Below are 137,062 nucleotides of genomic sequence, written 5' to 3'. Positions count from 1 at the left end.
TGGGCTGACCTTAATCCTTGTTTGAAGTGTCTGTTTGAGTGATTTGAACTGTCAAATGCAGAGGAATAATTTCACAGCGTAAGTGTGAGATGAATTGAAAAGATATTAGAACAAGAGAAATGTGGCTTATTCAAGCCTTTGTGTGTGGTATGAGCCCTAATGAGCTCTTTCCAGTTTTGTTTGTATTGTGTTTTCAGGATTGTCTTATATTCATATTAGATTAGATTCAATGTTACTGTTATTGAGAAGAGTATAGGTAGAAGCCAGTGAAATGCAGTTAGCATTTTCATTTATGACACATTGTAATTGTACTGTAGTACAGATTTTGATTTGAGGTGTAAATCAAAGTCTAAATTAGAAAACCTGGAATAGTATAGAATAGAAAACGTTTTTACAAATAATGTGCTTTTCTTAGAGACTTCCTAAGCAGTGTTTCAGTTGAGGGTAAGTCCAAATGACTATTAAATATGGCATACCTGTTTGCAATGTACTAAACCAGGTCAAAAGTCTCTTGAGTTATGACGTCGGCTGTGAATCCAACTGAAGATGCATGGAAGGATGTCCTGCTGTTTTCATTGAGGATTGTTCAGATGATGCTGGTCAGCAAATATCAGGTGTTCTCATCATATTGAACAGGTGTATGTGTTTACGTGATAAACGTTCAAGCTGCTTATGGAAAAAGCCTCTGTGGGGGAAACAATGTCCTTTATGAAAACATATAAGCACTACATACTTGTACTCTGATTTGCAACCAACATGGCGTAGGCTAATAATATACAAAGATTAGGCCTGAAGCAGCAGCAGTGCCCTGACTGCACAGCCTCCTTTACCATCAGGGCTGGCTAACTCATGCCTGCCAGTTTGTGAATGTTTGGGGTTGGGTTACTTAGTGGTGTCAGTTCAGTTGTCACTGCCAACAGTATAACCACAACTCTTGAGTGAGTGAGATACGTCATTTATATAAATTAACACAGGATGTCACCTTTCTATATTTTCATGTTTGAGAAGAGGTGGAGGTTTGAGGGGCCAAACCAGGTGAATGGGGTGGCTGCTGAAGTAGCTCAAAGCCACAATCATGGTTCCAAGCCAGCAAGTACATAATCATGGCACATTGTTTGCCATTTGCAGTTTTGGGTATCCCCGGTACTTCTGATACTGAGTTCAAATAACACCCCACATATATGACATAGGCAGTCGCTACAGATCCAGAACCACGAGGACTCTAATCTGGTCAAATCATGTGACATGATGAGAAATTCTAGATGTCTCTCTCTGTATAACAGATACAGAAGATCACTTTAATACTCGTGATACAGACAACTTCATTTGTCAAACTAGAACATCAAAATGAGGGCTACCATTTGAGATTTAAATGTTTAAAAAAAAAAAAAAATTGCTCAAGTTAGAGAAATTATTAGACTATATTTTAAGGTATTGAAAAAAACAATTGACATGTATATTTTAAGATTCGGCTAAAGGCACTAACGCTATACTGTGTAGCTAATACTAGCCACTAGCCTGACCATGGCCTTTTTACCTCCATTTATCCTCAACTGACCAGAATATGTCCAAATCACCTCATTTCCTGACTGCCGCTTCCCTTTGGCAGCATGTGCCACTGTCTGACTCCGTGCCTGCATTGAACAACTACAACTGAGGTTACATTGAAGAAAAGCCGTTATAGATAACCTACTAATGTGGTTATCAATGGCAAATAATAATGAACGGTCTGACATTTTAAACGGGTTTCCTGTCGTATGAACCCTCCAGACACCTCAGGTCATCTGGTTCTGGTCTGCTTTCTGGTCACAGAGTCAAAACAAAGCCCAGCAGGGAGCCTTAGTTTCTCTGCTCTACAACTCACTCACACACATCCTTTAAACTTCCTTTTAGCTGTTTTTCTTCTAATTAAAACTAATTAATAAATTATTGTGCCATGTAAATAAACAAGCTTCACCTTAAAGTTGACCTGAAAGCAGGGAAATACTTTAAATCAGGTTGTGTAACACGCGACATGGCCAATCTCCAGTATTTGTATCATTAATAGGATTCTCAATGAGAACTTTGTCCATCAGGTCTTTAAAACAACATTACAGTTTGTAATGCAGTATATTCTCATTGCAACATTGGTATACAATTAATTGATGATGTGGGCATTTCCATGGCCACTAACATCAAAGGATGACTAGAATAGTTTGACTTATTAGCTCATTAAGCCAGATTCTATGTCATCTTTACATCATTTGCTGAAATAACTAAAGTTGCCCAAAATGGCTGCATCTTTAGTTTGTAACACGTGGACAGAAAAGCTGCAGCGCTTTACAGTTATGTCATTGTGGTTATTTTGTAATATTAAGGTTTTTCTCATGAAAATAAAATGTTTGCTTCAACAGTCCAATCCTTACGCGTAAATGTACATGTTTCTTGTCATAAGGAATTGTATTTGCAACAAAATCTGGAGGTGCATTAAGATCAACTGAACATATTGCTACATGACCATGAATACAATTTAGTTGCTATAGTGTTGAACTTGTGTTTATCTGGGCTTTGTTTCCTTTTGCATCCCGGTAAGCACTCACAACAGACTACTGCTCTGCATTCCACCAACCAGAGCTGAAGCTGGAACAACTGCTTTCAGTGTCTGTGCCCTGTAGAAGAAGAACAAACTACAGAAGACTGCACATAGAAGTGAAACATTTCAAAAGGCAAGGTTTCCTCACAACAGCATTCTAACTGATTTGTCTTCAGTGGTCCTTTGAGATGTAGTATATATTATAAACTTCTCATAATATAGCCACATAACCACTTATGCCATCTAAATTGCAACACAACTCAAAAGTCAAAGACAATTCAATCTTACAAGAATACATGTCAATAATACCGGTATGATAAGCTTTTATCACCAAAACAAAGTCAGAATGTGTGAATTTAATAGTTGGCACAATCACATTATTTTTGGATTATTTCTGATATGTTTTTGGCAGACTTTAATACTTATTTACTCAGTGTAATACTACATTGGTTAATCAAATCGATTTTCCTGTACGTTGATTTATTTCGGACTATTAACCCGCCACAGAGAGACTTGTGAACATATGCATGTATGTATCCAACGCGTACAGTATCGTGAATTATTTTTTACGGAAAATGTGAAATGATTGCCGATGTTTTCTTCCTCGTATTGTTCCGTACAGTCTGGGTGCTGTGGCTCAGTCACACTGAGGCATTAGATGGTACAATTTTTACGGCGATTTCGCCCTCAGTCCGCAATACGAGCTAACGCAACGCTACAGCCAACACACATACCAGTGCTAGTAGTAGCAGCCGGTTAACCTTGGGATTTAACATTGTTCCTATCTGGGATTTAGCGGTTATGCAGGGCAATACGATACAGTTCGCAGCTAATTAGGTCTGTGTAGTTTAAGTCTGCGAAAATGTATCTCATAAAGAGTAACATAGCAAGTGGTTCCCATCGCTGTTTAAAGGTCCTTCTGCTGGACACGTTACCGTCAGCCTCACACGAGACTGTCCATTTGCTCCAGTTTCTGTCTCGTTACATCCTGATCTGAACCTGATATACGAACACAAACACCCTGGTAAAGAGGACTATCACCCTGCTGACTGATCCACGGAAACCCGGCCATCGGAACATCTTCAATACTCCGATGTAAAACAGCACGTAGACATTGAATCACACGTCCCTAGAAACGGCTGCCCACAATCCGTCCCGGAAACGATGAACACGCATGTCGCTCTGCTCTTCTTTAGATGTGCGGGGGCCGACACCGGTATCGCCCTGCTCGGGATCTGGGCCACTTTTGAACCTGGTGGCGACAGTAAAATGGCGGTGACGGCTGCGCAGTAAAGAGGAAAAGGACGAAGACGGGCGGAGACGTTCCCCGCGTTTTATCCTCCATGTTGACATGGATCCTGCTACGAAAAACGCGAAATAACGGCTCGGATTAACGTTTCATCGTCGAAGAACTCGCTCTGTCCGACAAGACCGAACTTATCCAGGTACCGTTACCGGAACACATGGTCTCCGTGGATTCGAACACACTAACTGTGAGCTTTGCTTGTCTGGGAAGCATTTTTAGCCTCAGGCCTCTCCTGCTAGCAAGTAACACTTTTCATTAAGGGTCACAACCATCAAAATAAGACATAGTTCATTATTTGTGATAACTGGTTGGTAAAGCAACAGTCTTCACACATTTGAATCCACACAACCCAGTATCCATCAGGTAATCGTCATGTGGTGTAGGTAATTGTGGCTCAAAACAAACAAGGCAGTATAAGGATGCATGTATTGGGTGGGTGTACATCATCTGCTTTACACTACATTCACCACTGTAACACATTATAGAGTAATGCAAACTAAAAGAGAATAGTGTGCTTGAATTGGAATAATTCAATAATAATTAAGTCTACCTGGATCAGAATTGGTCCTCCAAACGATTTAAAATATCTAAAATATATAACATAAGTTGAAAAGACAGTAAATAAGGGTTTGCAAATGCCTGTTCAAGTTTTGTTGGACATGCAGAAAGTGCAGAGCTACATCTACCGTAAGGGTTTAATCTTAACGGTTTTAGTGGTGAGAACTTTAGGGGTTCAAGATAGAAACAAATCTCTGTTAAAAATGCACTCTAAAATGCCACACTTCCAAAAAATATTTGTTGCAGAGGTGGAATAGTTTGCTGGTTCTTCCAGAATTGGTAGCTACCTTCCTTGTGCATACCTAGCAAAAGCCATGGTTTTCTCTGAATCAGTTGTCTTAAACTCAAACCAGCCATCATGGAGTTTGTGTTTTTCATAGGCACAAAGTCTTAAGTCTAGGTCTCATATTGCACCTGTCTCAACATTTTTGAAAACACACACATACAGAGTAGATACAACTGAAGGCATCAGCTCATCATTTTAATGTGGATGGGAAAGACTGAGCTTTTCAAATACGCTGTAGTCACACTGCCACGCGATTCACGCTATAGCTATCACAACAGTGGCGGGTGAGCGTGGTGTGTTTTGATCATTTGTTTGGCATTAAATTTAGCCTTCTGTAAATACACAAGTGCATCAGTGTTATCCCATCAATACCCATATGGTGGAATCCAAACAATACATGTGTGCCTTTTTAAATTAATATTATTTGGGCCACAGGAATTACACATTTGGACCAATTATGGATCATGTTGAATTGTGTTGAACTTCTAGACATTTTGACATAAACACTTGCACATTTATATGGTCGTTGTGGCTGTTTGTTCTGTTGTTGTGGATTTATGTCTGAAATGTTGACGATGTGGAATGGCTGTGAGAAGAATCACTGAAATCAGGCTTCATATCACTGCCTGTGCATTGGCGTTGGTCGGTCCTGTCCCACTATTGGACCACCTTGTCATGGATTTGAATGAGATTTGGCATGTGGATTTGGTCTGACGAGAAACCCCTTGAACTGAAATGACGATGATGTTACCTTGGATCACGATGATAACTTTGGGCTAATTAGCACACCTGCATCGATCTGGTTTGCCATCTGCATGTTACCAGGTCATAGAGAAATGTTTTAATTGAAAAGGTCTTTATTGACCCGAAAGTGAACACAGATGTGGACGGATCCAGAGTACTGAACCAGTATCGGTCCTTAAAAACAGATAGTGTCCTTAGTAATGAAATCTCTGCCACGACGAGACCAAATCTTCTAGGTGTTAACTACATTCTAACATTCATCTTCATTTTTAAATGATTACTATGGAATCATGTAATATATAGAGGTGGAAAAAACCTTTACAGTAACATAACATTTCTCTATATGACCTATTGTAATAGAGATGGCAAGTACAAATTATAAATAGTGATGAATACAACAGCGATAAGAACACAATGGGTTTCTATTCTTGTTGAAGAATGCCAAAAAAAGGATATATTTCTGTGCTAAAAGAACAAAAGTAGTGTTACGATCTTCTGCACCTCCATGTTTATACAGGTACAAGGTTATATCCTCTGAGAGGCAGTCGAACCTACTGAAATTATATGTACTACTTTGCTATCTGGTATGTACTGTACCACCTTCCAACTAGCACCCGAACACAGCATGAGCCTAATGTAGCAGCTTGTGTTTGCGTAATGATAGCGGACAGTTTACAGCATGTAGTTCTCTACAAGATCTTCCTAATATGTCAACATCACGAATAAGTCATGCAGAGTCATCTCAAGTCCCTCACAGGTGATGCAACTGTCTAACCTGTGCATCCATGATATGGGCAGGTATGGTGGGCACTTTGGACCACCCGCATTAACCCGTTTGTGAAATAAGAACACTTTGATTAAACAAAGCACATTAGCATTTTTTGACGGATATATCATAATACTATAATTATTGAGCGATTTGTTGTGATGTGCACAGTTTTTACAATCTTGCAAAAAAAAAAAAAAAAACTCAGAGCTCCCGTATTTGCATTGGTTATTTCATAATAATGATAAAAGAGTTGTATGTGCTTACTCCGACCAGGATTAATGAGGCAAACTCACGGAATTAAAAGATTCCAGAACAGGACAATAGTGCTGCAGGATCACTTTCACATCTATTCAACAGCCACTGTTAATGTAGAAACGGATTCCTCCACCTTTTGTTCTGCCAGAGAAATCTATTTCGTAGTTCACTCTGAACAGCTGGAAGCCAGCCAGCTACAGTGGGGAGTTCGGTGTTGACACACAGCCAAGTTTCCGTGAAGCTTAACACCCCCCATCCCATCTTCCATGACAGACCCCTTCCCGCCACCTCTTTCTTCCGACACTGCCGTTCTTCTCATCCCTAGCTAAAGTCCCACCATCTGCTTTGCCAAGCTGCCCCCCCTGCAACATTATCAGCTTACCTGCATACCTGGACTGTTCCTCCAACTACCTGCATGAACTGCTGCTCCAGGAGAGAGACTCTCAATAATAGGACTGCACTGTATTGTACTTTGTCATTCTCTTAACTCTCCCCGTCTGTCTGTCTCTCTGCCTGTCTGTCTCTCCCTGTCTGTCTGTCTCACCCTAGTCTGTCTTGCATGCTATTTCCTAATGCATGACTATTTGTGTGCACTGCCTTGCATGCCCTTTTTTGTATATTCCCACTGGAAGTTCCTTTTGTACACCCAGCCATTCGTGGAGAGGGTTTTCTTCCATTTTTGCTTATACTTTTATAAGACCCATTGTGGGTCTGTAAAGCCCTTTGAGACATTGTTAGTGATATTGCGCTATACAAATAAAAATGACTATGATTTAGAAGAAAAATCTCTGTTCTTCCTCACCATTAGCTGGAGTTTATCAAGTTATTTGTCATCGGACATTAGAGGAAAATATTCCTGGTAATGGAGTGCGTTTGCCGCAACTGCAGAGTCTCACTTCCTTCTTTGCAATGTCTTTTCCGGTTATTTTGAATATTGCGGGATATCATCGGATATGAGGTCTGATAGCCCAGGTCGCATTGAACTGTCACAGTCTAACTGCTACTCAGTCTGTCCTGATGAGATTGGATGTTCATCCGTATTTTTAATATCTAATTCTGAAGTCCCATGAAATGAGTTGTATAACCATAGCTAGAGCCTATGTGTAAACCGTCTGATGAAATTTACATTGCGCGCTTCCTCGCTCACTCGCAGACGTGGAAAGTATTCTTGCTACCTTAAACTACTACTAGATAGACTGTTACCATATTGACTTTTCGATTCAAAATGGTTATTGTAAAGGGTAGTGCAAACTTGGAACACATGGTGAAACATTACTGTCACCAGAAAAACGGGGAACATGATGCCATAATCAAATTTATTCCATCATAAATTGCACATAATATCTGACAGTGAGTTTATAAGATTGTGTTAATCTCACACTCTGTAGAAGGCTTAAGTAGACCAAATGTGCCTCTCAGTTTTATAATGAACTTGATTTGATATTTTGACTTTTCTCTTGTTTTTCAGTATCATGACCTGATCAGTCATACAGATGTTTGACAAGGACGGCCCTCTTGGTCTCTAAATGTCTGTGGCCTGTTCATGGCTTCTAAAAAGAAGCAGAAGGTGATGGTTTCCCATGAGGAAGGGGCTACGGCCCCTTTGGTTGCACCTGCAGCCAACCATGCACCTGCATGCCTCAATGTCCTGAAACCTGGGAAGGCAGGAGAAGGTGGGATGGAACAATGTACCCCGAAAACTGAAAAGCTGGATATGGTGAAACCCAAGAAGAATTTAAATAAGGCTGTGACTAAGATGCCTGTTATACTCGCTGCTATGAAACATCCCTCCAGTGGTGATCCACAGTCAGACAACCTATCACCTGATGGCTTCTGCAAAGGCATCAATGTTACACTGGATAACAACAACATGTGGAATGAATTCTTTAGGTGCAGAACAGAGATGATTCTGACTAAACAAGGCAGCAGGATGTTCCCATACTGTAGGTTTCGTATCTCTCATTTGGATCCATGCAGGAAGTACAGTTTGATCATGGACATCCAACCTGCAGATAATAGTCAGTACAAGTGGACTGGGGAGACCTGGCAAGTCACTGGGAAGGCAGAGCATCACGTGAAGACTCAGCGATTTACTCATCCAGAGTCCCCTTCCACAGGCCAACACTGGATGCAGAATCCAGTGTCCTTTTATAAACTCAAGCTCACAAATAACACCTTAGACCAACAGGGGAACATCGTCTTGTGCCCAATGCATCGCTACCTGCCGCGACTGTATGTAGTCCAATCTGACAAAGCTTGTAGAGACCTGAAGCTAAATGGCTCATCAGTTGCAACATTCACTTTCCCCCAGACAGAATTTATGGCAGTCACTGCTTACCAGAATTCACAGTTTGCTCAGCTAAAAGTGGACTACAATCCCTTTGCTAAAGGATTGAAAGAGGATGGATCCAGCTCCTTGGCTTTGAAGCTAAAATCAATCACTGGCAAAGACCCATGCAAAGATGCAAACACAACAATGAATGAGCAACATCCAGTGAATAAGAGCTTGAAGACGTTGCTCGCAAACCATAAACCTCGAAGCTTAAAACCTGTGGACCAGAAAATTACAACTCCAGGTGACCCCCAGGAAACCTCCACGCAAGACGCAAACCATTCAGCTCACAAATCCTTGAGGGAAACATATGGGTAAGAGCTACACTGGTTTAAAATTGCCTGCTTCTTCAAGCTCTGTGTATATTTTTCAATAGCATGCGTGTCTATATCAAAACTTATGAACATAACATATTAGTTGTCATAAGGCAGGCGATACATCTACTATAAATGGTACAATAAGGATTTGCACCATTAGATGTATTTGTCAGTCTATACTATTTAAAGACTATCTCGCACAATAAGTCACGGTGAACACATGCATGACTTCCCAACACTGTTGTGCAGGTGTCAATTTTAAGCAATGACTGATAGGCTAGGCTTTAAAGTTTGTGGGGGGTTAAAAATTCCGAAAAATGCCGCAAATCAGTGATTTTTATTGCAAAAATACAAAAAATGGAAATCCTTGGGGGACTAATGTGGAACCCCCACAACTACCACCATCACACACAATTTTATTTTAAATAAATTGAAACCGACAATGGTAATTGGACATCTTAATACTCAAATTGTGTGAATGCAATAACTGCCAATAAGACTTGTAAACATAGGGTTTGGCGCTTCTGATTGATAAGCATGACTATGACAAGAAGAGCACGGCATTCATTTGTAAAACAATTAACGCAGCATTTTAAAGCCTAGGTCAGACGTGCTGCATTATATTTATCTTAAATCCCAGCCTTTGCAATTAGCTAATCACATTGTTTCAAATTGAGATTTTGATTGAAAAACAGTTATTCAGCCCTACGTTCAGCCTTACCTCATACTGACATTATTTATATCTGTTCTGACAACACAAAAAAGTATTTTCATCATCATACACTGTTCCCAATTGTGTCTGAAACAATGTATCTTTCATAGTAAACACTGCATTCAGTTAAACATTCGTTTTTCATGCAACATTTTCAAAAATAGGAAATAATTAGCAAAACTAACCAACAATAATATATTTTTTCTTTTTTGTGTCTTCCCTACAACAGTAACTGCCAGCCTCCCCAGAAGTTATTTTCTGAACTGATGCGAGAAGCTCACGTTTCATTGATGAGATGTAATTTGGAGCAACTATGCATGAGTAACAGCACAAATGATAGAACTGACCAAACCGATGAAAAAATCACAGCTGTTAAAAGCAAAGGCCAAGCTGCTGCTGCTGAGGACAGTGTTTCTCTGGAAACACAAAGTGAAATATCATCTGCAAAGAAAAGTAGCAATGTAACGAATGACAAATCCTCAAAAGCAGTTGTTCAGATTACATCTGAGGCTCCAAAGGCCTCTGTACACTCTGATGTCAAAGATATTTCCGCCTCTGCCCATCCAGAGTTGAATGTGAAGCAACAAAAACGTCCTGCTCCCCTTCCTCTGCCCGCCCTGGCTCTGTTTTTGAAGCAGCATTCTCTTAAATCCAGGAAGGTTAAATCGACCAAACCAAAGTCTCCAGAAATACAACTGGAGTCACTCTCAGAAAATGCTAATTTATTTTCTGACCATACCAATGAAGGAGATTATCCTGCAAAGGAACTAAAGAGTGGAATCAGACTGCCCTCCCAGGCCTCTGGGTGTATTAACTCAAATCTTAATCCATCTGGAGTTGGGTTCAGCAGTGCTGTTTGTCAAGATCTGGAAACGGGTCAAGATGCAGTTGCCTCTGCAGAATATGATGGACCAAAACCTGATGCTTGTGTTGCCTCACCTGCTGTTGCTGAAAGTTCAGAACCAGAGTCATCACTACCAAACATAGAATCAATGTTAAGTAAATCAGATCAGCCAGTTTGTACTCTTGTGACTGCCACCACCTCTTCAACTCTTACTACCATATCTACATCTCCCATATTGTCACCACCTCTCAGTGACGCGTTACCCATCCAACACAATTCCAAGAACTCTTCCACACTACAGTCAGATTTGCCCACCATGAAGTCAACATCCTTGCTTCTTGTTTGCCCCCCACTTAATTTCGAGCCTTTGTCCCCTGCATGTTCACCAGATCCTTTACCTCCCTTTCCTGCATCGTTAGCCATTGAATTTGATTCTTCTCCTTCATCATGTGCAAAAGCCAATTGTCAAGAGTACCAACAAATTGAAAATTCTGCTGCATCTGTGTTTACATGGCATACAGTGTTACCTCCATCTGACCCATATTTAGGCACATCATTTCAGGCACCACAGCCTCTTCCATTGGGGTCCATTATGCCACCGTTATTACCTTCCCAGGCTTCCACCCTCAATGACCCACAGTCTCTAAGCACTTCCCCAGCCTCACCCCCACCACACCCAGGTCCTTCATTTCAAGAAAATGAACAGTCGTTAACATTTCCAACAGACCTGTCACCCCTCACACTTCAGTTGCCACTTTCACCAACCTTTTCCTCATTAGATGCAGATGGATTGTCACCCACTCCTTCGATTGCAGATCTTGTGCACTTTATTTCTTCTAATGATGACCTTGGGATGGATTTTTCAAATACAGAGGTGACTCTTCCTGCTCCTTGCTCCCCTTGTACTATGGTAGCAGAGGCTGCACACAGTCCTCTGCAAGTGCAGCCAATCTCGGCAAACAAATCCCAGAAATGCAGGAAGAAAAAACATCAAGAAAGGCTTGTGAAGGCTGATAGCACTCAGAAGGTAGATGACTCTATGTACACCAGCAAGAAGCCCAATCTGGAGGAAGTTGAAGAGCAGTTGTTTGTCTCCTTCACATCAAAGGTAAAATCACAGCATTTGTCAAAAAAACATTCTTTGCGTGGAATTCTGCATTTTTGTAAAGAGATAATTGGCTGGGCTGAAGTTGTTGTCAGACGCACATCAAGAATACCTGGACAGACCCATTTCAGTCTCAGGTCCCCCTAGAAGACCCTAAAAAGCAGGGCTTGCCAACCCAGTCCTACGAAGGCCCCTAACCATCAGGTTTTCTATCCAGCCTTTAAATCAGTTGCTTGAACCTGGTATTCCAAGAACTCGAGAGCACACCAGAAACTTTGGGATATAAGATGCAAGCAATTATGTTAATGGAGGATAGAAAACCTGCTGGATAGAGGCCCTCGTACGACAGGGTTGAAGAGCCCTGCCTCGAAGGCTCAGCTGAATCTGAACCTCTCTTTGAGAACGGCCTGCATGCCTATGGGATACAGTAACATTGGCATTTGATAGCTGTTGTATTAATGTCCACCTAATGAATGGCAGTGCTGTAAAACCAGCATTGAGCAAAGAACTACTAGCAGTAATTCATTACATAGATCCATGGTATTGCCACTGTGTAGTATTTTATGGAGAATAAACATCATTTCAGGAAGCCCTCAGACTTCACATTGGGGACACCGCTGAATGCCCAGACCTCAACACGCCCCTTCAGTGTTCAGATGATGTTCAACCACAACAAACCACTGACACAACTGACCATGGTAAACAATAATGCATTGTTATTGTAAGGTATCCTGTTTCCTGTTTCCATTATCTCTAGAGTCAGCTAAGATCGAAAACAATTTCCACCGATTTAGAAGATTAATAATTTCCACATCTTGGACTTTCCTGTCTGATAGCCATGTTCTCATCTGACTTGGGGGGAAATGAGAAGACTTGAGTACATGTGGCAGTGCTTCTTAAACTTCATAAATCTCAGCAACAGTTTTTTCCTTAGAAAGTGCAGAGAGTTTGGAGGAAAGAATCACTGGTTTCCAGAAGATTCTCCTGAGAGATGTGAAGCTGATGAAACACAGACAGGTCATCCATCCCGTGCTGCAGGAAGGTTTGTATATGTACACTGCTACTGTCTAATTCAGTGTTTGGGCAGCAGCATGTAATGCCCTTGATTAGTGGGCTAATGTAGACAATCCATAAAGTCAGAAATTAACCAAAAACAATAATAATAAACTTGTCATGGGGAAAGAAATCCACCCTTCTGTTGGCTTCACAAGCTTCTATATACCTCCATTAATTGGTCTGCGCCAGCTGAACTGTGGCTTTAGTTTGGTTTGTTTTGGCAGGTATGAACACTCACTTGTGCTCAGGTTTACCAAACAAGTCAATCCTTGTTTGTAAAATCATACCTGAGCCATGTTACAATAACAAAAGTTAGAAAACACAATTCTTCTATTGCTCATGTGCAGGTGCCAGTCGGGTATAGACAGGCCAACCAGGCCAGGGGCTTGTTCACATATGTGGCTAAAAGTGTCAGTACCCTTAAAACAACAACTTGCAATTTCCCTGAATGTAGTTGAGGCTGAAAAACGGAATTTGCATAAACATTTATTTATTCCATATTTAATCGAACTCAGACTTTTGGCCTGCACAAAATTATTGACACCCCTTGATGACAATTAAAGGTGTCCTAAATCTTGTAATCGGCCATTCCACACTGAACATGAACAGGAGAAAGAAAAGGAGAGGGTTGTCTATGTCTACCATAAGGTAGAAAATAATTGAACAGCACAGTAAAGGCTACAAGACCATCTCAATGCAGTTTGATGATCCTGTGACCATAGTTGTTTATCATCAGGCTTAAGGTCTTAGGGGCTGTAGCCAACCTCCATGGTTGCTCATTATCAGGGTTAAGTTCCTTCGGACTGTAGCCGACTGCCTAGGCTGTGGCGGTAAGAGAGAAAATGTACTTAGATTGAGTAAAGGAATAATCCAGGTGGTGGAGAAATAACCAAGGAAAACCTTAAAACGGATACAATTGACATCCAAGATCAAGGTACAACAGCGTCTTATCACACCATTAGACGCTTTCTGAATGAAAGTGTGCTACATAGAAGAATGAGAAACATGTCTGGCTGAACTTTGCCAAAAAGCATGTTGATAAACCACAGTGCTTCTGGAAGAATTTTCCTTCGGACGGATGAAATAGTATTAAAGGTTTTTGGCAAGTCACAGCAGCTCAATGTTCGCAGATGATTTTTTTCTTTGTGCATGTCATTTCTCTGTCTTCAGCTCACACAATGAGCCGGGTTTCTACACAATGTTTATCTAAAACCTGGTCTAAAATCACTGATCTTTGTTTGGCTGATAACACCACTCAGCTTGTTTCAGTCTGCACCACAGCAGCTGTAATGGTAAAGCATTCTGTCTTTTGTGCTTGTGTATTGCACACAGCTGAATTTAATTCTAAACAAGTGATGAAAATACAAAGTGAAGTGAACAACAGCCCAGCTTACGGTGGTTGAAAATGCAGTTTGTGTGGAGGGCCTAAATTGACAACAAAAAGGTGTTTTCAAATGTAGTTTGAATGTGGCATGAGCCTGACGCAGTGAGGCGCAGTACCTTAGAGAAATACCAACTCTGTTATACTTATACTTAAGACAATGGATTCAGAGCAAACCTTTGCATTTGCAAAGTATGCTCAAAGAAGGCAGGTACCAAATCTGGAAGTACAAGCAAAGTATTCGATTTCCACAAGCGTATTGTCCAAAAGTGAATGAAAATCTAGTCCATAAAAAGAGCGTAAATGTACTGATGTCATGTTTTCTCTTTTATCAATAGGGGCCATAGGCACTCCTCTAATATCTGTGTCTCTGTATTCTGTTTCCTGTTTTTTTTCAGTTGGACTGAAGATGAGCCTGCTGGATCCGACCCTGGCAATTGACCTGCAGTACCTGGGGGTTCAACTGCCCATCGCCCCCTCTGGAGTTTCTTTGGTGCCACAGGCCAGAGTGCTGGACCCACCCCAAAGTCAGCACACTAACCTTCTCATGCTTACTTTCACATGTATTTGCTTTGCAACTTAAAAGTGCAATTATTTCAAATGATAATATATAATAATATATAATAATAATAACAATATTACAACAACTCTAGGGGTCTTGAAAAAATGCTGTCTGCTGCTCCAAATATCTATTATTAGCTGAAAGTCCCCCACATATCCTGTTTAATTTCTGCTCCTCCGTTTTATTTTTCTTGTCTTGACTTAATGAATGATAAATGTCTACCATTGTTGACATAAACATTCAAAGTCATGATATATAATCTAACTTGAGACTTTCAAATGCAAAGCAAATTGATGGACAAATATTTTAAAACCTTGTGTATTTTTTTTCTGATGCTGTTTTTGTGAGTTTATTAGTAATGCTAAATGGCACCGGAGAAGTGGAGTTGGATATCAAAAGGGGCCAGGGTTCTCAACTTTTGTACATTATCGTGTAAACAAAACTCAATCGGCTCTTAAAACACTTTGAGCAGGGTCTTACATTTTTTTGCCAACTACCAGGAACCTCCAACAAAACCATGAAGGATTTTGAAGCAGAATTAAGCAGCACAATATCACATTTACCAGGCAAGACAAATAACAAACAGGATTAACAACTTGCTGTGCATTGGTTCTGCATTTGTGCTTATTTCAGGTGTTCCTGCTCCTTTCACGTCTCGAACAGGAAAAACTACCGATGTCACTCAGATTAAAGGATGGAGAGATAAATTTGTGCCTTCAGAGGCTTTGTCAACTCGATCATCCAAACCTGAAGGTAATTAATTCATGTGTTATTGGTTTGATTCAAAATTTTAATATATGTGTAAAAACTGCAAGTCCTTTTTAACTATACTTAATTGGAAACAGTACAAATACAAGATAATTATTGTTTTAACTGATCAACACTCATTCTAACCTTGGTGCCTGCAATGCGTTCCATAAAAGATGGGACAGGGGAAATATAAGAGTAAATCTCTCTATGGAAAGGTCATGGCCAATAACTACAATTAAGTGCCCATGATGTTCCAGCCCTCAGACAGCACTGCTATGAAAACTGGCATACTTCTGTGAGGTAACCCCATGGGCTCAGAAATACTACTACATCGATGCCTGTACACACTATTCATAGCTACCTGTACAAATGCAAATTAGGACTGTACCACACAAAAAGGATTCCATTTATCAACATCATCCAGATGCTGCAAACCTCTCTGGGCTGGATTGCACCTGAAATGATGGCCAGTAGAATTTTTTATTGTACAAGCCAACTATTTGATTTTTGATTTTTTTGTGGAATGAATGGGCATTGGTTTCTCAAGACCAAAAAGGGAAAGAACCACCCAGATTGTTCTCAAGCCAGCGGCTGTCATGGTACTGCCCATAGTATGAGTAATTTGCACATTTGTGAAAGCAACATTAATGCTGAATAGTACATCTGTGTGTTAACCTGTTTGGGACTGCTATGGCTGCAGGTACCAGTGTGCCCCTCAGAGACCTGTATCTATGCCCAGAGTGCATTCTGGTGATGTGGGAGTTGAGTGGGTGTGTGATTGTACAAATTAGAGGGGGGTACAGTTGATCAACGATTGGAAGGATGAAGATGAAGTTGTGAGGGAATTATGGTTCTAATGATTGAGTTTAGTGGGTTGGGATTTTTTTCCGTATTTAAAAGAAGCGGTTTGTGTGTGTGTGTGTATATTTTTGTTTATGTATTCATGGATATGTGTATTTGTGGACAGTATATACATATATATTATATATATATATATATATACAAATAACATTTCTTTTCTTTTTACATCTTCAGTTGCGGCCAATTCCGATGTTCCTAAGAAGAACCTATCAGCTTTCTGCAGTGACATGTTAGACGAGTATCTAGAAAATGAAGGAAAGCTGATCGACGAGCGTGCCTCCAGCTTCTCACAGCCAGTGACTGAGCCCATAACATATAAGCTCCCCAGCAAGAGCACCAGCTATGTCCGAACACTCGACAGTGTCCTTAAGAAGCAGACCCTGAGCCCCCCAACCTCTACCCTCATCTCAAGCTTTGTACCCCCTTCTAAGAGACCCAGAGCAACCCTTAACGATCTTGAAATATCAAGAAAGGGGGACAGGAAGCAGAAAGCAGTAGGTTCTAAGGGGAGGAAACTTGGACCAGAAGTTGCAGTTGCTTGTGTTTCAGTACTTGCAGTTTCTGAATCCAACTCTGAGTCTAAACTGTCTCCATCTTCCATCAAACATGTGGCCGTGCCAGTATCAGACCATGCAGTGCCCTTCAGTGAATCACCAAACGATCTCTCAAAGTCAAAGAACAACAATCTGAAAATGAGAGGACAAATCAATGAGCCAGTTGATCATACAGAACAATTTATCCATACCGCTGATATTGCTGGTTTTAAGGAGAAGAACAAAGTGAAACCTAAGCTCTGGTCTGTCTTTGCCACCAGCCCTTGCGTGCCTCTGACTCACCTGTCAAGTTTCTCAGATGACATGGCACCACTGGAGTCGGACTCTGAACTCAGTAATGATGCTAAGCAGAGCAACGAAACCACAAAAAACAGCAATTGGCCTCTGCTGACAAGAGCGCTCATGAAGCAAAAGGACCTGGAGGGCAGCGTGGTGTGGGGGGGGCAGCCAAGGACCAGAATCACAGAGGAGAGGTCCACCGTTGCACTCACATCACTCTTCACCCTTATGGTAACATTTACAGATCAGCTTATTGCCTTTTATGTTTTTTTTGTCAAAAAACTTTCCCTCTCTTTGTCTCCTTTTCTTGCTTTTGTTGTGATTTTTCTTTCATTCTATGTTGTCTTTGTTTCTTTCTGAATAATCTGATAAAATGCTTCATGTGTTTATGTTGTTTTATCCAATATCACATCTTCTTAAAACACACTCTGTACTTGTCAGGGTTTTGTGTGTGAGAATCCCACGGCCCCCATCGAGCTGATCCACCGCCCAGCTCCTCCCTGCTTGAATGAGTTCTGTCGACTGGGCTGCGTGTGTTCCAGTCTGACTTACAGCTCCAGAATCACACATTGCGGCCAGCTGCTCTGCATGTTTGGCTGCAGCTGCCTCAAACAGAAGGTGGTCCTGCTCCGAAATCTGGATGGTTCGGACTCCAGCCCGTCCCAGCAAAACAGCAACGATAAGATGACAACAAGGAGAAGGAGGAAAAGGATGAAGATGGCTTACAGTAAGCACCTGTAACACTGCATCACCATTTACCTCTGCAGAGGACCATCTGTAATATCTTGTTGTGTTGAACTCGTAGTTCTGAAGGAGGCAGATAGTGTTTCCCAGCCTGCCGAGCGGGTTCGGATCCTTTGGAACAGAAACTGTCCCGATCCAGATCCAGACCCGATCCACATCCCTGAGCCTGTCTCCCCGTCCTCCACTGAGGTAGTAGCTTAAGAGATAAAAACACATTTACATTTCAGATTCATTCCATACCTCACACTAAACTTAGATTTAATGTTTCAATGAAGTTCCTTGATATTTATCACCATGTCTGTAAACCTACTAAACCATGTCATCTTCGCTGGATCATACAAAAAGGATAAAAATATATTACTATATTCCACTATATTCCAGGTCCTTAGGAATAATTTAACAGCAATGTGATGTAGATATCCGTCTGACATGTACAGATATAGGCTCTGTCCCAGTACCTAGAGAGCTGTCTACATAGTCGGCTGCCTAAGTAGACAGCACTGTCAGCTGTATTGAGACACAGACAGTCAGATAGCGATTACTATTATTATTATCAACCATCTCCTGCACACAACCTGGGTTAACAGCTTTGTTTTTATTCAATTGTTAAAGACTTTTCTAAAGTTTACAATATACTTATTGGAGTGATTAAAACATTCTTTTCAATTATAGACCGTATATATACTGTACGTAGGTACTGTATATGAAAAAATCTTGTGATCTTATAAACACAAGGAATTACATTAATTTAATCCTTCAACAGCTTTTTTTGCACAGTGTGTGCAATTGTGTGCAGTAATAGATATGTGATTAATGTGGGCTTCATAAATGGAGCTCATAAATACTCATGTTGATTTCTTGGTAACTAGAAAGACACAAGTCATAGAAGACAAAACCCCACTATGGTTTTGGACATTTCATTCATTTTCAAGCACAGATCTTCTTTCCAGGAAAGTCTCTCTTTCACAATGTATTAATGAAGGCTTCTAGCCAAGGTCTGTGGTCCAGAGTGGAAAAAAAGAACAAACAAATAGAAGTCCAATAACTACCTAACCAGTTAGTTTTAAAGGGCCAATAAAAATGCTGGTAGATTATTTAAATAACCGTGGTAATTTGAATAGAATGATTCTATATCCTGATAGCACCAGCTAACCCAGCCCATTTGAAACAATGGCCCAAGGCAACACAACAAACAAACATGCTAATCTACAATATACTCCATGTACCAAAAATGGCAAGTTGACTTTTTTTTTTTTTAACTCTGCACTTGAAGAAACACATTTTTTTCTAAAGATTTGAAACTAACTTTGCTGTTCGCTTCAGTCTCGACTGCCTCCATCATATTGAATCTAACCAAAGTTGCACCACATTGCATTGTGGGATTGTGTCATTGATTAAGGACACATGATGCTGCTAGATACATTAGGTAGATGGTATATTTAAGGTGTCTAAGTAATGGGATGGCCTTTGTTTCCGGGGCCTGCATATGATGACTTAAAATGCTGCCGATGTAGACAGCTCACTAGGTATTGGGACAGAGCCATAATGTACAAAAGATATGGTTTTAATTTACATTTAATCACTTGGACCTCCTGTCCATCAGAGCTCATTTTGGCAGTCAGTGTAACATATACATCCTCTCTCTGTTAGTTGGTTGGCGGTGTGCATTTAATTTTTGTCCAACGCCCAGCAGACTTCAGCTCTGTTTAGCCGTCTTATTCTCTGGTCATGCTCGCTGTGAAGCACTATTTCTAGTTATGGGGCCCTTGCTTCTCCACTAAAGACTCAATGGAGTTTGTAGGGATTGTAACTCTGGTGTAAATGAAGTCCACTGTCATATTTTCTCTCTAAACCAGTTGAAATAAATACTTGATCCATCACTAACCTTTAACCAGCAATGCAATTTTGCAATTTTAGATCAATAACCAATTCTTTTTTTTCTTTTTGTAGGAGATCTGTGGGGATGATGGGAGCTGTGCAAGAGCCAGAGGTTACATGAGCCAAAAGTTGAAGAGGACAGTGAAGCACCAACTGAAGGTCAAGCTCCTGATTTACTCTTTAGGGAAGTGAGGGTATGGGGTTGATTGGGGTTTAAGACCATCACCACTCTTAAACTGAGAAAGCCATATTAACCACATCTGGTTCTTTGAAGCTAGACTTCAAGTTTAAATTTGGTGTAGTTCTCCATGCAAAATTTGTTGAATTTTGTTTGATGGTTGGATGACCTTAACTTTCTTGGAAACACCCTGGGGACTATAATCTTTTGTTGTCCTCACTTCTAGTTCCAGTGATTTCAATAAGTAAGAAATAGCACTGAAGGTGACTATAAGCACTTCAGAAATCAATGGAAATTAATATGTTTGGAGAAAGCAGGGTTTTGACTTCATTCCATTACGGGAGACCATTCTGGGACTAACTAAAAACATCGTCCAGCAGCATTGCTAAAACCAGGCTTACAGTGAATCCATTACATCAGGGGTGGGGAACCTCTGGCCCGCGAGACACTCTTTCGATGACGTCATATAAATAATACTACTGTGATTATAATCCCCCCGTCAGACAAATCGTGTGCACAAATGCCCCCCCCCAGTCAGCAAAAGCTTTGTGTCCAATCGCAGCGCAAATCAAAATGGCCCGCTATAGGAAAAAGGTTCCCCACCCCTGCAATACATCATGTAATGGGAATAAATTGTATGATATTGCAAACAAAAAACACATTAGTAACTTGAACAACATATTTCGACACCATAAATTAATATAATCACTGTGAAACAGCGGTACTGGGATTTTCAGTCACCAAAATGAACTAAAACAGCACACAAGTGGTCCATCAGGGACATCAACACATTCTTGGCAATATGGTGTAGTAAGGAGGTTCAAAATGATTAGAAAATGAGTCAGTCAATTAATCAGTTCTTCTAAGGGGCCAAGCTAAGCACCTATGGAGCACCAGCACAGCAGTGGAAAAGAATTGTTAGAAAACCATCTATAGAGAGAGGTCTGGTGGTAAGTCATATCCAAATGAGTGTAGATATTTATGTCTTGACTCAAGAAGACCAAAGGAAACTAAGTCTTGAATGTATTACTGTGGCAAGGTCTATGTCCATAAGACTATATATAAAACATTCTATGAGACGAAGTAATCCCAGGTAGTTTGGAGGTAATATGGAGTAATGTTGCCTTATGTTGGTTGTAGGAGGAACATAAAGGAGGTGAAGAAATGTCTCCGAAAAATCGTAAGAAGAAAGAAGCTCCACTTATCAAAAGCAAGATGAAAACCCCCACTCCAGCACCAGGTTTGTTTGATTTTTTTTGTGAACAATTTATTTAAACCTTGTAGTTTTTCGCGGAACATTTGCTTGTAATGATTGTGATGCTGTAGTAATTTTGATCCTTTAGTGATTTCTATGCTATATATATGTTAAACTAGAGCATTTTTGGTCTTGTAGCTGAACCACATCAACTTGCGCTGTCTGACCAGCATGAAACGTCTCCAGAGCAATATGCAATGTCGAAGCGGCTGGTGATTATAGCAGAGTGTCAGTGGAAGAGTGATGCGGACCGGAACCACATCCTGAAGGCGGTTTGTGAGGCAATGGCTCAGGACAGACTCAGAGTCCGAGATCCCTTCTGGGTGAATTCCTACCTCATAAATCCACTGAACAGGTTTGTGGAGGAGAGTGGGAGCAGCCGCTGCATTCACTACAAGGTCCACATCTCTCAACCTAACCTGCAGAAGACACCTTCAAAACCACAAGACAGTGAGAGAGTGACTGCACAACAGCAGGACAAACAGAGGGAGATGAAACCACAGAAGCAGGTAAGAACAAGAGATGAGCCAAGTACGCTCTATTGGAAGACTATGCTATTTAGTATAAGTTTTGCCACACGGGATAAAAAAATGCTTCAGACAAGGGGGGGAAGTTACCTGAATACAAAGAGTTTTTCCTCTGAATAATGGTCAGTTTCAAGTGAACCCTAGTCGAGTTCTATTGCAGTGAGCAAGCAATTTGAAAGCAATGTGAGCCAGATACAAGAAGTGAAAAGCTTTGTGGGGTTTTTACTACAAGGGTAGCAGGTTGTGTGCAATTGTAACTATGCAACATGAACACTTCCCCTGTCTAAGCGGACAATTTAAGAATAAGAATAAGAAGACCCTTTATTAATCTCAACCCTTGAGAAATTCCGCTTCAAATACATGCATCCACACTACATGCAGTTTTTTGCATACAGTCACGCAATGCAAATCTTACACACAACGTTATTACACACGAAATAATCTTTTCTATATCTCTTTTATAAATACAATAATTTTTATAATTTTACATGTACCTATACATAAACAATGAACACAGCAATTCGATCAATTCGATCAGGGTAAACAAAAAATGTCTGTCACACAGGTCATAGATAAAAGTCAGGAATACTCAGTAAATCCAGGGGTTTGTAGAAATCGTATTTCCTCCAGTGTTGATAACCTCGGGGGCTTCTGGAGCCAAGTTTTTTTTACTTACAACCTTAAAAATCCTTAAATGATTCACATTTTTCAGCCCATGATCTCTGAGATAAGGCGGCCCAAAATATATGAGCATGCTCCACCATCATCGATCCACATTCTCTCCAGTGCCATTGAGATTCAGTTAAATTTGGGTTTCTGCTTGGAAATAATGAAAAAGCAAACCGAGTTCTTCCAACAAAAATCTCTCCAGGTGAGAATTAGTGGAAGTCCTCTGGGTCTGCTGGGACCACGTCTCCATCGGTATCTCCATTCCAGTTTCTCTCTCTTAGGGTTGCCTTATATAGATAGTTAAATTCTTTCAAATAATTATTCCATTTATCAATTTTGAAATATTAAATAAAATAATTACTAATCAAAATGTAATTTTAAATTGCGATCTAGATTTGATTTTATATTTGCATTACCAAATCATTGGAGCAGGATACACTACTTTGAGAATCATGATGTCGCTGTTGTTAGTGACATGAATGATGTCAGTTGACTCCTTTGAGAACATGTTGGAGAACCATTTCTAAAGTAAGGAACAAGCCTCATTCCTTTCCAAAGATAAACCATTTGCATCATGCCAAAGAAGCAGCAATCGTTGGCAACCAACAATACAAAGTGCCAGAGATTGGCTCAAATTAACAAATTCTCCACAAACGATTAACTAATGTTAATGCTACTTCATGTACATATAGGAGGGTCTGCAAGAAAAGGCAGAAATGAGTAAGCAGGTGAAAGGGTGCCTCATGCAATTAGCATACATTCTTAAGTCTGATGCACCATCATCAGCCCGTTGTAGTGCCATTGAAGCACCGATAACATGTTTGTTTATGCAGTCCAATGTTGGAGACAGAAACAGATACATTAGACTAGCTATGTCAGTTTAATAGACACATTCTGAAGCCAATCGTTGGCAAGATCCTGTAGCCTGTTACTGACTAACAGTACCCTTTCTTTGTCTCCTGGCCCTGCCCAACTTCTCCTCAATGGCAGACCCTTCCTCGCCACCTCCTCCTACCTTGCCATTTTCTCATCCCTAACTAACTTCCTACCATCCCCATTGCCAAGCTGTTTGCTGCATTTCATGATGTAATTTTGCTCCTATACTAGACTAAGATAACAAATAAAACCAATCACAAATATGTTGGTATGGTGACAGCCAACCACAAAAGTGTATATATATAATATATATATAATATTCATCCTTGCCTGGTGCAAATAACATCAATAAAATATGTTTGGTCGCGGAAAAAATAAAAAGTACAGGAACCATAAATCAAATGCACCCTTTCATGTATTGTGTAGGAAGTAAGGATTCTATAAAAAAGCACAATTAATTGTTTTTTAGTCATATTTATTTCATACAAATATTTGAAGTTGTGTTTTTTCTTATAGAAAAATATAAGTGGAAAGTGAGGTTTCTTTGTTGTCTGTGTATAGGTGTAGAAAGCTAACCCCAATGGGTTAATTAATTGATTAATTTGGGTGGAAATTAATCAGACCCTATTTTTATTATTATTATTATTTGATTCAATTAAATCAATTAAGTCCATATCAGTAGCAGTCACATTGACCCATGTTACTCTGCTTTAAAGAAATATCACATACAACAACTTACAGATACATTTATGTTTATTACTAAGCAAATAGACTAATGTAAAACTCGGAAGTCCCGCCCTTGGTCCAACGACGGCAGCCATTGATAGCGGGGAGGCCGGTTGAATCTCCAAATCAGCAACGTGAACCCTCACACCCTTGCACTCATTATTGGTCATGTGAGATGACTCACACGCTATGCTAAGATCGTTTGAATTAACAGTTTAGCATGGTATGCTTAACATAATGACCATGCACCATGGAATATGTACTTGTAATAACCAGTAAGCTCAAGGTGGACATGAATTTATTTCTTGCTGTGTACTCGCTATGCTACTACATAAAATGTCAGTGAATCACCAAAGTCATTTGGAATCATCTTCACTTTTTACCGTGACAGTTATTGGTTATTTTGAAAAGAATAGAGTGATAGAATAGATCTGTACACTGTGAGACATTAATATTGAGTCCACACTGTGTTCAAATTTGTTTTTCAAATTAGTAAGCATTGGTTGATCACTGTAGCCGAAAGGCTAACAAATTGTAAATCTCTCTTTGTAATACCACACAACAGAAGGTGCTGCAGCTGGAGGAAGGACTGGAAGACTGGCAGCAGGAGCTGGAGGAGGAGGCAGAGCTTTTGGAAGACTGGCATCAGCAGGTGACAGAAGAGGAGAAGCTTCTGGAAGATTGCCACAGGGAGGTGACAGAGCAGGAGGATCCTCTGGAAGATAATCAGCGGGAGGTGACAGAGCACGAGAATCATTTGGAAGATTGTCAACAGGAGGTTTCAAAGCAGGATGTTCAACAGCAGCAGGAGGAGGAGGAGGAGGAGGAGGAGGAGGAGAAGGAGCCTCTGGAAGACTGGCAGCAGGAGGTGGAGGAAGATGATTTTGAGGAGGAGAGGCAGGTTGAGGAGGCAGGCTCAGCGGGTGCCCAGGAGGACAATGAGAGGAGAACTGAGGAAAGGAAACAGAGGATAGAAAGGAAAAAGATGATGGGCATGGCTCTTCCTTTCTTAACTGGAATCTCTCCTGCTGGCTTCCTCATAGCTGACAGAAAACAGCCAGGAGGCACAGACGATCTGGTCCAGGTAAGCTCTCTACGTTGGTCAGGACTACTGAACTCAAACCGCATTCCCAGCATTGCGCTTTCATGTCACATTTTAATACTAGTTGTAATTGTATGAGAAGCCATATAGACGACAATTCAAGTACATTTTCACATACACATAATTTACCTGACACACTGGCCTACTTAACCTTACACATGCACATACTTTATCACACACACAGTGGTAGGAAAGGGGCAAGTAAAAGTGCACAGAGGGGTCAAATTACAATCTTCACCATACTTCATCAAAGTATCTTCAAACCTTCAGAATCTCTAGCCCTGTGTATGATTTTAATACAGCATATTTAGCTGCAGCCTATTTTGGGGAGTGTATCAGAGTGACATGTGCAATCGTGCATTTGCTATATGAATTGAATGTGAATCGGACAAATTGGGAGAAGACCAAGATATTGAGGATAAATGCAAGACAGCAAGAGAAGATCATAATGGACAGGAGATTGAGGATGTGGACGAATTTACGTACTTAGGAGCGAAGGTCTGCAAAAAAGGCGGTGGAATGAAAGACCCGAGAAACAGGCTATCAAAGGCAAGGGGTGCGTATACTAGGCTCAGAAAGATATGGAGCTCAAAGAACATCTCAAAGAGGACAAAAATAAGGCTGTACAAGGCAGTAGTGTTATTGGTTTTGTTATACGGATGCGAGACTTGGAAAATTAATAAAGGAGATGATAGGGCAATTGATGTATTCCAGCATATATGTTTGAGAAGAATCCTTCAAATTAGCTGGCAAGATCATAGCAGCAACGAGGAGTTACGTGGGAGAGCAGGCATGCAGCCATCGAGCAGAGAGATAAAAAGACAGAGATGGAAAATGTTCGCAAAGAATTGTAGAATCCATAATATACTGTATATACTTTTGTTGGATTATATGAAAAAAAACTAATGATACTGTGATAAAGTGCGTAATTTTAATTTCTATTTATCCAAAGTGTTGAACTGGTTAATGCCAACAGGAATAAGGCATAATGTTGAGGCTTTATTATGTAAGTAGCTGTACTAATTTTAACAATGGTAGTAGAATGGTTATGGCATGTATATACGCCCCTAACATCCACTGTAGATACCTCCAAAAGTATTTGCTTAGGCTGTAGCATATCGATGTTTGGATGCCACATGCATATACATGTCACTGTATTTTTCGATTTTTTTGTGAATTTCCCCCCTCCTCTGTGTTCAGGTAAATGGTAAACTCTATCCTCTGGCTAAAATCCAGTTGGGGAGAATGGGGGCTCTCCATCCAGCAAACCGCCTGGCAGCCTATCTGACTGGCCGGGTGGGAATCATCAAGAAACCCCAAGGTCCAACGGGAGCCTCCTCCCTTTCATTCTCTAAACTCCGTTTCACTCAGACCTCTCAGCCCATCTCATCGGCTGCGTTGCCACTCCAAGGGCCCAAAATCCCAACCACAGCTGTAGGTGAGGAAAACAGCTACTTTGCTTTATTTTTCCGTAACTCCTAAGGCTTTAAGAGTACATTCAGGTCAGGTGGAAGCATACAAATCAGCTCTCACATGCATAATGACTCCTGCCACTTCCTCAGGGGGCAGGATTTGGACATAAAATGTTTTTACTACTTTTTAAGATTTTTAACTTCAAATTAATTGAATTAAAATCAATCTTAAGTATGACTAAGAACAAATCTTTGTCCACATCAAATTGGCTTTCACTGATGCTAACAGTAGTGTTTTAGTATTGAGCTCAAACACATCTGAGAATTACAAAATCCATCTTAGACCAATGAACACCCTGCCTAGTCTGAGTGTGATTCAGAGTCAAAGTGTGATTTAAATAAGAAGAGTTTTAATGAAATGATAATCATTAATGGAAGTTGCTTTCTCTTTATTCTCTGATCACTGTGTATTTCACATTCCGTTTTTCAACACTCACAGCGCCTCGGATGGCCCATGCCGTGATTTCGTCTCCAGGCTTTGCAGCTTCTAATAGTTCTCAGACTGTAATGGTTCAAGTCCCGGCCTCCAGCAGGCCAATTCAGGCACCGCACCACCCGCCTCAGGCCCTGGTCCCAGGCATGCCTTGCCAGAGGATGGTTTTGCAGCCAGTGCGATCAGCGTCGGGCATCCGCATTTTCCGCAAACCAGATGGCAAACTAGTCCAGTTGGTTCCTCTCAACCAACTGAGGCCTGTCACCACAAACATGGTGATCCAGAGAGGTGAGTCACCAGAAAACCAGACTCTTTGTACTGTAATGAAGGTTTCGGAATTATTTCACCCTTTTATGATTTCTACATTTGAAAGTGGCCCTTACATTAACCCCTTCTCTTGACAGTTGGCGCCATATACAGTACATACAATTCATGTTTCTACAAAGTCCTGATATTTCCATACAGGATTGAAGCATTCTCCTAACATTTGTATTATCAAAATCGCAGAAGATTAACTTTCTGCATTATTGTTTGCCCTCTCCCTTCATTCCTTTAGGCCCTGCCTCCACACCACTCCTGCCTATAACATCACTACAAGGTCCAGTGGTTTCTATTAGCAATGAAGTAATCTCCCTGACCACAGCAACAACAACCATTACGACCACCACCCCTGTCGTCCATGTTACATCAGTACAGCATCCAGACATTACCAGCCAGACAAACTCAATGATTACCACAAATACTCCCACCACCACCCAAGTCCACCCCATTACATCAATAAAGGGTCCATTAGTTGCCATGAGCAACCGAACAACCCCACTGAGAACAGCCCCTTCAACCATTACCACCACCACCAATCCTGTCCTCCATGCTACTTCCGCGCACCGTTCAAATGTTACCATTAGCAACCAGACAAACCAAAAGTTAATGGAAACAACCTTGACTACCACCACCCCAGTACTTCCTGTTCGACCAATACATAGTCCAGTAGTTACCATCAGCAAACAAACAACCCAATTGACCGAAGTACTGACTCCTGTGGCTGCCACCACCACCCTGTCTTCCATGTCTAAGCTCCATTCCTTCTCTGGCTCCAGCTTCCTGGGACAGAAGGGTGGACAAACTATTGATATTCTTCCTAACTGCCGCGACCAGGAACCTATTGTCACCAGTCCAAAAGTTCTCTCCAACCAGAGCAACAAGTCAGCCAGCGAACTAGGACCCTTCACCCGTATCCAGTCCCACCTCTCAGCTCCAACAACTTTCATTTCCCTCAAACCCGCTGTGGGTCAGGGGGCGGAGCCTGGTGTGAAAACAGTGACAGCCTCCACTGTCTGTGTGGATGTTGGTGAAGACACACTTAAGCAGATCAGTCAGGATGCCGTAGGATTGGCCACCACTGCACCTGCCCAGCCTCCCAACCTCCTGTCAGAATCAAAGGTTAAACATGTAACCGACAGGACTGACCTGCCTCCACCCCAACCGTGCATTTACCAAACCGGCCCTCCAAGTCCTGAGCTGGCCTCTGACCCAGTGGATCTGGACATCATCTGCATTGACGAAGAGACGGGACTCCTCACCAGAGAGACTATGGGAGGGGCTTCAGCCAGCAGCACAGAACTCCAATTGGACAAAATGCAGAAGAGTATTGTGGGTGTGATGGATCTAGCAGAGTCGTCTGGCAGTGAGACAGAAGATTCTTCAGATGTGATGGACGAATCAGACAATGACAGAGAAAACAGAAGTGTAAGATGAATTATTTATTTAATGTAATGAATTAATTTCAATTAATATAAAACACTGCATTTTTACAGGATAAGTTTCATAACCTATGCCTGATTACAACATTGTTTGTACCCCATTCTATCTATTACAGGCACAATAGCACTGGCTGGTGCATTTTCAAGCTAACTGGTTTTGCATCTAAAGGTCCCAGTCAAATCGAATGAAACTGAAAAGGGCCAAGTTCTTTTGCACACTTTAAACTCTGTGTAGTCCTGGATTCCTTCTTCTCGTTTACACTTACATTGAGTGTGTTTTGTTTCTGATATTGTACTCTTTGCACCATTTGCTCTCCGCATCTCCACCTCTGTAATCGTCCACCCAAGATTTGCTCGTCACCGCTCTCTCCAAAAATACAACAGCCGGGCAAGCGAGAGCTGCCCAGTCTTTGTAAATGATTGTAACTTCCTGTTTTTACTGCATATGCATGTGCAAGAATACACATATTAAAGAAGATTTAAACTTTGCTGTAACATTAAAACTAGACATATTGTGCAATATTTCTTCTCACAGTTAACATGTTAGAATCCCATTTTGATACAGAGGATTTGTATGAATATTAAAGCTTTGTAACTGTGCCCTATTGAGCCCCTTTCATTTTGACTTCAGAAGCAAATCCATTTTGCTGGAAAACGCACTAAGCAGTACTCTTGTGCTTGGAACAGTCAGGATGGGGTACAAACAATAATGTAAAAGGAGTTGAGGTTTAAAAAACTAAATCCTGTAAGAGAAAGTTAAGTCAGTCATTGTTCAAATTAAACACATAACAAATGTTGCAGCCATATAAAATACAAAGTATCCAAACTAGGGTTGATGGAAAAGCAGTGGGCCTGAGCCATAATGCAGGGAGTAGGTGTAAGATTTTAATCACCTGATTCCTGGTGTATTTTTTGTCTTAGCTGAGTGACTGTAGTTTACAACTATTTGATTTAGATCCAGTACTCAAACTGTGAGTTGGAACCAGATAATTGTATGAGCAACACCTACAGTGATTGATGTACTTGCTAGCTGCTAACCATAACAGTGGCTTTGAACCAGTTAAGTAGCCAGTCTTCCTACCTGATTCGGGCATCAGGCTTCCATCTTTTCCCAAACATGAGAAGGGTTTTGGCTGAAAGATGGTTGGCTTAGGGTAGCAATTATATGCTAGGCTCACTTCTCATCAGTTAACCATTGTGAGCTTCTTTCTGAGTAAAATGCTTTTTTTTGTTTTGGACTGTAGAGGCAGGTTCACTGTGTTCTGGAGAGGAAGCGTCGCTCAGAGTTGTCACGCCTGTTCAACACTCTGAGGAAGGAGGTCAGACTGAGCAAGGAACGGGCAACTAAAGTCAGCACACTGACAAAGGTTAGACTCAACACAAACACATATAGTCAACTAATCACAAGCTCCTAGCCCTGCCTAAAAAGATTCACCAAACACTTAAATTAGTTAATTTGCTTCATCATCGTTGGTGTCCTTTCTCTTGCTCCTTTCTCTTCTTTCTGTCATTTCCACCTTTTTTCCGTCTGTATCTCATTTATTTCTCACCCACTCTTCTTTCACTATTCCTCTCACAAGTTCACACTTTCCTTCTTTTATATTGTGTGGAGCTTTCACTCTTGTTTTATTCTTCGCTCGTCTTACCTTTTGTCTTCTGTGATGTATTTTTCCCCCTCGTCTTTTATTCACATTTTATGTGGGTTTTTTTCTCAGGCTGTTCATGTGATCCAGGAGCTACAGATTACAAAGAGAGATCTGGAGCTGAGGAAGATGAGGCTTAAGAAGACCAGAACTGAGTTCATCAACAGCATTGCTCAAAAGACAGGTAATCATTGTATTGGAGGTCCTCTACAGTCCTAGGAACTGTAATCCTTAGTAACACTTGGAGAGGTTCTTGTAGCCCAAAGGCTGATTTGCCTCACGGTTAAGTTACACTTGAGGTGATATAGCTATGGTGGTCGAGTGAACTCTAATATTTCCTGGAGACATGAATCATGAAATGACTGTTTGAACATGTCACATTGTTCAATACCCATCATTATCTACAAAACCGTGTTCATCGGTCAAGCACACTCTGATAATTCTGCAGTCACTTAAATGTGTCAGCAAACTTCATATCTGTTTTCTGTGTTTTCATCCGCAGGAGAGACTGAGGAGACCATCTGCAGGAAGATCCAGAACTTGTCTGAATCTGGGCAGGATGTCCTGCAGGAACAGAAAAGACGAGTGAACGCTGATCTGATTGAGGTGGTGGATTTGCTGGATGAGACAGATGAGCAAACAGACAACTCATCTGATGAGGAGAAGGTCTACAGGAAGAAAACTGTAAGAGCTAAGATGAAGTATTGTCACAGTAATCATTAACAGATACAAACTCACCGATGTCAATCAAAATGGATCAAAACTCACTGTAATATGAAGGTGCGAAAAAATAACAGTTTTATTTTCCAAGTCATGTTTTTAGATGTAGCTTCAATTTACCATGAGAATCAAATAAGGAGCAACATTTCGACATATTATATTTCAAAGGTGCTGTATTGGTAGGGAAGCAGCTTAGAGTCCTTGTTGGCGTGTTTGAGAACACTGAAGATTTAAGAGACTGCTCCTTTCAAAACGTTAATGCAAGAAACCACTACTTTACGAGTGATAGTTTTGTTTTGGTTTCAGTAACTGAACTTTTCACATATTTAAGTGAAAACCACCACTCAGGATAATATGTTATAATGTGTCATTAAAAAAACGCATCACTGTTTTCTGTCTGTCTCTGTGTGTGTGCACGTGTATCAGGAAGACATGCACATGGTAGACATTGAGATGGCGGAGGACAGAGCGATAAGGAAAGTTGAGTCAAAGTAAGAAAACCTTCTGTCTTCTCTGGATCATGTCAGGATTTTTCCCTGTCTTTGGAAGTAGTGGTTCTTTTCATTAATTAGAATCTTAATATTATAAATTCATAGTCCATTTAATGGACAAATGTCAAGTTAATGAGAAATGTCTATCCAAAGCAATTCACATTTGAGATGTCACTGAAAGTACTCAAGGTAGAAGATTGTTTTTGTGAGTGCATTCAAATTTCTGAAATAACTTTAGATTTGATTAATTGAATTAATTGATTTATTTATTTATGTGCTTTTTTCCCAGAAGCAGTGTTAAAACCCTGGTTTCATCGGAGATCGGCAGCAGCCCTCAGAACACACAGCAGGTAGAGTCTTACTACCTATACAACTTCTTAGTTGTCAAGTTATACAAGTAGGAAGGAACTTTTCTCAGTGAATCCTCCTACACTACATCCTATAGTCCACCAGATGAAGAAACTCGTGGAGGTTTCTTAACTTTGATTAGAATGTTTACATGTCACGGTATATCAATTAACAATCACATGATCTAGATGAGACTATGTATGAGCTTCCTCTGCTTTTTTTGGTGTATACATGACATTTGAAACGTTTTCCAGTTGAACAGAAGTTAAAAGAGAAATGTCTGCTGGTTCTCAGGTCTGTGAGAAAGTACAGGTTCTGCACAGTCACAGAGGGAACCTGGAGAAAGGGCCGCAACAGAGAGTTACCTTCATCAAGACATCAATCGATTCTGGTGAGGAAGATGATTATGGATTGGAAGGATGATTATGATGATATATAAACCCCAATTTCAAAAAAGTTGAGACACATGGTAATGAATATTTTGATTGAGCAGATTTTTGTAAATATACACTCATTCTGAATTTGATACCTGCAACACGCTAAGGTAGAGGCAATGTGAGACTGTGAATATTGAGGAATGTTTGAAAAACGTGATGCAGTCATGATTGGTTATAAAATGAGCATCTGTGAAAGGCTCGATGGTTTACCAGCAAGGATGGGCTGAGGTTCACCAATTAGCATAAAACTGAATGAGCAAATATGCCAGCATTTGAAAAACAAGGAATTTAGAGAGGTTGCTATCTACAGTCCGTAACATTCAACGATTCAAAGAATCTGGAGAAGTTGTGGTAAGTATATGTGATCCTTAAGCCCTCAAGATGACACTGATAAGTGCAACATGCTGAGAGACAGTGCAAAGTTAGATTGACTGTATATTTATAAAAAGTCAGTTAAAATATTATCTTGTTTTTGGACTATTTTTAATTTTCAAATCACCACTTACTGTTTTTATTTGCATTTCACACATTGGGATGGGTTTTTGAAATTGGGGTTTGTAGTTAAATGCTGATTGGTGGATGATTTATGATATTGATCATGATAATGTTGATCATGATTCATAGTTGCAAACATGAAGGTTGAAAAGTTTCTGTCTGATGCAGGGAAGAACAAGCTGCTGCAGCAAAGTGGAAAGGAGGAATCCAAACAGTCCCCAGGAGGGGCAGTTGAAGCATCTCCAGATCCAGTATTTGGCAGTGCAGTTAACCTGCCACGAGGGGACAATCAGAAAGATTCATCCTCCAACTTAACTGCCCCACCTAGTTCTCCAACTGTGACTCTGCCCACTGCTTCCTCTGCTCACCATGACACCCCCACACTGGACAAAACGCCCAACCCACAAGAACCCCAACATTCCCAAACTGGCTCTCAGATGTCCATGCATCTGCCAAAACCACTTCATGCTCGTTCCAGCATTTCCGATAATCCAGCAGTGACAAGTAACCGGCCGCCTAGGACAATTCCCAACATCCTGTCCCGCTCCAAAAAGAAACTTCCATTCTTCAAGTGCACAAACCCTGTGGAGGGTAAGAGAAGCCGAACTAGAGCACAGAGCTGGGTGTTATGTTTTCATATAGTGTTGGAATTCTTTCCTCCTATTCTTTCCTGCTTTCCTCTTTAATAAAGTTGGAGCACTTCTTTAGATCTCTAGTTGAAAGGTTGGCCAGAACTATTTTTGAGGTGTTTGCACATACTATTTCATCAGATACCTGCCAGAAAATGAAAAAACTGTATTTTCTGCGGTTATAGTATATCAGTAAGTTACTTCTCCTGACTGCTCATTGCTGCTTCAAGAATAGTCTTGAGTCCTAAAACAAAAATGATATGTTGACAGCTAAAATTCCGACTGAACTGTAGGAAAAACAGGCTTGCGGACTTGTGTTTTCCTAGAACCTCCATCGATCCAGGCTGTGGTACCTGCTGAAGTCTTGTCACTGGTTGGAGCTTTGTTGCCGGGGCATCAAGATGTGATGCTGAGTCCTGTGATGCTGAGCCAAATGATGCCAACATCAGGTGCTGACCATGACCTTGTTTCTTTTTTATTTTATCTTATAAAGTTTTATTTTCAAAGTAAAAAATTGTTTCTTTATGTAGGTGTGGTGTCAGTCACCCTGAACATGCCGAGTCTCTCTCATCAGCAGACCCATCTCAACTCAGTAACAACCCCACTGCCTGGTAAGATGTGCAGCAGCTCTGCCCTGTTTACTGTAACCTCAGAGGTAACTGATTATTGAAAATACAAAACACATTAAATATTGTGAGATGTGCTCAGGGTAAATGTTACCCTCCCTTTTTAAGGTGGCATGACAAACTGTGGCATTACTTAAAAATTCCAGGATTGCTTCTCAATAACTCAAACCTTTTATTGACCTCAGTGACCTTTGTGTTTTCTTTTCACACAGCTGGAAACTTCTCTAACATTGTAGCTCTGTCCAGTTACTCTGACGGACCTGCCCTTGGACTTGACACTGGGCACTTACAAAGTAAGGATCAGGACCAGCCTCAAATTCTCAAAGTTGCACCTGCCTCTGGACCATTGTCTTCATCGTCACAGTCCCATAACGATGAAGCGGGTACCAAGATGGATGTCACAAATCCTGTTGAGAATTACAAAGGCAACACAGAGAGCAATGCTCAAAGTGAAAACCTGACTTCCCTCCTTAACGAGATTGTCTTCCTGAACCAGCAAACCTATTCAGAAGCAGAAATCCGATCTCCTACGCTACCCAGGAATCTGTCCAATCAGTCCTTGGAAACACTGCAGCAAGAGGAGGAGCCAGGCCAGACTTCTCTGAAACACAATGATTTGTTGTTGGACTCTCCTCTGGGGACAGATCGCTCATCAGTGGGCGGAGCAGAGCAAGAGGAATACGCCCAGAGCCCCTGGCTCCTGGAGCTGGACGAGGACTCAAATGAGAATGGTGACGGCGGAGCTGAGAAGGAGAGGGTGGGGCTTAATGTCCACATTGAAGGTGAGCCACAATCTTCAAGCTCCACCAGTACAAATGATCAACTGCAAAGGCCTCAGTGTGTAAAAATAGTGGGTGTTCTGGCCCCACCTCCTCTACAGCAGATGAAGGTTGGTGGGACTAAGGTTGTGGAGTCATCCAGCAGTGACAAAGCAGGTGATGATGGAGACGGAAGAGGCAAGGATGGTGGCACCACATGGAGGCCTATGCCAAGGCTAGTTCCACTTGGTCTAAAGGGAAACCCGCCCAACTGATTTCAAACTTCATCACGCCAGGTTTGCTCCCTGTCCATTGTTTTTCCTCTCGTTTGTCCACTACAGGCTCACAACATTCTCCATGTTCCAAAATCACAAACAATTAAGATTACAACCTGCCCCCTGCTGTTTGGTTTCCTTTGTGAGAAATGGAGGTTTTGGAGATGCAGCAGTGGTTTCAATAGTGTCCAATTGTAGATTCAAACATAGGTACACCTTGAACTATTCAATGGGCCGAACCAGGGTGTTCCAGTGGGCGAGAAGGCTAAAGTAGTTCAGCAGGTGGAATCGGAAGCAAATTCATCTTTATTGAGAGTAAAGAGATTGAATAAGAATTGAACTAAGTTGAATGTATTTCTACTGGACCTTCACAGCAACAAAGTTTGGAGTCCTAGCTAACATCTCTCATAAGGGTAAATCCAGAACTGAACCCCTGAGCAGCATATCTCATCAATCTGAACTAACACCTCAGAGGATGTTGCTTTTATATGAATAAGACTATTTTATTTGACGTTTTGTTCTTATAGTGATGCTCAGAGGTTGCTTCATGCTTCAATTTTTTGAATCAAGCAGGGTTGCTCCTGACAGGATTCTGTCCTCAGATACATTTCATAATTTTAGTTAATCTTTTTTTCCGTTCAAATTACCACAGAAGCATTGTGTGAGGTGCATTTCTTTTTCCAGAAACGGAAAAATGTAAATTGTATTAGTGCCTATCCTTTATCCAGAACGCCGTGTGTCTGTGCATAAACGTCCAGACTACAGTAATGTAAACCTGACAGTTCGTTGCCCTGGGACACAGCACCTCTGATGATCTTTTTTGAAGATATTTCTGTGCAACATTACAAACGGCATAAGCCTCATTTTATTACAGTGTTTAATGTCCTTCAGTTGATGCCCAAACTCTCTTAAACTCCTCTGGTTCTTGATAACAAACATTATTCAGTAAAAAAAATATTTCACATATGAAAGCATCAATGATCTGACATCATATATACACTATATACACTTTTGGCATGTGATGATCAGTCATAAAACCAGCTTAAACTTGGAAGTATTCAAATGCTGAAGTATTGAGGCTTTTCTCCATTTTTGGTGACTAAGAATATCACGTTGATCAATGTTGATATTATCATGTTGATAAATATGTAAAATTTTCTAATCTGCTCCAAAGATGTGTTTTATAAATGGAATTCATTTTCAGGTTTCATAGGAAGCCTCCACTTTGACTTTGACCTCCCAAATGTTTGCTCACACAAAACCACCACATGAGGGGGAAAAAGAAAATATTGCAAATCATGGAAATAAAGGAAGATAGTTGTATTTATATTTTACTCATTGATGACTATGGACCTCATATTCCTGTCGAATTTTCCAAATTATAAATCAGTGTTTAGACGGGTCTCTGGCATGTGAAACGAAGAACACCCCTATACATGCTAGCAGGCGAATATGAGGGTTGATCTTGAAAGTCCATTAGGGAGCCTTATTTAATGGAGCCACTTTGACCATGTAGGCTTCATTCTGCTGTGCTGAGGAAAGAGCAACCAATACCAGTCTTTACACATTCAACATTTTGGTGTCTTTGTGAGGCTGAAATTCTCATTACACACCAGATAACCAACTTTATATAGACTGATGGTTTTGATTTCCAAGGACATATTGTAGTCTTTATTTTAAATGTAGTAAAAAGGTGGAATAAAGTGTCTTTGTTTCAGCTGACTTTTTTTTATTTAATGATCATTGGTTGAACTAAGTTTGTTTTGCAGTTAGTGAGTTAAATATGACTTTAACAGTCTGCTCATTGCCAGACTGCTTTTTCTGTCAGACTGTTGACACATTAAGCTGCTTCTCATAAAATCCTGATGGAAAGTTTGTACAATTCTACTATTAAAAATGCTTATTTTCTTTCCCAAATGACATTTGTATTTATTTATTTGTACAGTACGGAGACATTGTGATGTAAATATAATGGCAAAATCTGCTGCTACCTCATTATATACAGTAAAAGTCATGTTTGTATATGTATTTCTTAAATTGTCTGGTTTGTGACGGACTGAACTAATTGAAGATGACAGTGAACGGACCCTTTCCAGTATGTTCTCCCATGGGGACAAAACACATGCAAAAACTAAAGCGTTCATATTTAACACATTTTAAACCCCTACTGAAGTAACCATTTCCCCTATTAATTTTTAAATAATAGGGGAAATACTTCCTACACACACACATCGAGACACACATTTAAATTGTTTTTAACGTTTTTATTTTTAGTTAAACTTTTGGTGGGTTTTAATTGTTTGGTGTTGTGTATTTTATTAAGGTATTAAGTATTGTAATTGTGTGTTGTAAAGCACTTTGAAATTTTAAAGGGCATCTCATATCAGCTGAGTTGGGCAGTTTAAAGCCAATCATGCAAAGCACAAACTGTTTTCAAAGGCTTTGTTATGATTGAGCATAAACTGAGTTTCTTATGATGTTTAAAGTTGTAAGGATGGGAAAAATCACCCTAATATGGACAAAGACAGTTAACTGTGTTTTCTCTGACTCCATTAATAAATAAGAATGGTACTGTGCTTTAGTGATGCTAATTAAGCTATACAGAGAGGCATGGCACAATAGAAGTGAGATGAATGGTGGATATTTTACTAACATGAGCTGATAGCTGACATTACAGTTACAGTTAGAGTTGCAATAGTAGAGAGAATGTAAAACAAGATTTTAAGAGATACAAATGATGAAATAAACCAGATAAACAAACCAGGTAATGATGGTCAAAAAGAAGAGAATAATGGAAAAGTAAGTAGAGAAAGAAAGAGCAAGGGAAGGAAAGGGTCAGGGAGACAGAACCCCAGGTAGAAGAGAGAAGAGAACCGATAGAAGAGAGCTTTCCGTAAGCGTCGGCCTAAAAGTTTACTCCTTTAAGTCAAGTATTAATTTTTTTATTCTGATAAAGTATTTTGGATGAATAAGTTGCAATTCGCTATGCATGTACATTTACCACTGGCCTCCGTTTCAAAACAGTATGAGCATTATGATAAAAGAAACGTGCCTGTCTGGATTACTAAAACAGGATACATAGATCAAACTCGGATTTCCATGGCTTAGACTTAAGAATGACAAATAAATAGAACATGTATTCAGGTTTTTGGGTAAGACTTGAAAACTGTGAAAAGAAAACAGGTGTCGCAAGTAGAATGAATCGGACATCCACTGGACAAATGTGCATGCGTCCAAAGGGGCTGGATGGATGACGGGGGATACTCCTACAGTGTAGGTGTCATTGGGTCTGTCCCAATATCTAGTGACCTGCCTACACAGTCGGCTATCTACTGTATGTAGGCAGCATCATGCCTTGCCAGCTTATTGGGACACCCTACAGATACAGATATCTCACAAATTGTTAAGATAAGATAAGATAAAACTTTATTTATCCCAAGGGCAATTGTTGAAATAACTAGACCTAGTGAGTCCGACACTTAATTGGGCAACTAGTGTTAGTAAAACTAGGCCATATCACAGCTTTTTAGACTGAGATTTATGACTTAGATTTTATTTAAATGACGTTTCTACTTATATTTAACATCTGAACCGCTACATTGGCAAATATGGTTTAAGGAAAACCATTGAGGGTAATTTCAATGACTTAGGATAAATTAAATGGACATTTTCACATTACTAACCCTTTAATGACAGAGTACAACATAGAAACTTTGTGAATCTTGAAATTATTTACTTTTAAGGTTTGGTCCCTAAAAGTGAAAGGAGCCTGGGACTCCCTTGCTTCTACTGATACCTGCTCTGTGTTTGCAGAAATGTGCTGAAATTTCACCTCACAGTGCTGATCATCACTCACACACTGCACTGGTGACAAGACACCAAGCCGGGCTCTTGGTTGAAGCCACACACCTTTAGACAGAACATGAACTAATTGTACTGGAACGTAAAATTACCATTTTATTCATGACCACAACTCCGCACCCCTTCACCACAACGACCACCACTGAGGCTGCTGGCCATTCTTGTTCTCTCAACGATACACTTTTGCAGTTGCAAGCAAGCACTCTTCCAGTCTGAGTTTAACCTCATGTCCAACACAGACTCAAACTCAACATTGACCAAATGACGACAACGATTAATAATGTTCATGCCTACAACCCCAGGTACTGAGGTTTGAGAGTTTTGCAGGTCTTTCACAACCAAAAAAGCACAGTCAGCAATCTCTATGCCCACTGTCTCAATCTCCAGCTCTAAATAACCCAGATATGGAATGTCTAGTCAATTAGCTGCAGTCAATTTAAGCCAACCTAAAGTTGTGGGCATGTCTCCATCTTTCCCACCTAATTGCCTCTGGAAAAGCCCTTCTGTGATGGTGCTGATCTGACTGCCCATGTCAAGCGGACAACCTCACTAATCTTTATTTCTACAACAGGGCACCTCCCCATGGCACGTTCAAGCAACTGATCATGAGTCCGCCATTGTGGATTGAAGAAATTCACCAGGATTTTTGCCACATTGCAAAGGCACATGATGACTTAACATACTGACTATTGTGTGTGTTGAGGGCTGTATTATTTCTACATTTATCATTAGCAGTGACTTTTATGCAAATGGATTTGATTAAAGTAAAAGGAATGACTTCAATCTGTTTGATTAATAAACAATAAACAATCATTTCATAAAAGGAAGATACATAATATGAAAGACATTATGAAAACAGAAGAGACGTGATTCTTGCGTTCTGTGCGCCCTATGCTTGACTAAATTTCTCAATTTTTAAGGAAATAACTCTGCAATAGCTGAAAGAAAGCAAAGGACTTCATTGCTGGACTCCAGTTGAGCAAACAAGTTCAATGGCAGTATTTTTAGATGTTGTGAAAAAAACATTCTCATATGTCGTAAAAAGAAAATGGAGAGCAGATGTAAACACATTTCTAAATGCAATGCGCATGCTAGGTCCAGATCAGGTTTCCGGCTCCTTATAACCTTTGTTGTGATTTATAAATAAAGCTGAATTGAATAGAATTGAAATGGGCAGCACAGGACTTTCATCAAAGTCTCTTTAGGTTCTGTCGTGTTCAAAACACTTCAGGTCGGCAAAAAGGACTCGAAGTTGAGAGAGGTCCCACTTTAGCTGTTTATTAAGTAAATGAGGTAAAAGTTGTGATACAGAGCAGAACTCAGCTGAGGCCTCAAGTGCTTCGGTGGTCTAAAGACTACAACCAGTTAGCTATCTACACGTCCGCACATGAGTCCCAGATTTAGGATTGACATGCAATTATATACTGTTCAATGTTATCCCATCTTAATGCCCTTTATTGCTTTGCACTATCCACCCCGCCACTGCAACAGGTGAACTTCCCCGCTGGGGGATGAACAAAGGACTACCTCACCTTGTCAGTTATACATTATCTTGGTTTAAGCTTGTTATTGAGCTTTCTTGTTTGCTGTTGAGCAAAGGTTTCTTTCTGCTATTATACTGATACTCAAGGATATGAGATTTCGAAGACCCCTGTTTTGACCCTCTTAGTATTATAGTTTACACATAGACAATTCTTAACGAGCAAGTACAGTTAAATGGAATCAATAGGATTATTCCGCTCTTCAATTCAAATACTGTAGAGACCAAACAATCCAGAAGTAGCCTCAAATTTCTCACAGCGACAAATGACTTGATGAATCAGTTTCAATTGATGACTAACTCTAACTCTAAGTATGACCTTTGCTCCTTTGTGGAGGCCAAAATGTTTGTACAATATGTTGATAGAGTTAGTTTCAGGTTGCAGTTTGCCTGACTCTGTGGGCCATCAATTAAGGTTCAATGGGCTCAAATTGACCTCAGTGCTTTAAGTACTTTAGACACTATTGGAATGACGTTTTGTCTTGTTGATCGAGTGGATTTCAAGTTACAAGGTGGTACCGGTTTGCATTCGTACATTTTAAAAGTAGAGCTTGCTTTATTTTGAAAATCCTCAAAGGAAGTGCTGAACCTGTATGTCTCAGGTCGTGGACGCTGTCAGGCGTAATCCGGCCTGGATCCTTTGATCCGCATTGTTTCTACCCATGTAGCGGTCCGTTTTTTGCGGAGGATTATCATGTGGAACAGCAGCGGAAATTGAGAACGTGACCCGGATCAGATGAGACCAGTATCCTGCAACAGATGAGCTACAGCTACCGGCACGACGAGGCTCGGTAAACACACAGCATGACCGCAGTGTCGGGAGAAGGAGCGAGACGTTGAGGGAACCGGAGTTAGCGCATGATGGCCGCGGAGGGAAGCGGCACGATCCGGAGCCGCATCAAGAATCTGCTGCGCTCCCCGTCAATCAAACTGAGGAGGAGAAGTGCCACCGCGCGGCAGAAACACAAACTCAGCGAAAAGGTGCGACACAGACACACAGAGACACACAGAGACACACACACAGACACACAGACACACACAGACACACACAGACACACACACACACACACACACACACACACACACACACACACACACACACACACACACACACTATCCCTCTCTTAGTGGTGCTGTCTCCCAATTTTGCCACATTTATGAAGACTTTCTGCCCTTTTTCCACTCCTTCACATGTTAAAGCAAAGCTTGTTATGACTGTTTAATAAGGATGTAATTTCTTTTTATCTGATGTTTCTAAGATAAAGGGAGTTTGGTGTGTGAGTTTTGGTGGACAATGTCTTTGGTGTTGGTGACAGTTTTCTTTTAAACATAAACTTTATTGACAAACACACATTTTCTGGTGAAAGTGTTGTGACACATATGCATGCACATGTGACAGCTTATAATCAAAGATGGCCCAAATATTGAATAAAGAAAAACAAAGTAATCATTGTACTTTACAGATTGAATTATTAAATACAAACTAGTTAAAACAGAAACATAAAAAAATGATTTTAATATGAAACATACACTAAAATAAGCCTACAAAACATAGATTTATAGTGTGTGTGTGAACGTTCCCGGGTTCTGGTATCCAAGGAAAGCTAATCTTAGCCAGCTGGACTTGCTGGCAAAGACTTGAAGACCTCTCAGCCCTGCTTCAGCTCCCACAGGCTTTAACCTCTGTGGACTCTTAGTCAGGCTCGCTAAGACTAACTTTCCTTAAATTTTTTCCTGTGAGCTCCTGCTCCTGTGAGCACAGCCAAAGATTGATTTACTGAACTATCAGTCAAGTAATTTCCAGAGTTTTCTGAGATTAAATGTGTTCTGATAGTGCGGAAATAATCAATGTAAACACAGCACATTCAGTCATGTGACTTAGTAACTAAGTGTGTAAATGTTTGAGTCTTGGCTTGCACAGACACATTATGTCACTAACCTGTCACACAGGTTTATCCTGTACTGTTTGGGTAAGGGTTTTCAGCTTTGTGAGTTTTTCTTTGAAAAGTGAAATATCTGACCCATGAAGAGCGCGAGAACGCTCCACAACAGTTAAATATCCAATGGAACAGCTAAATTAAATCTTTCAGGATCCTTTCTGTTACATAACAGCAAAGTGTTGCTCTCTCTCTCCAACCCACACTGTTCCTTTTTTTTTTGCTATTTGTTTTTATTGAAGCAAACATTCTGTTTGAACATCACTGTTCTCACAGTGTTTGTTGTGTGTAGAGACTTGTCAACTCGCGGCTTATTTATACTTCCAGACGGGGGTGGACATGGACAGTAGGAGACAGAGCTGTATGCAAGTGCTGATATAATCACTTCTAGTTAAGACCTTTTGGTGTGGCAGGGACAGGGGGAGCTAGAGCCAATCATTTATTTGATCACCAGCAGGATAATCACACACAATCAAACTCATTCTGGAAAATTAGGCCATAATTACCCCGTTTTCATTATCCAGATATGTCGTACAAATGCTGAGATTGTCAGACATGTATTTCACCGACACGCATCATGGTTATGTGGATGTTGTACACATTGTGATTGGATCTCAATAGGTGAACTTCCGCACTATTGAGTGGGTCCTTCCTCCAGCTCCAGGGATCATCATCATCATTTATTCAGTTAAAACTAAAAAGCTTTATGCTTGGATTGTCACTGTATTTACACCTTGCTACTTTGTGACAGAGATCTGATCTGATCTGATCACAGTGCAAGCCTGACCAGATACATGATGATCATCATTGACACCTTCTTTCCTTTGTCACCTGATCATGTGGATAGTGCCTCTGGATAATGAGGACGGACTTTAGTTCACGGTGCAAATAGAGCTTTAGATTCCAGTTCAGCTAAGCTCTGTGTGTTTGGACTATGGGAGGAAACCAGAGGAGCAATCAGCCTGTGTCCTGATGTGTAATGAAGCCAGAGGGTGAAAGCAACCATGCGAGCTGTGGAAACAACAACTGAGATTTGTTGCTTATTCTTTTAGTTTCTTCTTCCTTCATCACACATTTTCATCCCTTCCCAGTCTTGCACATGTGCTGTTGGCACTTTGAGATGAGGACAGAATCTGACTGGCAATGCAACATGGATGTGGAAAGTATAAATGAGCATTGGCTGTGTTGTCCTGCTGTCGGATGGGGGTGTGCATGTGTGTATGCATGCGCTCTTGTGTGTGGAGTGTTTTCTTGTGTCAGCCTGTTCTGCAGATAACTTTCAAGCTCATCTCTCTCTCTCTCTCCGCACTAATAGCAGTAGCAGAAGCATTGAACGGAGGAAAGTAGTAGACATAAGGAGTGAGAATATAGAGGGTCATTTGAGATCACAAACATTCTTCACTTGTCAGCCCAGCATAAAGCAGCACAGCACACAGTACTACAGAATGCTAATTTGCATAGCACAGACATGTTAACACCCAAATATAGTTAACATCTAATTACCTTACCTAGAAAAACTGAGGAGTAACACTGGTTAGTCCGGCTCAAGGTTAGTCTGGTTAGGTTTAGGGTTCATTTTAGACTGATTTGGAGTGGAACTAGCAGAGGGACAGTCCTGGAATGATGGACTGAATGGGCAAGAACTGATAGGGTGAGAACTTGTCTATCAGCATGAGCATTAAGTAAGTGTGTGTGGGTGACAAAGAGAGAGAGAAAATCCCTGAAAATATAAAATGAATGCATTGCAAAATATCTTTGTTATAACCAAACAAGGCTACCAAAGTGCTAACGCAGGGGTGTCACACTCATTTTAGTTTGGGGCCAGATTCAGTCCAATTTAGACTCAAGTGGGCCGGATTATTAAAATCATAGCAAAATAACCTATAAATGGACAACTCCAAGTTTTCCCTTTGTTTTAGTGCAAAGAGGTACAAGTTCATTTTGCAAATGTTTACTTTTATTTAACTATCTTTTTACAACATATTGTGAACAACCTGAAATTTCTTAAGTAAAACAAGCGCAATTTCAACAATAAACAATAATAACAATAAGGTATATATATAAAACTTGTCAAGATCTAGAAATGATTTTAAATGTACATACATTTCCACATCTGTGTAGAAATGTAAACTGAACTGACTCACTATCTGTGGATAACTCCAAAAAAGAGTTTAACTCTGCCGGGACAGTTAGAATTTGCTTTCAACGGACAACAATACAGGAGAGAAATAATAATAATAATTTGTTTGCTATATGGAGAGAAATTAAAGAAAAATGATAATAAATAAAAGAGGTAAAAGGCAAAATGTTCAAAAACATTTCCAGAACACACACGCAGCATTTACTGACCAGTACCAAGCTAGAATTGAACGTAAAAGAGCAATTTGGATACCACTATGGAAAGCTGGGGAGAGCAAATCGATCAAGAAGTCCGATTTGAGAAGATCTTAAGGCACGGAAAGCTGTTCAAAGACGGAGATTCCATGAAAGAATCATTTACTTAAATGTCGGAGAATCTATCCTCGGAAAATCACCTTCGTCAAACGCTGACCTGATGCTGATGTGGAAACGCGGCATTTTAATGGCGGGATGCCGTCACTTTGCGGGTCACAAATTTGACATGTGTTGTGGGAAATGTAGTTTATGGACAAAAGTGGCCTAGACGTTTATTTTGCTCTCGGGGGGCACATAAAATGACGTGACGGGCCGGATTCAGCTTAGATTAGACTCTAACCCCTAAAGCACAGGTTTCAAACTCAACCACTCAACCACTCTAAACGTTAGAGTGGTTTACAGAAGTAATTCAGAGGGTTGGTAGGGTTCTTGGTATTTGAGTGAGCACCAGAGGCCAGGCTAGGTGTTCCAGAGACACAGCATCCGGAAGGGTTTCAAATGTCCTTGAGAACAGTTACAGGAGTTTGTATTAAAGGCTAGTTTAGCAGGTTACATGGCTAATTTTGTTATTTGTTGTTTGTTGTTTTGTTATGGTATTCACAGGGGGATTACATGGGTACAAAGGAATTCAAGCGGAATTCTTTGATAAGGTTCCAAAAGCAGAAAAAAACATTATTGGGTTCCGTGGAGTTTAACATTGGTCACCTGCATCAGATTGTAACAGATGACTGTTAACCTCTGACCTCTTGTCCCACAGGTGACCTTGGAGAAGGTTCTGGGTATCACAGTTCCAGGCAACCGAGCTTTGGCCTGCCAACCCCGAACTGGACTGCTGGCATATCCTGCTGGGTGAGATTCAGGTTTTCACTTAGTGTTTTTGCGAGTATGAAAGTGTCTAAAGCAACGGTAACTGAGAATGTAGTGGTTAAAGGTAGGTGTGTGTGGGTGTGGGTGTGGGTGTGGGTGTGGGTGTGGGTGGGTGTGTCTGTGTGCGCGCGTGTGATCTTCATGGTGCGTATGTGTGAGTTTGATGGAGCGTATGTAAGTATGAATAATTACTCATACAGCCTCCCTGATGATGCACGTGTGTGATCTTGATGGTGCGTGTGTGTGAGCTTGATAGTGCGTATGTAGGCAAGTATGAATAATGTCTCATACAGCCTGCCATTCTACTCATCTGATTTTTACCCTTAGACTTCCACCTCTAGAGTTCTGGTTAAAATCATTTAAGTATCATTAGCAGAAGTGTGTTAATTTGGATTAAGTTTAGTTTGATTGTACAGTATGTATGTAGTAGTATGCAACTACAGACACATCTGATCTCTCATGCTGTAATCAGACATGACTCGTTTGGAGCCCCTTTTCCAAACTGGGAGTGTTAAACCCCCTAGATCAGTTCTTTTGGGAATATGTGAACATCGCAATTGCACTGGGGTCGGGTGGTCTCGGCCCGCTTGCGGTCGCTACACAGAGCAGTTTGTTTGCAGTGAGAAAGCAACCGACTACTAAACGATGCAACTCACTTGCTGTCCAGTATATGCTATGAAAATGAGTTTGTTGATAATGTGTATAGAATCATACATATTACAAAAAAATAACCAAGCTCACTTGATGTGTCTTAAGAGGAGAATTTTTTTGCAAATATTTGGTTGTTTGCCTCCATCATAGCACATCTTTTCCTACAGAGGTGAGTTGATGCATCAAAACAATGTTTTGTCACTGTCAAAATTAATGTATTGTCCATGTACCTAACGTTGTTAAATCAATGAGACAATAGCAAGCAAAGCAATGATGCACACATGGTGCTGATGCTCCATTTTGTCTCCATTGTGTTTGTGATTTTGTCTGGGCAAAGATTCCAGGTAAGGGGGTCACTTCCTGCTCAAATATGACCAATCACAGAACAGTTTGCGCGGTGTGCCGTTTTGGACCGCTGGTAAATGTTCATGTGTGAACACAAATCCAATCAAGGATTGTTTGTAAACATTATTCCCTGAATCAGAACGGAGCAAATGAACCACAGGTTCTTCCTCTATAGATGAGTAACATCATCAGCCAGGTCAAAGGTCACAGTACACATAAGAGGGACACATACTGCTGATCATGACAGTAGCAGTGGGGGTGTTTGTCACTATCTGCTTGAGGAATGATGGCAATGTCAGGGGTTGAAAGGAATCCCGAGGAACAGCTGTCTGTGATGAACAGCGTCATTCTTTTGTGGATTGCGAATGTTTGACTGAAAGAGTGGCCCTTTTAAAATGAGAGATGGAGAAATGTGGGTCAGTGGAACAAGAATCTGAGTGAGAGACATAGAAATAGTGTGTGTAAGAGAGAAAGAGAGACAGAGAAAATTATAATTATTCAGAATGACTTAAACTGTTACCACTCAGATCAAAGAAAGAAAGAAAGAAAAAGGGAAAAGAATGTATTTTGTGAAAGGACGACAAAAAGAGATAGGCCACTCCCACTGCATCTTTGTTGCTGCATTGCAGATCTTTGTGTGTGTGTGTGTGTGTGTGTGTGTGTGTGTGTGTGTGTCTGTCAGTGAGCATAGTGGATTGTCACTCACAGTTTACCTACATGTGCATGTGACGATGTGTCAAACATGAAACATCCTAATGCTTGATTCAATGGGCAGAGTTTGGATACAGTTTGGTAGCCTTAGTTGGTATAATCAGACATATACACCAGAAGATGCACAACCAGGGCTCTCAGCATCAGGAAAGACCCCCCCACCACCCAGGACACAAACTGTTCAGACTGCTGAGGTCAGGGAACCGCCTCTGCAGCCACAAGACACGGACTGAAGAGATTTTATCCTCAAGCCATAAGACTCCTAACCAGCCACACATGGCATTACAACACTAATAATAATAATAATAATAATAATAATAATACAGAATAAACATTACTGGAATTGGAAGGAATCCGCTGTTCTCCAAATCTACATGTCCAAATCTACGGGGTGTCCACCCATTGAGGAAATGCATGTGTACTGTGACTATGATATTTACATGCCTGAATCATTTGCATCTTAAAGGTAGTCTTTTACTTAATTTTGACATGTGTAGCTGATGATAATGGACTTTCAAATGTTTACATTTAATGAGCTATGTTTTTACAAAACACATTACGAACAACCTGAAATGTCTTGAGAAAAAAGTGCAATTTCAGCAATAAACAATAATAACAATAGGAAAGGAACATAAAGAGTTTAATTCTGGAGGGAGGGAAATAATAATTATGTGCTTGCTATATGGAGAGAAATTACAGAGAAATAATAATAAATAAGACAAGAGTATTCTAAGCAACAATTTAAGAGCAAAGCTAATTTCAAGAAGATCCAAAGGTGCAGAAAGCCATTCACAGACGGAAATTACATGAAAGAACTATTACTAAAATATCAGAGAATCTATCCTCGGACTTCAAAAACAAACAAATTCCATAGAAAATTAGAGGCCTCGACCCTCAAGAAATTGACGACATCAATTCAGTCCCTTCACCATGGGTCCACTGTGGCTTAGCGCTTAACAGTTTTGCCTCACAGCAAGAAGTTTGTGTGTTTGATCCCCAACCACGGCTTTTCTGTTTGAAGTTGTGTGTCAACAGTTTTCTTTCTGTTTTTTCTATAATTTCATAAATGCAACAAACAATAGTACTGTTATAAATAGTATAACTATATAGAAAACGTTATGTACTTTGTTATCTTAATTTTAAGGGCCGGGTCTCAGTGTTGTGCAATGTCCACTACTCTAAACAGTGCGACCCCAGTCGACAAATAGCAGGAATAGCAGTTTCTTTTATTGAAAATTTGCAGTCAATAGTCTTATCTTTTTCACCCTTTGCAAAGTCATCCCGTGTACTCTCTGGCTCGGGGACTGTATGTTCGACACCCCTGCTTTAAGTCGTGTATTGTGTGTCTGTGTGTGTGTGTTTGCAGGTGTGTTGTCATCCTCCTGAATCCTCTGAGGCACAAACAGCTTCACATCTTTAATAGCACAAGGTACAAGCTCAGCCACCTTCCTATCCAATCAGCTTTCTTTTGTCGTCATCTTTTTAGCGACAATGTTATTTCAGAGTAACACTTTTACGCATTTATCCCAGCATTATTTTAAACACATTTCATTATTTGACCTCTTTCTCCATACAGGAAGGCAATCACCACATTAGCATTCTCTCCAGATGGGAAATATGTGGTTACAGGAGAGGTGAGTTGTTGTCGTGTCAGTATTTGTTTGTACTGCTTTAGCACACAGATTAAAAACTTGATTGAAGGTTGCAAAGCAGTCAGGATGATTGCCTTTGACTTGACGATGGAAAAAGCTGTATTCAAGCTAGAGCCTTAACTAGTGGAAAGTGTACATGTTTAATTGTATGTTGACTGATTTTGCTAACAGGCACAAAATGGGCCGTGTGTACAGCAGAGAGAGTAAATGTGATGGCAATTACTGTCAGTGAACTGATAGCAAGATTTAACAAACAAAGAAAAAAGTACTGGACGAAAGAAAGGACAAAAAGAAGGCATTAAGAAAGACAGAAAATCGGAAACATGGATTAGGGGACGCAAAAGAGAGATAACCTCTTGGTACCAGAAGGTCCTCACTGCATGAAGGTGTGTGTGTGTGTGTGTGTGTGAGAGAGAGTAAATACATGTAAATATAAAATGAATGCATTGTGAAATATTTAAATACCATTACAACTGTAGTTTATTGTGAATATATGATATATATTTCCCTCTCATCCCCTCTGTCCTCCTCATCCTCCTCTTTCTCAGAGTGGTCACATGCCTGCTGTTCGGCTTTGGGAGGTGTCAGAGCGTCAGCAGGTTGCTGAGTTGCAGCAGCACAAGTTTGGTGTGGCGTGTGTGGCGTTTTCTCCAAATGGGAAATACATTATCAGTGTGGGCTACCAGCATGACATGATGGTCAATGTCTGGAACTGGAAGGTAACCCAGCCACGCACTTAAATAACAACAGAAAGGATGTGTTGGGCATCATCAATTTTGTCCAGTCAGATGGTATCTCATACTACTGCAGTTTCCATTCAGATTGACATCGCATTTTTATATTACCATTTCTAAAAGCACCACCCTAAAACTCCAAAGCAATTCAAGTCAAGTCAACTTTTACTTTTAACTTTAACTATTTGTATAGCCCAATATCATTTACAATGTCTCAAAGGCTTTACAGACCCACAACATCAGGAATCAGAGGCTAATCACTCTCCTGCAAAGAGGAGACTGTGGTTCAATTTATTTCTTCCTGTTCATTGGTGAGTTAGATAGGACACTGAGAAGAGGTGCGTCTTTAGGCAGGATTTATAAATTTCAAGGGAGCCAATCTCTTTAAAGAATGCAGGAAATTTCACAGAAAAGGAGCGTGGTACGAAAATGCCACTATTTCCTAGTTTTTTAGTTTTTGTCTTGATCTTTGGGATAACAAGCAGGGCCTACCTTCTGAGATCTTAGGTTTGCATGGAAACGTAAGTGGCAATCAGGTCAGAAAGATTTACGTTGCAAGGCCATGTAGGATCTGTAGGTAAGAAGTAAGACCTTCAAATCAGCCCTGGCCCTGATAGAAAGCCAATGTAGTGACACTAGAACTGGTGTGATGTGATCAAATCTACAAGTTTTAGTTAAGAGTCTTGCTGCAGTGTTTTGAACAAGCTGCAGTTTTTTCAGCGCAGAGGAGCTCAAGCCAGAGAAGAGGACGTTACATTAGTCCAGTCTGGCAGTGACAAATGCATGAATTAGGGCAGGGGTCGGCAACCCTTCAGCCCCTCTGCAGTGCCTCCCTGTAGATTTGAAGTTCTGAGCTGACATTGTTTAACACGTTTAAAGTTTCGATCTCTGCTTCTTCTGCCCTAAGATCAACCTTTCAGTTTATTGACATTCAGAAGCAGAACATGTTTTGTCATCCAGCCTTAAACAGCTAGAAGGCAGGACTCCAGGTTGGAGATCCAAGAGTGATCGTTGGAATAATTGAAACATACAATTGAGTATGGACTGCATGAGAATGAAAATCTATGCCAAACTGAAATTATATTTCCAAGTTGGAACATATAAATTAAAAAGAGTAGTGGGCTCGACATCGAACCCTGTGGAACACCAAACTGTCCAGGCTAGCGAGGCAAATTGGTAGTTTTTAATGAAACACACTCCTAATGTTCCCACATGGTTTCTTGGAAATTGCAATTTAGTTTATAAATTATAACTTTCCTCTTAGTCCAAAGAAAGTTAATCTTAGGACTTGCTTGTAAAGGCTTGAAGACATTTCACCTCTCATCAGAAAGGCTTCTTCAGTTCTGGCAGACTGGTGGACAAGCACAAGCGTATGAATACACTTGGATATAAAATTATGTTTGTCAGCTCTTTAATTTTTACAGTCATATTGTGGCTCATGTGGATGTGTGTCAATCTTATCACAGGAAGGCTTACAGACATGATCACAGGAGAGAAAAAAATGACAAAGGACGTCTCTTTTCTCTTTAATTGTCTCTCCCCATCTTCCTAGTATCTTTATTGGGTGGCACTAAGATGCAAGGAAAACACCCAAGTCATGGAAATGTATAAACAATTTATTAGCTTTGGTAAGCAGCCTCTGTGTTCTAGTAATCCTGTGTCTTCTCACCTTTGTCCCCTTGAATGTTGGTGCCATAATATTGTTGTCTTGTATGACCTTTGTAAATAGTGGAATGTTGTTATGTATAACATATATATGTGTTAAATGTGATGTGTTACATTTTAATGTTTAATCTGGTTTGTGTCTGTCCGTCAGAAAAATGTGGTGGTGGCAGCCAATAAGGTGTCCAGTAAGGTGACAGCTGTCTCCTTCTCAGACGACAGCTCTTACTTTGTTACAGCTGGCAACCGTCATGTCAAGTTCTGGTACTTGGACCACAGCAAAACCTCCAAGGTGCTTATCAGTTCAATTGAATTTGAATCACATGTTTAAATGAATATATGATAGATGTTTTCTTTTGTTCAGGTGAATGCCACTGTTCCTCTGCTGGGTCGTTCCGCACTGTTGGGGGAGCTCAGGAATAATTTTTTCAGTGACGTGGCATGTGGCCGGGGCCGACAGGCTTCCTCCACCTTTTGCATCACCTCCTCAGGCCTTCTGTGCGAGTTCAATGACCGCCGCCTCCTCGATAAGTGGGTGGAGCTTCGGGTGAGTAATGTGCTTGTTTACATTTCCTCAGTACATTAAAGAAAATGTTAAATGTCTTAAGGTTAAAAATTGTATACATTTGGTTGAAAAGTGTAAGTTATTATTGCCTGTAATTATCAATTATTATTTATCATCAATAAATCTAACAGTTAGGGGCGCATAGGGATAAAACTGCATGCACCATTGCGGAGACCTGAGTTCGCCCCCGGTAGCCGTGCCTTCAGCTTGGTTGTCTGCTGTGTCTACTGGTGATGATCTGCTTGTCATTTAACATTTAAGTGATTTAAGAGCAGTACAGTGGATCATCGAGTTCTCTTGAGAACCATTAGGGTTCCTCAGGAAACTTTTCAAGAACATCATTACTCCTCATTCTGAAAGATCACCAAAGATACAAAAACACCTCAAACACCTTTTATATTTCAAGATTCTTGAAATACATTGGTCTATAATTTGACCATATAAATTGCATGAATAATTTACTGTTACACAAACTTTCAGCCTGTTAATATTTTCATACAGCGGTTTCTTCTGCTGTTTGTTTATAATCTGCCTCCTGTGTAGAGAACCGACTCTGCCCGTGTAAGTCTCTATGATTGACTCAGACAGTTCAGGCTGGAAACTAATAATCATTCTCTAAAACATCCCACCTAATATTTAAGCTTTTCCTCATTAATTCACAACTTGCTTTAAAATGTATTTCGTCTTTCTTTATGAAAAAATAGTGCATTTGATTTTACTGTTTTAGATCTATTGGAACTCAGCAATTCAATTCAGTTGTAAAAATAATATGAAACATCTTTTTGAGTCTCATATCATCTTATATCTGACTGAACAGCATGTTAAGATGTCCAGCAGGTGATTAGACAGTAAAATGAAAACTCCATTTGTTGAACTGACTGACTCAGACGCTGCCACTTCCTTCTCTCACTTCACTGGATGTTTTCCTTGCATCCCACCATCATTCATGACTAATGCCCCACCCCTGACACTCTGATTCACACACTCTTTGAATGTTTGAATGCAGCTCAGTCACCAGCATGTGCAGCACAGTGTCTTGTTTTTCGCCCACATACATTTTGTCAGATCATTTTACATTTACATTTGGTTTCCATTAAAACAGAAAGCACAATAAATCACATCACAAGAACCTCATGGTAAAATTCAACTCAACAATGCCAGATACATTCTAAGTTGTAACAAGTGTATGAAAGGCAGTATATCTGATCATTTCAAAAAGTACTATATACTGTATATGCAGTGGTCCCCAAAAGTATGCAGTGGAAACCATTCATGAACTCCAAGAATAAGAAGGCTTAGATTAAATCTGAAAAACAACAAGACAGCAACTTTTGAATCACCGATCTGGTGGTGGAATGTTTGTGTGGAGAAGGCCACGGAAAGAATCCAGAAACCAGACTGTGCTGAGGGTGTATGGTAAAGCATGGAGGTGGGAACATCAATGACTGGGCTGTTTTTTTTTACAGTAAGTAAGTGAACTTGAATTCTGAAGTATGCAGAGGCGTTTTGGAAAACTATTTTGGAAACAAATACAAAGTGGATCATTCAGCAGGACAATAATCCAAAGCATATGGCCAGAAGAAACTCTTGGTCTTGGAATTGCACTGACCTAATTCCCACAGAGCACCTATGGGATGCCACAGAGAAAAACACGTCGGTTTGGCGATGCTGTCTGTGTAGATGAACTGAAACATGGAGGACACACACAGCACAGCTATTATAGGAGGTGGTTGATTCCATGCCCAGATGCTGCCAAGGAGTTCCCTCAGGTTTGCATTGAAGCTAGTTGGATGGATTGGTAGTTGTTTGCTAGCTAACCTAGACAATGTGCTATGTCACTGTTGCTTTTTCTCCTTTTGCTCCTAATTCACATGTAAGATATCCCTGTTCCTATTAATTCCTATTAATTCGTTTTTTTTTTCTTTTCTCCCCTGTGTATAAAAACAATCCCCAAAATGTTTCATTACAGCATGCTCAATGTAATTGGAAAAGCTTTTTTCAATAAAAACGTTTTTTAAAGACAATGTGTGAGTCATGCATGTAAAGAAATATTGGAAGGTGTGCAGTTTTTGTGTTAAGATAAGATATCAGCCTTTGTGCCAAGCTAAGCTAAACACATCCTGGACCATGTCTGTTTTGATTGGAGACTCAGCAGTGTTCTTCCAATACTTCGAAACTTTACAGAATGGCAGTAACTTGTAAAAATGGCAGCAGGAGCGTCATCATCTTTCATCTGTTAATTACACATCAGTCTGTTTGTGCTGTCATGTCAGACCAATTGATCACTGCTTGTTTTTGGAATATGATTGAGGAAACAGTAATGCTACACTTGAAACTGTATGGTAGAGCTTTAGCCCTCCGTCACTCAGCCATACTAGCTTAAGCGTTGACATGGAACCAGAAGTTGATGTTCTGAATGTTTCTGAAATATGATTATGGAGCTGTTATTCAGTGTTGCAAATGCTAATCTATCCCTAGCCTGCCTTCATGTGTGTCAGAAATCTAGATTTCATGAGTGCATGGAGTCATGGCCAGCTCTTGGATGATACAAACATGGTGTGCCTTGACTCCCCTGTCTGAAGCAAACTCTCTCTGTCTGTCTGTGTCACAGGTGTCTCAGGCCACCTGTCTTTCGGTGACGGATGAGTTGATATTCTGTGGTTGCTCTGGCGGGACTGTTCGAGCCTTTAGTCCTGTCAACCTGCACTTCCTCTTCACGTTGCCCCGCCCACACTGCCTAGGCGCTGACATTGCCAGCATTGTAGACACCAGGTAACACTAACATCATAAAGTGTTAGTATGGAGCTACACTTGCTCCACATACTGTATTGTAAATGTATCTATGTTTCCCCTGCTCCTGCTGTGTTGTTTCTCATCCTCCTCTTTGTCTGCTGTCTTTCCCTTTTCCCCACAGTCAGTTGTTCTCCTGCAACTCAGAGGCTCGTTACCCAGATACAGTAGCGGTGACCTATGACCCGACCAACCGCTGGCTGTCTTGTGTCTACAATGACCACAGTGTGTATGTTTGGGACATTCGTGACCTGCATGATCTTCATGACCCCTGTGACCTTCGCAGGGCGGGAAAACTTTACTCTGCCCTCTATCACTCCTCCTGTGTCTGGAGTCTGGAGGTGTGTGTGTGCGCGTGTGTGTAAACACTGAAAACAAAAGCGACCTGAATAAGTAACAATTCACATTCCATGGTGTCACACATTCCTATCTTCCTGTTCCATAACATTTTAAGCTGTCATTAAAATACGAAACAAGGATTGATTGATAAGCCTTTTCCCCAGCAAGATAAGCAGATTTCAAAGTCTTTAAAACGTAACCTCAGCGCAACCTGTTGTTTCTGCTCAGGTGTACCCAAATGGAGGAGAGAAGAAAGGAGGAGGGGCTGTGGTGCATGTCCCCCCTGGCTCTTTCCTATCATGTTCTTCAGATAACACCATCCGACTGTGGAACATTGAGGGACACAACAGTTCAAGCAGGAACATCCTGAGCCATGTATATACACACACAAATACACACAAGGCGCCCTCAGTATTTCACTAGAAAGCAATTTGGATTTCCTCAAATGGATGACGTCATTAAAAATATATATTTACATTTAGTCATTTAGCAGAAGCTTTTATATTGAATATTGAATTCACAGGATCTGCAGAAGGTCATCTATGTGGACAACAATGTGGTGAGCCTCCTGGACACTGAAAGTGTTGCTGCTAGCAACACGGAGAAGGCAGCGTCAACAGGCTCAGACGGACAGGCTGACCAGAGCCGGTCGGGCATTAGGACCCTAAGAGTCAGTCCTGATGGACAGCACCTGGCCTCAGGAGACCGCATGGGAGTCTTGAGGTGAGGAGATAAGATCTGACGAGACAGGAGGAGAGAGAGAAAAGAGGTTTAAGAGGAGGAGTTGAGAGCAGAGGAAAGGAGAGTGGAAAAGAGGGGGAGCGGAGAGATAGAGTTTAGAGGAGGCAGAAGTCTCCCTCACATGTGTGTGTTGTGTGTTTTTGTAGGATCCACAATCTGCACAGTATGGAGGAGATTCTGAATGTTCAGGCTCATGACTCTGAGATCCTCTGTCTGGAATTCACTAAACCTGACACAGGTGAGTCGCTGCTGGAAAACACAGCCCATTGGAGAGCACCAGGTTATGTTCCTTACAGCTGCAGGCATATTCAAGTTGAACTTGTTTGACAAATTCATAGTTTGAATGAACTGGCTACTACTACACAATCTGGCGCTATGGTAACATCTGCTCATGGTTACACTACTGTATACGGTCCTTCACCTTTACAAACCTAAGGGAAAAATGTGACTGGTTAGGATGAGTTAAACAAAGCACATTAAGATCTTGCCTTTAATGACTCATACTGAAAGCCTGGCAAGTTGAGGCTCTGGTGCATGCAGTTCGGGCTCCTTCCATGTCTCATATCTCACTAACTACTGTATATATCAGGGGTCGGCAACCTTTTTTAACTGGGAGAGCCAACCAAATATTTCTAAATGTATTTCCTTGTGAGCCATATATTTGCGCTTCACATTTTGCGCTGGGATCAGCCGGTCTGACGGGGGATTATAATCACAGTATAATTATTTATTACTTGTTAATCGTGTTAAACAATGTCAGCTCAGAACTTCAAATCTACAGGGAGCCAATGCAGATGGGCTGATAAGCCGCATGCGGCCCCGGGGCTGCGGGTTGCCGACCCCTGCCATATATGAAGCTCCAATCTTTAAAGTGGTAAACCTGGTGAGGCGGATCAGCTCGTACCAAAAGTAGTGGCTTGGTGTTCCTAGGTGCCCTAGCTTCTCGGCCGGGGAGAAATGGGTGTGGAAAATGAGCAACACGCCTCAATGTGATTTCATCTGGTATCTGGTACAGGAGATAATAATATTTATTTTTAATAAAAAATAGAAAGGGGAAATACAATGTTTACAATGTGTTTTAAGCTATTTCTGACGTTGAATAACGAATGATACCTTCACTGATGTATTTGGATAGACTGCGGATGCAATGCATTTTTAGTGATGCAATTTTCCCTCAGACTGGGGTTGGTGCGACACCCCTATTGCTATTGCTGAAAAGTTCTTTAAGCGTTTTCAACTGATTTTCATGAAAATTACTGAGCACAGCCTTGATCCCCAGAGCATGAGCCATTTGAGTTCTGCTGCCCCCCATGACTACAGGAACACTTTCACGTAGAAGTTGTAATAATCAACACACTGTCATTGATTCTTTCTGCAGGCATGAAGCTTTTAGCCACAGCCAGTCGAGATCGGTTGATCCATGTCCTTGATGGAGGGAGAGAATACAGTCTGCTCCAAACTCTGGATGAACATTCATCCTCCATCACTGCTGTGCGATTTGCTGGTCAGTCACTGATCTCTGACCCCTCAAATCCTTCACCTTCAACTCTTGTCTTCCTCTAGAATAAGTTTTAATCCAGTCAGATGTCTTATTTGACCTCTGTAAAAGTGCTGCATCACTTTGAAAACTCAATTTAAAAATAATAGCCTAAAATGATCATGAAACCCATTAACCATTATTAAATGTGTTAACAATGAACAACATAAAAACATGTTTTGGCTAATAGATCCATATCTGTGAATGTAAGATTAATTTGTTTCATCATCATAGAATTCCTTCAGGTGGTTACACAAATGATATGGATTAGTCTTTCCAAAATTCATCTTCATTTCTGTGATCTTTAAACTGTGACATCACTTTTTTTCTTTGCCTTGTAGTCAATGAAGGAAAGGTGAGGATGATCAGCTGTGGTGCTGATAAGAGCGTTTACTTCCGAACAGCACAGCAGGTAATCCAGCAAAAATAACAGTGTAACATCTTTCAAACACAATACAAGAAAAATTAGAACCAGCTGACCTCACCCCTCTCAAAGGCTCATTACTTATCATCAATCCCTCAGCAAAGGCTGCTCTGTTGAAATGTAGTAAATTGAGAAGAAATATTTTCCCCTCGATTATAAAATGTAAGAGCAAAATAATGAGGCAGATTTTTCTTACCCTCTACTCCTGCTCTTCATATGGCAGACGAATGAAGGCCTGGAATTCACTCGCACTCACCACGTTGTGAGGAAGACAACGCTGTATGACATGGATGTGGATCCAACCAGGAAATATGCCGCTGTGGGCTGTCAAGACCGTAGCATCAGGTGTGTGTGTGTGTGTGTGTGTGTGTGTGTGTGTGTGTGTGTGTGTGTGTGTGTGTGTGTGTTTTCATCATGCAAGGTCTGGTGATGATAATGCTGAGGATCAGGTTTTGTTTCTGGTTTTCTCTCATCCTGCAGGATCTTTAACATAAGTAATGGTAAACAGAAGAAACTGTATAAAGGCTCCCAGGGCGAGGATGGTACTCTCATAAAGGTAGGTTACACTGTGAAATCTGTCTGCTATAACAATGGGGATGTTTCCATGGCGATGAGAGCCATCCTACAAGCTGAGAGGTTTTAGTTTGCAGCTAGTAAATAAGTTATCTATCCAGGGCAGCCGTCTAAGCAAAGCATATATACAATATATTTGTGTGTGTGTGTGTGTGTGTGTACTATATATAATAACTCAAGCCCCTGGATCAGCAGGTGTAGATACCTGACCCAACTACCTGCATGACCTGCTGCCCCTGGAGAGAGACTCTCAATAATAAGACTGCACTGTATTGTGCTTTATCATTCTCTCTCTCTCTCTCTCTGACTGTCTCTCTCTCTCCCTCGCCTCTATTTTGCATGTTATTTCATAATGCATGACTTTTTGTGTGTGTTGCCTTGCATGCCTTTTTTTTCTACCTTTGTATAATCCCACTGGAAGTTCCTATTGCACACCCAGCCATTTGTGTAGAGGCAATCTTTCTTGGAATTGCCTTTCCCAAGGTTTTTTCCTTTTTTCCCTAAACAATAAGGTTTTCTCTGGGGTTTTTCCCTCGCCTTCTTGGAGAACTTTGGGCAGGGTCGGGACTTTTCCTGATGTTGTGGGTCTGTAAAGCCCTTTGAGACATTGTATGTGATATCCGGCTATACAAATAGAATATACTTGACTTGACTAGTGTTCAAGCGCCTCACCCTGATCCATTCTTGAACCCCTTCACATGGTGCGGCAACTCACTCCCCACCTGTATAGGACAATGCACCATTTCCATAATCATGGACTTCGATTGGAGGTGCTGATCCTCATCCCAGCTGCTTCACACTCTGTTGCAAACTGAGCTAGTGCATGCTGTAGATCACAGCTTGGTGAAGCAAACCAAAAGCAGAGGCTTAATCGTACATCCAACAAACTGGACACTCTCCTTGGCTCTGTCTTGAGATTTTGTCCATGATAGAATCAGTGAGAAGGTACAGTCACAGGGAACATGCTTGACTGCCAACAATATTGCGAAAGCTCTCACTTTGGTAATCTGAGGTCTGCATGGCATGTAATGGCTAATGACAAGAAGTGATTCCTCTCTTTCCTCTCCTCCTCAGGTTCAGATTGACCCATCAGGTCTCTTTATCGCCACCTCCTGTTCAGATAAGAACATCAGTATATTTGACTTCTACACTGGAGAATGTGTGGCCACCATGTACGGACATTCTGGTTAGTAACACTTATATAATACAATATAATATAATGTAATGTAATGTAATGTAATATTATATAATATAATCTCTCTCTCTCTCTCTCTCTCTCTCTCTCTCTCTCAGAGATAGTAACAGGGATGAAGTTCAGTAGTGACTGTAAACACCTAATCACGGCGTCTGGAGACAGGTATGTCAAGATGAGAAGTTTAGAAGCAATATTTACAAATATAAAATTTGAAATAATCAGTGTCATTAAATCTGGACTGCAATTCCACTTCCAAATTCTGCTCAAGCAGCGCTTAGATTTATGTATATAGTTTTTAAATAAAGATTTTGTTGAAATAAAGCAATAAGGAACCCCATGTTTTGCTAGCAACGCAGACATCTCATAAATTGAATTCAAACCCTTGTATTGACAAGAAGACCAAAGAATGAAAATCAACAGTTTCTCTTTGGATGTTAATTAGGAAACGTTCACTTAATGGAAATATATATCCTGCACTACCTCTATACTTCACTCACCACAGTATTTCACTAACCACTGTGTTTGTGTCTGTGTGTGTAGTTGTATCTTTGTGTGGCGTCTCAGTCCAGACTTGACTATCAGGATGAGACAGCGACTCTCTGACCTCCGAACTCCAAACAGCACACAGAAATCCCAGAATTCACCTCAGGATACAGTGAGCCTTAGGTAAACTTATCCTTAAGTAGACACACACATTTGCTTCATCTCTCAAAACATTATGAAGTTTATTGTGTGTGTGTCTGTATGTGTGTAGCAATGGCAGGGAGGTACCCGGCTCCCCTGTCGTGGTCACCATGTCGTCTGACAGTGATAAGGAAGAAGAGAAGCTTGTCTGCCCTTGTATTGTCCCAACAGCAGGTGGAGCAGGTAGCTCTGGGGACACAGGTAGGTTCCCATGCTTATTCCCACCTTGACATCACACAATCAGAAATAAGAAACTGATGCTAATGCTAAGCATTGTTAGCATTTGGTTGAAAGTACTGTCATAATTTTTATATAAAGTTGTCATGTAACTTGTCAATATAAAAATATCTATAATAATCAATTAATAATCAGAATAAAGAGGTAACCAATGCTGCAGCCATGTCAAATCTTTCTTTGTTGCTGCAGAAACTCCTGATGAAAAGTTGAATTCTCTGAACTCAATGATTCGCAGAAAGGTATGTGGGTGTGGCAACAACTTTACACTCTCTACACTTACATGGAAAACACAGTATACTGTAAAGTGGTGAAGGAACAGTTCAAGAAAACTGTACATTTAGGGAACTAATAGGATTCTGTCATTCTCTGAATGTACATGTATGAGAAGAGTCTACCAAATGAGAGAGTCCATGTGGAAATGGCTTACTTTTGATTATAACATTGTAAATCAATTTGCAATCACATGATATCAGTCTGCTACTCTGAGTAAGCCCATGTCAGTTCATGCAGATATCATTTTTTGATGCTGTCGATATGACTGAATCCTCCTTTGTAGCTGATTCTTTTAGCTGAATGATTTGTCCGTTGTGGTGAGCTCTGCTCCAAGTCTTTCGGTCCTGGGCTTAAAGAAATTGGAAAAATTGTCTTTGTGATGTAGGAGAAAAAGGGGGAAGCAAATCCCTCCTTTGTCCACAAGTTGAGTCACGGTCAGACATTCCTTCATTGTTGCTTGTGCGTCAGCAGTGTCAAGAGAACCATCAAACAATATGAAAAAGAGAGCCAGCATGCCTACTTGTGGTACTGACTCAAGTGTGTGTTGGACTACCTTCCATGGCTGCCAAGAAACTGCAGGCTGATGAATACTTCTAAATTGTACAAACACAAATTCACACATAGCATGAAAACCATAAGGACATGGAGAATCTCCATCACAACTCATAATACACGTTTCCACTGTGCATCAGTCCATTTCAGATGTGCTTGAGTCCAGAGAAGAGAATAAGAGAAGTACAGTCTTAATTATTTTGTCATGCATTTGTAGATACATTGATGAACTGTCACATTTTTCTGAAGTGCCCATGTGATGACATCCCTCACAGAAGCATGCTGGTGTTAAGTGCAGTGCCATCTGAGGACTCAAAAATCATGTGCAATTAGTCATTGACCTGTATGCACAGCGATTTCTCCAGAATCACATCTTTTAAATACTATTATGGACTGTATGTTGTGGAAACATTGCAATGGCACATATTGTTCTTAAACAGTTTGCAAACAGCATATTTGCTCACACAGTTTTTTAGGTATTTGTTGAACCTCAAACCGTAATTGCTTATAAACAACCAGGCCTATCATGGATGCTTATTTTTCACCTAGTCATGATTGCCTCACGTGTTACCAGTCCCAGTCTTACACTGCCCTGTCAAACCTTATTGGAAAGTGGTGTAGTCATCAAATTTAGAATGAGTGTATCTACAAAAAGAAGAAAGAAAAGTTGATCACTTAAAACATTTATTATCTTCTGTATAGGTAAAAGAGAATGAGAATTTTCAAATCACTGGTTTATTTGCACTTTACACACTATCTCAACCTTTGGAATCGGGATTTGTAGTTGATTCAAGTTAATCTTTATTGTTACAAAGACCCTAGTCTAATTTTGGCGATCCTTCTTTTCTTTTAAGCATTTATCTTGTATAAAGTCTTTCGGAAAGGTGTGTGTGGCAGAGTGACATTAGAATCCTTCCTTAACTACAGAAAATGTTGAGTGATTCAGTTTCAGTAAAACCAGATTTTGGGATTCTTCAGATTTTCTCACAATTTCTTTTTGACTATTCAGGAGAATTCGTCTGGTCCTACGCCCCGTAAGCGCTGGTCAAGGAGGATGGGCAGCACTGATGGCGCCCTGATGGTGAAGTCCATGTTGGACCTGCGTCTGCTAGACTCCTACTGTCCCAGCAAACAGGAGGATCAGGAGGAGGAGCGGGAGCAGGTAATGAAGTCTCTACTAACCTATCTCAAACTGGCATGCAGCCCTACAGCTTTGACTCTATGTATTATATTGGATCCATTATGGTTCTGGGTAGGGGGGCAGCTCTTCTCTTGTTTGGTATGTGTTAAACTGTCAGAAATGCTCTGGCTTAAGAGGAGAAGGATTTATGAGCTTTAGTTAATCAATGTTAAGAGAACATTCAGTGCAAGTCCAACACTCATTTCTGAGCACAGACTTAAGAGATGAATTGTCGTGAATTCTGGACAACAGTAACAATGTTTCCCTCCATGTTTTGAAAAAAAAATTAAACTGAATATTAAAAATATGGATTTGCATTTCTAATTAGGTAACTTTGGAAAAGAGTATCTTAATGGTCCAGCATGTCTTTATCAATTCTGTTTCATCATAGAAATCCCAATATAGCCTGTCTTTGTTGTAAATTTACAATGTAGCCATCTCATAACTCCTAACTGAGTCAGAGGACCCCTCAGCTGTAGTAATAATTTAGGAGCTGAGACAACTCTTAGCACTTACAGACATTCAGGCACTGTATTTCTTAGTAATTGTATGCATAGGAGTAATGTTGCTTCCTAAATAGAATTCTGCCAGATTTAAGACTGAATTTTCACTCTGAATAGCTTTCTAGATACTGAATCAGAAGTGTAGTGACAAACAGAGAAAATAACAGAGAGAGACAGAGTGAGGGAAAGAGATGCAGAGGAAGCGATGTCAACAAACCCAAGGAGGGAGCTCAGTAAGTCATGAAATATTACAACACAAAATGAAATGAAATGAAAATGAAAAGAAATAGTTGAAGTTACACAGAGTGTGTACAATGTTTTGGGGCTCTTGGTTGTTATTTCACCATGACTTGTATATTAGTATGACCCTTTGCCTCGCCTCCAGCCTCAGGTTGTGGACCACCCAAGCATCCAGAAAAGGGTTAGCCCAGGAGGAGGTATAGGGCTTTGCAGGACCAATCAGGACCTGGGGAGTACTATCAGTCTGCAGGTGAGACAATGAAAACACCCTCTGTGTGTGTCTGTGTCTCTGTGTGTGTGTATACCTATACACTACTGTTCCATGAAACTACTGTTCCTGTTCCATTTTTCATCAAATAAGTTGCAAAATGAATGAGAAATATCGTCAAGACATTGACATGGTTAGAAATAGTGATTTCTGCTCGAAACAACAATGTTTCGCTTCAAACTTTGCTTTCATCAACAGCTCAGTAGGTTTGAGGTATGATGACTGCTTGTTCTTGTGAGACTACGTAAGACAACTGTATCCCATTCTATATGGATCCCTAAACCTTGACCCATTCTCTATGGACCTCTTAATTTGACTCAGAGGTCTCTCTCCTACACATTCCACAAAGCCACAACTTATATGGAACTCTTTATTATTTCATAGTTTTAAAGGGTTAATTTTAAAGTGCGTGCTTGGGTTAAGGTGAAAAATCATGTGTAAGAAAAGAGGGCGTGTCATGAATGTGTGTGTGCGCGGTCGGAGCTGCGGTCGGTTGAACAGGTGTCTCAGAATTTAAACTTATTTTATATATATAGACACTACAATACCACACCTAATTATGGAACTTTTAGACACGACATATGTATTAAATTATTCCCCATAGTCTATTCTCTTCATTTCATAGCTTTCATCTTGGTTGCGCTGCTTCCAGCCTCAGAACGAGATTTGGAGGGGGCTGGGCTTTATGTTAGAGTCTTTATCCAATCATATTTCGACCTTAATGTGTTGCCAGGGTCCATGAAATCTGCCCTTAGGCCTTCAGACTCAACAGTGCGGCCGTCTGTAGCTTAAAGTGAACGGCAACAAAACTGGCGTTAACCAATCAGATTTTGAGTTGGCTACTACCGACCAGCCAACAGGCGTAGGATAACATCAGCACATGCACGTCTTTTGATTGGATACGCACTATTGAGAGGCAGAGCTATGCAGAGCTAGCAAACTGAACTTGAACGAGCTAATTTGTGTAGATTTCTACAAGCTGTTTTTATTCAACCGACATTGGCTGAAGGAGGAGAAGAGATCGTTTTGTTCGCAGATCTAATTACAAAGCCATTTTCAAGACAAACTTTTCCAGAAAAGCTAGACAACGTTAGAAGAGAACTGCCAACCCCAACGCTGGCGATCCAAACGATTTATTGATTATAAATGCTTCGGAAATTTTTATATAACTCGTACTGTTGTACTTGACTATGTTAAGGTGATGCAGCGCCAGGTTACACTGCGTTTCTGTCAAATTGTATAGTTTCTTGAGCCATGGCGTCATAATGATGGTATTAAGAGGTGGAATAATTCAGGTAGGACTGTGTAGGACATCAGGCCTAGGTATGAAATGCACGGCCCGCTACTGATATATACGTATATATACTTTTTTTGAATTCCAAAATTCTGAATTGCACACACTACACACATTCTCACTCAATGTTTCTGTCTATCTATCCAGGTAGAGCACAGTGGTTCGAGAACCAGTCAGAGGCCAGACTTTATTCTGCTGTCAAGTCAGGGCCCAGACAGGGAGGGGCCTGTCCTGTATCCTGACCAATGGGAAGACAGAGTGAGCCTGGCTGGGAGGTACAATATGTTTTAATTACAACCAACTATAGGACTCATGTCCTATAGGTGGTGCAACAGTAGCGACACACATGTAAATGGTCTGTGGTCAGACTAACTGTAAATTTATCACATTTCATCTTTGTACAGCACCCTAATATTTCCAGACAAGACTTTGGAATTCTCCAAAAATCATGACAACTGAACTGAATGATTTTAGTTTTGTGATTGTTGATAGTTTTGTTGATAGTTTTAAACCCCTCCCTCTTCTGCCAGTGAGTTCCTGGTGATGGAGGTTCATCCCAATGCCACAAGGCAACAACAAGAAAAACCTAGCCCAGACAGCGGCTGCTCACTAGGCTTCTCCTCCAGCCTGTCTAGTCCAGACAGACCAACAGGAGATGGTGAGTGAGTGAGTGAGCGAGCGAGCGAGCGAGCGAGAGAGAGAGAGAGAGAGAGAGAGAGAGAGAGAGAGAGAGAGAGAGAGAGAGAGAGAGAGAGAGAGAGAGAGAGAGAGAGAGAGAGAGAGAGAGAGAGAGAGAGAGAGAGAGAGAGAGAGAGAGAGAGAGAGAGAGAGAGAGAGAGAGAGAGAGAGAGAGAGAGAGACAGACAGACAGACAGACAGACAGACAGACAGACAGACAGACAGACAGACAGACAGACAGACAGACAGACAGACAGACAGACAGACAGACAGACAGACAGACAGACAGACAGACAGACAGACAGACAGACAGGAGATTCAACTCAGTTACTAATTTTGTGACTAGAATTGGTCGCCTATTACACTTGTGTGTTTGTAAAAGTACATCAGCCAAAACTGACTTTAACCCTCTTTATCCTATATTGCCAAACCGGAAGTCATAGTTTATATTTTCTGTCAGACTCAGGACCTACAGAGCAGCTCAGCATTGATGGGAACTCTGAGCTGGAGGAGGAGGAAGAAGAGGTACAAAGAGGAGGCATGGCAGGAGAGGAGGGGCTGGAGTCTTTAAAGGAGGTACCTCAGACTCCTGACCAGGACGCATTCCTCAAACAGCACTTTGAGACCTTGGCTGACCTCTCAGGTTAGTCAGGTTGCAATCACACAGATTCACACAAATCTGATTTTTCCATCATCTGTGACATATTTAAAGACACAAGAAAATATAATGATAGTTGTTTTTAGTTCAAAACTAGGGCCCTAAACTAAGCTTCATATTCTCGCGCGTTAACTTGTTATTTCAGTGGGTTTTTGTTTTTTTTAACAAGTAAGTAACACATATTTTGCTATTTTATGAAGAATTTGTTAGTGCTTGAATTACTTTCTCCTGAGTTAATTTGTCTGATGATTGAGCTGGCTATCTTAAAGTAGCATTACAGTACAAACAGCAATTATACAAAGGCAGATAATTATGTAGATTATTATTATGCAGATAATTATCATCATCATTAAGTGTACAGTATTAGAGGGTGTGGAAAATGGAAAAACACTGAAATCAATTGTGAGTAATGGAGTGCTTTCTGTATTTACAAAACCATTTGCACCCTGAATAATCTGGCCATAATCTATATATAATCTGTCCGTTGATGTGATGCTGCTGCTTCCTGGACAGTTTCAAAACTGCCATTGCCATTATTATCATTATTATTAATAATATGAGTGACAGTTTTGGCAGTCAAATATTTGAATAATTGTTCAGAAGAAACTGAAAATACAAAAAAAATGCATTTAAACAGTATTCAGGGCCAGCCCCAAACTGTATTGGTGAGAACTAGCAGAGGAAGCAGATCTGATACATGTAGCTACAGAATGCTGTATATGCGCACTGTAGCTACATGTATATGGATTTGTTTTTTTACTGCAACGGTATCAAAGCGTTTAGCCACATCTGGATTGCTGCAATAAAAAATCCCACAATGTCCTCCTTAATAATTTGAAACCAACAAAGGTAATTAGCATCCTGCATTATTTATTCGATATGTAAAAGAACTGACACTTTGCTTTTCATTGTTGATGTAGCCGATTAATTTAAATAATAAAACACATTTAAATGACCGGGGCTAAATTATTGGGACCTTTTAACCTAATGTTTTATAGCCCACCCTTTTGCGACAATTCATCTGTCCTCTTTATGCCTAGTGGCACGTGGCACATAGGGCCTCCACACAGTTCTTCCACTTTCTCCTGTCAGCCGCCTTCACCTGCACTTCTTCCCATGTCCTCCACCCCGCCTCGCCTCTCTCTTTCTCCACCGTCCTTCTCCACCTTCCTTCTGGTGCCCAGGTCATCGCTGTTACAATCACTCTCTCGATCTTTCCTCAGCACGTGCCCAATAATTTTCCATCTGCGTCTTTTTTTTGCGTCTCTCTGCTCAATGGCTCCATGCCTGCTCTCCAACATATCTCTTCGTTGCTGATATGATCTTGCCAAATATTTTTAAGGATTCTTCTCAAACACTTATGCTGGAGTACATCAATTGCCGGATCATCTCCTTTATTCATTTTCCAAGTCTCATCCGTATAACAAAACACTAGGGTCTTATACAGCCTAATCTTTCTCCTCTTTGAGATGTTCTTTGAGCCTAGTATACGCACCCCTTGCCTTTGATAGCCTGTTTCTTGGGTCTTTCATTCCACCGCCTTCTTTGCAGACCTTCGCTCCTAAGTACTTGAATTTGTCCATATCTCCTGTCCATGGATTATGATCTTCTCTTGCTGCATCTATCCTCAATATCTTGGTCTTCTCCTAATTTATCTTGAGCCCTACATGCCTGGCCTCGTCATCCAATTTAGCTGTCTTCTCTTGAATATGCTGTTTAGTAGAGGAAAATAAGGCTATGTCGTCAGCAAACTCTCCAGTCCATGACCATCAAGAACAAAAACCCTGACATATTGCAACCTTGTTTGACTCCCGCCTTGATGCCAAACCACTCACCAGTTTCACCCTGCTCTCTAACAGTACACTAGAAATCTTCATAGAATAGCTTCATGATTCGCACAATCTCTGGAATTCCATACTTCTGCATGATGACCCACAAGCTTCCACGGTGAATGGAATCAAAGGCCTTTTCAAAGTTTATGAAATATACATACAGGGTTGCTTGCCATTCATTAACCTATTCTATGATATTCCTCAGTATGAATACTTGCTCTATTGTTCCCCTTCCTCTCCTGTAGCCTGCCTGTTCTTTCCTCAATCTCTTGTCAATTCCGTTCCGTTTCCTGTCAATCACAATCCTTCCTTGTATCTCTCCTACAATAGATAGCAATGTTATCCCCCTCAAGTTCTGTCACTCTTTCAGGTTTCCCTTCTTTGGTAGTTTTATGATCACTCCTCTCTTCCAATCCTCTGGGATGGTTTCTGACCTCCTCACTTTTCCCAGCAGTTCATGTATCCTCTTGGCCGAAAACTCCACGTCAGTCTTCAGTAACTCAGCCATGATGTTATTGATTCCTGGCGCCTTCCGAGTTGGCTCACTGACTGCTATTTCCTCTATCAATTCTTCAAAGTCAAATCCTGCTTCCTCCCTCCTTACTATCTGGTTAGGTGGTTGTTCCCTATTTAACACTTTTTTTAAAGTGGTCTGTCCAACGCTTCTGCACTTCCTCCTTTTTACTGAGAAGGTTCCCATCCTTATCCAGCACCATGACACTGCACCTTGGTCTTTCCTTGCACAGCTTCTTTGTCAACCCATATAAGGTTTTCATGTGCTGGCTACATGCTGCCTCCTCTGCTTCACTTGCGATGTTCTCCAACCATTTCTTCCTGTCTGATTTTAAACCTCGTTTCACCTCCCTGTCTTTCTCTCTGGATTTTGTTCTCTGCTGCCCGTTTACCCTAGCTGACCGTGTACTTAAGATCTCCTCATTTGTCTCCTGTCTCTGGTCTATCAACCTCCATGATTCTCCACTGATCCATGGCTTCTTCTTCTCCCAGGGTCTACCCAAGACCGCTTCTGCAACCTCTATGTATGCTTTCTTCGTAACCCGAAAAACCTCGCTCTCAAAGTGATCTTAAATGCATTCCTCACATCTTCGTCCTTCAATTTGGATGTGTCATACTTGACTCTGTTGTTACTCCTCTGTGTTGGTGCTCTCCTTAACCTGAGCTTTATCGTTATGCATACCAGAAAGTGGTCACTACCGATGTTAGCTTACCTTTTAGACCCTTGTGTCTTCCACCGAATTTCTAAACCGCTTGCTAACCAATACATGGTCTATGTGGTTCCTCTTCCTACCATCTGGTGAAATACATAGCTCTAGAGGTCATTAGGACACACAAACCGCCTCACCATGATAAGGTGATGATCCCGCGAGACGGATCTGCGGAAATTACTGGAATCTATTGCTTTCTGTAACTCTGAATGAGACTTCTACACTTCTCAGCTGGCAGTTTCTTCCACTCTCAGGGTTGTTGTCCCGATTATGCAGGGATGGGGAACCTCCTTTGGATCCGTTTGATCCTGGCTCTTCTGATGACTGCACATGGTTCACAGACAGTTCTGAGCTGACATTCTTTAACACGATTAACAAATAATAAATAATTATACTGTGATTATAATCCCCCCGTCAGACCGGCTGATGGCAGCGCAAATTATGAAGCTTAACCCCCCTGAAAATTTGATCTCATCGGGCCAGATTGACCTGTGCTGTCTGATCTCATATCGGATTGCATTATCCTGCGCAATATTTAAAACAACCGGAGAAGGGTTAATGAGGTTGTACTCCTTTTCATTTGGATGCAATGATTCAAAGTCGAGGTCAAGCCCACATGAGATGCACTCTGATGAGAAGGCAGAAGTGAGACCTGCTAAAGTACGGAGCTCTTGCGTGCGGTGAAAAGAGGGGTATAGCGTATAGTGTCTACAGCCAGCACTGGTGGACTCACATTGTCAAAAACGTCCCAGATTTCAACTTGACTCCCAGTTTCAAGCCCTCTGCTCCTCGTGCGTAGCTTACAAAAGCATAACCACCTTGGTTGGCCGGGAGGAAACGTAGTGGAAAGCATTTGGACATGTCACATTTTTACTTGCTTTTATTTTTTAAAACAACATGTCACATCAAAAGTCAAGTGTCGGTTCTGCCTTTTATGGAATAAAGAATGTTGGATGCCAGTTACTTTTGTCAGTTTTGTCACAGGTACAAGCAAAAAAATGCACATAGCCTCTGATAGCCTCTCATAGTTTTTTTTAGAAAATGGTGATTTTCCTTTTTTTTATTCAAATGTTGCCAAAACATTGAGCGACAGCTGTCTGTGTATATTAAATGTATGTTTGTGAAATGTATGTATTTTTCATTTTTTTGTGTGTGTGTGTGTCTCAGAAAGTCCCAGCAGAGCGTCTCACAGCTCCAGCGAGAGTCTCAGTATCTCCTCCAGGTTTCTCTCCCAGAATTCATCTGGAAGGTAAAAACAGCACATTCCAGACCAGCAGTTTACTGTCTTAAATTGAATAAACATTCAAATTGTAAAACAGAAACATTATCTGACATGGATTTGTCCTCAGCGGCAATGAACGTGTAAGCCAATGTTTTTTAATATAAATATTTTTTATTAATGGACAGATGCCAGTTATACAATGTACAATTGGAGCACTTTTTCCTTTTCCCACTCACTCCATCCCCTCTCTACCTTGAATCCATAGTCTAACCATACAGGTTCAGAATACAATGCTGTGATTCCACCTCATGCTACCAGTTGTGGCAAGGATACTAGCAGAACACAACACCATTCCCTTTTTGGGGGTTGTCTTGTTTCTACCTCTTCATTGCACCTGTGGTCACTTTCATTAGCACCAAAGCAGGTGAAACTGATTCACAATCACTTGTGCTTCCTAAATGACAGATTAATATCCCTGAAATTTGAACAGGTTGAACTGACTTGAACACTTTTGTTGAGGGGGGGTGCTTGCTTCGAAATTTGCGCTGCGATTGAACACAATAATTTTGTTGACAGGGGGAGGGGGGATGCGCCATTCCAAATTTGCGATCTGCCGGTCTGTCTCGCGGGTCGGATTGGCGGATCGGCTCGCGGACTAATTGAGTCAAGTTGGATAATTTCCCACGGCACCCCTGACGACCTCTCACGCACGAAAAACGCTGCCCTGGAGCACCGCTCTCCCAATTCAAAGTACCCTAGATCTATTTTTTGGTATGAAGAGGGGAAGACATTGAATGAAAAATAGGAATGTGAGCAAGACGTTAATTTCATTTTCATCCACTGTATTTTACCAGCCAGGGAAAGATAAGATGTTCCGTCTTTGAAAGTCGCGCTTCATCTTGGAAAGGAGGGAAGTATTATTAGCTTTAAGAAGTGAGTCCGTGGTTATATTAACTCAGAGGTATTTGAATTCGACTTTAGCTTTTAGATTTAAGTATATCTTGTTGGCTCAATAGGGCAACGGCATCGCAGGGAAGCATTCACTTTTATGATTGTTAAACTTGTTGCCTAAAATGGAGCCAAACCTTTCCAGAATAGAGAGGATCCCAGGGATGTCTAACACAGGATGTGCGTCACATGGAATAAAGGTTGGATAGCCAGTGCGAAACCAAGAGGAGATATAATCCTGACGGGTTCCACGCAACAGCTGTAAATATGTAGATGGCGTGCAGATGTATGCTTCAGGGGAAGAGTATAGAAGACGGATGAGGGTGTCAGTAGCTCAGTTGGTAGAGCTTCGCTTGGGAACCGGAGGGTCGCCGGTTCAGGTCCCTGCCGAGGTGCCCCTGAGCAAGGCACCGAACCCTCAATTGCTCCCCCCTCTGCGAAGGGTGGTAATGTAATGTAAGTCGCTTTGGATAAAAGCATCTGCCAAATGATCATAATGTAATGTAATGTAAATGGATCCAACTGCAGAACATGTTTTAGTGTTGCTGGTGAAGGGCAGCGGCAGCATGTGGGGTCTTCCTCATACCCCCTTGCCCCATATGCGCGCAACCACACTTACTCTCTCTCCCCCGCACACACATACGTATGTCAGATTTTGTTTCATTTGAGAATTGTGGGCAAATGTTAACAGGCGAGGTACCAGTTCAACACGCATGGCCATGTTGTAGGCTATACCGGTGTGTGTCCAAACTCATTGTCAAACCACCTCACTGAGAGGTGGTGTAGGTGGAACAGATTATTTAGATCAATATGGCTACCAAAAGTCAAAGATCAAAATATATATTAAATAACTTTTGCACCAATGGTTCATCTTGAATTTTCAATATCCCAATAAATAATTAACATCATCAAAATTTAAAGGAAATTATTGTGTCTAAACTCTACAGTTATCTGATTTCTGGCAGAGGATGGTTCAAATGTAGGTTAAGGCAACAACAACCAGGATAGCTCTTGTTACAATATAACAAGATATATTACACTCAAATACCACGAGAGTGGAGTCCTGAATGGCCAAGGTTTTAAAACCAATATGGTGGATTCAGTCAGGGCGATGAAGCTGACCAGCCCTTGCACAGTGAGTGTGAGGGTGTATGTGAGGAATAGCACAAAATGGCTGACACAACCCACGAGGAGATGACCAGTTCTTGTTAGGGGTGGGGTGATGCGTCGACGTAAACCGACTACGTAAATACGTCGGTTGCATTACCGTGAAAGGAAGGAAATACAGGCGATTCCGTCTTGAAAAGGCTCTACGCTCACCAGAATAAGGAACGCATTAGTTTTAAATGTCGGAGATCGAGCAGCAATATATGGAAACGTCAGAAAGCGGCTGCGAAGGCGACGACGATTTCAACGGAGCCGGACAGACCGAAGAAGAGAGGAACGTGTGCAAAGAGATTGAGAACGAAATTGAGATTGAGAACAAAAATGAGATTGAGAACGAAAACGAGATTGAGAATGAGAATGAGAATGAGAATAAATGCGGAGAAGAAGCCCAGTGAGGAAGAAGTTGGGGAGATCCAGCAGAGTGGAGACTTCTTCATCCCGCCGGAGTCCAAGGTTGCCGTGTTGGACACGTCTCAGTGGCAGGTTGGCCACGACAAAGACGAGACGTACCGGCGGAGGGTCATCTTCCCCCCTGAGAAGCCGTTGGTGTCCTACAGACGCCTGATGATGATGAACATGAAGGGCACAGGATGCCTGACCGGGTGCGGGGATCAAGCCACAAGGTTTATCAAGTCTCAGCAGAGCGCCGGGAAAAAGTGTGGATCGTTTGGCTGCAGAATGCCATAGAGAGCGAGCACACACTGGCCCAGGCCCTGGAGACGCTGACGGGCATTCGGTTCCAGAGGCTATCGCTCATCGCAGCCGTAAAGAGACAGCTGAGAGTGAGGACGAGCTATGAGAGCAAGCTGGTGGAGCACGACCTGGAGAGGAGGCTGGGTATCTCCTTGGTGAGCTGCGAGGTGAGGACGACTGCCGTCATCCTGTGGTCGCAGGTGGAGAAGGAGGAAGGGCTCCCACGATGCCATCTGCAGGGGACCGAGAGAAAGAGCAGCAGAGGAAGAGGGTGCGCACAACATGCTCGGTCTCAATCCAAGACAGCAGAAGCAGAAGGGGGTGGAGACGAAGAATTGAAAGAAGAAGAAGAAGAAGAAGAAGAAGGTGCAGGTCCCGAAGCGGCCGACTGGCAGAACGGCGGCTCGGAGTGCGGCCAGCATGCACATTGTTTCAGCGAGCATGGGGGGTAACCAGAGTCCATGCTGCAAAGATGACACTCAACAGAAAGGTTATGTGGTGCAGAGCCCTCGTGGCGTTGGTTTGTCACAATAGCGTATATTACCCGCACCAAACTTGATTTAAGAGAGATTAGCACCTCCACTATTTTTAGTTGTGGCCAAAGTGTGATGACTTGTTATGAATAAGTGGTCATTAGCCAGTGATTTTGTTTGAAGTAACTCTGTGATGTAGTGATGTGCAGCTCCTTGACGGCCGCAGTTGAAGATGAGACGACTTGGGAGGCCAACCAGAAGAGTGTTGAGTCCCCAAGCATGGCATGTATTTGTGTAACTGGTCACAGGTCTGGCCAGAGCCAGGGAAAGGGGGCTGATGCTCCCCTGCGACGAGATGCCCTGTACACCGCCCTTGGATTGCCGAGGGCGTCAGATTTGAGAGGGGGGGTGTGTGACATCATGAGAGGCTGATCACACAGCACGCATCGCGCATCAGAGGGTAATCACGAGGAGAGCACAAAGGCAGACGGCAGCGGCTGATTGAGATATCCCCGAGAGAGAGAAGTCAGGCAGAAGACAGAGAGAGCAATAAGGACTGAGATTCGGCAAGAAGACCCGCTACTGGCCGGAAGGAAAGGAGGCCAGAGCTGGGGACGGTCCTCAATGGTGATACAAACGCCTGTTACTTATTATACTTTGATGTTTATGGACAGACCTTACCTTGGGTACAAGGACACCTTTTGTAAAGCCAATTAAAAGCACCTTCTTATGCCAAAAACATCCGTGATTTGTATGCGTGGACACCAGAGCACGGCCTGAAACGGACATCCGGGGGGAACAGCACCTCACGATGTCACAATGCATTCTTGCAATTTTTCTTTTGCACTAGAGGTGATTCTTCGTTTCATTCTCCACTGTACTGTAACTGTTGCACAGTAATTTTCCTCGAGATAATAAACTTTTATCTTATCTCCTTATTCTGACGACCCTCAAATCCTGCCTTTGCAACAGGTGCTGGTTATCTGCTTCAAGGTTGTTGGTGCAATTGGTGGATTATGTCAATTGTAGTGTGGAGCCTGCTCCATATTCTGAATATGTTGATGTAATTAATTTGCTTACTGGTATTCTCAAGGGAGGACAAGATTGGACTGAGGGCTATATTCAAACTTCTTTTATCAGAACGGGAAGAGATGTGCTTGGATCTGTGAAAAAGTAGAGGGAAGTCTTTCTGCCGGCAGAAACCCAGAGAAGCTTGGTCAACTGTTGTAGCTAGCTATAGCTAGTTCATAATAACTTTGTTTAAAAAATATCCTCAAATTGGTGAATTACAGAGAGTAGTAAATAAAATACACTTGTGAAAATTAACTGACAATAATTATGGAAAACCACAGGAGCCACTTCCTTGTTAAAACCACAAGTCCCACATGTTTTTTCTCTGCCTCAGGCTGCACAACTACTGGTCCGGTTACTTCAACGCATTGTCTACCATATTGAGACGCAAGTTTAACCCTCCCCTCATATTGCCATCTTCGGTACCCCATCTGACTCACGCCAATTTAACACCTCACAAAAGGAAATTGTCATGTTCACCTCTCTGCTTGCTAGGCGCCGTCTGCTCCTGCATTGGAAATCCCTCACCCCTCCTACTATTTCCCAATGGCTGAGGGATATGATGTATGTTCTTAAACTTGAGAAAAACAAGTACACTATGAGTTGCCACATAGATGGCAACCATTTCTCTCTTACTTCACAGATCTACAGGCTTTGCCAGACCAATGACTGAAAACCTGAACACCGAATTCTTTTTCATTTTCGTTTACATTGTGACTGTGGGGTTGGGTTTGGTCTTTGAGTGGGATTTCCTCTCTTTGATTTGTTTCTCTGTCCCCTTCTACCCTTTACCACAGCCTATGATGCGAACCATACATTGCTGTTTGACATCATCCTGTAAAAACTGTATCAATCCTCAAGAGATCATCGCATCAACATCACTGATGCCATCTTGGACTCTGTGTCCACACTACTGTGCCATGTTCTCACAACCTCCAGCCAGCCGTGGCTTCCTGCTGTATCAATTTTAATCTATTTGTACCTCATATTGCTTATTTTACCTCAGGGTCTATGAAAAAAGTTGACCAACAACAATGATGATAATAATTACAACCCTCTTTCTTTCTCTCTATCTCTCGCTCCTTTTCCCCCTTTTTTTGTATAAAAATGATCTCCAAAATGTCCTATAGCTGTATGCGTACTGTAATGTAAAATGTTTGCTTCAATAAAAAACGAAACCAAATAGTATAAAAAAATAAATAATAATCACCACGATCCTATAGTGGTTGGAGCAAAGGGCCAGAAAATCTTTCCTGTTTGCCTCTTTTCCTCATGAGAAAAAATTAATTTTTATATCCTGTCTTCCTCAATAGGACAATGCTTCCTCTCCCTTCTCGGACCACAGATGGAGGAGGAGAGGTGAAGGTCCGGCCTCTGATCTCTGAGGTCCGACCTCTGATGGAGCAGAATCACAATGATGCTCAGGGGAGGAAGGCCTCATTGAACCAAGACCAAACCCCAAACCAGACGTCTCTCCAAGAACAGATGTCATCATTCCAGGATAACGCTTTCTCTCTCTGGGACCAATCGGAACCCATGGACAACAAGGACAAGCAGCGATGGACTCATGACCCAACACAGATTTGTCAGGATCAAAACCAACATCAACAGGGTCCAGATCTGGACCAATACCAAACCTCAAAGGTGAAGGAGGTTCCTCCAGAGAATATCTCCTTTGCCCTGCAGGCTGACTGTTTCTCCCCGGGGAAGAAGAAATTCCAGGTGTCTGTGGCATCCAAGAGTAATCTTGGCCCACTGGCCCATGCGGCCACCTCCGACCTCAATTCCTCATCTGGACTCCGAAAAGCCCAGTCAGTCCATAGCCTGCTGACAGACACAGGTAAGGGACAAAGTCTTTGTTTTGTTGGTAATATTACTTTTTCAAAAATTAGTCAAAAAAAAAAATACCATGCCATTTATTAACTTTAATAAATTAAAGTCCTCGGGGGGACCACCCCTTTTGTTGGCAAGGGGACCAAGATAGCAGATAATTGACCTAAGCCTCAAAGATTCACCATTAATCTTAATTATCAATTAAATTATCTAATTAATTCATTAAATGGGAATCATTTAAAGATTAGTTTTGCGCTCAAAATCAATGTGGAAGGGTTATTGCGTGCGTAGAGGTTGAAAATCATACAGACATTCAGAGCAAACAACTTCGGACACTTCTTGTTATAATATGAAAGGATTTTTTAACTCACAATAATAACTAAGAGTCATCACCATCAATAGAATAAATCGGAAAGACAAACAATAGCAAGAAATTCAGATTCACTGACTGGATGGTTTGTCCGTTGTGGTGAGCTTTGCTCCAAGTCTTCAGTTCTGGGCTTGAAGAAGTTTGAAAGTTGCCTTCGTGGTGTGGGAGGAAAAGGTGCGAAGTGAATAGCTGCTTGGTCCAGTTGAGTCACGGTCAAATGCTTTTGAAAGCAAACGGAGATGCAGGCCTTTGAGCTTGTGGGTTCACTGAATTGGAAAATTCACGGCAGATTCTTAGGTCTCTCCCTCTTCCTTGAGTTGAGCTGAAGAGCGTCAGTTGAAGAGAACTTCTGGGTGGACCTGCTGGGCTTTTTATACTGCAAATGACCTCACAAGCAAGATAACTGGACAGACATAAAATGTGAAATATGAAAGGTATTAAAGTATTGATAAAATGGTAAAATAAGTAATAACATTGTTTTGTTGAGATTAGTATGATGTGAATTTATTAGTGTGAGCTTGACACACTGAAAATGTATACAGAAAAAAACATGCTCATGTTGTTGGATATCAAAATTTGGTAAATGTTCACACAAAAGACTTAGAAGCTTATTTAACTGGTTTTGGTGGAGAATCAGCCATGTAGATAAATGTTACTTATAATATAAAACATGAGTGGCTCTCGGACACTTTTATTTTGTCAAATTAGCTCTCAGAGGAAAAATGGATGGAGACTCCTGACGTAGATACTCAGTAGATACTCAGTTGAATATCAGTTGATGCTCTTTTGCACGCTGTAAGACATTTATAGTTGTTGCTGCTCATAATAACTCAATAGCCTGCACAGAGCTTGTTGGGATATCTTAATCAAGTATCAAAAAGCACTGATGAATATCAATTGTAATCGGATTCTGCAGGAGACTCTGAACATGCATCCTACTCCATAGGTTGCTCAGTAGCACCCTTGGTTAATACGTATATTATTATAGAATTAATATGTTAGCTGTTGCATTAATCAGAAAAGTCAACTAAACTCCCTCTTCTTTCTCTTTCTCCCCGTCTGTAGAGTCCTCTCTCTCTCAGTTGACCTCTTGTACATCCAAGGAGGTTGCTCCTCAGGTGCTCTTCCCCCCACAGCGCCCTACCACTCTCCCCTCATCCCCAAGACGCCCACCAGCTGGAGCCACAGCCACACACCCCCAGCGACCAAGTCCCACCTCCTCCAGATCCCCCCAGCAAGAACCTGTTGACTCCTCAACATCTACTGTTGTGATACCACGTAAGTTGCCCTCATCTTCAACGCCGTGGGCACCACGTTCCTACATGAGCCCCACTGCCAGCTCCATGGCCAAGATGTCCCGCTCTGTCTCCATGAGTGATGGCCTCAACTGTACTGAACCTGCTGAGGATCCTGGCCCCAAGCCATCAGTGGCTGCTGAAACTACATCATCATCAGCAGACACCTGCGCCTCTTCCTCCTCTCACGTCAAAGAGTCCTCAGGGCTTCCTGTGGCCCCGGTACCTTCCAATGGAGCCAATGCCATGCCTCCCCATGCTGCTGTCATCCCTGTTGTTGTCGGGTCCAACTCGTCATCTTCAACTGTTGTTAACCATGGTAACCAGACAGGAACGCTTCCCCGTGGCCTCCAGGCGCGGCTGCCTGGCAACAACAGACCACTTCCTGACAAGCCATCCCTTGCGTGCTTCTCACCATCCACAAAGACAGTGCCCTCCTGCACCTTTTCATCCTCTCCTTCCTATCAGCCTCTTCCAATCACAGTCTTCCCTCTGACGCAACCCAAGAAGGAGAAGCAGGATCAAAGTTCCTTAAACAGCAGCAACAGTGCCACAGATCAGGGGGAGGAAGCAGGTTTGCTCTTTCAGCTCCCTCTCCTTCATCACCACTGTTATCCTTTTCCTCTCCTTCACCCTAGCATCTCTTCGTCTCAGCTCGGAATTCTGTCTTCAGCCTGCGCCTCTCCTCACCCACATTCTCCTTTTCATCAATGCACTATTCTTCCTCTCTCTCCATACTAACGGGTGAGACATTCTCTGTTTCAGGCCATTCTTTCTTTTCCTCTCTCTCTCCCCTTCCTCTCTACAGGGTACAGTTAGTGTTTTAAGTCTACCCAGGGAATGGTGTGAGATAAAAAGAAGTCATTAGTTTTGTTATCATTGTCATTAGTTAATTTTAGGAAATTACCATAGATTTCCGGAAGATCTGGACATTAGCTTGATTTATCTTATAGACAGAGATAGATTTAGATATCCAGTACAGGAGCAGATACACATTTACAAGGGGTTAATTGATGAGTAAAACTAAAGGCAACGACAAGCCCCATTAAACTTCAAGATCATTGAACATGTCCTGGAATATAGCACACAGTAGTTAGTGAGAACTCTCTTTTGTCTTTCTACACCACACCAATCTTAGTCTTAATGATTTTGTGCAGAATAACAGTGTGCCCAGCATGTGGGTCTTTACAGCTTTCAAAACAGTAATCCATGCATATCAGTGCAAATTATTTATGGAAACAACTGTGTGATATGTATTCTCTTTTTTCCTCTACTGTCGCCCTCTCAAGCCTTTGCTTTGTTTCCCCATTCGTTATTGTGGTTATCTGTGGCTAGGCAGTCTTCTTCTGCTACTTTCTTTACTCTTAACTATAGAGCCCTTTAATGTTTGCAGGTTGTTCTAGGTGTTTTTCTTTCTAAGATATGCAGGGGTGAGACCCCATCTGGCACACTTTGACTTCTTTAGGCCCGACCCTCACTATGACCTTGGAAAAATGGAATGGAATTACTATGTTATAATTACTTTGTTATAAACATCAAACAAAAAGTTCGGAAATTTGTGTTTGGTAGATTATTTCTCTGTTGTAACAATGCTTCTTGGCAATACATTTTATACCGTTGGAAAGCCTGTTTAGTCCCCTTTTAAATGGTTCCCCATTTGTAAGGAACATGCATTTGTGGGATGAGGAGTACAGCTGAGTATGTGGGTCGCGCTCATGAAAACTTTGCCAAATCTTCTCTGCCAATGCCAAACAGTTTATTCTGCTGTTGCTATTGACTCTTGTTTGGTGTTGTCAGTAACAAGGAAGAAACAAGACGTGTTGGCAATTTTACAATTTATTCATTTAACAGTCAGGAGCCTCAGTAGCATGTGGAAGAACCATACACAGCCACAACAGCCTGGCACCTCCTCCTCATGCTGGTCACCAGCCTGGTCACACACTGCTGTGGGATGGCATTCCACTCCTCAACCAGTCTCTGATAAAACCTGCTCTGCGGGGGTGAGCATTGTCATCTTGGAGGATGGAGTTCGGTCCCAGACTGTGGAGATATGGGATTGCCGCTGGTTGCAGAATCTCATCTCGATATCAGCAGTGTGTGACCAGGCTGGTGACCAGCATGAGAAGGAGGTGCCAGGCTGTTGTGGCTGTGTATGGTTCTTCCTCACGCTACTGAGGCTCCTGACTGTTTGTTAAATGAATACATTGTAAAATTGCCAATATGTCTTTTTTCTTCCTGGTTACTGATAGACTTCAATCATCCAATCCACCAAACAACACCAAGCTAAACTCAATAGCAACAGCAGAATAAACTGTTTGGCATCGGCAGAGAAGATTTGGCAAATTTTTCATGAGCGCAACCCACATACTCAGCTGTGCTGCTCATCCCACAAATGCATGTTCCTTACAAATGGGGCACCATTTAAAAGGGGACTAAACAGGTTTTCCAACGGTATAAAATGTATTGCCAAGAAGCATTGTTACAACAGAGAAATAATCTACCAAACACAAATTTCCGAACTTTTTGTGACACAGCTATTGTTGGAGAGATTTAGACCAGATTCAGTTGCATCACTTTACATGGAATCATTAAAATTTTTATCTTAGACCAAGATCCTTCAGGGTCAGAGGTCATAGTTGAACCTTACCTTTTGCGTCTTTCTCTCTCTCTCCCTGCAGACGAGCCAAACAACACGGAGGCCTGCAAAGCTCTAGTCAATGAGTTACAGAGTCACTTCAAGAAGGCCACACATCTGTACAGGGTGGTGAGTCAGTTAAAACCTTTTACATGTTATCAAGGCTCCTCTTTTTATCAAGAAAGGGGTAAAAGAAGTCAGGGGAAATCAGATTTTACACATACTGTATATCAGGGGTCTTCAATGTTTTTCAGGCCAAGGACCCCCAAACTGATGGAGAGATGGAGCAGGGACCCCTTACGATGTATATTGTTTAAATTTGTGTTTTATATCAAACTGGGCCTAGTGCCATGTATAAACATAGCTACCCTGTTATTGTGCATTCAATTCTAAGCTGCTCAAGCCAGTGACGTGCGGTGAGGTCCGTGGCTGGGGAGACACTTACTCTTTCAAAGTCAGATTTACAAATATATGAATTCAACGGAGTAGCATAAATTCACACCATTCGCCTGACTGCTTGCACATTGACTACTGGTTATGTTTCATATCCCATATCAGCATTCTTTACACACACATAGGTACATATTTGGCCAAAGAAGAACAAAAATGTATAGAGGCTCAGAGAGAGTGCATTTGTGTTCTTAATTTGCCATCACAATTGAACAAAAATGAAAGTACATACAGTCCACAACAAAAAGACAAATGTAGCTTTATTCTTTAAAATAACTTAATCTTTCATTTTTGTCGTGGACTGTACAGCAGTGAGTGTATGCATGTCTTTACTTGTAAATGAAGTCCATTCGCCTCTGGACAAACATCTCTATGACTTTGGGGTAAAACTCCTCTTTATCTTTTTTAGTTTTAAAAGTCTCTCTTTCTCAACAGAGATTGTTGCTAGGGATGAAAGTCATGAAAACGACATGGCCAGTTTGTGAGGGATTGCGCAATCTGAGAGGATCGCGTCTGTCCCCCATATTTTAACAGGAAATTACACAAATTCAGAGATATTGACTATGAAAATCATTGGAATGGTTGGAATCAAACCATAATTACAATTCTATCACAGATCCGTGGACAAATATTTTTTATTTTATTTTTAATCATGATGACAACTGCCTCCCCTGACTGCACGTCACTGATTCAAGCCTTCAGCCTGTGACATGCGACCTTGTGATTGGCAGAGCTGCGATAGGGGCCGGTCCTCCTCTTTGTGTACAGGAGGCTTGGAGGGACAGGTCTAGGCTAGTCTCGTGCTGTGAGTGAACCCGTGCCCAGCCTGAGAGAACTACAATATGTTAGATTCATGTTAATGTGTATTTAAAGGTATTTAAATTTGTGGGGATAAATTTAGGTAAAAAAACGCACGGCACGTTGGGGAGCAGTTTCGGCTAATGTATGCTGAGAGACGTAACACTCTTGTCAACTCAGGCATGAGTGTCCCTTTCTACATGCGTGTTTGGCAAGCATACACTTAGACCAACGACATATTATTCATTCTTATTCTTTCTCCTATGCTCGTCTCGCTCAGCTAGGGATTATCTCGACGGACAGGCTCGCGTCAATTCAGAGCTGACTGGCCAAGACAGCTGTCCCTGACCCGGGAAGACGTGGAAATATGAGTCCCGTTGAGACTACTAAAACAAATCGCATTACGAATAATCAGTATTTAAAGTTTAACAATCATCAATTTATTTAACATTTTAGTATTTGAAAGCCTGATTCATCTAGCAATATCCCTACTCCTATCAACCTAAACCTACACATGAACTTCTCAATATAAGGTATCAATGGTACGAAGGTAAGAATCGAACATACCTTAGGCTATGACACGAGTTACAGCGGAGCTTGCACGTGGAAGGATCTGAAAAGCAGATCTGCCTCCCCAACTCTTAGTTGCTCTGGCTTATAATCACCCAGAATGTCAGGAATTTCTATTTGTTTTTGTAGTTAGTGTTACCTTGGCCCTGATTTCCAATCTCTGCTCGGTGTGTTAGTTTTATTATCTAATCATAGTGCCCTCAGTGTGTTTCATCTGGTGTTCCCGCAGCATGCAAATTACACAACAACAATACAATACAATTGGCATCTCTGTGACTTCTATGATGTAAAGAAGACCGTCCGGCAGCGAGGACCACCTTCTTCCTTTGGCTGTCCCCAGATGTTGAGGGGTTGATAGTGTGGGGTAGTGAACCTAGGTTGCCCTTTCCCACCTGTTGTCACTTATCTGTTATCTGGGCCCCCAAAAGGGTGAGGAGTTCTCAGATCTTTTAATTACAGACAAACGTGTCGGAGCCAGTGCCCTGATTTGAGCTGTGAACTATGTTGACCTCCAGCTCCTCCATTTCATTTGATCTATATTTTCACCTTACACCCTGTTGAAGACCCCTGCTGTATATGATTTGCCATGATTTCAGTGTGAGCTTTGTCTTGTGTGTGTATGTTTACGAACACAAAATTAGGAAAATAGGTCTTGTCATATCTCATTGGGGATATATTTCTGCGGGCTATGTAGGGTTGAACTATTCTCAGGTTTTACCTAATATTAATATCATAAATGAAAGGGTTTTTTTTATTTTTTAATTATATTTTCATACAACATTTAAGTAACTGAAAAATAATTACAATATAGAGCACACTGGGAGGCATTTCAGTCATGACCAGATATGGCAGTGTGGTCAAGGTCTTTTGAAGTGAGGATCTTCTCTATTTTTCAGTCTGTTACTGCATTGAATTGCAAATAACTAGACAGTAAAACAGCTGATTAATCGTCTCACATGGCAGCTGGGAGGCTGAATCTCCAGCAGGCAGCAGCTGACAGTTGCCTCAAGCTCACCGTTTTTGATTTCTTTTGACCACCACTCAGGCTCTTCATCTCGGTCTGAATTTTGTCCAGAGCCCAGTTGGGATTCTGCATTTTTCCTTTTCCTTTTTACGCTGTTGTACGTCTTGTCACCGCCACCTCTCGCACACATCACCAACTCTATTGTTTCAAATTAACATGACCATCATTGTCTACCTACTGCCACCCACTGGCATGGAAGAGTATTTAATTACTCTGCCAGTCTGCCAGTCACTACATTGCAGGCACACACACTCAACAATGGCAGATGTTTTGCAGTAATTAAATAATAAATTTTTTTGGACCAATTAAGTGATATTGGATAATTTCCTATGACACACCTGACGATCTCTCACAGCACACTAGTGTGCAGCAGCACAGTGGTTGAAAATCACTGATTTAGTCCACAACGTCTCAGTTCATCGTGCACTCTCTGCACCTGAGATCTCTACTTCCACCGCTTATGGCTCTGTCCACCTGCACAGCACCTTTGGGATAAGATCACGTACCAAATTCAGACTTAGCACCCTAGCTATCACCAAATATAGCTAGCATCCTTCTAAAGTTCAAATCCAAACAAATCCTACACTTTTCTGACTGGTAGATCTACTTACAGAACACATCAATGCAGAGAGTTGCCATGCCTCAGTAAAAAAAGCCTCCTCACATTTCACTGAGATGCATAATATCAGTCGATGATGGATGATGTTAATGAGGGTGCTTCAAGGACCAGTAGTATTGTTGTTATTTACTATTATGTCAGTAATGTTATTATTAGTCCTCTAGAACATGCCTTAATGTTTTTTCTCTTTTATTTCTTGTGTAATAGATTTTTTTTTTCAATTCAAAAATATTTATAAAGCACCAAATCAGAACAAACGTTATCTCAAGGCATTTTTTTACATACAGCATTTAAAGAGTCCCAACATTCCCCCATTAGTAAGCATAGCCTCAGGCTCTGCCTTGATCAGTTGGGTTTAGAGTGAAAGAGAGTGGGAGGAGAGAAAGGAAGACCCTACAGAGGTCAAAGTTCCAGCCCAATGCTAGAAGGGAATATACCGATGAGTGCATTTCTATCTGTATTTGAAATGCTTTGATGTGGCCACATGGGGGCACTATCAGCTTCAAATTCTGAATGTGGTTTCAGTGGTTTTTAAGCTTTTCTATTTGTCCACTAATGTCGCATTACTTTCTATATTTTTCCTTTATTTTTTCAATAGATGAGTTACATCCTTATAGCTAAATATTGTGTTATTTTTGTTTTCATTGTCAGGTGAGCAGCACCCCTGCTGCTGACTCCTCCCCTGACCAGCTAGAAATGGCCAGCATCCTGTCAGCGGCTTTCCAGGCCATGAGGACAGAGCTAAACTCCTTGCCGCTCAAACCACCAAGCATGCTGGGAGAGGAGAGAGGGTTGGGTGGCGTGGATGAGGAGAAGACGATGGCTCTTCTTGAGGAGTATTCACTCATGCTGCTGCAGGCTGTTCACAGGAGGATCAGCACTGCACACACATAGACACATCTTACTGTCTCATTCTTCTCTTCAACATAACATGTTGTCCTGTCTCTTCATCATACTTTCTTCTATTCTTCCAAATTTCCTGTACTCTTCCTCTACCTCTTATTCCTCTACTGTTTTCATTGATGTCCCTGTTGCTTGTCTTTCTCCCTCCTCCTGCTCTCTGCAGATGAAGGAGCTAAAGCCATTTTTATTTGGGGGAAATGTTATTCTTAAAATGATACAAGGATCATTGTAATGGTCTTAAGGACTTTCAGGACCTCAGATATTTTTTAATGTTTTTATCAAACATGAGACATTTCTTTGTCCAACCGCGTTAACGTCCGTGTTTGATACACTTTATAAACACTACAGCATGTGAACCTTTTTAACAGCCTTTTCATTCCCTGATGTCCACGACACGACGACTGAACAGAAGCTTCACATCCTCAAAACACTGAAGGATGCTAAATGGATTGTGTGTGTTCTGATACACTAAATTTATTTTCATAGTTTTCAGCCACCCCAGGATTTCATGATTTTTTATTTGTGATTTTTGCAATTCCCTGAATTTTGTGGCAAAGGTTGGATTTTTTTCTATTAATCACAACTTTTCAATCAAACACTTTTTATTTAAACTTGATTGACATCCTCCCCCTTATATTCCCTCCCCTTCACCCCAGCCCAGCCCACTACCCATAACCTCATCCTCCCCATGCCCCTCCTTCCTCCCCCCTGTGTCCCACCTTTTCTAGCCGACCCTCCCATTACATCCTCCCCTTAATATCTACCCTACCCATCACCTCTACTATTCTCCAACCTGTTCTTAAAGTAGTGTGTTGAAGTGAAAATGAAACTGAACAACTTCACAAAATCTTCAGATTCCCCAGCTGCTCCCTGAGGAATGAGTTTCTCTGCTTCCTCACACACAATTATGGTAAAATGGAAATGTTGGAGTAAACATGCTGTAAAATGGGAAGATATGCAGCACCACAGAAGAATGCAGCGTTTTGTTGAACTTTGCACTGGATTCCGCGATCATGGAATTGTGAAAAGCTGAAAGGAAAACAAATAATATTGCTGCTTATGAGTCATGCACTGCTGCTAGACTCTGGACAGTAGGTGAGGGTATTTGATCAATTGGATGGAGTTTCTTCACAACTCATAAAGATGTACTAAAGAAGCCAAACTAAGCAACAAGGCTGCAAGTACCAATATTTAACCCTGACTGAAAAATCAAACCTTTAATGGCTTTCTAAGAAGCAAACTTGGCAACACAATCCGGATTTCTCTCCTTTTTATTTCCTAACACCCTTGATTTCAGAATTGGTGGCAAACATTTTTCCTGTTGTTCCTAATTGCACCTTTCTGTACCAGCTTTGTTTCTGTTAAATATTGTTGTAGGAATGTTAAAGAAAAGAAAAGTGTTTTTAATTGATCAAACTGTTTGCAATATCAGGTTTTTGTCACTGTTTAAACTGAAAAATTGTTCTTTTGTGTAGTTTCTTTATGTTCATTAATGTGTTCAGTTTGACACAGCAGAAGCACGGGGACGGAAACGTTATTTTCCTGTTCTTCACTGTTACAGATTTGTTTAATTTTTGTCGAAAAGATTTGTATCATAAAGAGTTCTAGTTTAGATCTAGAATGTATCCTTGATATGCACCAACAAGTCGGATCATTCAAAACTCTTAAACCTCATTATCAATTTAGATTATACAAATCTAAAATGTATTCCTACAGCAGCTTCTTGAATAATTTCTCCAGAATCTGGTTTCCGCAGAATCTGGTTGTCAAGAATCGATCTAGACTCAACTCTCTCTTGAATGTCTTCTGTACAACAAGGATTCTCTACAATCTGGTTTCTTTTGAATCTGGTTGTTGTCTGGGAGTTTACAATGGCAAAACACAGCCATCCCCCGGCAAAATCCTTAACTTATCTGAACTTAAATATCTGAACTGACCTGAATGACATCTTATTTGCTTTTTATCTGACCTCTGGCACTGAATCAGTGTTTGAATAGTACAGTGTGAGTGTGTGTGAATGACGAAGTCTATTTATTTGATCTGGAAACTGTTACACTTTATTTGTATGACTACTGACAACTAACTTTGCCTCTGGTGAAGACTTAAGTAGAAAATGGTTTTTTTTTTAAAGAAATGTTTAAACTCAAAAATGGGTCCATCAGTTAGGACTCTGCTGTGATATTTATCACAGAAATCAAAGTAAGTTAAAGATTTGTTTGTAATTCTAAAAACAAAGTTTTTTGTGCTTGTTGGCATTTAATAAAAAAAAGATGTTTATGTCTTTGTTATGATCTGCGTGACGTTCATCCAAACAGATTAATGTGAGTTAACCCTGACATCCAAGACACTCTATATATATACTACTAGTATATTATACTACTTCAAGCAGATGTGAGGACCGACAATCGTTGCATACTTAAAGGATTCTACAAACAGAGAAGCCCGTACATATATACATAGGATTTGCTAAAGAAGTCACACAGAGAAGTTCAAATCATTTGTCAAACTGCTGTATGGTGAAGCATGTAACCTGGTCACTAAAGATACGTTTGGACATCCAAAGATCAAAGCAGAGCAACACTCAGTATACTCCGATATCCGACCCCATCGTGTCACATTATGTGAAGCTGAGATATCCTTCCATGACTGTATAGAGTATGTATGTATTAAAATGGACTCCAATTTTAACGTAGCACCGGGTTCTGGTGTTACAACAAATTCTGTGACCCATCAGACTGATTACACATTTTTGCTATTTCAACATTCTATATCTATATTTTCAGCTAATTGCCAACCATAAATGTCTGTAGAGTCACATACTGTTTTTTGATAGCTAAGCCAAAGGTGTCTCCAAAGTTTTTTGATGGCGTTGCAAATTATAATTGCTGTGATCAGTCACTGCTGACGGCTTTGAAGTCAACTTTTAGGTTCCTTTGACCTTTTTGACCTGACATTTACATAGAAAATGAACATTAGAGCAACGACCACCTCCCTCTTTACTCTGTCACTGTTCATTTAACTTTTGGGATTTCTTCTGATGTTTTTCATTTTTTTGAACAATTGCATTGTACAAACAAACATTGCAATTGTTTGTAGCAACATGTAGCAGATATGTAGTTTTGAGAGGCTGTGTGGGCTAAACTGTCAGTCAATCTGTATGAGTCAGTCAAAGTACAAATTAGCTCAATCTTGTTTTAAAACTTGTTTTGTTAAAGTGGTTGGTCAGGTTGCGGTTTACCCAGTTTCCACCACAAAGAACGGCATTTCTTAGTTTTTTTTCATCTGTTTTATTAAGTTAACAAACAAACAGTAAGTACTTAATATAAGTTGTATAAAATATTTCCAAAACTACAAATTTGCATCCAGATACACATAAAAACAAAAGGGCAAGCACATACACAGTAAACAGTATCATCCAGGGTACAACGCTGCTGTACATGCTTGTTGTTATTGTTGCAAACAGTTAAGATCTTTATTGCCAAGCCTCTACATAATCAATGAAGGGTTGCCAGGTTCTTATGGAATTTCTCAGGGGAACCTTGTGAATTGTCTTTTTCCAGATGAAGGTGATGCATGATCAACATAGTGTAAGTGGGAGGTTGTGCCTGTTTCCAGCTAAATAGGATTCATTTGCGTACACAAAGGATTATGAACCTTTTGCCTGTCCTCTGCTGGTACCCCAAACACAGTCACACTAGGTCAGGTTCTACCATGTGTCCCAGGATATCAGACAGATCTTTGAACATAGAGTTCCAAAAATTGGATAATTTGAGGCAACCTGTGTCAACCTGTGTTACAGGTTGTTTGAGGCAACCTGTGCCTCAAATTATCTGGATCTGTATTACCATACATTTTAGAAAGCTTGACCTTTGAAAGACGGAGACAATGCAACATTCTGAACTGTATAAGTCCATGCCTGGTTCATATATATGCTGAATACACACTGGGACTCTCTGCATTGCTCCTTTAAACCGATGGCCAAATCTTTCACCCAAGGAAGTTTAAAATAATTAAGGGATACACCTAATTGATTTGACATATAGTTGTAGACATTTGAAATTACCCCCCTAGATGAAGGATCAACACAAAACAAAGATTATGTCCAGATGCTGCTAGGTACACAAAGAGAGGCTGCAGTTTTGGATTTTGAGAATTGAATGTAGAAATCAGAAGGAATGTGTTAGAGGCAGATTGAATGTGTTGCACAGTAATTCAAAAGTGGGAAACATGCCATTACAAAGATCTTTAATTTTTATGATGCTATTACGAGTCCATAATTGAAACTTTAGTCTGTACTGACCGTCTGGTGTTTCAGGAAGAGGAAGAGAATAACAGTGTCCCAGTATAGGAAGGATAACATGAGGCGTGCTGGATCTGCAAACATTTGACTGAAAGGCCTGAGCCCAGAACGAAAGAGCTTAGCCTCTGTGTCTTTGTAAAAAGGAGTTTCTTATTCCAAACAAAACAGGTGTTCGTCTTAATGATGCGTCTTTATAGCAATGGGGATGCATTGAAAAAGGAATACAAATTTAGGGAGAATATTCATTTTTACAGCATTTATCAGGAATCCCAGGACTAAAAGTCAACCATATTCATAAACGCTTCGAAATTTCCACTGCAAATGAACGCAACAGTTTTGTGCTGTCCGTACCGGCGAAAGTGCCTGCAGAAATGAGTCCTTGAGGCCCGGATAGGGCCACTGAAAGTCTTGGGGGTGGCCAACCACAAAGTCGTTGGCAACGGCAACTACGCGATAGTGTGAGTGATGGAAGGTCAAGCGGCCGGTGGGGGGGCCACTGGAAGGGCCAGTGATTGTCCAGGGGGGGCCGCGGCACGATTTTCCAGTGGTGGCGCCACTGGTCCCCCCCTAATGGCGCCACTGGTGTGTACTGTGCGCCGGCACCGGCAAGTGCGCGATAGTGTGAGTGATGGAAGGTCAAATGGCCGGTGGGGGGGTTGCGCCACTGGGGGGGCCAGCGATTTTCCAGGTGGGGCCGCGGCACGTTTTTCCAGTGGTGGCGTCACTGATTTAACGCATTGAAAATAGTCGCTATTATTCCATCAAACTGGACGAGACTACTGATGATGCAGGTTTGGCCAATTCACATGTCAGATATGAGCATGATGGTGCAGCTGAGGAGGGCTTTCTGTTCTGTCAGGCCTATAAGAGTTATAAATAGTTGCCAAAATGCTTTGTGTTTGAAGTACAGTTGGTTGTGTTTTCGACTGAAATGCAGTTGTTATTTATGTTCTCACATGCTGTGTGTGTGTTGGTGTGTGTGTGTGTGTGTGTGTGTGTGTGTGTGTGTGTGTGTGTGTGTGTGAGAAGGACTGCCCCATATAGGAGAGTTGTTCATATGAGAGAGTTCTAGTACCAATTTGTACAATGTGGCTGTGACTGACAAAGGTCAAAATAAATAATATTCTTAGAAATAAATTTGCTTCATGTGTGCATTTAGCATAGCAGCTGAATAGGGTAGGCCTATGTTACTATATATTAACATCGGCCATAGTGGTGGTACTTGGAGAGCCGAATATTTTCTGAGGTGGTACCTGATGTAAAAAGTTTGAGAACCACTGGACTACATTAATGTGTAGCCACGCGTCTGTTATGATGGGCATTACGCCATTTCATAGGATAAGCAGTAGATTATGAATGAATTGATAGCTGTGGAACACAGCAGTTTGTTCCATACAGCCACCACACACAGCCCTATTCAAACTGCATTTCCTGTTTCCTGTTACTTGGTGTCGGTGGGAGATTTTTCCGATCGCTAACTGAAGTTTGTTTGTGTGATCACACACTAAAGGTTAGACACAGTGAGGAATGGGAACATCATCTCATCTCGTTATCTAAAAGTCCATTCACACATACAGAAAAAGCCAGTTAAAAGCTTGGTTGTTTCTGACAGGGCTCCAGTGTGAATGGGCTGATGAACTGACTTATTTTTACCCTGCTTCATACACTCTCACTTGGTGCCAGTGAACCCGGCTGGTTCTTGCAATTCTGAATACTTAAAATCGCCAGTGGTGCCTGAAAGGTTAAGCCAGCTTTCAGCCATGTCCTGTGTGAGAAAGCGGCTTAAGCAGACACTGGCTGTCAGGATGAGCCACTAACTGCAGACCCAGGCCTCATCCTAACTTGTCCAACCAGGTGTTAATCCGGTGTTGGTAAATTTGCCTTTTCTGCCATCCTGTCCATCACTTCTGACACCTGCTTCATCTATTTGGATGAGGCCTCTGAGGTACCTGCAACCTTCCTGTCACTGCTGTTGGCCCTTTTAGCCCTGAACTGGCCTCCTTTTATTTCTGTTCCCCAGTCATCTCACCCACCACATGGCTCCACTCACCTCTGCTCTGTAAACAGCTGTTGGATGTCTGCCTTTATCAGTGCCCTGCAGTCCCTGCACTTTCCTGTGGATCAGAACGTTGAAGTAGTCCTCAGTAAGTTTATAATCACGGAGTCCTGGATTCATTCGGAGGACTGAGTCCTCCCCTCCAGAATGTCTATTTACAGCCAATAATAACAGGCAGAGGCTCTGGCCTTGTAATGTTTTTCTGTGAGTGTTTGTGTTTCACAGAATGTTTTAGGCCCCCTAAATTTATTCCTGGTTTAATTTTAGGAATTATCAGACCTTTTATCAGCCACAATGTTGCAATATGACAGAGTTCTTATTCTTGGTTATTTTAACATTCATGTTTGCTGCTTTCCTTCTTTGTCATTTACATCTGATTTGATCAAACTTTTTTAAAATCAAATTATTCTTTCAATTTGACCCACTTTGTCAAGCAGCTCAGCCATGGCAATGGCACACTTGACTTTGTGCTCTTCTCTGGCTTCTGTGTGGATGGACTTGCTATGTCCATCCACCCGCTCCTGTGATTGGTTCGCTTGCACCATGTGAAAGCATCTTTCCTCAGAAGGGGCGTAACCATGCCGGCACAATTCCTTTACTCATTCACAACAGGTTCATGCCAGCATTACAGTTTTTCTCCATTGGTTTGGCTCATTACTTGAAACTGAAATTACACTCTCAAAACTCTAAGATCATTTGGCAAAACAGTCTTACAGTTCAGCACAACACCATAGCTCACTTTCCCAAAACTGTTCACTCATGCTTTAAAATTAAATCCATTCCCCATCTAAATAGTCAGTGCCACCAAAATGCAAAGATTCTTCTCAATTGCTTTGGCTCATTTCTTGAAGCAGACCGGATGTTCTCAACACTCTTGGTGCTTTTGCCAAAATAACCTGGATGGTTCAGCACAACACCATGGTTCACCTGCAAAAGCTCATATCTCTCCCAAAACAGTTCACTCATGTGTCAAAACTAAATTCCTTTCTCATATAAATAGTCAGTGCCCCCAAAATGCATCGTCCCTTTGGCATTGTGTAAAGCACTGCAGGTCAAAATGTTTAGATGTTTTGTCACTTAGCCCAGTCCTTCATTGATAATGGTTACTGTACTATTTTTTTTGTCTAGCTAACAGAATGCAATAGTGTATAAAACTGAAAGGGCTGAAAAAGGATTTTACGGTAAGAGTAGCCTCCAAGGTTTGACATCACACATTGCACTCATACTGCCAAGGAAAATGTAACCAGTTTTATTCACACACATAAAGTAACTTCCATAAATCAGAGTAAAAAGAAAATGTATACATTTACATTACACTACAGTCATTTAGCAGACGCTTTTATCCAAAGTGACTTCCAATAAGTGTTTTCAACATAGGTAGGCAAAAGAACTTCAGGTCACAAGAAATCGTAAGTGCATTTCCTTCCAAAACAGACAGCTAAGAGCATAACTAGTGCTAGAGTAACAAATGAGAAAAAAACAAAGAAAATTATATGTAGCCTACAGTGCTGTAAATAAAGCACTTGTCTTCTTCACTGGTCACTGTCCTCACCCTCCCTCTCCTGGCCACCGTCCTCGCCCTCCTGGCCACCGTCGTCCTCACCCTCCTGGCCATCCACACGCTGCTGTCTGTCTGGCCACAGAATTTCGTCCACATCACAGCGTATATTCTCCCTTGCGATGCAACGAGGGAAGAAACTGCGTGCATGTCGCAACCATCCCCTACACTGATCTCCTGTAATGTCGCCACACACAGTGTCCATTGCATGGAGCTGGGACCTCTGGTCTTGAGCCTGATGCTCATACACTCTCCACCTCCAAGCGGAGAAAAACTCCTCAATTGGATTGAGGACAGGAGTGTAAAGGTGGTAGGAATACCATGACCATCCTTGGATGTGTAGCGAACCAGGCCCTGATGAGCGGGCCACAATGGAAATTCACATTGTCCCATACAATAACAAAGTTTGGAAGGTGAGGCCCTACGAGACCTCTCTTATTTTCAGGGATCAAATCTAAATAAAGGCAGTCCAAGAAGATGAGGAGCTTCTGGGTATTGTATGGGCCAAGACTGGGGATGTGAGTTGCCACACCATTCTCAGAAATGGCAGCACACATGGTTATATTGACCCCTCGCTGGCCGGGGACATCCACCGTGGCTCAGTTGCCAATAATATTACGGCTACATCTTCGGCCCTTGGCCAGGTTAAAGCCAGCCTCATCCACAAAAAGGAGGATGTGAGGGGTCTCGTTGGATTCCAAAGCCATTATTCTCTACAATAGAGTAAAAAAAAAAAAAAATCATCAAATCAGTCATACAGAAGAGTCATACACTAGAAAATGTAAAAGTCAGATAAAGCAAATACTTGCAAATCAGGTAAAGGGGGTACTGAAGCCAAAAAAGTTTGGGAACCTCTGCTTACAGTAATTGTAAAAAGGTTATAAGGATAGACAACCAGTAACTGACTTACATGTACATACTGGTACTGCAGCTCTTTCACTCTAACAGAGTTCCTCTCAAATGGTACCCTGTAAAGTTGTTTCATGCTCATTTGATGCTTCTTTAATATCCGGTCTATTGTTGAGATGCTTATGGTGCTGATATTTTGGAAAATGGCATTGTCTTGCATGATTGCAGCGCGGATCTGTTTCAATGTGATGGCATTATTTGCCATCACCATGTTACAAATTTCCTGTTCCTGTTCTCTGCCACCCGTGTGAGGTAGTCATCTAATCCTAGACATAGAATTCAAAGGCGAACACTGTAATACCATTCGTAATGTATGCCTTATGTATTTCTTACAGAATGAGTTTGTAATTGTATTGTTGTTTCAAAATTGTAATGCATCATTGCACAGTGAGTGGAATACTACTGTAAACTGTATCATCAATAATTCCATAGTTTATTTTCTCCCCATATTTTTCTTGCCATTTTTAGTATCATACTGTAACACATCCCATTGAGGTAAGATATTACTGTAGGCCTTTAACACACACACACACACACACACACACACACACACACACACACACACACACACACACACACACACACACACACATGAATAGGTAAATGAGTAAATACATATATTTCTTGCTCTATGCACAGTGTCCTGTCCTATACAACATATAATTGAACTGTGTACATACCTGTTTTCCCTGCTCAAGGTTTGGATGACGGAGGAGACTGTAAAGCGCGGCACATTAGGCTGCACTCGGCGACCTGCCTCCGCCATTGTGAGGCGATGGTTAATAACGTGGTCTACAATTGTGGCCGAATTTCATCTGGGACAGCATGGTGTCTTCTTGCTCCTCGGCCTCTTCCCCCTATTCCACCACCCTTACTACTCCTCCTCCTCTTCTTCTTTTTCTTCCTCTTCCTCGAGCAGGCAGTTGCCCTTGTTCATTTTCCTGGTCAGGTGCCTCCGTGTTCAGAAATTCTACTGGTCAAGGTCAAGCTCCATATATACATGTTTGGCAGTATTCTTAATCATGGACAGCACCTGTCAGGTAACTAAACATACCGTTTGATTGGTCATCTGAGATGTGTGAAACTCCTTCTTCGTTAGTCAAGTTCTAGTTTCACGTTCTAGTTTCATGTTCCAAGAGACTCATATGGTATTCATGGTATTATGTTCTTGACTAATTTTGACAATTGAACAGACTGTGCATGTGATGACTTATACAATGAAATGATGGTGACATGTTTTGGAGAGAACAACCATTACACTGAGAATCAACAATCAGTTTAGATCAACAAGATCTATTTACTTGGAAATTGTGCTATATTTAGGCTAACTGAACTAACTGTAGACTACCTGTACTTAATAATTTGCAAAGATGTACTGAGACATTTGCAATTTGATGAAATGAATGAGATATTCAATTCTGTTGTGAACAATTGCCAAGTGGTTTGGAGGTTTGTCCATGTTGTTTTGAGAATGTAATTTCTGTTTCAAGAAATGAGCCAAACCAATGGAGAAAAACTGTAAATCCAGCATTGGTACATGATAGGTCAGATGATGCAACCATTCACACATGACCCCATGCTGGGACCAACCCAGCATTATGTTGGCATATTCTGCATGTGTGAATGGTGCTAAATAGCTATGATCCCTTTTCAGTGGAAAATCAAAGAAGCAATACATTCAGAGAAATCTTTTTTTTAAACTGATCATTCTGTGATTGGTCCTCCTCCCACTCCCGACTGTATCCTCTCCAGTGATGTGAAGAATATCTATAATACTTTTATAATAAAAAAGTGGAGATTCTGCAGCATTTTAACCCCAAGTCAGAGTGTTGTTAGCTCCTGTCCACACTCCACATTAAGCTACTTCAGTGAAATCTCTGTGCAGAACCTGGACCTGCCCTGTCAATCACCCACCTGCCCTTCAGATTGCAGTCACAGTTTGGTTTTTAAAAGCTGTATTTCGGATGGTTGTTCCATTATTAACTTCACTCTGTCAACCAGCATCTTCTCCTATTTTAAACATGCCACTGTTTACCATGTTTTTTTTTGTCATTTTAGACTCATCTCCAACCTGCCATTTTATTAAAGATAAACTGATTATGTTTCTTTAAAAAAGTCAATGTGGTTCCCACTCCAGACACAGCACTGAGACTGTTCTAGTCAAGGTCACAAATCATTTGGGTCCTTATTTTAGGTCCTGTTTCATATGCAGTGAGGGCTACTTAAACTAATTTGATATTATATTATATTATTATTTATTATAACCAAAATAAATACATGTAAATTAGAAGATAATTAGCCAAATATATGATCAATTGGGGGTTTTATTCAATGAAACAGGAAGTGATTACCCAGGGAATATTAGACAATTAAGAATGGTCAATATAAATGATTAATATTGGCGGCAGTAGCTCAGTCCATAGGGACTCGGCTTGGGAACCGGAGAGTTGCCAAGTTCAAGTCCTGTATGGACCAACAAAATGGACTGTGCCTGTGCAGGGCACTGCTGAGGTGCCCTTGAGATGCCTGAGATCTCCATTATTCCTCTGATTTGCAGAAGGAAATGCTCAAATGTAGGTGTTACTTCAGCTATTATTTCTATATACCTATATTTATGAGCTATAGCAAATGTTTATGTGTAAAGATTGTGAGAATATGCAACAGGACAGGAGCCTTTGTACAGGTACACCATTTAATAGTTATAGACATTTTATATACATTTCAACAGTTGTATTTCGCTATGCTATACAGTAGTCAAAATCTGTGAATCAAAAAAACAACCCCAAAAAACATACAAAACCTGAAAACTGATCTGAACTTTTTTTCCATTTTTGGAAGACTAGAAAAAATACTTTTGTTGTATTAATCATGCAGTACACAAGTCTAGTTACACCATAAAGTTGTAGCATGGCTGAAAATATGTCTTGCAGCGTGAAACTAAATTGGGAAACATTTGTGTCACAAATCCCTCATCTTAGAAAAATAAAATGACTAAAACTGTGGAATTTGATAAACTGTGATGATAATATTCAGAGCATGTTCAGGCTTTCAACCAACCAGCTCCAAGCGACCCCTGATTGGACACATCACTCGTTTCCCGACAAAGAGCAAATTCATGATAACAATGTTTGTATTCCTGCTTGATGAAGCTGCAAGGGAGAAAAGTTGAAAGACGCAATAAAAGCGAGAAAGAAATTGTCCAAAGAGAAGAGTAAAGTAAGAGGAGCTCAGAGGGGAACTTCAGCCCAAAACTAATTCCTTCAACTTCAATTTCGCAGTCTGGGTGTGAATGAAGCAGTAAATTGGAAAAGGTATATGGACCAAGCCAACAAAGTGAACGATGCTGACAATGGTGAGACAGCATGTTTGTTGTTGGTGGTGATGGGGGAGGTTGATTCTCTAGATTTTTTGTGACAAACTTTCTAGAATTGAATGAATTTAAGTGGAAAACCCACTTCCTAGCATCAATTCATTTATTTTGGTATGTTTTTTTTAAAAATGTTAGTGTGTACTGTATGTATGTGTGTATATATATACACACACACACACACACACACACACACATACGGTGCAGCTTTTAAGGTGCCAAAAAATGTTTGCAGCAAAAATGACTTTAAACTGCAGAGGGTTACATATTTACTTTCTTACTTTGAATTATTTTGGATTACTTCAGCATTTTTGGTGTCATATATGGATCCAAGTTTGATTTCTTGTCTGTTACCAATGATAAAAGGCTGCTGGAGGGCAGATTCTACTTCCAAATGAACGGAAACAGGAGTGGGTCTGGATATTTGAGAGAGACAGAGAAAACACAAGAACCTCCAGTAAACAAAGACATGTTTTCACCTGTGCTTGTTAGCAGAATTGCTCCAAATATATTGGTGATTGAGGGGATTCTTCTGAAACTCAGGAAGAAAACATTACGTTTCGTGCCATTTTGGATCCAGAGATACAGGAATTCTTAAAAATTGTCTTTGAGTTAAAACACTGTTATGTATGAAATATTGCATATTTAGATCAGATAAAATTAAAACATTAATTTCTAGTAGAAAATAAAGTTACCTCCTGTTTTCATAGTTGTTTGCAGTTGGGATAGAACAAATATAGAGGAGGATTTTCACCACAAATGTGTGGGGTCCTTGGGGGGATATATTAAAGCAAGACTAATGTAGTCTGGGTTTAGAGGTATGAGCTCTGATGAACTCCCTTCCTGTAGTTTCAAATTCTTTAAAAATCTGACTTTTTGGGGGAGAGGCGTCATCACGAGCCCAACGCCCATCACTAACATTATTACATTTGAGAGAATAAAGTATGTAATTTGAGAAAGAGATTTCATGGGGGGGAAAATCCAGTTGATCTGACAATGTGTTCCTCTGTCAGCTCCATACTTAGTGTCAAATAGGTCACCGTCAGGAAGTGGATGGGACTGCTGGGATGGCAAGATTGGAGAATGAAGAATTCCCTTTTTGAAAAGTGGAACACTCCTCTGTGTGCTGAGGAGACTTCCATTTCAATAAAAAGGATTATAAAATCTAGATTTTACACAATGAAACAAAAATACATATGGAAATAATAATCCACATCTGATGTGGATTGACCCAAACATCTGTTCAATTGGTGGGATTGAATCATAGGGCTCTGATTGGTCGATCAAGGGTTGAGTTGTCATAAAGCAATCCTTTTCCTTCCCTTTGCTTAGGCAGACATTCATTCAGCTCACACCACATCGGGGAGACTAATTATCAGCAATTCAATGGCACCAGAAAATCTGCTTTCAGATTGAATATAAAACTCTTTAACTTTAAAACTTTCTTTTCCATACTTGTAAAATGACAGTGGGGCTACAGTTTATCTGTCTGTTCCACATGAAGATCCAACATAATGTTTAATTTAAAATATTGAAAAAAATGCAGAAATGCAACATATCAGAGTTTATCATTCATGTTATCAGATCATTATTTCTTTCCTTTAGCCAATGAGAGCTCATTGTATCGTACATCATGATTTGTTAAGAGAAAACAAAACTTGTGAAAATGTTGACAATGCTCAGGTTTAGATGTTAATTTAAATTTCTTAAAAACATGAACTGGAGAGCAGTTACAAGAAAAGAGCAGAGGGCAAGAAACTCGGCCCAGGGGATAAAAAAAAATTAAGATTTTCTTTTTCCATGTTGAAACAGCTGAATTATCTCTCCATAATGTGCTGCTTCATCCACTGGACACCAGTGACTGAAAGGAAAAATCCCCCTCACATCTATTTAATATTTAGCACATCTCACTGAAGTAAAGTTTAGCATTTCATTTCCTGTTGCCTGAGCTGGTCCCGACTGTTCAGGTATTTGAATACTTGTCCATCTGTTTTGGGGGGATTCTTTGTGGCAAACGTAGCATGGCCTTACAATGAACCGAGTAATAAATATTGTATAGCCTCAGTTATTGCATAAGTTGCAGTCACACATCTACATAGTGTTCATCCAAGCCCAGTGGACACTAAAGCGGAGAGAACAGAGACGGGAAATGTCTCCTGATGGTGACGGCTCTGTGAGTACAGGGTTTGGATCTTTTAGCCAATATGCTGTTGCTTGATTCCGTAGCGGACGTACTGTTAAAGTGTTACGTTCATTGGTTCAAGTGTTTATTGACAGATGAACTCTACTAAAGTGAGACACAGTAGATCTACGCTGGTAAATACTTTGACTGGACTGTAACTGTGCAGCCTCATCTTTACTCTGGACAGTTATTAGCCTCTGAGGAGGAGTCTGGATCAACCATTTCATTTTTTGCTGCCTTGTTTTGGTGAGCGTAAGAGAGTAAGAGGTCAGTTTAAGACCAGGCCCCTCTCCTCCTCCTCTGGTCAGATAACAGGCACAGCATGGGTGAAAAGTGCAGTGCAGCTTTTTAATTGGTTATGAATAACAGTTTTGGAAACCAAAGATTAGAATACTAATGAATGAGGAACAAAGCAAATACTCCATCTAACAGTACTGCAGCCAGCCCAGCTGCTGCAGTCGGCCATGATGACAAAACATGTTGTTCAGCTGATTCAGCACTTCAGATCTGAAAACATTTATTTTGTTTATGTATATTAGTTTACAAATAGCCATCAGAATTTTTTTCTAACAACCAAAGAGAAAATGTTAAAAACATCCCAAGCAGGTGATGATTTGGGGGATTTTTCCTCTATTTCTCCATTGTGTGTGATCAGGTGAAAATAGTGTTAAAATCAGAGAGGGGAGAGGGAGTTTGTTTAGGGCAGATTCATCCCAGACAGACAAGTCAGCTGTAGGTTGAGTGTCTGTTGCTCTGTGTGACACAGATCTACGTGTAGGTGGAGTTAACGTTTTCACAACGTTTTTAGGTTTTTGCATTGCTGAACATCTCTCAGTCTTTTCAGTTGGTTACAGGGGCTGCAAGGCTCAACCTCTGACCTTTAGGTAAAACTGTATGCATCGTCTAATGGAAGTCCTCGTTTGCTGCAGTTGTTCATGAATACATTTTCTTTGTCAATTCTGACAAAGAAGGTGCCATCTTCCCTGTAAAGTGTCCATCTAGCCCTGCTTTCTCTTTCTGACCCTTTTGATTCGACTCCTCTGTTTTTGTGTCTACAGACCACCCTGTGTTGTGTATCTCTCTCTCCCTACGTGTCTCCTGCCCTGCAGGCTCCTCCTCCTCCTGATCTAGACGTAGACCCTGGCGAGGGCATCGGCTCCTGCAGAGGCGATGTAGGCCTTGGAGGGATGAAATGCCACGTCATAGATGGCCTCCTCACTCTTCTTACGGTGAGCTGTGATCTCCTGGACACACGTCTTACTGTCAAGGTTCCACAGACGCAGAGAGCAGTCATGACCTGAGGAGGAGGAGAGTGGAGGAAGAAGGAGCAGAGAGGGAGCGATACAACAGGATTGGACCGAGGAAAGATAGAAGGCAAATGCAGAAAATCAGTGATGAGGACAAGAGGGGAAAGAACAGGAAGAGCAGAAAAGAAAGAGGCATGTTATTGTGAGAGATATAATCCTGACATTATCATTCTGTCCTCACTGTGGGGTTTTCCAAGTTGGAAGTGGACTTACTGCCTGACATCAGGTATATCCCATTAGGATCCACTGCCAGACTGGTCACTGCATCCAGATGAGCCACCATGGCATGAATGACTTTACCTGAGAGACAAACAGGGGAAGGGGTCAGACAGGACATGAGGCTTTTACATATATTTTCCAAACGTGTACTTATTCTGCCCATTGCTTCCTCCTAAACCTGGTGAGATTGCTGGGAATCTTCCACTGAGTAAATTCCATGTCGAATTTAGAAAATGAAAACATAATGCAGATCACAAACACTCCTTTACTGAAAACTGACCTGACTTGTTATCAAAGAACTTGATGTGTCTGTCTTCGTGCGCGGTGATTGTGACTGGCAGTGTGGGATGACTCACCACCTTATTGATATGATCAGACCCAGGATGGCCTGAGAAGGGAAGAGGTGGAAGACAAGGCGGGGAAAAGAAGAGGATAGAAAGATGAATGGCATCTAATTATTGTGAAAAATCATAAATCACTCGTAATCTGTGTGTGTGTGTGCGTGTATTCTTACTGCTGTCTCCCTGTCCCTTTAACACCAATGCATTCTGGGAAGTCTCCAGATCATATATGACCACATCTCCAGTGTTGAACGACGCCACCATGTGGGCGGGGTCACAACCGTTGAAATCCACTGAAGTGGGGACACCTTGCTCTACATACAGATGTGCACAAATATAAGTAGGAGAAGTTAAATTCACCACAGGGAGGTGCTGTGACCCACTGTTTCTCACCCTTGTTTACGTTGAAGGTGCTGACGCAGGGGGTTTTCTCTTGTGGGTTCCACAGCTTGACCGTTCCATCGGCTGAGCAGGACAGTAAGCAGTTCTTGATGCCACTGTAAGCCAATCCCCACACAGCATCTGTATGCCCCAACCATGATCCTGCAAGGACACTGGGATCTGATTGGAAAGAGGGAAAAAATGAAGGGAGAGGCAGAATGTGACGGGTGGAGATAAGCTGAAGAATGACATATGTGACTGTGCCTACCATAGCTGTCGTAGGGGTCTACGTTTGAGCTGGGGATGTTCCACCACTGGATGGTTGAGTCAATACCGCCACTGAAACACTGTTCACCACTGGAGGTCATCGCCAATGACAAAACTGGACCACTGCGGGAGGGGAGGGGGGTGTGTGTGTGTGTGTGTGTGTGTGTGTGTGTGTGTGTGTGTGTGTGTGTGTGTGTGAGAGAAAGATTATTAAACCATATATTATATTATCAATATATAAGAACAAAATTCAACATACTTTTCAAACACAAATATCCCAGTCCAAGTAGGGCAGGCATAGTTTTGCACTTCCGCACATTTGTATGTACAGTCAGCGGTCTCCAACCTTTTTGGCTCTGAGAGCTACTTTGACAAAATAAAAGTGTCTGAGAGCTCCTCATGTTTTACATTATTAGTAACATTTATCCACATGGCTCATTCTCCACCCAAACCAGCTGAATAAGCGTCTTTTGTGTGAATATTGAAAAATGCACTGAAATTCAGCAACATGAGCATGTTTTTTTTTCTGTATACATTTTCAGTGTCAAGCTCACACTAATAAATTGACATCGTATTCATCTCATAGAAAACAAAACAATGTTATTATTTTCTTTATATTATATTATTATTATTATATGTTACTTATTTTACTATTTTACCAATACTATACCTTTCATATTTCACATTTTCTGTCTGTCCACAAATCACTGTCACAATTTCCCTTCACATTCCCTGTAATTCAGGGAATTCCCTGTAGTTCCCATCTCATCTGTACTTAACATGCATCCAGTCTGTTCTGATGTTAGTGAGATGACAGAGAGTGTGATACTGTTTTCATGAGGAATTAAAATAGTTCTGGAATGTTCTTGCAGTGTTTTCCTGTTTGGAAGAACATTCCCTGGATTGAGAGCCTGGGTGGAGCTAATTTTTTTCCCACCTGAACTGTTGGATGCACAGTTCTCATATCTGTGAAGGCTTCTTGTGGACCCTGCTGGACATGACAGCTTGATTCTCCATTCTGCCTTTATGTTGTCACAATTGTTAAAATGCATCCAAATGCTGCTTTTTTTCCAGCTGTCACTCATCTCTGCTTCTCTCTGTCCTGCTCTGTACCTGTAGTAGACCGTCAGCACGCCCCGCGCGTCCCTGCTTGATGTTATGATCGTTGTCTGTCTTCACGTGAATTGGTCGAACGGCACAACATCAAAACTGATGTTCAACTTCGCCGTGTTCATGGCACGGAGAAAACCATCACATCATTCTGTTTCTGTTCTGTCAAAGAGGAGTGGACCAAAATCCCTCCTGAGATGTGCGCAAACCTGGTGACCAACTACAAGAAACATCTGACCTCTGTGCTTGCCAACAAGGGTTTCTCCACCAAGTACTAAGTCATGGTTTGCTAGGGGATCAAATACTTGTTTCTCTCACTCAAATGCAAATCACTGTATAACTTTAATATGATGTGATTGTCTGGATTAGTTTTTTGATATCCTGTCTCTCACTGTTAAAATAAACCTACCATTAAAATTAAACACCGTTCATTTCTTTGTTAGTGGGCAAACTTAGAAAATCTGCAAGGGATCAAATACTTATTTCCTCCACTGTATGTGTGTGTATGTGTATGTGTGTGTGCCTGAGGCCTGAGGGAGTAGATGCTTACATATGGGCTCTGAATGTGTAGATGGGTTCCACATCAAAAGAGGTACTTCTGTAAAAGACAAATTAAATACATCATGATTAGAACATTAGGCTGACAGATTGGCTACTGGCTCACCACAGACTAAGGAATATTAAGGAACAGTTTTTTTCACTTTGTTGTATTACACGTTCGAGGAGTCGAGGAGTGACCTCTTATGATGCTGCAGTTAATTCTTACAGGAATTGTGGTTACTTGGGTGTTTAAGAGCATAAGAAGACATACAAATACTGAACATCATCCAAAGAGGTATTAAACACATGGGTTATACATGGGCCACTTAACCCTTTGATGTCTGTCATAGCTTCTGGTACCTGGGCTCGTCATGCATTAATCTTGTTATACTCAAATGCTCATTCTGTCACTCAAAATCTAAAAATGTGTTGATGCTAAGTCATTGTTCTGCAATCATGTTTAGATAAGAATGTCTAACGTGCAACAAAACATTTATCATAAAAGGCATTATGTTTTGGATTGGGAGTTCAAATATTTCCAGGAATTTTCTCGATTCTTAAAACAATAAATTCAAACAAAAATGTAAAATTAGTTTCAAAGTTTGTTTTGTGCTTCCATATTCATTTCTTTGTGTAAATCAAGTATTTTCTCATAACATGCCTTCAAACTAGTGGGCATGCCCAGGCTCAGTGTGAACTGAGGCCATAAACACAAAGCCCTGCCCTGCCTCTATGTGCAGGGACCACTGACACATGAAGGGAAACAACCTGACAAACCCCAAAGGATTGAAAAAAACAAAAAACAGACTTGTGTGTAAATGTTGTCATAGTCTGGGTCTGGGTCCACCAGAGCAGACCAGGTCAGCTTTAGGAGAGGTGTATATAATGCTGCATTCCAGTGGTCTTGGAAAGTGGTAAATGCCCATTTTACAACTTAGAAATTGCAATTGAACAACAGACATATTCACAAGAGGATTAACACAAGTCATATTCACGAGACATAAGCAATCCAAATCCTTAATTCCTCTACCAGTTGATGCTATACAGAGTTGTACATATACCCCGACCACCTGATATAAATAATATGGTGTCTACACTGATAAACCAAAAAATTCAACCTGAGGTGTTATTGTTCTTGAAGAACAGACAGTGTATGAAACAATTCAATGCATTACCTCACATAAAACAAAAGAAGTATTGCAATTGGGTTTGGGGTTTTAACCAGTTTCCAATAAGCCCTTGAATGCAGCATTAGAGTTAACGCAGGTAATGACGTACTTTTTGGCAGGGACAGTCTTGGTGAGGTTCCACAGTTTGAGCGTGTGGTCCTCAGATACAGTGACCAGACAGGGCTCTACAGGGTGGAAGGCCAGCGCTCGAACCCCGTCAAAGTGGCTTCGCAGTGTATATTTCGGAGTCCATGTCTTCCTAAATGAAGACTCCTTATTGGAGGGCAGCTGGAAGGGAGAGTGGAGACAGCAGTGTGAGTGTGTATACGACTATCTACTTACTACTCAACTGATGATATGGGATAAAATTATACAGATGTCTGATTTACATCATAGCCGTAATCTGTGTCATCGTTGGTGACAGTGAGGTCGGCCAGGTCCCCCAATCCCAGCACACTCTCTAGGACGTCATCAGACCCTCCTAACAGGAAGGACTTCCCCCCACCAGGAGGAAACGGTAAAGGCTCTGCTGCAGAAACAGACAGAGAGAAAGAAAGAGAGGTAGCAGACAGAGTGAGAGGGAAAGGAGAGATAAGAGAAAAACATTTTCTCTCAACTTTATTATATTTTTTATAAGAAATTACAAAATAATCTAAAATACTATGAAATGGTTATCGAGAATGAAAGACAAAAAAGAGTGTAGACCCTGCAGGACTTTAAGAGAATTGTATCTTTTCCACAAGCAAAAAATCATTTGGTTTATCAACAGATAATTTGGCTATTTCAATGCAACCAATTCTGTGTTGTTTCTACAATAAATCAAATTTGTACTGCTCTTTTCACACACACAAATGCAAGTCAAAGTGATTTCTATAACTGATAAGACAGGTGGCGGCACACTAACGGAGAGGGTAGGGAAAGGGAGTAGGGCTCGGAATGAGAAAGACCTTATGTGTATGTTTATATGACTTACCCCACTCTGTTCCATCTCCAGAGCTCCTGGCTTCACCCGCTCCTTCTCCGTCTTCAGCCGTTACTAGGAAATCAAACTCCTTTAGCGCTTCCTCCGTGTCTGCATCCTCCTCTGACGCCAAACCCTCATTCCCCACCTGGAGGGGTAGAGGAATGATGAATGATTATGTATATCAAAATTCGCAGCCTTTTGATTGGGTGATTTCACCGTTCCAAAGTGCAATCATTTATTTTACATTATAAATATTTAATTAACTGACATTACTTCATTAGTACATCAGTTCTTGTTAACAAAGCCAATTTATAGTGACCATGATTTCATTTATAAAAGCAATAAAAGGGAAAAACATCCAAGGGGGTGAATACTTTTTAAAGGCAGTGTATAAACATACATATACAGTTGTGAGACCACTGCAAAATTGTCAGTTTCTCTGGTTTTACCATTTATAGGTATGCGTTAGTAAATGAGCGTTTTATTCTATTAACTACTGACAGCATTTCTCCCAAATTACAACTGGTCAATATGCTGTGTTTTCAGACCTCGAATAATGCAAAGAAAACAAGTTCAATTGAAATAGAATTGAAGTTCATATTAACACAGTACTTATGTTTTAACTTAAGTTCAGAAATCAGTATTTGGTGGAATAACCCTGATTTTTAATCCCAGCTTTCATGCAGCTCTTCATGCTCTCCACCAGTCTTTCACATTGCTGTTGGGTGACTTCATGCCCCTCCTGGCACAACAATTCAATCAGCTTGGCTTTGTTTGATGGTTTGTGACCATCCATCTTCCTCTTGATCACATTCCAGAGGTCTTCAATGGGGTTCAGGTCTGGTCTATAGCAGAAGGAAGCAAGATTTCTTCCAGCATAACCTTGTACGTGGTTTGATTCATGCATCCATAACATATTGACCGTCCATAACTATTGACAATGCCAAAAGAAAAGAGTTGAAAAGTTTTGAGTGAGGAAAAGAAGGTCTAATTCTGGCTTTACTGGCAGAGGGATACAGTGAGCGTCAGGTTGCTTCCATCCTTTAAATTTCCGAATCGGCAGTTCATAAGACGTCATACAAGTTCATACAGACCGGCAGTGGAGAACGACTCTCCACCGACCGAGATGACCGCCAACTCATTCGAACATCACTCAACCGTAGGGTGACATCAAGTGACCTACAAAAAGAATGGCAAACGGCAGCTGGGGTGAAGTGCAAGGCAAGGACAGTTTGAAACTGGCTCGTGGGGGCAGGGCTGAAGTTGTGCAAAAAAAGCCCTTCATCATGAGAAGCAAAGAAGAGCCAGGCTTGAAAAAGACCATAAGGATTGAACCATGGAGGACTGGTAAGGTCATCTTCTCTGATGTGTCCAATTTTCCACTTTGCCCAACACCTGGTTGTCTAATGGTTAGACGGGAGACCTGGAGAGGCCTACAAGCCAGTGTCTCACAACCACTGGGAAATTTGGTGGAGGATCGGTGATGATCTGGGGATGCTTCAGCAAGGCTGGAATAGGGCAGATTTGTGTTTGTGAAGGACGCATGAATCATCCTTCTGCTTTAGCAATGTTCCCCAACTCTGACGATTGGTTTTTCCAGCAGGACAACGCTCCATGCCACACAGCCAGATCTATCAACTTGTGGATGGAGGATCACCAGATCAAGACCCTGTCATGGCCAGCCCAATCTCCAGACATGAACCCCACTGAAAACCTCTGGAATGTGATCAAGAGGAAGATGGATGGTCACAAACCATCAAACAAAGCCAAGCTGCTTGAATTTTTGCGCCTGGCGTGGCATAAGTCACCCAACAGCAATGTGAAAGACTAATAGAGCATGAAGAGCTGCATGAAAGCTGGGATTGAAAATCAGGGTTATTCCACCAAATATTGATTTCTGAATTCCTCCCAAGTTAAAACATTAGTGTTGTGTTGTTTAAAAATGAATATGACCTTTTTTTTTAGCATTATACGAGGTCTGAAAACACAGCATCTTTTTGTTACTTTGACCAGTAGTCATTTTCTGCTAATAAATGCTCTAAATGAGAATATTCTTATTTGGAATTTAGCAGAAAGGTCGTCAGTAGTTAATAGATTAAAACAAAAATGTTAATTTTACTCAAACACATACAAATAGTAAAACCAGAGAAACTGCTAACTTTGCAGTGGTCTCTATCTGTACATAGACATACAGTACATACAGTTAGGTCCATAAATATTTTGACATTGACACAATTTTGGCTCTGTAGACCACCACAATGGACTTAAATGAAACAATCGAAACGTGCTTTAAGTACAGACATTACCAGCTTTAATTTGAGGGTATTTACATCCAAATCAGGGGAACCGTGTAGGAATTACAACCATTTCTATATGTGCCTCCTTATTTTCAAGGGACCAAAAGTAATTGGATAAACTAACAATCATAGATCAAATTGTCACTTTTAATAATTGGTTGCAAATCCTTTCAGTCAATGACAGCCTGGAACCCACAGACATTACCAGATGTTTGCTTTGCTCCCTGGTGATGCTTGAGCCTCTACTGCTACCGTCTTCAGTTTCTGCTTGTTCTTGGGGCATTTTCCCTTCAGTTTTGTCTTCACCAAGGGAAATTATAGCTCAATTGGATTCAGGTCAGGTGATTGACTTGGCCATTGCATACCATTCCACTTCTTTGCCTTAAAAATCTCTTTGGTTGCTTTCACACTACGCTTCAGGTCATTGTCCGTCTGCACTGTGAAGCGCCGTCCAATGAGTTCTGAAACATTTGGCTAAATATGAGCAGATAATATTGCCCGAAACACGTTAGAATTCATCCTGATGCTTTTGTCAGCAGTCACATCATCAATAACTAAAAGGAACCAGTTCCATTGGCAGCCATACATGCCCACGCCATAACAATACCACCACCATGCTTCACTGATGAGGTGGTATGCTTTAGATCACGAGCAGTTCCTGTCCTTCTCTTTCCATCATTCTGGTACAAGTTGACCTTTGTCTCATCTGTCCATAGGATGATGTTCCATGTTCGATGTGTTTTTTTTTTAGCTAACTCTAGTCTGGTCTTCCGGTTTTTGAGGCTCACCAATGGTTTACATCTTGTGGTGAACCCTCTGTATTCACTCTGATGAAGTCTTCTCTTGATTGTTGACTGACACAGATACGCCTACCTCATGGAGCGTGTTCTTGATCTGTCCAACTGTTGTGAAGGGGTTTTTCTTCACCAGGGAAATGATTCTTCTGTCGTACACCACAGTTTTCTGAGGTATTCCGGGTCGTTTGCCGTTGCTGAGCTCACAAGTGCTTTCTTTCTTCTTAAGAATGTACCTTACAGTTGATTTTGAATCCCCTAATGTTTTTGCTATCTCTCCGATGGGTTTTGCTTTGATTTTTCATCCGAATGATGGCTAGCTTCACTGATAGTGACAGCTCTTTGGACCTTATGTTGAACGTTGACAGCAGCAACAACAGATTCCAAATGCAAATACCAGACTTGAAATGAACTCGAGACATTTATCTGCTCCTTGTGAATAAAAAAAATGAGGGAAAAACACACACCGGGCCATGGAACAGCTGAGGATCCCTTGAAATGGGGAGGCACATATAGAAATGGTTGTAATTCCTACACCGTTCACCTGATATGGATGTAAATACCCTCAAGTTACAGCTGAAAGTCTGTACTTATTATATACATACTATTGTTGGCCAAAATTGTGTCAATGTCCAAATATTGACACAATTTTGACCCTGTAGACCACCACAGTGGACTTAAAATGAAACATATATATATATACACATATATATATATACACAGTATATAGTATATAGTAGCTGTATATATATGCTATAGTATATATATATATACAGCTGCTTTGGTGTTAATGAAATTAACAACAGGTGCACTAGAGGGGCAACAATGAGACAACCCCCAAAACAGGAATGGTTTTCCAAGTGGATGCCACTGAAATTTTCCCCTCCTCATCTTTTCTGACTGTTTTTCACTAGTTTTGCATTTGGCTAGGGTCAGTGTCACAACTAGTAGCATGAGACGATACCCTACAGAGGTTGCACAGGCACTCCTCCAGGGTGCCACATCAATACTTGCCATTGCCACAAGGTTTGCTGTGTCTCCCAGAATAGTCTCGAGAGCATGGAGGAGATTCCAGGAGCCAGGTAATTACTCCAGGAGAGCTGGACAGGGCGGTAAAAGGTCCTTAACCCATCAGCAGGACCGGTATCTACTCCTTTGTGCAAGGAGGAACAGGATGAGCACTATCAGAGCCCTACAAAATGACCTCCAGCAGGACACTGCTGTGAATGTCTCTAACCAAACAATCAGAAACAGACTTCATTAGGGTGGCCTGAGGGCCGGACTTCCTCTTCTGGGCCCTGTGCTCACCACCCTGCACCATGGAGCTCGATTGGCCTTTGCCATAAAACACCAGAATTGGCAGGTTCGCCACTGTGCTTTTCACAGGTGACAGCAGGTTCACCCTGAACACATGTGACAGGCGTGAAAGGGTCTTAAGAAGCTGTGGAGAACGTTATGCTGCCTGTAACATCGTTCAGCATGACCAGTTAGGTGGTGGATCAGTGATGGTCTGGGGAGGCATATCCATGGAGAGATGCACAGAACTCTACAGGCTAGAAAACAGCACCCATTAGTTAAAGGGATGAAATCCTTGGACCCATTGTCAGACTGGTGCACGACAATGCCTGGTCTCATGTAGCGAGAGTATGTAGGCAGTTCCTGGTGGATGACGGAATTGATACCATTGACTGGCCCCCATGCTCGCCTGACCTAACTCCAATAGAACACCTCTGGGACATTATGTTTCGGTCTATCTGACGGTGCCAGGTTGCACCTCAGACTGTCCAGGAGCCCAGCGATGCCCTGGTCCAGATCTGGGAGGAGATACACCAGGACACCATCCGTCGTCTCATTAGGAGCATGCCCTGACGTTGTTACTTTGTGTGGGGCAACACAAAGTACCGAGTATCATTTTCAATTGCCGTAATTTCAGCAAAATGGACTTTCCTTCCGATTTTTGGGGTGTCTGAATTCAGCCCTCTGTAGGTTGATAATGTTCATTTCCATTAAACAATGTGGAATCCTTTAGTTCCCAACACATAACCAAGTCCATATCAATAAAGATATCCAGCATGATTCTGTTTCTCCGTGAGAGCTGATGAGTTTTCAAAGTGTTTCTAATTTTTTGGAGCAACGCACGCGTGCACACCCGCACACACACCCACCCACCCACCCACACACACCTTTGTGTTGTGTTTCTTGGCTCTGTGGTGTTTGTTGGACCTGATGTCATCCATCAGGTCTCCCTCCTCATCCTCGTCTTCGTCACTGTCTTCAGCGTTCTCCAAAAAATTGAATGTCTCCAGAACATCACCTGGACTCCTACACACACACAAATTGAAAGTATCCAGATCATCACCTGGACACACATACACAAACTATTTCTGTAAATGTGTACATACCTCTTGGTGTCAGGACCCTTCTCATGGTCTGACCCATTTATTAGGTGTTGCAGGTTCTTATTCTCCAGAGATCCATTCTGTTCAGCAGCTGAGAGCCCAAGCAGAGAACGAACACGCTGAGTACGAACATCCAGGATGGTGTCTGTGTATCCTACTTCCTGGAGGTATCTGAACACACAAACATTCAAGCACACACACATTGGTACTGTTGGCAGATAAATAAGAGGTGGACAGCCCCACCCCCTCTGTGTTCTTACTGTCTGAGTAGTTGTCTTCCTTGTTTCCAGGTGAGCTGACTGTTGGCAGGAACAGCAGAGACCTCTGAATCTTTGGTGTCTAAAATACAAATGCATGTCACAATCTCATTAATGTTTTCTGGTGTAATCAAGTGTTACAGTTCGACTTCTATTTATAATTCTTTGTATGAGATTATTAGTGTATTATTGTGATACAGTGTAATTTGATAAAGTGTTTGTGTTACAGTCAGGGCTGCACACAAGCAGTCCACACATATGCGCCCTAAACTATAAAAACAAGCATACCGTGGAGCTGCGAGACAGACCAAATGCGAGAGATCTGACTGGGTGTGTGCGCCCTTACCTAGAGGTGATCTCAGCTAAACAATGCAGCAAAATTCCCTTTGGAAAGTTGGAGAAGTGTTTTCTTTCCAACATGTTGGTAATATAAATATCTTTGCAGCCCAGCTAAAGACGGCAGCAGGAGCTGATAATGGCCCACTAATGCACTAGCATTTATCTATGGTTCTCATTTTGGTACAACAAAAAATGATGTGCACCTCTGGTTATATTGTTGGTGATTTATGGTTTTAGTTGATTATGGCTTTTGGTGGATTCATATATCTTTGCTGTATTATAGCACCGGTGGATTACTTCTTTTGATGAATGTTTATTGGTTTGGTGCATAGTGTATAGTTTCAACGACTATAGTGTTGGTGTATTCCTGTTTGGTGAATTATTATTGTGTATGACCAACTGCGTTGTTCTGGATGATGTACCTGATTCAAAGCTCGGCATCTTCATGTCGCCTTGGTTTAACTCTGTTCCATATTTTAACTTGTGATATTTTGCTCTGAGGGAAAATAAGACAATACATTAACATGCAGACATCCACTTTCATTACTAAAGCCACAATCAATAAAGCTGACTGAGCTCTTCTGGACAACAAATGTGCGGTTTCATTCCAAAACATTGAAAACCAATTTTGGAAAAATCTTTTTTAAAATCAAATAAATCGATTTCCATATTATAACCTACTAACTGATATGATTTTAAGTTATATAATTATTGAATGCGTTTCCAATGAAACTTTGTTGCAGCATGTGTTTAAACCCAAGTTCAGACTGACCAGCTGATAGTTGTTTGTGTTGAACATCTCACAAGCACGTTTCTGCAATTCCTGATGTGAAACAATAGGATTTGTTTCATTTTACGAAATTTAATTCTTCCCAGTTCAGTAAAATGTTTATTTGAAAGACAACAAGTTGGTTTATTATAATTGTTGTTGTTTTTGTTAATTGATATTTCCTGATTCTTTGAATGTTTCAGCCGACTCACAATAAATTATTGTGATAAAACATCACATTACTTTCCCAGGCAATCAGTGAACTAATTTCTTATTTTGAAATTGATCTGTAGGAATAAGAATTACACAGGATTTACTAAAAACTGGACAAACCTTTATGATCTTTTAACAAAACATCGAACAGTTTGACCTTGAGAGCAACCTCAGTGGAAGAACAACATAAAAAAAAGAATGACTGTTTCAAGCATCGTCTTACCTTTCCTGCTTTAATGCGTATTCTAACATTTTTATTCTTCTAACCAGGTCGTTCTTCAGGTTCTCCTGACCTTTCCTCTCTCCCTGCAGGAACGCTATCCTTGCCTGGAGAAAGAAGGGTGGGGGTGGGGGCGAATTAATTATTTAACCTTTATTGGTTAAGTTCTCCACTTCATTTCAGTATTCTTACATTCTGCTCACACATCGCAATAATATTGCATTTGTAATGAGGGTAAATCATTTTGAAAAATCTGCCATGTTGTGCCCCACTACTGGATGTATTCAGGCTTTCTTTGTAGTTGTCCTGTTGTACTTAATCACCACCAGGTGACAGTATAATGTCAGGAGGTTAATATGTAGCAGTGTTGAGCCACTCAGAAAATGATGACTACAAATTGCACGGGTATATAGATCAACAATGGACACAATATCTCTCTTCATGCAAGCTGGCTCTCATTACTTTCATTTAGGCACTTTTGAGAAGTACCTTGATAGATTCCCACTAGAAGGCTGAATTTATATCACACACATTTAATTTGGTCCTTTGCCATCGTCAAGTTAAGTCAGTTTATTTATATAACCCACTATCACATACATGTCATACACATGTCTCAAAGGGCTTTACAGACCCACAACATCAGGACAATTCACGACCCAGCTAAAACTCTCCAGGAATGACTAGGAAAAGTTGTGAAATGTTTACCTGAGCTCATTTAATTCCAATGGCTTGGGAACAGTGTTTAATACAGATGAGAGACCGCCTATGTAACTTTGACTGACAAACGCTGTACTATGATCAATCCAAGGCAAGATCATGTGTAGCAGTAGCCAATCCCAGTAAACTACCAAATCAGCAAGTCCACAGAGCAAAGATATGGGAAACCATAGAAAAAAATGTATCAATCAAACATAATTATGTTCTGGATTAAATATCCCTTCACCGGTTACTGGATAATTGCTTAATCATCATAATCAACACCCACACACATCATGTAGCATGTTTGTTGTGATGGGGTCTGTATGATTTGTTACAAAAATCAAAATAAAATCAAATAGAAATAAAAGTTTGAACTGCAATAACTTTATCTCGTGTAGTTGCGATGGTTCTCATGGTGAAAATGTCAACAAAGTATTTCAAACATACACCGCATTCCAAATTATTATGCAAATTGGATTTAAGTGTCATAAACATACATTTTTTATATTCATGGATGGTATTGTGTCTCAGGGCTCTTTGGATCTTTGAGATCAATCTCAGACACCTATGATAATTAGTTTGCGAGGTGGGCCCAATCAAAGGAGAACTACTTAAGAAGGACGTTCCACATTATTAAGCAGGCCACAGGTTTCAAAAGCACTATGGGAAAGAAAAAGGATCTCTCTGCTGCCAAAAAGTGTCAAATAGTGCAATACCTTGGACAAGGTATGAAAACATTAGATATTTACCGAAAACTTAAGCGTGATCATCGTACTGTGAAGAGATTTGCGGCTGATTCAGAGCGCAGACGGGGTCGTGCAGATAAAGGCATAATGAGGAAGGTTTCGGCCAGACAAATTCATTGGGTTAGGAGAGCAGCTGCTAAAATGCCATTACAAAGCAGCAAACAGGTATTTGAAGCTGCTGGTGCCTCTGGAGTCCCGCAAACCTCAAGGTGTAGGATCCTCCAGAGGTTTGCAGTTGTGCATAAACCTACTGTTTGGCCACCTAAACAATGCTCACAAGCAGAAACGGTTGCAGTGGGATCAGAAATACATGAAGACTAATTTTCAAACAGTCTTGTTTACTGATGAGTGCCGTGCAACCCTTAATGGTCCAGATGGATGGAGTAGTGGATGGCCACCATGTCCCAACAAGGCTGCAACGTCAGCAAGGAGGTGGTGAAGTTATGTTTTGGGCCGGAATCATGGGGAGAGAGCTGGTAGGCCCCTTTAGGGTCCCTGAAGGTGTGAAAATGACCTCAGTAAAGTATAGAGTTTCTGACTGACCACTTTCTTCTGTGGTACAAAAAAAAAGAACTGTGCCTTCCATGGTAAAATCATCTTATGCATGACAATGCACCTTCTCATGCTGCAAAGAGTACCTCTGTGTCATTGGCTGCTATGGGCATAAAAAGGAGATAAACTCATGGTGTGGCCCCCATCTTCCCCTGATCTTTACCCTATTGAGAACCTTTGGAGCATCCTCAAGCAAAAGATCTATGAGGGTGGGAGGCAGTTCAGATCAAAACAGCAGCTCTGGGAGGCTATTCTGACATCCTGCAAAGAAATTCAACCAGAAACTCTCCAAAAACTCACAAGTTCGATGGATGCAAGAATTGTGAAGGTAATATCAAAGAAGGGGTCCTATGTTTACATGAAACTTGGCCTATTCAGATGTTTTTGATTGAAATAGCTTTTGATTTCAGTAAATATGACCTCCTAATGCTGCAAATTCAACAAATGGCCATTTTTAGTTCTTTACAACCTATAAAATGTTTTGAAACTCTGTTGTGCATAATAATTTGGAACAGTGCATTTTGAGTTTCTTATTTAAAAAAAAATACTGTTATCATTGGGAGGTTTGTTCAATACAATTTGAATTATACTCTAAAGGTTGATGACTTGAAAATTATACTGACTGTCATTTGCATCGACTATTTAGGAAAAATCTGAGAAAAATATCACTTGCATAATAATTTGGAACGCGGTGTATAGATGTTTATGTAAAAATATCTATATGACAAAGTGTCAAAGTTCCTCAAGAGCTCATTGTAATGTTCCTCAATTTGGAGCATTACCCACATTATTGTATATCTAAAAAAAACAATTTGGTAAATGCATGTGGCCAGATTGCGATTTCCCTCTTGAAATCCTCTTGTGACATGATCGCCAACTGTATTAACAAGTTTCTGTTTGGGTCAATAAAAACGATTTTATCTCACATTCACTACCCTGGGAGTCGCTGAAAACATTCCTTAAAGATCAAATTATCTCCTATTCTTCTGACCTCAATAAAAAAGAAGAGAAAAAAAGCTGCCATCACCTCCCTCGACCAACAGTGCGCATCAGATTCCACCCTTGAACTCTAAGTAGCATCTTAATCTTTAGACTGAGTTCGGTCTCATCTCCACTAATGATACTGAGCGTCTTCCTGCAAACCCGAGCTACTAATTATGAGCAAGGTGATAAAGCCAGCCGTTTATTGGGACACCAATTCAAACACAACTCTACCTTGCCTCTGATACAAAAATACTATTTTTAATACAAATATTGAAGCTAGCACAACTGCTACTGACCCTGTGGAAATTAACATCACATTTAAACCTTCTAATCTTGCCTTTACAAGTCCGAATCCACCAAGATGAATCAGTTCCTTGCTGAACTCAAATCCCATACATCAAGGCCGACATTGGCATCATAAGAGATAGAGGTGTTTCGATATGGTGTTGTGTGGCTGTTGGGGCTTTTCTCTTTTTTCCCCAAGTTCACAGCCCCTTTTTGTCTTGTCACAGCCCATGATCCGTTTTGCAACTACTGATACGGTGGAATGCTGTCATCCTGAAAAAACTGCACCTATGAGATTCACGTACTAGCAACGCCGATGTCTCCTGACATTGTCATGTCATTTCACCAAATCTTTAATGGCTTTAACTAGTTGCTGTCGCTCCGTTATCCCTTTGCCTTAATCTGCATGTACAGCACTGATATTGTAAATACAGCATGGTATGGGACTGACTGTAAGCAAGTAGCCTCATGAATTCACAGATCGGCCTGTTCTGGGATTTGCCACAGACGCTGGAAACAACAAAACCTCCTGAATATTTTCACAGTGTCAACAGTTGGGGTGGATGTACAGAAGGAGTCCAGTCCAGTGACCTTACCACAGGTGTAACGTGACAACACTGTCAAAGCAGTGATGTCAGTCATGGATAGTTCCAAGTTACAGGACATTGAGATACTGGTGATACACATGATGCATTTTAGCAATCGGATTTTATTTTATTTATTTTCATCTGATACTTTCTGTGGAAAGTAGAGTCCATGTGTGTAATTTGCTTATTTGCCTTTAAGACACAAATAAGCTGCTGTACATGCGCAAAAAGTGTACAAATATGTCAGGTAGGGCAGAGATGGCTTTGGTGGATGCCAAAGAATTCCCTATGCAGTAAAAACCCTGAAAAAGTAACAAGCCAGCCTCCAAAATCAAGGTACAAAAGTGTCTGTGTCACATTGTATGACAGTATTGCACCATCTGCAAAGCTTTCAAAGAAAAGATCAACATCCCTAGAGTTAAAAATGGAGGAGGCCCAGTCATATTATGGGGTTGCTTTGCTGCGTCTGGCCATTATAGCTCAGTGGACTCGGACAGATAAAGTGGCATGTTTCAAAGAACATAGTCCAAATACTAAATGCTATTCAGCAAAATCCAGGCTAGACCCACTAAATAAGATTTTTCCATTGTTTTAGCATGGTTTTCTTATTTTATCACCACTAGTATTTATATATGAAATGTCATGTTGATGTTTATCAATTGCATGTACTTGTTTAGAGCAGGGGTTCTTAAACTTTTTGACCTCGGGGCCCAACTTTTCAAGTACACTGTGGCCCGGGGCCCATTCAAATATAAACACTATCAGTTTAACTAATTGACCTCACTCTTCGTTTGATTTGTATTCAATAACTAAATCAAATCCACTTACAGTTCAACAGGCAAAAGCCTTGTCAAATAAATGACAAGATCTACAGTAGCCCAAGCAAATCACACACATTTATTTATCAGATGTATATAAACCTGCACATACAGCAAGGCGCCGACCAGGCAACCGTGTTGTTGTCACGGAACAACACGGAAGAACACATTTAAAGGATCAAGTCAGGCTTATTAACACAAAAATAACTAATAGATTTTACTACATCAAAAAAGATAAATAATGTGTCCACTGATGTAGCAGATCAATTTAATTATGTGGTGATCAAATAAATACATTCAAAATAAGTTTTAAATGAAAGAAAAGAGTAAATTAATAAAATTTAAATAAAGTGCATATGAAAATGTTCAATTGCTTCAGAACCAGAAGTTGCTCTTTGTATCTGTGACAAATGAACAATACCAACAGTCACAATAGCAGCAGCAGCCTCTCTGATCATATCACGGCACATAGCCACAGCAGCAGGCAAAAGCAACTCCTCCGACATGGTGGATGGTTTCCCATTCTGTGCCACAAGGCTACGAGGTAGCTGGCTTTCAAAGCACATTTAGAGGTGCCAGTGAGTGACACTTAGACCTTTTCTGAATCTGTTGCCCATATTCTTTTCTTTTAACATATTCCACCAGCTTTCCAACGAGCGTTAAATATTTGGTTTCTAGGTGCTGCTTTAATTTTGAAGGCTTCAGTGCTTCGTTGGATAGCGTTAGTTCACACTCCACACACTGGGCTCTCGGCTCTGCCTTGTTATCTCCGTTTGCAAACCCGTACTTAATGAAGTCAGGATTGTACTTGTACAAAAATTTTGCCTTTTGGGGGCGTTTGGTACCACTTTCGTCATCATTCTTTTATTTTAAATACTTCTCCATGACTTTTGCTACAGGCTAGCAGCTGGCTGAGTGAGCTTGTTAAACAACTGACTGACGCATTACCGCCACCAACTGGTGGGAGGCTGTATTGCAACTGAGCGTCTCATGGATAACAGTTATATCTCTGGTGTCTTCAATTGATAACCTATGTGGGCCCACGGCACAGGTACAAAAAGGAATGTGTTTTGCGGCCCCCGAGGTGGCGCTCGTGGCCCAAGCGTGGGCCCTATGGTTAAGAATCACTGGTTTAGAGCAAATTGTGTAAGTAGCCCAAAAACTCCATGAAACATTTACTGTATGTGCAAAAGTAAGTGAACCCCCAGCTGCATTGGTTAATTCCAGTAGGTAATAGATTCAGGTGAACACATTTGGGTGCTAAATTGATCAATCAAATGAGACATCCTTGGGAAAGGGTTTGGCAGCACTGAATAATAGAGGGCAGAAGCCAACCAAACCACTTTAGTGCCAAGGCACACCCACACTGATCAACAGTGCAAAGAGGAAAGGAGATATTCAAGGACATCAGGAAGAAGGTTGAGACAGCTCATCAGTCTGGGGAAAGCTATAAAGCCATCTCTAAAAGATTCTAGCTCCATACATCCACTGTAAGACAAATCATTTACAAATGAAGGGCATTCAACATGACCGCAACTCTGCCTAGAAGTGGACGCCCATCAAAACTGTCACCAAGAAGCACCAGAATAATAATAATGAGTCAGGTAAAAGCCATCCACCCACACATCACCGAAAGAGAGTTGCAGACCTCTCGGGCAGCATCTGGGGTAACAAAATATAATTATTTAGTCACAATCAAAGCCGCCATGTTTGGAGAAAAGCCAACACCGTGTACCAAGAAAAGAACCTCCTCCTAACAGTGAAGCATGGTGGTGGAAATGTAAAGGTCTGGGCTGCTTTTCTGCCTCTGGATGACTCCATATTATCCAGGGAACCATGAATTCTCAGGCCTATCAGCTAATTCTTGACCAGAATCTCCTGCCATCAGTCAAAAAATGGGTTATGCAACATGACAACGACCCAAAGCATTCCAGCAAAACGACCAAGGAATGGCTTAAGAATGGCTTAAAAAGAGGATTCACACTTTGGATTTGGCCCAGTCAAAGTCTGGATCTCAATTCAATAGAACTGTTGTGGCTAGACCTGAAGCAGGCGGTACATGCCAGATGTACTTCCGACCTCTCTTAACTGGCTGATTTCTGCAAGGAGTGGGTAAAAATCCACAAAAGCTGATGCAAGACTGGTTAGTGGTTACAGAAGGACAGTGCAAAAGGAGATGCCACACGCTACTAATGAAAAGGGTTCACTTACTTTTGCACATACACTAATTCAATGTTTCATGGAGTTGTTGGGCTACTAATACAATTTCAAGTACATGCAATTGGTAAACATAAACCTGAATTTCATATATAAAAACTGGTGATGATAAAATTCACAGCAGCCCCCTCTGTCTCTTGGCCAATTGTGCCGACAGCCATGGCAGAGAAGCAGACAGAGTGGGAAATAATTATTTTGACTTCAGCATTACATCAATATGATAACAGTTAAATGTGTTATTATCAGTTATCTGTTATCAGTTAACCATACACTGATAACCAATTATTTGTTAACAGCCCTAATTTGAAAGAAAATGGTATCCCTGCTATTGAAGTGAAAATAATGGCATTAATATTAATACAGATTCATTCAGATCATACTTATCCAATAGAAGGTACAACATGATCTTCTAGTGTACCTGATGAGCATGAATGAACCGCTTCAAGAAGCACTTCCATAACAGGATGAAGATGCTTTGTGTGTGTGTGAGACATGAGTTCACTGGCCTGCATTTACCATGCTGACAGACCAGGCTAGGCCCAGCCAAGTGGGGGGAGGAAGCCATCAGGGGCATTCCTCTGAACACACACACACACACACACACACACACACACACACACACACACACACACACACACACACACACACACACACACACACACACACACACACACACACACACACACAAATTGTCAACAACCAAATTCAGTCTAGCTGCTTTTTTTATCTCCTGTGTACTTCTGAGTGACATAGGGTTGAACCTCGGCCTGGTTGTTATTTTGAGATGGCCTACTTTTAGCATACAGCTGGGACAAGGCTATCAGAGCAGGGCCCAGTTGCCCAGGCTGCCCAATTACAGCCTCTCAGTCCAACTCGCAGCTTCTACAGACTGCTCTCTTTACCAAAACATGGAGTCCCTGCAGGGTCACACACCTGCTACTAAATGTTAGCATAATGATGCTCTCCACCTGTTCAAATTGCTTGCATATTCAGTTTTGAATCAAAGAACATAAAAAAGACAAATTAATTTTGCCAATACAGCAGAATAAAAAGTGCAGCTAAAAAAATTACTAATTATTATGAAGAGAAGCCACTGCGCATTTTTGACCCCATCTAAACATCTCAAACTGTGATCTTTCATCAGATTCAACAGTAGCGTTCCTTCGAAAACGCTCCAAAAATGTGTTGGGGTTTAAAGAGTTTTTGTGGCCAGTGCTGCTGCCATTCCCCATTTTTAAAATCCAGTTTCCTCTCAGTATACAGGGATGCAAATGACCGCTGCAACAAAAAGGTCTTCTCCAAAGACATCCATAATGCTCATATGTGAACAGAAACAAGTTAAGGATAGACGTGGCCCGATAACCAGCTTACTTTCAAGGAATGCCACCAGGTTTTCAGTAGTTAGAAAGAGCTGGCTAAAAAAAGGATGCAATACACAGTAATCAAGTTGTCCATCAGTATGAGAACAAAACAGTATTTCAAATGTTGACTGCTGCATCCTGAAACACTGTAGCCAGAGATAACGCCCAACTGCATGGTCTTTGGAAGGTATGTTTCATATGGTGAATTGAAAATGATGTTAGATGTGGCTGTTGCAGGGACCTGCTTTCCAGTTTTCCTTTTACAAACCACTATGCATGAAACAAAATATGATCATACTATCTTGCATGCAGCATATACAATTGGAGAAACTGGTATTGTGCCTCTTGATGTCATTTATCGCATCGCTGTCACAAATCGTATTTTTTTCTCCATCTAGTCATGCCCTAAACTCAATTTCATGCTGATGAATTGACCGTCGTACATTGTTAGTATAGCTGTTTTTGTGCAATTGAGCAAGGCAAGCACCAAACAGTGTTGCTTGTGTAGAGCAGGACTAACCACCAACATTAAGTTAACATGTAAACACAGAAAAACATGTACTACCAGTAGGGCTACGGCTAGTATGGCAAACTAAAATGGCTGCAGTGCTCACATTAGCCGATTGTCAGCAGGTTTCACTTCTCCTTCATTTACCAATAACTTTGTGGTCATCTTACTCTAAGTGCTTACACACAAGGTGTGTGTGTGTTTATTCTACAATCTAATCGGAATCAGAAATTGTGGTTACTGGCCGCTACACTGATGTCGATGACAGCGCTATAAAGCTAGCGGCTTTTTGGCTAACGGCAACCAGTGTATTCTGTAATCCAAGCACTGACCTGCTAGTTTAGCTGCTGAGCCAGCTAGGTTACAAACATAGTCGCCAACTTCGGTTATGACAGAAAATGTAATGACAGTTGAAAAGTAAAAAAACCCGCATTTGCTGTCTGATAAGTAAACATAATAATCGACCGTATTTGGGTGGCATTTAAAATTATTTTTTATTAGCATTGATTAACTAGAAGTTGTCCCGGGTTGTTGTTGTTGTTAGCTAACATTAGCGTGCTAGCCTTTGAATGCTAGTGTACCGTCGTGCTAACCTGGAGCTCGGCCCTCTCCACCTCCCAGTGAGCCCTCTCCATCTCGAACCGGGCCCACTCGTGCTGAATGTAGTGCAGGATGCCGGGGATGGTATATTGCTGCTGTGGCCGAGGCAGCTCATCTGGCTGCTGCGGCCCCATCAGTCCTCCGCCACCCCCACCTATCAGCGGATTTGCGCCGCTGTTGTTCCCGTGTTGCAGCGGCGAAGGCTGTCGTGGGACTCCGGTCCCCCCTCCGCCGGGGAGCTCATCCATGTTTTTTACTTAAGTGGGAGGAATGTCCCAGCCAGCAACAAACCACTGGCAGATCTACGTCCTCACTGGTAGAATGCGTGTCCCTGGCCCGCGTCTCCTGAGCTGGCTCCTCCGCGGTTTGTAAGGCTGGCTGCCCCAGGAACCTTGCGGTAAGCGCGACTGAGTACGGACACTGTATCGATGTATGACTCTAACCGGCCGCCATTACCCATTACTGCACCTTCTTATTCTTGGAGTGTTTTTGACGGTTGACAAACACCTTTACGGTGCACTACCGCCATCTATTGAACTGGAGTGTGGATTGGGTATGCCTTCTATCCACACCAATAGAATTAGTTGTAAGGATAATTATATAATCCGAGTCAGTCGTGTAGAAATTCGAAGATATGTCTAAACATTGATAACCTGAATCTCTTCCGACGCATTCGAACAGCTTGCCTTGTCCTTTTTACCTTCTTTCAACTTGATACTCATGTCTGAATCGTTTTCCTTCAATTATATTCCCCTTTTCTTTTGGATTCACACGCCTTCGGGCTCTGCTTTTCCTTCACTTAACGTGTAATCATAGTTGATCTTTCGTTATTGCTCTTTGGTCTACATCGAGGTGGAGTTGAATAATTACAGACTCATTCAAGTAGAACATAAATGTGATCACAATACTGCAGTAATCGGCCTCACCTCCTCCACGCACTGGCATACCAGCCACAGTACAAACACATACGTGATCAGCTGATATGTATTTGTTGTTAACCTCAAACTCCCAACATTGGCGGTTTTCAATGCTAAAAATGTTAGCTTTCATCATGAGGGAATATTGTGTATGTGAGGGAACACAACGTATATGTATGTGCTAAAATAATAGTGTTAAATCCAAATGGTAGTTGGTTCATACTTTATATTATATCATGTTAAGTATTGTACACATCTAAACATTTACAAACACGCAGTTGTACAGTACCCAAATGTGTAATGTCACTTTGCTTGCTTTTTCCTTTCTGACCTACATATTTATATACTGTATATATTCCATATTTAGAAAATGACACTTTACACCTTGAGAGCGGGTGGACACATGTTCCCTTTGAACGCAGGACATGATGTAAACATTGAGAGCCCCACTGCGCATGCGTACGTTATGCCAAGCTACAAGCTACACACCATTAAGCTAACCTCGAAGCTTGTTTTTATAAACAGGTTTATCCGTTATTATCTGAGCTACAAATGTCTGATTGTGAGTAATAACACACGTTGCGTTAACTGGAGAAGACGTTAATTGAAGTATCGCTTCGACGCTGGGGGAATTATGTACGTACATGCCAATAAAAGGCTGCCGGTGAGTACACTGAAATTAATGTTAAAAACTATGTTATACAACCACGTGGGAAACCTTCATGTAAGCCACATTTTCAGAGTTTGGAAATCTGAAATATGCAGGTCAAACGGCAGATGTGTAGATTAAATCCCTGATGCGGTGCAGGCTCTTGATCTTACAAACAGAGAAGTTATCTGTGGATTTGGAAAAATCAGCTGTTGTTTTTATACTCTACTATTGTACAGACCTTGGTGACCTTGGTGTGCAACAGCTAATAAGAGGAGGATGATCAAGTTCGTGCTGATGGTGAACCGGCAGGGTCAAACACGTCTGTCCAGATATTATCAACCTGTGGAGCTGAACAGGAGGGTGGCGCTAGAGGCTGATGTGGTCCGTTGCTGTCTAGCCCGCAAGAAGGACCAGGTCTGTCTGTTTAATAAGAATTAAATCTGCATTATTCTGATTGTCCTGCTACGAAAGACTTTGTTAGTATAAACACATGGCGACAAGTTATTAACATGAGCGAATGAGTTAAATAAATGGTGATCACAACATATTAAAGCGTGCAAAATGGATCATTATCATGTGGTCATGAAAGGTAATTGGGTCATGATATTATCCCATAAGGAGAAGGAATAACTTCTTCTGGATAATTTGGACATTAGAAAAGTATTTTGATTGTTTTTTAAATTAGGAATGATGTACACATGTATAATGAAGTAATTTACATGGAGGTATAGTAATATTAGCTGTGACCCAGAGACTCCTTAAATCAGCAGGGTTGAGTTGGCACCTGCCCCTGACTACCAGAGTGTATGGAGTTCAGGATCACTTGAATATAATAGTGGACTTTTCTGAGCCAGAGCTGCTCATTGATTCCATTCATAGACAGGAAGAGCACCTGGACAAGGATCAGGTCAAGCAGGACCCTGTTTCGGGTCAACACTGCATTACTTTTCTGTGGCCATGCATTGTTTTTATGAACACTGTCTTCTTTGGCCTATTTCACACCTGTATTCTGGAAAAACTTCTGTTGCAGTTACTATTTAAAAATGGTGTTCTTGTGTGTTCCAGTGTTCCTTTGTGGACTACAAAGATTATAAGCTGGTTTGTCGTCAGTATGCAGCACTCTACATTGTGGTTGGGATAACAGATGCTGAGGTCAGTTAAGTTGCTTCAAGAAAACCGAAGCTCAACCAAAACGGCTAAATTTAATGCTTTGATATTAAAGCATTTTTGTATCAATTTGTATATAATGCACAGACAGAATGAGCAGCCCTCCCAACTAAATGTCTTGTCTTGCCACAGAATGAACTGTCAATCTATGAGTTGGTCCATAACTTTGTGGAGGTTTTAGACAAATACTTCAGCCGAGTGGTGAGTCCAGATTCACATTAACATTTAACTGATCTGACTCTGCATCCACACTACTGTACTCTCACAAGCTCCAGCTGCTGTGGCTTCCTGCTGTTTCAATTTCAATTTCAGTTTCAATTTCAATTTCAGTTCTTTTATCTACCTTTGTTGAACGCACTTATTGGAAGTCGCTTTGGATAAAAGCGTCTGCTACATGACCTTAATGTAATGAACTTGTGCTTCATGTTGCCTTTTTTTACCTCAGGGTACACTTTCTTTCTCTCTATCTCTCTCTCCTTTCCCCCCTCTTCTGTATAAAAAATCTCAAATGTTTGCTTCAATAAAAACAAATAGAAAAAGAAAACATTTCACTGATCAAATTTCAGCTTCGATTTGACAGAATGTATCTTTTAAAAGAAGGTTAACGTGACAGACTGAGAAAAACTGTAACTTACCAAAGTTAGCCTCTCTTTTCTCAGTCACCATTACAATGACAAGTAATTCAATTCAGTTCAATTCAGTTCAACTTTATTTATAAAGCGCCAAATCAAGTCACACGTTATCTCAAGGCACCGTATGCATAAAGCATTACAGACAAGATGGTCAGAATGCTGAGCCATGCCATCCAAATCTCTATGTCTTTGCCAGTTAAAGGTCCATGTTCTATTTTAGGGAATGGGTCCATCATTGGTTGATCTAATGCTTCACAAATAAATCTAAATCTCACATTATTCAAAGTCAACCTTCACCTGAGAGCAATTCATCAATTCAGTACACATTTAAAAAGAAGCCTCATGCAAATGTATAGAACATATGATTGACAGATGATGATGACCGGTTGAGCCAGTTAGCTGTGTGTGTCCTGTTTTTTGATCCAGTGTCTAACTCTAATATCTGCCTGTGTCCTTACAGAGTGAACTGGATGTATCCTTAAACTGTGTTAGCATGATGCTAATGCTAAGTCATTATATCAAAACCACAAATGCTATTATCAGTGCTAACTCAATACACTGCTATCATTATCAGTAACATCAGCACTCGTGCCAACACTGATGCCAATGTTTACAGTGTTTAATATGTAATGCTATAACAATGCTTAAATTATAGTGATAATATCCATGCCAATACAAACACAAAGGTAATACTTATAATACTGAACCTAATTAACTTCTGTTATTGTCTCTTTAGGCTATATGACATGACTGACCCTGTGAAGATGGTTTGTGTTTGTGGTTTGTCTTTGACCTCTGTGACCTCAGATCATGTTTAACCTGGATCGAGTTCACCTCATCCTCGACGAGATGATCCAGAACGGACACATAGTCGAAACCAACAAGAGCTGTATCCTGGCACCGCTCACTGTCCTCGACAAAATGGCTGACAGTTGCTGACAGAAACCCACAGGATGGAGCTTTCACCTTAACAGGAATGATATGAAGAGATCTTTTATGTGAAGTTTAGACAGAAAGTCAACGGTCAGGACTTTAAGTATACTGCAAGGATTCAAAACAGTGAAATGAGCATAGTTACAATAAAAAGGTGTTTCACCATGGGATCTGGCTTATTGTATTCTCATTTAAATGACCTGGACCTGTCCGAATAGAGCACAGAAATATTCAAATACCCCCCATCCCATCTGCCATGGCAGACCCCTCCACACCACCTCCTTCCCACCCTGCCATTCTTCTCTTCCCCAACTAACCTACCACTATCTGTTTTGCCAAGCTGCCCTCCTCTTTATCTCTGGTTGTCCCTCTCTCTCTCCCCCCTCTTTGTCCTACAAGCCTCGATATGCGCTTCGCAAGAATCTTCCTGGATTTCTCGACACACGCTTCGAAGCCGAGGCACCAAAAGACACAACACTACTATAAAGCATTAGTGCATACTAAACCTTTGGGATACCAGAACAACATTTCGTATTACGGCCTTTGAGGTGACATGGAAAAGATCTATAAATCTGGATTTCTTGCATGAGCTCCGGTCATACCGTGTAATTTATTTTTGTTTGAATGGTTCTATGTCCAAAGGTCCTTCTATTTAAACCAATTTGTTGTTGATTTGCTACAGACTACTATCCCACTCTTTACCCACAGAGTGAGAGTTGGTCAGTTGCAAGACATTGTGCCTTTTCTATACAGCCAGGCAGCTGTGTGATGACCTCAGAGGTTCACACAGGCTGTGGTTTCCTCCAGCTCACTGTGTTGTGGTGTTTGTGTACTAAGGTCTGCACAGATGCTTGTGCTTTTATATCTTGGACAAGGAAGGAGCTACAAAGTTAACATTTCAGACACAGCCTCCAGGCTGCCCTGGCATCAATTGGTGGGAATTTGGGGCAAATCTGAGAATTGAAAAGTGCAACAGGCGGGCCGTAGTTTGCCCACCCCTGGTTAAGACCGTCGTGAGACAGGTTACTTTTACCCTACTGATGATGTGTTGCAATAGTAATCCTGCTCAGTACGAGAGGAACCGCAGGTTCAGACATTTGGTGTATGTGAAGAGCCAATGGTGTGAAGCTACCATCTGTGGGATTATGACTGAATGCCTCTAAATCAGAATCCTGCCTAGTAACGATACTGAAGCGCTGCGAGCTGAGCCGTTTGTGACTAGGCCCCTCTCCTTGCTCGCACCGCATGTTTGTGGAGAACCTGGTGCTAAATCCCTTGCAGACGACCTGATTCTGGGTCAGGGTTTCGTACGTAGCAGAGCAGCTCCCTCGCTGCGATCTATTCAAAGTCAGCCCTCCATCCAAGCTTTTGTCGAGCGCGGATCAGTCCAACCCCGACACTCTCCTCGGGACCCCGGCGGGTTCGCAGGGGCTCAGGGAAGAGTAGAAGGGCCCCCAGGGGGAGACAAGAACAAGAAGAGAAGAAGCCCCGCCACAACAATCATTCACCTGAATGACAAGTGCTTGTCGCCAACACTCATGCTGTTCCACTGCTCGTGGTGCACTGGGGGCATAGAGTGTTGGAGATGTTCAGAGTCCCCATTCAGCAAGTGTACCAGGGGCACATGAGTTTGGAAAGGGATACGAGGGCCGCATGGGTTTGAGCGGTCTACCAGGGGCTCATGAGTTTGAGCAGTCTACCAGGGGCGCACAAGTTTGAGCGGCCTACCAGGGGCGCGTGAGTTTGGGTTACCTGGCGCGTGAGACTTCAGCCACTGCAGCTGGAGACTTTTATTCCAGAGAGGGGTACTTAAGTGTGGGTGCACATGTTCGCCTGGTGAGCAGGTCCTGGAGGTGAAGTCGGTGGCTGTCCAGGCCGGAGCAGGGGTGGGTTTTCCGTGGTGTGTGGCTCCTTATTTATTGGCTGGAGCTTGAAGTCTCCATGGAAGAGCAGGGGGACATGACAGGGTGTGTGTGACCGGCATTGAGGTGTCTTCTCCTGGGTGTGTGGCTCCCTATTTAATGTGCTTTTCCCTCATTTTAAAAACTTTGTCTATTTTCTCCAAGTGCGGCTGGAGCTTTAGGCTTCCATGGAAGAGCAGGGGGACATGACAGAGTGTGTGGCTGTGTGTGTGTGTGTGTGTGTGTGGCCTAAGCAGGGGTGGCTTCTCCCGGGTGTGTGTCTCCTCATTTATGGGCATTTTTACTCATTTTACACACTTTGTCTATTTTCTCCAAGTGTGGCTGAAGCTATTAGCCTCCATGGAAGAGCAGGGGGACATGTCAGGGTGACTGTGGCCGGCACAGAGGTGTCTTCTCCTGGGTGTGTGGCTGTTTAATGTGCTTTTTCCTGATTTTAATCACTTTGTCTATTTTCTCCAAGTGTGGCTGGAGCTTTAAGCCTCCATGGAAAGAGCAGGGGGCCATGTCAGGATGAGTTTCCGGCCAGAGGTGGCTTCTCCTGGGTGTGTCTCTCCTTATTTAATGTGCTTTTTCCTAATTTTACACACTTTTTACTATTTCCCTGGCCTCAGCAACAAGCCTCCACGGAAGAGCAGGGGGACACGTCAGTGTGTGTGGGTGGGGTGCACAGATGTGACTTTTCCTTGGTGTGTGTGTGGCGCCTCACAACGGTGCATTTCAGCACTTTTAACTGTCTTTTCTCAATCTATTTCACCCAGATAAGCAGAGGGGGAGCTGTCACAATGTGTGGCCGTACAGCATGACCAGATCACAAAATCACACAGAATCTGAGCCATTATACTGTACTCCCAGGTGGCCTTATGTAACTACTGATTGGCACCTCAATCTCACTTACTCTATCTGACAACCGGCTAAAGCAGGGATTTAACTTTTCTGTCTCTGTACAAACAAGCGTTTGGGCACGCACGCACAACTTTTTCATATGGAAACACTTAAGTTTTGCTTCAACATTAAATCTGGAACAAGCTAAGCTTAATATTACCAACACAAGAAATCGATTTTCAAATAAGAGATACATCAGTTTTCAGCATTTGTTTCTTATTTTTATTTAAATATATATAAAAAAATAAATCTTATGCCTCTCTCTATCTGTAACCATTAAAGTAAATTTTCAATGGAAACCTTTTTTTTGGCAGAACTATAAAACATCCAAAAATAGAATAATAATTTCCTTCAATGAAAATCCAACAATTCAACTTTTAAAAGTCCATGCCTTGGAGTAGCAAGAAAAAAGTGAATAAAGAAAGCATTAATTCAAGCCCAGTTTGCTTCACTTTGATTTACTAGCCAGATACCTGACATCTCTTCTTAGATGCTAGTTCATCCATGTTTGGGGTCAGGCTCTTAGCAGAGGAAATCCTCAGGATTGAGTGAAGGTGTTCATCAGTGAGACGACTCCTGTGTGATGTTTTGTTCATCTTCATCAAAGAGAATAGTTGTTCACATAGACATGTGCTGTTGAACATAGAGAGCCTTTGAGCAGCTTGGGGACGGCGTTGAGGCATTGTGTCGGGGATGAAACGAGGAAACTGCAATGCCAACAGAGTCATACTCTACATGACTTGTGTCACTACACTAGAGTTCAATCAGCTCCATTTGGAGGTTGGTTGGTGCGCTTACGGATGACTAAGCAGTCTAAACCTACATTGCTGGTCTTCTAAGTTGTCAAATTGATGTCTGTAGACTCGTCCAATTGCAGTGAGAAACAATCGCAGTCCGCGATGTCCTTCTGAGGCTGCTGTGTCAAATCCTCAGCCATGACTTCACAGCGCCGTGTAACTTTACTTCTTGATAGTTTTATCACCTCTCCATCTTCCTATTGCAACACTGCTGTCTTTATTAGGTCACTGATTAATTTTACATATGTTCCTTCCACTTGGTGTCACTCCGGAATAGTGATGGGCATTCCGGCTCTTTTTAGAGAGCCGGTTCTTTTGGCTCGGCTCAGTAAAAAGAGTTCTCTGATTTTTTGTGCTTTTGTGCAATTGTGCTGCAATTTGTCGGTGGCTCTGCTTTTTTCTATGGCACACTTGCCGGTGAAAATCAGTGACAGCCTCATACGTCTCTTTCTGTCTTCCTTCACCCCCCGCTTCTATCGCGTACTTGTCGGTGAAAATCATGGACAACCAGGAGCCGATTGCCGTCGTTCACTTCAAAGTTCGCGACCGACCCATCACTACTCCGGCTATCACGTTTCAACCAAGTGACTAACGTTGCTAATTTGCATCGGCTAACTGGTCAGCAAACACCACCGGAAGCTGTCACGAGCCTGAGCTATGGTAGCCCATAAGTGGCAAAAAGGTGCATGTAAGGGAAAAACGCGGGGGCCACACCAACACCAAACTTTGATGTCAAGAAGGGGGCCACAAAATGTCGTCTGGCGGCCCGCGAGTTTTGACACCCCTGACTTAAAGGCAGAATTGCAGAATTAACAGTCCAGTTGGAAGAAAAAAAGGCAGGCCAGCGTGCCTGCTAGTACTGTCAGTGCTTCTACAACTGTTGGGATTTAGAAGCTCCATCCAGGCTCTCAAAAAAACAAGCTCATGTTGCTGAATTGAAGTGCATTTTGATAAAAAGTGTGAGTGTTGCATACCAACATTTTGTAAATGCACAAAAGACGCTTATTCAGCTGGTTTGGGTGGAGAATCGGCAATGTGGATAAATGTTACTAATAATGTTAACCATGAGTAGCTCTCAGACACTTTTATTTTGTCAAAGTAGCTCCCAGAGACAAAAAGGTTGGAGAACCTTGATCTACAGACTTCTTCAATTATTTTCATCACTAAGATGTTGAATTGGAGCTACCACAATTTGCGGGATATTTGCCAGTATTTTATCAATGAGATGTGGAAAAAATACCGACAAATTGTGGTAGCTCAAGGTGACCGATTTCTTAGTTTGTGTAAACCTCATATTAGGTTGTGTATTGCACATATTGAAAGCAACATAATTATTCAATTCTGAGAAAATCAGAAACACAAAATCATGAATCATTTTCAAAATAAATCAAATTCACAAGCAACCTTAAGAAGGAAATGATACAAAGGTGATCCACCTTATATGTGCACTAATACATACATGCATATATTTTTTCAAACCACTAAAATCAATAAATATTTCAACCTGTGAGACGATGATATGAAAAAAGTTTTCTTTATTAAGAAAAAGAAAGAAGGAAAAATCACCCATTACAGCCAAACAGGAAACCAACAAACATTTAAAGATCAAGTTGGCCCGATTAAGGGTTTTGCATTTTTTTTTTTTAATGGATCTAAAACATAAATTAACAGAAACATGAAAAATGAGTAGTGCTGTAGCACTGGGCAATCTGATAGGATAAAAAGGGGACTGGTTACCTTTCCCAGTGAATGTGCCTGCTGTTGGCATGGTAGAATTTAGCCCTTCAAGATTAAGCAGTTAAAAAGGGAAAAGATTCAAAAACAAATAATGACAATAGGTGATCCTGATTATTGTTCAGTACTACTTCACAAAACAAAATGAACCTGTGACAAAAAATAAAAAATAAACTCCAGCTAAAGCAGAAACTTAGCTGATTTTTACTCTGATAAACTCAGTTATGTACAAATGTAAACACAAAAACAGGTGCACCAAATCCATCATCCAAGTTTTTCTAGAAACTAAGACAGGAGGAACCACCCTCTGATGCTCTACCCACTCACACAAGTAATGGTCAAAACTTGTTTTACTGTGTCTCGTTCCCTTCTTCAAATTTTAGTCTTCATCATCAGATGTACAGGACTTGAAAGTTGTGACTTCTAAACTCATTCTGTTGTCTATACAGCACCACCTAAAACCTTCTCTTCTATTAGGTGTTACATTTCTGGTCAGTTGAAGCAGCATCTAAATTAGTACATAATATTTATTAAACTGCAGGGAACCATAGCAACAATACTAATGGTTCACACTGCTATTGCCACATGCACAACTTCATGCAATGAGACAAATTAGTGCCCCCTTGTGGTCATCAGATAACATCCTCCATACATACTAACAGACTTCGGCAAAGGTGGGATAATGGATCCTCCCTGTAAGCCTAGAATTTATATATGAACAGCAATGTCTAAATTTTCATGCCACATTTTATTTTCCCAAATAAGATGTGCAGAGGTTTAGCTATAAAACCAGCTGAAGCTTCATATCAAATTTAAGGGAGGAAAGCTATCCTATCCATATGCTACTCAACTCCGAGCGAGACAGTAAGGGGACTGAGACAAGAGAGGACGCTAAACAGAGTGAGTTTTTGGGGTTGCACAGTTCTAAAACAAAACTATGACTTTAACACTTCCAAACAGTAAGGTTTGAGCAGTAATGGGCATCAGTCTTCAGGCTTGTGACTAATGCTCCTATGAACTTCAAGATTTTCATAAAATGGTGCTCAGATTTCAACAAAATCCAGCTCTTTCTTTTAGGTTGTTACCTTTATCCTACCACCGAAAGATTACATTTTGAAAGGTAGTCCCAGCTGACTGCTGATGGTTTTACAGTTCGTGGTTGAAAGATGTAAATCATTACAATAACACCAGGATAAACAAAGCTTCTTTTCAGAAAACCTTACATTCTAAGTAAAATCTAAACTCAGGCCAGCCATTAGTCGTCTTCATTGTCAGGGCTCTTCCTGCAGATTGGCATGTTGAAGCTATGGAATGCTGGCACCCAGCGGTTGTCGTGGAGGCCAACATTGCAGCCGGGTGCATTTCTTTGGGTGCCATGGCAACACATCCAGTAACCTGGGCCATATGGCAATGCCTGGCAGAAAGGTTTGTGGTGCCAGCGGCATAGCGAAACATCCCCATGGCCGTACCGCTTCTTGCACTGCTTACAGGGGTCGTCGCGGTAACGGGAGTCAGACACCCAGAGTGAGTCAGCAGGCCGCACATCATAGTTCTCAATAATGAACTTGAAGTAGTGACAGGTGCACTTGAGTGCAGCGAGGCTGTGTGTGGGCAGCAGCAGGAAGATCTTTAGCAGCAGATGATGTGGCAGCACCGACAGGTACAGCTGTGGCTCCAGCAGCTGCTGAAGCCTCTGACGCATCTGCAGGAAGTCCTGAGAGACAGACAGACTCCTGGCCAATGGTGTAATGGTAGAACTATGACTCCCATGTCTATACTGTTCCTCTTCACCGCAGCTGGGCTTCTCTGTTGGGCTTTCAGAGTTGCACGAGAAGGAAGCAGGATGAGGGAGTATCTGAGGGGAGACAGTAACTGGATAAGAGTTCAAACAAAGTTCAAAGTTCATTCTGGAGAGGGGAAGATGGGACTCAGGTTCTGTGAGAGTGTCTAGAAAGGAGGAGGCTGTGACCATGTGTGCATGTAGCAGGGCATGAGAATCTGCAGTAGTTTGAGACAAAAACAACAAACCTGCGAGAGGCTCGTCCCTCTCAGGCTGCTGTGGAGAGTCTGCGCTGGGTGGGGTCAGGGGGGCGGCTACAGTCTGGGTTAGTTCTGATTGTGATTGGCTGCTCTGTGCCTCCTTCACTTTATTCACCACATCACAAGCAGCATGAATTTTAGGGAAACAAAGGGATGTGGCTCGGGCAGGGGATGGGGGCATGGCCTCATTTGAGGCGCAGGAACGAGTCGGGAAACTGCTCTTCGAACTGCTCAATGTCAGAAGTTCTGACTGTGGTGATGATGATGATGGTGGTGGTGGCTGGGAGGAGACAGAATTTGATTCTGCCAGCAGCACACGTTCCACTGTCCTTCGCAGGCTGTTGTTCCTGGACAAATCTCCCTCAGCTCTCCTTTTCAAGTAGTCTGACTCCAACTTGGCTACTATTTCTGACACCCTGATGCTCTCTGGCTCCTGATCCTCTGACCCCTGCTTGACCTCTGGGGGAAGAGCTCTGCACAGCGTGATGGTTGTGGAACTCCTTTGCATGGACAAAAGAGGTTTGAAGTCAAGCTGCTGCTCACTTGCTCTCTGCTCAAGAAAGGTCACCATCTCTACCACGGAAACCTTCAGCTCCTCCTCCTCCTCCTCCATCTCCACTGCAGTCACTTCCCCTCCCCATGGTTTTCCACTACTACCACCTGGCTGGAGAGGCACATCCAAGCTGCAGCGGGTAGGTCTGCGGACTCTCATGTCTTGCTGGACATGTTGGTTGTGGTTGCTGCCAGACCTCCGGCGCCGCTTGGCGCCAGAGTTTTCCTTCCAGCCTCCTTTTGCCTTCATAGCTCTTGAAACTCCAGACATGGGGGTTTGGTTTGCATTTGTGGCAAACGCCATTCTTTCCTTGCCATTGGAGTTGACGGGGAGGGTACAACAGCCTGCTACAGCACCAACTGTGCAGCCATCTGAAGTGAAGATGGCGATCTTCTCCCGAACATGACCTGGCTTGATGACAGCCCAGATGTCAAGTGGGGCATCGCCTGCTGTCTGGTGCAGTGTCTCATTCTCGCAACTGAGTGACAGGGGGTGGAGTGGCAGGAAGGAGTTGGAGGACATCTTAATTGATGTCATCATACTGCTGCTCACTTTGCTGCTATTATTTGTGGCATTGCTGCAGTGAAGTGTGTTGGTTGAAATTTCACTAAGGGGGAGGCGGCCACCATTGATGATGTTCTGGTTAGGGTAGCGAGTCCTCAGCAGTGCCCCTTGCTGGTTCACACGGAAGCTGCTCCGTTGGGAGGAAGTCTTAATGCTGGCTGGATCCACATGCAACTCTGAACCCACCAATGGAGAATCTGATTTAAGATGCATGACAGACCTGAAATAGAGGGAGCGATACAGAGGAATCAGTATAAGTTGTTCAAGGACAGCTTTAATGCCAAAGCGGCAAATGCAAAGACGGCACCACAACAGGCGCGAAGCGAAGACAACTTCTGCAGTCTTCACCCTAACAAAACACCACTAGGCATAAACAGCAAAGTTGTCTTGTACACTTGAAGTAAAACAACAACTCTAATTCAATTAAATTGTCGTTGGTGACTTTTCCCCCAGTGTTTAGAACTGAAGAGACTCCAAATGAGTGGCAGAATGTCTTTACACAATGTCTCTGTGTGTGTGTGTGTGTGTGTGTGTGTGTGTGTGTGTGTGTGTGTGTGTGTGTGTGTCATGTGCATCAAATCTTATCTTGGCGTGGCCTGCAATGTTTTACAAAAGTGATCTCAGTGTAGGTTGTGTAATGTTAGTCATTCTTATATTCCTGATTACATCCTGCTGCTGGAGGTTTAATGTAAAAAGTCCCTTTTATATCAACACACCACTCCCAGAGCAGGTTATGTCAGAATAATTTTAACTTAAAACAAGTGAATGCAATAGTCCACAAGTAATCTTAGATAAGGCTTATTTACAATTTATTCAGACATTCCTAGTTTTATTTAACTTTTAATAACATTTTATTATTTATTATTATTTATTATTGGATGTGGATAGAATATCTAATAGTAATGATGCATAGTAAGATATTAGAATGCTTAAGTAGTCAGAGGAAGCAACACGTGATTCAAATGAGTTATCCCTGAGAAAACAATCTATTATATTACAAGTAGGGGTGGGGTGACGCGTCGACGTAAATCGACATCTTGACTATGTAAATACGTCGATTTGCATAACCGTGCGCCGACGCGTCATAATGATGTAAGATGGCTGTGCCAGGTTGAAGCATGCACGCAACCGGAGAACAAGCTGGGGCGAAAAAAAGTTGCCCACGGTCTAAAGTGAAAGCATCGTGGAGCGCATGGTCAAGGCTGCAGCACTTTGTGTCCCCGCCCACCAAGCATGATACACTAGGACAGGGGTGGCGAAAACTGGCCTGCGTCCCACACCCCCTCCGACCCCCGTCAGACCCACTGATTGCGGAGCAGACTGACCTGGGTCTCATGTATTTTTGTTGTTGAATGCAGATTGCGCTTGTTCACTTTTACTTGAACTGAATAAGCAATATGTTGGATTGTAAAACGGAGATTGTCCGTCAAAAGGTGGCTAGTTGTTGAATAATGCATT

The 137,062-nt window shown here is 41.4% G+C and overlaps 5 protein-coding genes across 11 annotated transcripts in view; 3 read left to right on the top strand and 2 right to left on the bottom strand.

The window, feature by feature from the left end:
• Positions 1-3,705: 3,705 nt before the first annotated feature.
• On the top strand, positions 3,706-36,552 carry mgaa (MAX dimerization protein MGA a). Of its 5 annotated transcripts, XM_076166000.1 has the most exons (28): positions 3,706-4,017; positions 7,959-9,136; positions 10,081-11,803; positions 12,387-12,498; positions 12,735-12,842; positions 14,636-14,764; positions 15,433-15,552; positions 16,585-17,474; positions 17,685-17,970; positions 18,049-18,176; positions 19,938-20,024; positions 21,184-21,283; positions 21,437-21,807; positions 24,662-25,180; positions 26,399-26,636; positions 27,110-27,391; positions 27,660-28,849; positions 30,108-30,230; positions 30,579-30,690; positions 31,009-31,190; positions 31,653-31,717; positions 32,007-32,067; positions 32,360-32,456; positions 33,166-33,588; positions 33,953-34,075; positions 34,157-34,237; positions 34,465-35,034; positions 35,133-36,552. In XM_076166000.1, the coding sequence occupies exons 2-28, from the start codon at positions 8,034-8,036 to the stop codon at positions 35,153-35,155; spliced, it is 9,246 nt and encodes a 3,081-aa protein (XP_076022115.1). In that variant the 5' UTR covers positions 3,706-4,017; positions 7,959-8,033; the 3' UTR covers positions 35,156-36,552. The 5 variants fall into 5 exon arrangements, with proteins under 5 accessions (XP_076022115.1, XP_076022112.1, XP_076022113.1 ...); XM_076165997.1 differs by having other exon boundaries at positions 32,010-32,067; positions 34,465-36,552; XM_076165998.1 differs by having other exon boundaries at positions 34,169-34,237; positions 34,465-36,552.
• Positions 36,553-41,276: 4,724 nt separating this feature from the next.
• Positions 41,277-87,777, top strand: mapkbp1 (mitogen-activated protein kinase binding protein 1). The gene is made up of 31 exons (XM_076166047.1): positions 41,277-41,667; positions 45,775-45,866; positions 48,958-49,020; positions 49,168-49,225; positions 49,792-49,962; positions 51,794-51,931; positions 52,004-52,186; positions 54,816-54,976; positions 55,119-55,335; positions 55,562-55,708; positions 55,857-56,056; positions 56,221-56,312; positions 57,453-57,578; positions 57,953-58,023; positions 58,259-58,380; positions 58,516-58,591; positions 59,683-59,794; positions 59,902-59,965; positions 60,344-60,469; positions 60,558-60,688; positions 60,914-60,963; positions 62,559-62,711; positions 63,618-63,722; positions 65,182-65,309; positions 65,565-65,692; positions 66,173-66,355; positions 70,593-70,674; positions 76,313-76,839; positions 78,268-79,071; positions 81,176-81,261; positions 85,245-87,777. The coding sequence occupies exons 1-31, from the start codon at positions 41,545-41,547 to the stop codon at positions 85,485-85,487; spliced, it is 4,962 nt and encodes a 1,653-aa protein (XP_076022162.1). The 5' UTR covers positions 41,277-41,544; the 3' UTR covers positions 85,488-87,777.
• Positions 87,778-97,769: 9,992 nt separating this feature from the next.
• Positions 97,770-123,290, bottom strand: strn3 (striatin, calmodulin binding protein 3). Of its 3 annotated transcripts, none has more exons than XM_076166007.1 (16): positions 122,805-123,290; positions 113,458-113,561; positions 112,675-112,748; positions 111,917-111,995; positions 111,660-111,827; positions 111,441-111,579; positions 106,176-106,311; positions 105,592-105,731; positions 105,312-105,490; positions 104,044-104,091; positions 102,385-102,506; positions 102,129-102,296; positions 101,909-102,049; positions 101,675-101,782; positions 101,389-101,475; positions 97,770-101,165 (listed from the first exon to the last, which is right to left on the bottom strand). In XM_076166007.1, the coding sequence occupies exons 1-16, from the start codon at positions 123,057-123,059 to the stop codon at positions 100,996-100,998; spliced, it is 2,118 nt and encodes a 705-aa protein (XP_076022122.1). In that variant the 5' UTR covers positions 123,060-123,290; the 3' UTR covers positions 97,770-100,995. The 3 variants fall into 3 exon arrangements, with proteins under 3 accessions (XP_076022122.1, XP_076022123.1, XP_076022124.1); XM_076166008.1 differs by having other exon boundaries at positions 105,592-105,728; XM_076166009.1 differs by lacking the exon at positions 122,805-123,290 and adding an exon at positions 113,025-113,075.
• Positions 123,291-124,158: 868 nt separating this feature from the next.
• ap4s1 (adaptor related protein complex 4 subunit sigma 1) lies at positions 124,159-127,280 on the top strand. Its single transcript, XM_076166082.1, has 6 exons — positions 124,159-124,392; positions 124,617-124,794; positions 125,446-125,532; positions 125,680-125,748; positions 126,640-126,651; positions 126,987-127,280. The coding sequence occupies exons 2-6, from the start codon at positions 124,657-124,659 to the stop codon at positions 127,116-127,118; spliced, it is 438 nt and encodes a 145-aa protein (XP_076022197.1). The 5' UTR covers positions 124,159-124,392; positions 124,617-124,656; the 3' UTR covers positions 127,119-127,280.
• A 4,990-nt stretch (positions 127,281-132,270) lies between these two features.
• fbxo34 (F-box protein 34) overlaps positions 132,271-137,062 on the bottom strand; it is a 7,065-nt gene continuing 2,273 nt past the window's right edge. The window contains exon 2 of the mRNA XM_076166069.1: positions 132,271-135,824. Coding sequence (XP_076022184.1) covers positions 133,703-135,817 — 2,115 coding nt within the window. The 5' untranslated portion in view covers positions 135,818-135,824 and the 3' untranslated portion in view covers positions 132,271-133,702. The remainder of the gene's footprint in view (positions 135,825-137,062) is intronic.

Source organism: Genypterus blacodes, unplaced genomic scaffold, assembly GCF_046128005.1.
Source record: "Genypterus blacodes isolate CSIRO-AG114 ecotype Tasmania unplaced genomic scaffold, CSIRO-AGI_Gbla_v1 ptg000154l_1, whole genome shotgun sequence".
In the NCBI taxonomy this organism is placed as follows: Eukaryota; Metazoa; Chordata; class Actinopteri; order Ophidiiformes; family Ophidiidae; genus Genypterus; species Genypterus blacodes.
The sequence above is the reverse complement of the archived record's forward strand: the minus strand, read 5'-3'. Positions and strand labels throughout refer to the sequence as shown.

Coding starts and splice junctions, on each gene's coding strand:
- mapkbp1 (XM_076166047.1), top strand. CDS start 41,545: ATGATGGCCGCGGAGGGAAGCGGCACGATCCGGAGCCGCATCAAGAAT. Junction 58,592..59,682: donor AGGATGGTACTCTCATAAAG/GTAGGTTACACT, acceptor TCTCCTCCTCAG/GTTCAGATTGACCCATCAGG. Junction 62,712..63,617: donor AGGAGGAGGAGCGGGAGCAG/GTAATGAAGTCT, acceptor CCTCGCCTCCAG/CCTCAGGTTGTGGACCACCC.
- strn3 (XM_076166007.1), bottom strand. CDS start 123,059: ATGGATGAGCTCCCCGGCGGAGGGGGGACCGGAGTCCCACGACAGCCT. Junction 111,828..111,916: donor GGAAGACAACTACTCAGACA/GTAAGAACACAG, acceptor TTGTGTGTTCAG/ATACCTCCAGGAAGTAGGAT. Junction 106,312..111,440: donor CCAAGAAACACAACACAAAG/GTGTGTGTGGGT, acceptor CTACCCCTCCAG/GTGGGGAATGAGGGTTTGGC.
- ap4s1 (XM_076166082.1), top strand. CDS start 124,657: ATGATCAAGTTCGTGCTGATGGTGAACCGGCAGGGTCAAACACGTCTG. Junction 124,795..125,445: donor TAGCCCGCAAGAAGGACCAG/GTCTGTCTGTTT, acceptor TGTGTGTTCCAG/TGTTCCTTTGTGGACTACAA. Junction 125,533..125,679: donor TTGGGATAACAGATGCTGAG/GTCAGTTAAGTT, acceptor GTCTTGCCACAG/AATGAACTGTCAATCTATGA.
- mgaa (XM_076165996.1), top strand. CDS start 8,034: ATGGCTTCTAAAAAGAAGCAGAAGGTGATGGTTTCCCATGAGGAAGGG. Junction 17,971..18,048: donor AAGGATGAAGATGGCTTACA/GTAAGCACCTGT, acceptor TTGAACTCGTAG/TTCTGAAGGAGGCAGATAGT. Junction 31,718..32,006: donor ATAAGGAAAGTTGAGTCAAA/GTAAGAAAACCT, acceptor CTTTTTTCCCAG/AAGCAGTGTTAAAACCCTGG.